The sequence below is a fragment of the Tetrao urogallus genome (genome assembly GCF_951394365.1).
Source record: "Tetrao urogallus genome assembly, chromosome: 22".
NCBI classification, from domain to species: Eukaryota; Metazoa; Chordata; class Aves; order Galliformes; family Phasianidae; genus Tetrao; species Tetrao urogallus.
This window is the reverse complement of record NC_136835.1, coordinates 2,365,631-2,504,031: the sequence shown is the minus strand read 5'-3', so window position 1 is coordinate 2,504,031 and position 138,401 is coordinate 2,365,631. Positions and strand designations below refer to the sequence as shown.

Genomic DNA, 138,401 nt, shown 5'->3' with positions numbered 1-138,401 from the left:
GTCCTCACCATTGCAGCAGTGACAGAGAGCAGAGCTGAGCAAGCCCTGCTGCAGTGTCCTGCCAATAAAGCCCTCCAGATTCATTTGCCTCCTCTTCTTAGACAGGCTTTGTAGTAACCAGCTTACAGAACAGAGAGCAAATCTATTCAGGAGCTAAGGATTTTCTGACAGAAGGATGGATGCAGAGAAAGCAGTTTGCTTCCTATCGTGAGCAGAGGCAATGGGAGCGCCGTGGTTCCTCTGGATGCTGTGAAGGTCTGAGCAGGCTCAGCCCTGTGAGGTCTGCGTTCCTCATAGGCAAGGCAGGAGGCACCCAGCTTTATGGATAGGAGAATTGGGACTGTGTGGAATTATATGACTGCTTCACAGCACTACAGGGAACCTGTGGCAGAGTTTTATTCCCGTCCTCCATCACCTTGCCCCATCCAGGGCTCAGAATGGGGCTTAATCAAAGCTGCATCCTTTACAGCGGTGTAAATCAGGAGCTGCTCCCTGGAGGTCCTTGCACAGCAGCCTACGGGGAGGCAGGGAGCTGCAGGGCTGCAGTTTGTGCACACGTACGGAGATGGACAGACTTCAGGCTCTTTTGTCCACCTGTCCCGAACCTTCCTGCTGCTCACTGCTCCTCCTGCTGGGATAAACAGGAGCTTTGCAGTGCAAAATGTGCTTGATTAAGGCCCCGAGCCCCAGTGAGGAAGGAGCAGCCTGGCGACCCGGCTCCCCGCAGGGCCCAGCGTGCAGACACACACAGAGATGCTTCTTGCGTGAAGCACAGAAACTGCCACCAGCTGCAGAGCTGGTGGAAACCAGCCCAGCCATTGCCCAGCCCTCCTCCAGAGTGGGCTGACTCAGAAGGTTCTCTGCCTCCCAGGCAGCTCCTGTCGTGTCAGGGCTGTCGCTTCCACATCCCACCATCAGCCAGAAGGGCTTTCTGCCGTCTGAGTTTGACCTTCTAAGGATGTTCAGCATCTTTCAGCATCTGGCCCATGAAGGATGTGACACGCTCCACAGATAGACAGGATACAAGGCTCCTGCTTGGCAGAGCAATAGGGACCTCATTCCCTCTCCTGCTGCTGCAGGATTCCAGCTCCCAGCAGGGACTGTGCCAACACCCTGCATGGGACCCAGGTGACTGAACCTTTCCCTTGAGGAAGAAGCTTTGTCTCACTTACCCCTGCAAAAGGACTCTCCCCAGCCATGCTCTGCTTATTTCATTCCCTTGACACATTTTCCTGTCTCCATTGACGAGGGAAATTCCTCTGCACTTCAGGGCTCACTGAGCTGGCTGCAGCCTGGCTTTGTACCAACACCTGCAGCTACCCTGCTGGCTGGGCTTCCCGAGGGGCAAAGAAGAAGCTTGTCTGTCTTTACAGGTAATTAAATCTGGATTAAAACAAGATCCTCCTGTAATCCAGCCCAGGAGGAATTGTAAAGGGCTTCAGGAGGTGGTGAAGCTCCACACCAGTGCCCAAGCAGTGCTCTGTCCTTTCTCTGTCCCTTGAAAGCAAATGGGAAGCCAAAGCTCCCCTGAAGCATCCTGCAGTTTGATTCTATCAGTTGGGACCATAATGAGCACTGATGTACATGGCTCATCCCCAGCAAGGCTTTGCCAGGGGAATCCGCCACCTCCTTTCCCCGTGCCTCAGTTTCTCCAACCATAAAGTGAGGCATCAGTGGGCAAACTGAGCCTTTGGTCAGCACACCAGCAAAGAGTGCATGCTGCAGCCCCAGCAAAGCTCCTGGCACTCGCTGCTCTCCCCAGCTCCTCCTCCTGCTCCTGCTGGGCATTTTCCATGGCACGTCCCTATGACCAGGCACACGGAGCTGTCATTCCCTGCTGGGTTCCCACAGCACCCCCGTCCCTCCCGGCTGCTGCATAATGGGCCTGAAAACACAGAACCGATATGCAAATCTGACATTTAATTTGGATACAAGAGCTTAATGAGACTGTGGAGATTCTGCCACTCGCAGCCTCCACATCCTGCATCCCGCAGCCACACTCCCTTAATTGAGCACGTCCCCATCCACATGTACTGATGCACACTCACGAGCATCTCCACTCTCCCAAACTGCAAACCTCTCCCTGCTAGGATGAGTGCTTCAAGCCATCACAGTGGGGCCTGGATCATCCCACACTGTATGCCACCAGCTCCGGTAGTCTCACTATCCCAAAACCTCGGCAAAATCAGCTCCGTATGAGTTTAAACAGCTCCAAAGCAGCCTCCTTGCTGAGCAAAGGCTGCTTGGGCATTGCTGGAGACCCCCCTTTGCCACTCTGCCCTCCTCTGCATGGTGCGGAAGGAGGAAAAATGCACCCTCCCCAGCGTGCAGCTCATTCTCACATGACAGGCACCCCTGGAAGCTGGAGCTGAACTGGAACAAATGGAACCATAATTAATCTGCCTCTTCGACTGCAACAGCCTGAAATCAGCACGCTGCTGAGAGCCCCAAGTGAGATGAGCATAGGATATATTGAGCAGGGCAACCAGGAATTTGCTCGGGCCTTCTGAAATCAGCACAATCCGTAACATTTCCAGTGAAAAAGAAAACAAATAGCAAAGCCCAAGCAAAGCCAGGAAATCCTCCATCCATAGGAGTTACATTTTGTGCCGCCCTCCAGAATGTGAAGCCTTGCACCAGCTCAGAAACCTCACAGTCTTTTTATTCGCAGAGGATTATGGAGCTGCCATTCAGCAAAACAAAGCACTACCCAAGCTCTGCGCTGTGCCTGCCCTTGTGCAGAACCAGCACCACTCTGGGGCCGTGGGAGCAGGAGCTGCTGCTGGCCTTGGAACTCTGCAGAGCAGAGAAACACCTGAGGGTGCATGCATAGGAGCCAGAGCAGCATGAAGAAGCAGGAGGGAAGCTTCCCTTCTTCATTTCTGCTGCTCCTCCAACAGGTACAGCCAGGCTGTGCTACTTCAGCAGCCTGCTTTCCTCCTGGGGTGCAGCCAAAGCACTGAGCTGCTCCTCTGGCAGCGGAAATACAGCTCCCATTTTCTCTGTTCTAATGGGGACAGGAGGATGAGGGTTGCTCGCCTTCCCTGTCAAAACAAAACCCCTTATTGCAGCAGCAGTGAGGCACCCTGTGCACCAAGGACAATGCTGCAGCCTCCAGCTAAGGCTGCCATATTTAATTGGGAATGGGAACAGGGATGAGGCAAAGGGATGAGAGAGTCAGCCTGGGGGTAGGGGATGAGAGAGGGACCGGGGGAGCAGACCAGCAGGAAGAGGTGAGTACCTGGGACATGAGCCTTTCAGCATGAGCTGACTCCAGGATGAAATATTAATGCCAGCATCCCGAGAAGGCAGCAAGCAGCGGCGTCTGCACCGCTCGGCCATGAATAAAAGATGGTCCTGAAAATGAGGAAGAGCAGCAAATTAATTAATCGAAGCAAAAGACGCTCCACTCCCATTAAAGAACAAACTGCAACCCTCCCTCACGCAGCCTGGGGAAGAAGCTGGGGCACAGAGGGAAGCACCAGCAGGGACTTCTCCCAGCACCTGCAGCTCCCAGTGACCACCGATGCCTTTCAGCTCCAATCCTGGTCCAGTTCCCCAGGGAAAGTGCTTGGCAGAAGGCTCAGCAATGCTCCTGCCAGCAAGGGAAGGCAATGTGGTTTTCTCCCTTTGGAGGTGGGGATTGTCTGGGTGCTGCTCAGCGGCCACTGTGCCGGAGGCAAATCCCTTCTGCCTCGCTGGTTGACTGGGAACAGAGCAGGGGAGGCTGTGCAGATGGAGAGCCACCCTGAGCACCAGGCAGTGATTGATCTCCTCTTCTGAAGCTTTGCCCATAAATTATAGATTTTAAGCAGTGTTTGTTTAAAATATTCAGCTTGCCACTTAAAAAAGAATACTCACACACACCAGGAATGGGGAGGAGGGCTTGGAGGAGGGGAAGGGCAGCAGGAGCAAGAGGTGTTTCCTCCGTTGCTGCACCAGCAGCCCTCCTGCTGGGTGCTGCAGCAGTGCCTGCTTCTCCCAACATCACAGTGCTCAGGCCCAAAGGTTTACAGGAGCAAAGAGCCTCTGCTTTTCCCACCCTGCAACCAAAGTGCAGCTTGTCCCACAGGCTTCCATTACAGCCTGGCTCTGTTTGCAAAGCCAGCGCCCAAAGGCTGCAGGAGGTGAGAAGGCAGCACCACAGCCACACGCACACCTAAAAGCACAATTGCTGCTTTGATTAAAAATTCAGCTCTCCAGCTGCCGCGGCCAAGGGGCAAATCTTTAAGAGGTGAGAGGCAGAGAGCTGCAGCTGGGCTATTTCTCATCAATGAAAGATGCTGCCCTCCGTCCCCACTCACCATCAGCACAGCCTGCATTGCCGCCTGATGGCAGAGAAGGAGCAAGGCTTGCTGCAGTATGAGATTTCTCGAGCTTGCAGCACCTCCCAGGTGAAGGATTTCACAGAGGAGACAGCACTGGAAAAGAAAGAGGACCGTGGCTTCTGCTGGTTTTTACAGCTACCATCACTGCACTGTGTTGCAGCAGCACTGCAGGGTTCATCCAGCCCAGGGAACAGCAAGTGAGGCTGCCCAGCACAGCCTAAGGATGCTGCATCCCCTCCTCCTGTATCCCTCTGAGCAACACGAGGGCCTGGTGGTCTCTGCTCAGCCTGCTGCCCACCAGCATAGCCTCTCTGGCCCCAGAAGGAAACAAGTGCACAAAGCTCACCAGCCCAGCCTGCAGCTCAGTGCTGCAGCCAAAACCTCAGCACAGAGAGTCAGATCCCTGACTTTCTCAACAAGGCATTAAAATGCACTGATAAGGCCAAGCAAAGGAGTGATGCTGAATGAAAATCTGCTCTTCGCTCTCAGAGGTTCAGAGGAAAGGCACAAAAAACAACCTCCAGGAGATCAAAGAGTCAACAAGCACCTGCTGAACACATTGATTTTACAACTTTCTGGTTGTTTCTTTTTTTTTGGCAGCTCTGTCTCCAGGTTTGCTCAGCACCTCAAGCAGGGCGACGTACACTGCCAGCAGACAGCAGCACTGTGCCCTTCAGCTGGGGGCTCACAGCCCATCATTGCCCCACAACGCATCATCCCGACAATCCCAGCCCTCCCTGAGCCCAAATCCCACACTCTGGCAGCACTGTGCTCCTCACCATCCCTCCCATGAGATGCTGACCCTTCTGGCGAGCTCCACAATCTATTTTTAATAAATTACCCCCGAACTCCATTTGCATGGATAAATATAGCATCAACCACTCTGCCAAGCCATTTTTTCTCTTGGTTAACACATTTATCCAAGCTGCTCTATTTGTCTTTCCTCCACAGACTCATATTCTTCTGGATTCATTTTGTCAAACAAATTGCACAAGCTGGACTGCCCATTTACCCAGTGTTGCTTGATTACAGGGGTTATTTATGAAACAGCAAGACATATGGCATTAAGCTTCTTAATAATAATAATAACAATGAGAGGAGAAGGGGGGGAAGCACTAGAAGAGGAGAGGGGGAGGGAAATGTTTTTCATTGCAGACAAAAGCTCCTGCCATGGGTGATAAATTCCAGACACTTTTCCCCGTTGTTCTTGTGCTGCTGGCATGACAAGCAGCATGGGCACCGGCATGCAGCTCAGCTGCAAGAGCACAGCTGGAGGTAAGGAGGTAAAACAGCAGCGTGCACAGGGCAGCAGAGGCATGCAGGGCCAGCAGGCACTTCACCTGCACAGCGTGCAGCCATCGCTGGGTCCCTCTGGGTGGCCCCTCTTTGGTCCCACACAGCAGTGAGATAGGAGGTGGTGAATTGTCATGAGCAGCCCTCTGGGTTCCTGTTGTCAATTCCCAGCTCCCGGTCTGCAAGAACCAATGGAAGACATTGAATTTCTGGGTAGCTAAGCCACTTCTGAGCCTGTTTTCCCCCAGCACTTTTCTCTGACTTCGTCACATAGTCTGGAGGTATGTTTAAAACACTCAGTTCAGCACAAGTAGAGCCCAGCCAGGTCTCTGGACTCACCCTCCTCTGACCTGGAGAGCCTGGCTCTAATGAGGGCTTACAGCAATTCAATCAAAAGCTCTTTCAAAGGAAGATGCTTGATTAAGGGCCTGGGAGACCTTGCAAGTGAAGTCAGTCCTGCAAGAAGATGGTAATTAACTATTTTAATCAGTGGGCACTAATCTCAAGGTCTAGAGAAAAGCATCAGCAGCAAAGTTACTCCCCTAGACAAAGTGGAACTCTGGCACGTTGCTGGGAGCCCAGTGCTCAGAATGGGGCTCAGCCCACTCCAACCTGCAGAGCTGCTGCATCATCCCACCCCTCTCCCTGCTGCCAGCAGGCTGAGCCGTTCCATAGGGCATGGTGCATTTTTCCCCTTCGAGAGCAAGGCTCAGCAGCTCTTCCCTTCACACCTTGTTCCAAAAAGGAGAGCACACCAAGCCTGAAATCAGAGGCATCAATCTGAAGATGATTCCTTAGCATCCAGGCTCCCTGCATCCTGTCTCAAAGGGAAGAGCAGACAATAGGATAACCAAAAGCCAACATTCATACTCAAGGCTTTCCCCTGGCAGATGCAAATGGTTCTGCAGTACTACCTCAGCTTCTGCTTCCTTCTCCATCAGTTGGCACGGACCTGGGGATGCTGGGCAGGCAGACTTAATCAGGCCTCGTTTGTGATTACAATGAACTCTTGTATTTCATGGCCTGCATCCTAAACTCGCTTTCTAATTCCCCAAAGGAGAGGGATTTACACTTTCAATTTTATGTCTAGTTAGTTAATGGTTCATTACTGTCAAAGGGATCAGTCGCTGGAAGTTAAACCCTGCAGGATTTATGATAAAGAAGAACCAAAGGCTGCAGAGGAAAACCATTAATGCCAAGGAGAGGGCACCAGGAATGGGGAGGGATGTTGGCCAGTCCACAGTGCAGGTCTAGAACAAGGTTCATCCAGGCATTTTGAGGCAGGATGCTCTTCCTTTGGATGATGTAGCACGTTTCTGAATCTGGTAGCCAAAATTCAGTAGCAGGCTCCTAGGAGGAAGGGAATTCAAGTAAATCCCCTTGTATTGTTTTCCCCTATCCACAGAAAGAGGTCCTGCAAGCCAGGGATCAGATGGATGGGAAATCAAACCCTGGTGTTTGTTGAGCTCCAGCCTACCTTCCACAGTGCCATCACAGTTGGGTGCCAAGCTCTGCTTGGTAGGTGACGCAGCTCCCTGTGGAGCAGTCACTGTCACCATCCCATAGCAGAGATGCAGTGCTTTTGGTGGGTAATCAGAGGCTTGCAGCAGAACAGCAGCTTTGGCAAGTCTCAAGTGGGTTTGCCCTGCTCATGTTGAGTTTAGCCTGCCACAACAAGAGGCACTGGAAGGTTTTGGCTCCCTTAGCTGGATAAAGGTTTCTGTGAAATACACACAAGCCTGCCAATAGCTGAAAATTGGCATCTCTGCTTCTGATCCCATCCCCTGAGATGCGTGGTGCTTCTGCAGAAGTATTACAGCAGCTACACTGAAAAGGTCTGTCAACATCACAAGGCTTGAAGTGCAAGGGCTTATAACCTGCACAGAACTCACTACAGGCTGAAGCAGGGCAAGCAAAGTCCCCATACACCCCAAGCAGGGAAGTGCTATTTTCTTTTTATTTCATATACACTTTGTTTTCCTGCTGTCTGGTTTTATTCAGAGATGCAAACAGTGCCAAGGAGAGTTGGGGGAATATCTTCAAGCAAAGAAAGAAGCTGTTTAGTTCAGCAAGAGGTTTGGAATGCTGTTACAGGACCTAGCAAGCTTGAGTTGAAGCCAGGCAGTGAACAGCACAACTCTGAGCTCACAGTCACTGAGGCAGATTCAAACTCCTCACCCAGCCAGCTCCATACCTGCAGGAAAAGAACATGTTAGGCTTGGGAAGATGCCCTAGAACACAAGGGGCAGGGGAGGATGGCTTAAACACTGCCATTCTGGGCCTCCAGCAGTGCTACAGCTCCCACTGCCAGCGCTGCCCCCCCAAAGCCTGCATGCTTACAGCATCAGGGAACCCGCTGCACACACCACACTTATCACTGCCAGCACTCAGGTGATGCCACACTGCTATTGCTTTTAAGCACTTACCTGATTTGGGAAGCAGCTGAGAGGTCAGCACGTTTTAAGCTTCTTCCCATTCACTGTGCAGCCAGAAGCACTTCTGCCCTCTGAAATCTGTGCTTCCCCACCAAGGGAATTGCCCACGATCACTTCTGTACCCAGAATAAAGCTGTGCCACTCAAAGCTCACTTTCATCCCTATCTACCTTAGCAAAAAAGCAAGCACAGCGACCACGGAGAAATCAAACCCACACCATCAACAAACCGCATCCCACAGGGAGCTCACAGGGATGCTGGCTGCTACAGCAAAGAGCATTGCGCCTTGCACGAGACAGAAGAACCCACAGCAAGGCCGTGAGATCCGGGCTCACGGCTGGAGGAAGGAGCAGAGCCGTGCTGGGCCGAGAAGAGCAGCGCAGCGAAGAGCAATGCTACCCTCTGGTGCTGCCTGGGGGAACGGCGCTGCCTGCTGCTCTGCAGGGCTGCTGCGGTTGCAAAGAGTTGCAAAGGTTGTTGATGGTGATGATGTTTATTATTATTATTATTCAAGGCCAGGCTGGATGTGGCTCTGGGCAGCCTGGGCTGCTGGTTGGTGACCTGCACACAGCGGGGTTGGAGCTGGATGAGCGCTGTGCTCCTTTGCAACCCGGGCCGTTCTGTGGTTCTGTTGCAAAGCGCTGCTTCCCCACAGCTCTGCGCCGTGAGGCTTTACTGCAGGTAAAGTGGCAGCAGCTTAAGGCTGCCGAGAAATAAAATTAAAAATTAAGTGAGGAAAGAAAGAAACGGAAGAGCAAATTAAAAAAAAAAAAAAAAAAAAAAAAAAAAAAAAAAGGAAGAATAATGAAATAAATTTAAAAAAAAGTAAAAAGTAAAATAATAAAAAATAAAAGCAAAAACAAAAATAAGAAGGAAGAAAAAGTAAAAAGGAATAAAAAGTAAAAAGAAAAAAGCAAAAAGAAAAAAAAGCAAAAAGAAAAAAGTAAAATAAAGTTTAAAAAAGTTTAAAAAAAAAAGTAAAAAAAATAAAAAAAAGTAAAAAAAGCAAAAAGTAAAAAAAGTAAAAAAAAAGTAAGAAAAAGTAAAAAAAGTAAAAAAGTAAAAAAGTAAAAAAGTTAAAAAGTTAAAAAAAGTAAAAATGTAAAAAAAAAGTAAAAAAGTAAAAAAAGTAAAAAAGTAAAAAAAGTAAAAAAGTAAAAAAAGTAAAAAAAAAGTAAAAAAAAAGTAAAAAAAAAAAGTAAAAAAAGTAAAAAAAGTAAAAAAAGTAAAAAAAGTAAAAAAAGTAAAAAAAGTAAAAAAAGTAAAAAAAGTAAAAAAAGTAAAAAAAAAAGTAAAAAAAAAGTAAAAAAAAAGTAAAAAAAAAGTAAAAAGAAAGTAAAAAAAAAAGTAAAAAAAAGTAAAAAAAAAGTAAAAAAAGTAAAAAAAGTAAAAAAAGTAAAAAAGTAAAAAAAAAGTAAAAAAAAGTAAAAAAAAAGTAAAAAAAAGTAAAAAAAGTAAAAACAGAATTAAAATATAAAAAATAAAATAAGAAGTAAAAAATAAAAAAGAAAAGTAAAAAAAATTAAAAAGCAAAAAAAGAAAATAAAAAATAAAATAGAAAAATGAAAGTAACAAATAAGATGATAAAAAAATAAGTAAAAAGGTAAAATAAAATAAAAAATATAGTAAAATAATAAAAAGTAAAAAAGTAAAAAAAATAAAAAATAAAAATAAAAAAATGGAAGTAAAAAATAAAAATAATAAAAATAAGTGAAAAATATAAAAATATAAAATAATATAAAAATATAAAATGAAAAATAATATAAAATGAAAAATAATATAAAATAAAATAAAAATGAAAAGTAAAAAAGTAAAAGAATAAAAAAATAAAAAGTGAAAAAGTAAAAAGTAAAAAAGTAGAAAGAAATAAAACGAAGTGAAAAATGAAATAATAATGGATAAAAATGAAAAAGTAGAAAACAAAAAATTAAAAGTAAAAAATAATAAAAAATTCAAAGTAAGAAGGGTAAAATAAAAGATAAAAATGAGAAGTGAAGCATAAAAAAAATGAAAAGTAAAAGAATAAAAGAATAAAGAATGAAAAGCAAAAATAAAATAAAAATGAAAAGTGAAAAAATGAAATAAAAAATGAAAAGCAATAAAATAAAATAAAAAATGAAAAGTAAAAAAATAAAATAAAAATAAATAAATAAAATAAAAAAATTTAGAAAATAAAATTCAAAAAATAATAACAAAATAAAAAATACAAACACAAATACGATGTGCCCTAGGCTGAGCCGTGCAGTAGCTGCTCTGTACACAGCTGTGCAGATGCAGGTTTTCTCCCCCCCGCTCCCACAGAGCCCCCAGTTCTGCTGTAAATCCATCCAGGTGTCCTCAGTTCCAAACGATCACGGAATCGTGGAATCACTGCGGCACAGAGGCAGTGGAGGCAGCTCCCCCCAAAGCTGCCATGCAGGGAAAGGACGGCTGGGAGCTCGGCCTGCATTTCATCCCCATTTACCAAACTTCACCTGAACGGAACTTTCTGTTACGATTTCCAATGGATCTCCAGGAAATTACCCACAGCCTTGCAGCCGAGGCGGGGATTGCTGCATTAAGAGGAGGTGGTTCAGTTCCCAGCCTTCACTCGCTGTAGTGAACAGCAGCTTACGTTGTGATGCTCAACAAACGCCCTTTTTGTTAAGTGCAGGTTTACATGTAAGTGGAGCTTTCCCCTGCGTGTGCACGATTAGAGCTGCACTGCTTTCTGCTGACAGCACGTGTTTTCCATCCAACTCTTTGAAGCCAACACATGGAATCGCATCACACAATCACAGAATGGCCTGGGTTGCACAGGAGCACAGTGCTCATCCAGTTCCAACCCCTGCTGTGTGCAGGTCACCAACCAGCAGCCCAGGCTGCCCAGAGCCACATCCAGCCTGGCCTTGAATGCCTGCAGGGATGGGGCATCCACAGCCTCCTTGGGCAGCCTGTGCCAGTGCCTCACCACCCTCTGGGTGAAAAACTTCCCCCTAATATCCAACCTCAACCTCCCCTGGCTCACAGCAATTTCTTTCATTTTGCTATGGACTCACGGCCTACAGGAGCATCCCAGGATTTGGGGTGTTTCACAGGGTTCCATCTTAGCAACATAAGAGAATATCACAGCAAAATCAGATTTGTGTGCCCAGGAATTTCAAAGCACAAATTTCAAAGAACAAATCCCACTGCAGGAAGAGGAAGGATGCAGATGTGAGAAGTAGAAGATAGCAGTCACCTTTTTTCTTTTCCTCCCATATTTCTTCCTAGCACTGCATAGGAAAGATTGAGAAGCCTTCCTTACTCAGTTGCTTTGCAGACCACTGCAAAACAGCACTGACTTTGTGCTTATGGGTTGGTGGTTGGAATGGCTGATCCCAGTGGCCTTTCCCAGCCTGGATGATTCTCCAACACAACTGCAACACTTTTCCATGCAACAGGTGTAAAATATTTCACTCAGAATGCACTCCCAGGATGGCATGAATGCAAAAGTTAATGGATTCACTCAATAAATCAGGCTGGGCTGCACCTGTGCTCTGTTAATTGCTCCCAGGTGCTGCCCGTGGGGTCTCCCACCCCCAGTGCCAGCAGATGGGGCACCTGCCAACAGCTTCCAGCACCTGGGTGACTCCTGCTCATGCTGTAGGCTGGTTTGGGAGAGATGAGAGGTGCTTAAATCACCCCCTGAGCGTTCAGGATTAAAGCTTTAGATAGAGCTCAGTGTTTGGCTGCGTGTTGGCATTTTAAGAAGTAGTGAAGAGTCTTGAAATATCTCCCAGTCTTACGGAATTCATAAACGAGGTTTTGTTTTCCTTCTTTGGGGTGGGGAAAGTGTCGCTAAGGCTTTCCAGCCCTGAGCGGGGAGGTGAGCTGCAGGGCTTTGATCGCAGGAAAATGTCTTTTTGCCATAAACACAGACAACTTCTGTCCAGGTGGAAATAGAAGACCTATAAAAGGCTTAAAATGCATAGGGAATGTTCTTATTTTCTCAGCTTCATAGCTCTGTGTGACCTCATTCCAGTGCAAAACAGCACACTCCCTTTGGAGCCCTCGCTGGCAAAGCAGCAGCAGCACGAATGTGGAAAAGATTAAGCAGGATGCTTTCATGTTAAAAAAAAGAAAATATCCATCTGAAGCGAGTGCCGTGTGATCGAAAAGTTGGGGAAATCACATTGGAGTGCCTAATTCTCCATTGGAAATGGGGTGGAGGCTCAGGGCAGAGCCTAGGGAGCTGCTGCAGAGAGTGTTGTGGAGCTTTAGTGCAGTATGTATATACATATGTTTATATGTATGCACCTCATTGGCAATAAGCCATGATGGCGTGCCTTGTGTTGCATTCTGATATCGTTTAGAGAGAGAAAGAGAGAAGAGAGATGGGGAGAGGGACAGAGAGGTTGGATAGGCAGGGGAGGAAGTTCTGGATTCCCATTACAGGAGCTGGTCTGGTCATATTCAGGTGGTGGATGCACAGCTGGCTGTTGAGTTGTGGTCATTTTTGTTCATTGCAAGAAGGGAATGTGTCACATATGTTGGCATGTGAGATGGAAGTAGGTTGGATTTGGCATTTGCACATGCATGAAGGGGTAAGGATAGCATCAGCCCTTTCCTCCAGTAGAGATGGGGGTTGCAGAGACACTGTCCCTTATCACATTGGTCACAGAGCATCTCTTATGACAGAGGGGTTTGTCCACGCCTGCACAGTGGGATGGCCATTCCTCTGCCCATTCCTCTGTCCATTATGAGGATTGCAATATTTGTAATCCTTCAATTATGCCTTCTGACACCATCTGCAGCTGAGGATGTTCTGTTTTTGTCCCAGGTGCTCTTCAGTGGAATCTCAGGGGTCTTGAGGTGGTTTCCAGACAGGAGTTTGATGCAGTACTATGAGGGAGATCTTACTATAGGAGACTGGGACAGCTTGTGGGTGTCTTGGGATGGCTTACAAGGATGGATAGTGATAGGACAAGGGGGAATGGCTTTAAAGTAAGACAGGGGGGTTTAGTTTAGATGTTAGGAGGAAGTTTTTCACACAAAGGTGGTGATGCACTGGAACAGGCTGCCCAAGGAGGCTGTGGATGCCCCATCCCTGCAGGCATTCAAGGCCAGGCTGGATGTGGCTCTGGGCAGCCTGGGCTGCTGGTTGGTGACCCTGCACACAGCAGGGGTTGGAACTGGATGAGCACTGTGCTCCTTTTCAACCCAGGCCATTCTATGATTGTATGGCTGGGTCCCTTCCTGCCATAGAAGCCCCCTGCATTTGGGGCTGTCTGGCCTGGAATTGGAGCTCCCTAAGGGGCAGTTCATGCACCAGCTGTCACAGGCAATTTGCACAGGCTGTGGGATGGAGCCATTGCTTCCATTCCCAATTAATAATTAAATAACAAAAATAAGGCTCCTGGATGCGTGCACAGTGAATATCACAGCCCATTTCTGAGCGCATCGGTTACAGAAAAAATACGAAGCTATGCATAAAACATAGAGAGTATTGTTAAGCCATTAGAAGCAATACACAGATTAATAAACCAATTAAATTATCTTAAAAGAATAGGAGAGGTAGTTAATTGTAATCAAGTGCTGGCTGGCAGGATCCCAAGTTCCATTAGGAATCAATGCTCAGCCAAGTGTGGTGGAGCTTCTGATGCTGAACAGGAACAGCTGAGTACCTGAAGAGTCACGGAGAGATTTCTTCTGGTAAACACAGACATTTGGGAGCATTTATCTTTTCCAGTCAAGGGTTTTTTAAAAATTACAGGGATTTAATCTTCATTCGTTGCATCACTTGTTTTAGTGATGGCACAGAAGTGCATAGCATGTGGCTGCTCCGTTTGTCAGCTGTCAGTAGCAGGGAAAACAGGCTCTGAAAAGAGCAGCAAAGCTTGCCCCAGTATCCATGTCCCTGCTTAGCCCATTAAAATATGAAGGGTTTGGAATAAACCCACTGTTTCGTGAGTGACAGCTTTGATGGGAAACTCCTGGTGAGGGGATTTGCTGTCATTTAAGCGAGTAGATTGATGTCTCTTGCAATGCTTAAGTGGGATCTTGCAAACAGCACTGCCTGGCTGTGGTACCTACAGTCCCTTTCTTCGTGGGGCCTTGCCCATCACTTTCTTGTTTTGAGGTGTTCTGTTTTGGTGCTGGTGGTTATAGGGCAGGAAGTGATTATGAGCCGTGCTAGATGAAGTTTTCCATGTGAGAAGAGTGCCTGAGGTTCCTTTTTATGATAGCTCAGTGGTCACTGCTGGCTGTGCTGTCTCCATCAGCGATGTCTCCTAGACCCATTTTTCAAATCAGAGGGTTGGCCTGGACAAAAAAAATAAATAATAAAAGAAGCAATTTCTTCAGGATGTGCTTCTCTGCAGTGACCCACTTAACTTCTCTGGAGAGAACTGGAAGAGATGGGGACAGGAGACTCCAGCTTGCTAGCTGTGCCTGGAGCACAGGAACACAAAGCTTTCCAGCCTGGTAGCAAGCAGAAGCAGACAACAGTGGGTAAACAGCTGCCTGGGAAGTGCTTGAAAATTGCCCTCTCCTCCAAACAATTTGTCATTATGGACTGGGGAGAATTGCTAAGTGCAACTGCAGTCTGGCTGCCTGGATAGCTGTGGTTCCATAGGGGTGATGGTGATGGGAGGGGGGGTAACCTGTGCCTTGGAGGAAAATCCATAGTGCTGTAGGTAGGCAATGCTGTGCCCACACCGTGGGTGTCCCTGGGGCTGGGGGAGGGGGGGGGGCTCAGGCAGGGCAGACCCACTGTCTGCCATCAGCTGGAAGGAGAGCAGGGGGATCTCCTTGCCCAGCCCTGATACACACTGCCATTGTCCCTGCTAACAATGGGGGAGATGTGCGAGCGCTGGAGCTGATGACACAAACCCAAGTGCAGGGAGCAGCTGGTTGGCTGCTAAACGGGAGCACTGTGTGTACTGTAGCAACAGCCCCTGTCCATCTACTGCTGCCAGGGTGAGATCCAGGGCCGAGCATCCTTCTCCCACCAGTCCCCAGCCCCAGGGTAAAATTGAGCTCTGTTCTGTGCTAGACCTTCCTGCCCATCTTTAACCCACCTCTTAGAGCCAGGAGCTTTGCAGCTGGCCCGGATCACGGGGGTACCCTGCATCCCTGCAGGCATCTGCTTCCAGTTGGCTGCTCTTCTCTGGGAGCCTGCATGCTAGGAGTTAACCATCCTGTCCTGATGGTTTCTTCATAAATAAGCAGTGCTCATAAACATTTTCCATTCCTGAAGGCCCAGCAGGTAGGAGGAGAAAATGCAGGGAAGCTATTTCCATTTTCTGTAGCTTGCATTATTCATCTCTTCTGAGACATAGAGCAGAAAGCCTGGCTGAGAATGGAAGGCAGAAGCAGTGCTGTGCTCTGAGAGCCTTTATCTGTTCAGCAGCTTCCCCTTTTCTGGCTAAATTCCCCCATAACAGAGCAGTGTAAAGTAGCTCTGAGCATCAGCTGACTGCCCAGGTCCTGTAATGTCACATAACCTGGCACCATCCTGTGTGTGCTCCCCTCGAATCCCATCTTAATGAGGAATAGTAACTGGGTTCAGCAGGTGTAGCAGGGAAGCTCCACCCTCTGAAACAGCACATTTTCCCAGTTCAATCTCTCTGTCCACATCAAATCAGTGATGAAGAGATGTGGCAGCCTTGCAGTGAGTTTGAACACAAGCCCTCCAGCCTCACCCTGCAGGCACCAGCCCCAGATCTGCAAAGTGAGCTAGCAGCTATCTGCCACGCCAGCCAGGTCCATTTGACAGAGACATCCCTCCTTCCCCGAGGATGAATCTCCCTGTAAGCTCAGCACAGAGCAGGTTTGCTCAGTACGGAGAGCAGCTCTGGAAGCCAGCAGCTGTGCGGGAAAAACCCAACCCCTGCCAAGCACCAGCAGGATGCATCACACGCTGCAATGGGAGGCAGCGGGGAGGAGGCGGCTGACGCAGGCAGTGCAGCTCCGCTCCTGCTGAGGCTGGGGAGCAGATGGAGTGAGCATAGAGCTCCATGCCTTCACCAGCCCCCTCTTCCAGGCTCCTGTTATCCTGGCTGGCTTCCACAAGGATTTCTGAGCCTCCTGCAGGAAGATTTTCATAGCTGTAGGCAGGAAAGCTTGAGGCGGTCTGCGAGGAGGGCTGCTGTGCTCTGGCAGGGCAGGAGCACTGTGTGTAGGACAGGGATCGTGCCTTGTAGCTTCCCAGATCCCAGGGGGGTGGGATGGCAGCAGTGCCAGATGAAGAAAGCATCCGCTGTGTGCGATCTGATGCTGCCATCAACGCTCGTTGGTAGAGGCCTTCCTTCGAGGAGGTATCACCCAATGTGTGGGGACAGAGGGGTTCTTTTAGGGATCCTTGGCAGTGAGGACAGCCCATAGAGCTGTGGTTATAATTAGACTTTTAGTATTGCATACAAATGTTGGCATTCTGAGTAGATTACTGTTATCTACAATCACGAGCAGTCAGTATAGCTTACAGTCACACAGAATTTTTAGTAATCAACATGTTGTTAGCTAGAATTGTTATGGATCAGATCAAATTGTTAATTATCAGCTCTCCATACAGTAATCATCATCGCGGGCTCAGAGTTCAGCTAAAAGCCACTGGCTCCTCAGGGATGGATGGTGGCATTGGCCCTCACCACTGGGGGATTGCAGCTTTTGCTGCCCAGCAGCAGTTCCCATCCAAGTCCCACCAAGGACTTGCAGCTGCCTCATTTCAGAGACAATATCTCACATGCTGCTCCACAGTGCATGTCACCACATCCCAGCCAGCCAGTGCCACGGGCAAATCTTCCTATAGCAAACCTCCCTGCTAACGCTGGGGCTTTGCATGAGGCAACCCTCCCCTTCACTGGGCTCACAGGGCTGCTCAGAGTGCAGCATCCCCAGCAGTGCTGCAGCAGGAGTCCTGCCCACCCTGTTTCTGTGGCTGTGCTGCACGCAGTGCTGTCCCCTCCACCCCTGCTCTGTACAGTGGTGTCACAAAGCCCAAGGGCTTCTTATCTGGGCCGTGCTCCACATAGCATCCGTGGGGCTCCCAAGGGCTGCTCTGTCTCTCCAATCAAGGGCAAAGCTTTTCTGCAGCCTCCCTTCTTCATCTACTGAAAGCAGCAATGGAAGGGCCTGGGTTGTGCTGTAAGCACAAATCCTTCACAGCCCTGTGCTGCCTGGCAGGTGGGCATTTCCATCCTTGAAGCCACAGCTAAATGGATCACAGTTGTTCTCAGATGCCCTCTCTTGCTCTTCCATCCCGTACCTCTGGCTCTAAAAGCCTTGTGGAGGAGGCCAAGGACCTCTCCTTGGGAGATGATGGCCAGGCCCTCCTGCCTCCCATTCCCAGCAATAACAGTGGGCAGTTACTGGTAGGGAGAGGCTGCGGTGTGGGCAGGGTTTCAGTCAGACACACAGCATTCAGCTATGCAGTGATTCACGAGCAGGAGGGAGAGATGCTCTGTCTCCATGCCTTGGAAAAGGATGAGAGCAGGGGAGAGGTGTTCTTCCTGAGAAGGATGTGCACCCAGCCTTCTCCTGGAAGGGCAATGTGCTGCAGCAGACGTGCTTTGGGGCAAGGCCAGGTTTTAATTGCTGCAGCAGCACCAGACACCCGAGGCATGGTCCTCCTCTGCGCCTCTGCTCCCAGCCTTGTGCCGCAGCTGCTGGGCATATCCTGGTGCTGCAGGAGCAGTACTGCCCCTGATGTACCTCAGCACAGCAGGAGGACTCCCCACTTTCCCCACCAGTTGGATTTCACTGCAGAACTGGGGGCAGTTTGGCTGATCTGAGCTCGCAGGAGGGCTGGCTGTGCCTTGTCCCACCGCATCGATCCGTGCCGGCTGGTATCTGCCTGCACTGCTGCTCTCCATTCAGCCGCCTCCCTGCCCTGCTTGTGCTTGTCTGTCTGTCTGTCACTGCCTGACATTTGCCATGCACACACTGCCTTTCCCCTTCTCTGTCTGCCTGTCATTAGATTTTCTCATCCCCACCCTCATTTTTCCTTTTGCCCCTGCGTTATGTATGACTTGGGGTCTGATTTTTGGGTCTGATTTTCTCTGGTTTATGGATGGCATCCAGACTGCAGTCTGCAGTGAAAGGAGCATCCAGCTGGAGAACCTCTGCAAGGAGCCTTCTGCAAATCACTTATGCAGGATGCTTGCTGCCAGCACTGCCCAAAAACTGCAAAATCATGCTTGCCTCCACAGCACTAGCAACCAGAAATTTAAAGGGAGCTGACATCACTTGCAATGGTACTTGGGCAACAGCTTGTCTCCAAAACTGCCCTTTGAGTGTGAATTCTCTGCTTGCCTATGTTTGCATGACTAGGGGGGAAGTGGAGGAGACAGCCTGTGAAAATGTGGGACTAAATGGAAAAGAACCCACCAGCATGCATGCTATTACATGCGCTGCCCCACATCACAGCCCTGTCTGGATGCAAGCCTTGGGCTTCTGGGTTTTTTTTGCACCATGACATCGTAGCAACATGCAGGCAGTGTTTCTGTGAATTTGCATGGCATCAATCTGTTTTCAGTCTTGCTAATGTTGGCTTTCTGTGCCAGTCTGCCATGCCTTTGCTCCCTTGCTCAGCACTGTCAGTCTGTACCACCTCAGCTTGCTCTTACCGTGTTGATGCGATGCACACAGCTGGGTGCAGTCCTTGGCCAGCCTGGGTGTCAGACCCCATTTGGGGCAGCATGCCCTGCAGCCCACTCAGCGAGCCAGCAGCCCCAGTCTAGATTTTGTGCAATTAGCAAAACTCCCCTGCACGGCCAGTTTGCAAAACCTCAGCACTTGAATGTCACCTGGGATCAGGTTTTGCTGGAGCACAATATGGCTTTCCATATCGTCTTTCACCGAGCCAGCCCTTTTTGCAGAGCCCAGCCAGGGATGGGAGGAGGTGAGGACCAAGCAGGACCCCTGCATGCCTGTGCTCCTTCCTGGGATGCCTTAGGATCCAAACCTGAGGGTGAGCAGCTTCCTGATGCTTCCATCTCTTTGTCCAAGAGTAGGGAAGATGTCTTTTGTCTGGCTGCCTTCAGGCTTCAAAGACATTTTGCCTGTGCAGAAGCAGCTCTGCTTAGACCTTCCCATCGTAGCGATGGGAGGCAGAAGGGAACTCTTGGCTTTTGGTTGTGTCCTTCCTGCCACCAACCCTGGGGCTAAACCAGAAGGCTTGTGGCCTGTGGCATCACAGTGCCAGGTCCCCACTGGTCCTACTACCACCTCCGAAACAAAGGCAGGCATTGGGTTCTCGAGTGAATTGGTGCAAGCAGCACTGGTGAGGACTCTGACTTCTTTGCATTTGGGGAAGGGGAATCTCTTCCCCAGCAGAGCCAAGCCCAAGCTCTTCTTCCCACCTCCATACCACCCTCCTTTCCCAGCAAAACAACCCCACATTGCCAGGGAAGGCTGCGGGCTGGCATGCAAAATGCCACGTTCCCATGGCAATGGGGATCCACCACCCCTTCCAGCCTGCACAAAGATGGAGAAGGGTGGCGGGGGTCTGCGGGGGGGGGATGCCAAACAAGACCCCCCACCCATACCCAACCGTGCTGAGGGGCTGCTTCGGGGCTCCAGCACCGCGCAACACTCGGGGCCCTGGGGTCGGGGGGGTGCAGAAGCAAAGCTGCAGGAACAGCCCCCCTCCAAGCACCGCAGGGCTGGGGGCTGAGCCTGCGTGACGCCTCCCGGTCCTGATTTGCTGGGACCGCCCGATCGGCCCTTCCCAAACTGCGGGAGCTCCGCGCCTCCCACACCCCGCCGGGAGCCGCGGGCAGCAGCGGGCGGCAGCGCCGGGAGCATCGAGCAGAGGCGGGCGGCACCGCGCCGCAGGTAGGCAGAGCATCGGGACACCGCGGGGGATGCAGAGCGGAGAGCCGGGGGGAGCCGTCCCCCACCCCGGCCTGGGGGTCCTCGGGTTTGCCGCGGAGATGCTTTGCACCGCGCACCGAGCGGGGAGGGGGTTCTGGAGCTGAGAGGTGGGGAGGTGGCGGTGATGGAGGAAGATGCTCTCGATTTTTCGCATTGCTGCTCCCTCTCCTTCGTCTCCTCTATTTCCCGATGGTCGGGATTGCGGCGCTGCTCCACGGGCGCGCCCGCGCGCACACGCATCCACCTGCATCCCTGCAAGGGCAGATGCCTGAGCTCTGCTCCTTGCACGGACGCACGCAGACCCCCGCGTAGCCCCTTTTGCTGCCCCTCCTGCACTGGGTCTCGGTGTCTCACACCCTTGATGTCCTCATATGTGCCGTACCCCCGCCGGCGATCCCCTGCTTGGCACGTTGCTGGGCACAGAGGTGCACTGTGGCGTGGCACAGAGCATGGTGCAAAGCTTTGCTCCGCAGGGCTGGATGGAGTCCTTCGGATGCCCGCGTCCTTGTGAGTCCCGTCCCCTCGCACACCCCCTGGGGTCACACAGGGGAGGGTGACACCTGGCTCTGCTCCTGCCGCAGAGTAAAGGGACCAAAGGGCTGGGGGACAAGAAGCTGAGAAAATCAGAGTGCTTTTGTGCATCAATGGGAGGAGGTCACCCTCTTCAAGAGCACATCTTGAATTAATGTGGCTGTGACCTAGGCAGTGTCCCAGGGTGTTCAAGGAGGAGCAGGTCAGAGCTGGGGGACAACAAAGCAAAGGGCGAGAGCCAGCTTGGAGGAATGTGAAGGAGACTCAGTCTCCTCTGTTGTGCCTCTGTTTCCTTTTGTAACCTCTTGATTATCAATACCAAAGAGAAGGGAATTTTTTGTGCTTCATCAGGGTTTGAGGTTGTGAAATAGAGACCTTTCACTGCTTCAGAGTGAGTGAATGGTTTTGGTATTTCCTCTTTGAATGTTATATGAAAGACCCAAAAAATGCTGGAAAGAAAAATCCAGCTGGCTGAGGTACAGGCAGTTCCCAGTTCTTCCCTGGATGCTTTGTCAGGTCCAGGCTGGGCTCTGCTCTCCCCTCTGCCAGACTGGGATCCAATGGGTGTTAATTCAGTACCCTTCTTGGATGTCCCCCAGTCCCCTCTAGGAGGACTGACTGCAGAGCATCCTTCAGCCCTGTTCCTGCTCTGCTGCTCCCCCACTCCTTCCCTGTGCTCTGCATGTCTGTGGCTGGATTCCCCATGCAATTGCTTGGCTGGGCTGCAAACTTATAATTGATTCCTCTCGGTTGGATCGGATCATCAGCAGGGCTGGGGTTTGGATGGCACTTCCCCAGCTCCAAGCCCACGCAAACCACAAGCAACCCGCAGAGGGCTGAATTGCAGGGATAAGGATCCAACAGGACGCCAAAACCCTTCCACCCAGCAGCCAGACTCAGCCTGTGGAGTCTGGATGCCATCCTTCAGCATCTCAGCTCTGTGTCCAGCTGCCGTGTCCCTCCTTCCTGCTGCTCTTGGCCCCTTTCCCTCACTGCATCGCAATGAGTCATCTCTGCTGAGCTCACCCGCTGGGGAGGGGGGGGGGAGGCAGTCTGGATCCCTCACCTGGCACCACGCTGTGCAGGCACCAGGAGCATCCATTCTCCTGCCCGGTCCTTGGGCAGGCACCCAGGCCGGCACAGGCACAGGGTGAGCACTGCATGAGGGTCTGTGCTACGCTTCATGCCTGCTATGGGGGATGCATGCGGGGAAAAGAGCATGGCTGGCATCCCTAAGGATACCAGGATGTAAAGCATCGTTGGTACAAGATGCAGCAGCCTCCAGCCCACACTGTGCCTGCCCACATCAGTGCAGCACAGCTGTGTGCCACAGCACTGCCTGTCTCACCGCATCTCTCCCCCCACCCAGGCTCATCTCTCGCTGGCAGCCACCTCTGGGCAACTCGTCTTCGGGAAGATGAACCCCACCGTCAGCATTGCTGTCATCCTGACAGGTAAGGCTCTGCGGGGTCTGACTTGGGGGGCTGCTCGGGCGTCCCCAGTGCTCACATTTCCCCTTTCTGCTTGCCTGTCCCAGTGCTGCAGGCTGCGCACTGCCAGATGATCCGGGACCTGAGCGCCTGCCTGCTGGGCCAGAGCCTGCGTGTGGACTGCCGCTATGAGAACAAGACCAGCAACCCCCTGACCTACGAATTCAGCCTCACCAAGGACAACAGGAAGCACATCATCCAAAGCACCATCAACGTTGCCGAGAACGTCTACAGGAACCGAGCTAACGTCACCGTGCACAAGAACCTGGTGTGCCTCTACCTGCACAGCTTCACCACCAGCGATGAGGGGGTCTACGTGTGCGAGCTGAGGGCCACTAACGACTACACTGGCAACCAGATAAAGAACATCACTGTCATCAAAGGTGAGGGGGCAGCAGGGCCTGGCCTCCAGTTCCTCCTTCCTACCTGCCATGGGCTCTGCAGGGCCAACAAAACAAAACACATCCCACTGTGGGTGTTCCCAAAGCAGGCACAGGCAGGGTTTGGTGTTCCCCAGGGTCTTTGCCCCCAGAATCTCTCCTGTTCCTCGCAGTTAAAGGGGAAATGGGCAGCGGGGCAGGGTGGGGCTGGCTGCATTTGTATGGCAAAGATGAGGTGAGCAGCAGGGTCCCAGCACCCCGTAGCACCTAATCCTAACCTCATTCCTGTGAGATCTCATTTTTCTCTCCCTCCTCACTCCCCATCCTCGCAGACAAACTGGAGAAGTGTGCCGGCTTCAGCCTCTTGATCCAGAACACTTCGTGGCTCCTGCTGCTCCTCCTCTCCCTGCCTCTCCTGCAAGCTGTGGACTTCGTGTCCCTGTGAAAGAAAATGACCCCCTGCACCCTCACGGAGCACCCCAGCCAACCCTCCTCCCCTGCCAGAGCGCAGCCCTTGGAAAGAGAAGATTTGGAACACACGAAACCTCTCTCTATGTTATCTCTATATAGCCGTGTATCTAACGCTAACCACCGTCCTGTGCTCAGCCCTGCCATCACGCCCTGCTCTGCTGCATGGTGGCTCTGCTAGGCAGCATCGCTGCTCCCATCGTGCCCTCCCTGCACTCAGGCTGGTGCTGGGGGATCCGTGCTTCTCCCACCCCTTAGCTTTTGGGGTTCTGTTTGGCCTGGGGAAATACAGCTGGATGAGCAGGTAAGGGAGGTGGTGGGAGAGCGTGGGGAGGGGTCCCGGTGCTGTGGCTGCAGCACCAGGTGACCCAGTGACTTCTGTCCATTGCAGCCAAGCTGGAGCCAAGGGGGGACCAGCCCATAGCTGTGACGAGAGCAGTGCTGCCAGCCCCACAGCGAGGCCTGCGGAGCCTCTCTGAGCTAGGCACAGCACCGTGCCCCCAGGGGAGTGAGCCTGCTTGGGGAGGGGGCTCCTCTGCAGCACCCCTCGGTTTTATTTGGGGAACATCTGGGGAACATCTGGGCTCCCCATCCTTCCCCACGGCACGCATCCCTGTTCTCCAACCCCATCGGACCGCTGGGAGGAGCCCGTGTGCCCCCTCCTGCTTCCCGGCTCCCTTTCAGCATCTCCCTGTCTCTGTTTAGGGGTAGAAAAAGGTGGTTAAGGCCATCCTCGGTCAAGCTAAGATGTTTCCTAGTGGTCAGCGAGAGTGGGGAGAGGGACCCCAAGCACAGCCCCAGCCTGTCCCCATGTGCCACGGGACCCCAGGAGACAGTGGACCCAGAATGAGCAGAGAGCTCTCCCAGGAAAGGGCACAGGGTAGGAGGAAGTGCTGGCAAGAGCATCAGCTCTGCAGAGCGAACCCCACACTGATCTCCTTGTGCAGTGCCTGACAGCTGAGAGCGATTCCCAGCAGCTGGTCCCCACTCTTTGCTTTTCTCCAGCCACCAAAAGCTGCCTCCCACCCCACTGCCTCCCACCCCAATGCCTGTCCCTGCCCGTTCCTGCCTGCTTGCTTGCTGTCTAGTGCTGCCCAGGCTGTGTGTGGCCAGGGCAGGGCAGAGCCCGGCCGACCGCGCGGACGCGTCTCCAAATCTCATTTTTTGGTGAACATTTGTAGTTGTTTCCACAGCTTGTCGTCAAAGAAATTCTGTTCAAGGAGAAAAAGAAAAAGAGAAAAAAAGAAAAAGAAAAAGAAAAGCCAACCTTACAAAAAGCAACAACAACAACAATACACCTATCCTCCGGGAGTTTTCCTCTGTCTGCACAATAAAACCTTAGGTTGTGTGTTGGAGCCGTGGCCACCTGTGTGTGCGGCGAGGGGCTGTGGGGGGGGGGGGGCACGGTTTGCCCTGCTGGGGGGTGACCCCCTCCTGCACCCATCTATGCCTCCATTCCATACCAGAGAACCCTTCTTCTCAGCTCATTGTGAGCTCAGGGTTGGGGCAACCTGTGGCATGGGGAGAGGGGCAGAGTAGGGTAGGTACCAGCGGCTATCCCTGGGTACATGGGCAAGGGATCCCTTGGCACCCCATCTCCATCCTTCCCTGCCTGCAGCGTGAAGGCAGCCCTGGCATCCTGCGAGCAGGGAGAATATTGGGAGTGGGGTTGGGCACACAGCGCATCCCAGAGCCACGGGATGTGCGCCACGGGGTGCACTCACCCCTATTGGTGACCCCATAGAAGTCTCTAGGAGTCACACCCAGGCGCAGACGCGTGGCCCTCCCTGTTTCGGGGTTGGAGCTGGGCAGCAGGGAGGAAGATGCCACCATAATTGCATCCCGCCTAATTATCATCAGCAGGTGTTGGCTGAGTCACTGCCACCGCGGTGCCGGCTCACCGGGGTGGGTCAGGTGTCTGGGAGAGGTGCCCAGGGTTGTGCCATGATGTCCCCCCGTGTCACCGTGGGGCCATAGGGGTGGGTGCACCTGGCCCCCACCCACCATGCTCTTCTCCCTGTGATTTTTCCCAGGACACAAAACCCAGACCACCTCTCTGCTCCCCACTTATTCCTTATCCATCCTTTCCCTCCTGGTCCCCCATCTCCATCCCTCTGCCCACATTCACCCTTTACCATCCCTACAACCCCCCGTGCCCCCTTAGCCCTCACCACCTTACCATAGTCCACCTCGGGCTCACGTCCCCTTTAAGCCTCCCCGAAGCTGGAATGCGAGAGGAGCATTTCGGCGCCCTGCGAGGTCAGATAAAGACGCTATATTTATCTAGCTGGTAACCTGAGCCCTGAATTTCTGCCGTGTGGTTTTTACGCGGCCCCGCAACCCTCCGGCACGGCCCCTCCGGACCATTCTCAACCGAGCCCCGGGGTGATCAGATCCTGCCACCAACTCCCCCCCACGCATCTGCTCTGCTTCAGCCCCAGGAAGCACCCCGAGGAGGGAGGACCGACACGACGCAGCCCCATGAGCCACCGCTCACCCCACACCGTGCCAACCTTGAGCCCCTGAGTGCGCACCCACTGGTGAGTGCAGGGAGCACAGGGGGATGCCGGCGCTAGGGAGGGGGCTGTGGGATGCCAGTGGGACCCTTAACTGCCCTCTTTTCCCTCTGTTTGGGGTGAACCCATGGGCAAGATGTTTTTCTGTTTCCATAGAGGGTGTTAACACAGGACAGCCCAGCACCATGCCCAACGCCTGGCCCCTGGGTGGGCAAAGCCATGTCCTGCGCACTTCCCCCCAGGCTCCCTGTTTTTTTTTTCCACCTGCAGACCTCAAAGCAATAACCTTGGGGCCTCCATCAGGGTTCCCCTGTGGGTTTGGGATTTTGCTGCCTAGGGGTGGCCCTGGAACAGTGAGCAGCCAGGTGGGGATGTGTCAGCACGGTGACGCCTGGCCAGCACACGTGCACTGAGTTGGGAGCATTCTCAGGCTGTGACTGCGTGGGGAAAACTCCCCCACCTCAGCTCCCTTCCAGCACCCTCGGCCCTAAACCAGATTGGAGCAGGCAGGGTGCTCCACACGGGATTCCCCCCCATTGCCTCCTCTGTGGCAGCATGCTGGGAGCTCTGCAGTAACCTCCAGGCTGGGACATTGCGTCTCAGGGCACAGGCACAAGGCTCACAGCCTGCGTAAGTGAGAAGCAGCTGAGCCATAACACCTCGGCCAGAGCCAGGGCTGTGTAAGCTGAGCTTACCCTGAGGCTCCGCAGCCACCGAGGGGGAAAGCTGCCACCGGGGCCACCAGTGCGAGGCCTCCAGCAGAATGTCAGCCTCCTCAATGCCTAGGAGACCCATGGGGATTCCATCGGGGATGCTGGTTGGAGCAGGATGTGCTCCCCAGCATGAGCATCCCCGTGGTGCTCAGACCGCTGGGTCCCCTTGGTGCTCATGGCCACGTGGTCACAGACCGGACATTCCCGTGCCTCAGTTTCCCCAGGGAGGATGATGAGGGCGCAGGAGGCCTGACTCAGCCATGCAAGCCCCGGGGCTTTGCTACGCATCAGGAAAGCTCAGCATTATTATTGGGCAGGGAGGGGCCAGGCAGGTCAGGAAGCGATGGGAGGAACCGGGTTTTTCTCACACCCCCTCAGCTGCTCGGGTTCATGGCACGCTCTGCTCTCCCGCAGCCCTGGGGTCCACAGCGATGTGACATGGGGACAGCACGGTGCAGATCATCCTAGCAGCCACAGCAGCCCTACATGGTAAGACCCCTCCTCCCATGATACCAGTGGGTTCACCACTGTGTCCAGGGCGAGTTCCCCTTCTGAGCCCCACATCCCCGCACATCAGCTCCCCACATCCCCAGGGCAGACAGTGTCCTGTAGGGACTAATCCCATAAACTGAAAGCCCCTGTTGGAGCCACAGATCTCCAGCACCCTCATCCTAGTGCCCATGGGAGTGCTGGTCCTTGGCTCGGTCCCACATCCCCCAGCAAAACCCCACAGTGTGCATTGGATCTTGACTGGTGGGGTAGCTCTCCATTGGCACCCTCTGAGCCGGTGCTGGCACGGATGTGCTGAGGAGAGCCGGGTGTTGGTGGTGTGTTTGCCTGCAAGGGGATTATTCACCCCTTGGCCTCAGTTCCCAAACAGGTCTGTGCGCTCTGGCTTGCTCTCGCTTGTAAATAGTTTCCTCTTGCTGCTCCCTCAGCAATAGCAGCTGGGACACAGCCCAGGGCTGAGGAGGGAGGATCCCATGGTGATTGCACTCAGTGACCGTCCCCAGGCCCAACTCTGCCCTGCATGGCAAAGTCAGGGCCAGGCTCCATCCCATCACCTCCACACTGCCTTGGAGTGGGGCCAATGCCCGCCCCAGCGGGGCTGGAAAAAACCTCTGAGCTGGGGTCATCTCCTGGGTGACAGGGGACTCTCAGAGCCACACGAGCCACTGTCCAGCCAGGGAAGGGACACGAGGCAGCACAGCTCTGGGACAGGTAGGGGACCTGCTGTCAGCACAGAAGAGAGCTGTCTTCCCTGTTTTCTTGAAGCTGGGGAGGTTTCTTGCTGTTCTGTCTTTGACTCTGTGCTTGTTCTTCATTTGTTTTGGGTGCCTCCATCCCCCTCCTGTCCCATGCATGGCTCTCCATGCGGCAGAAGCCACCACTCCCCATGGGACCCAGTGCTTGGCTGTCGCCCTGCCCTGCAGGCTGTCTGTGCCTGGAGACAGGGACACGGTGGCCACCTCCATTGCTGAATTATTGATGGCAGGCAGGCAGGGTACTGGTGTGGCAGGGAGACAGGCGGTGTGTGCAGCAAGAGGGTGACCCCTGGCTGTCCCCACTGTCCCCAGTGCCCCCTGATGGGTGGTGGCTGCAGCTTGGCCCCAGGCACCATGCAGGGAGCGGGGATGGATGATGAGGACTCCTGTGCTAACAGCTGGGGGACAGCATGGCAGCAGTGCTGAGGCAGAGGCATCGGCTGACCACAGGTGCCCATTGCTATGCCCAGTGCAGCTCTACTCCAGTGCCCAAAGGCACACAGGTGGCACCGCTCCTGTCTCCCTGCTGCCCCAAGGAGGGCCGGTAGGCACTCTGTCCCCTGTGTCTCTGCAACCTCCTGCTCACCCCTCACAGGGTCTCCAGGTAGGGGTCCTGGGATGGGTGCTGTCTGATGTCGGCCGTAGTCCAAGCAGCTGAGCCCAGGCCCTTCTCTTGCAGCCGATGCCTCCAGCCGAGCCCGCTGAGCCCCAGCCTCCAGCATGTCCCAGCTCTCCTCCACACTGAAACGGTACGTTGACTCGTCCCGCTATGCCGAGAACACCTACAGCAAGATGCCCAGCGGCTACAGCTCCTACACCTCCTACGGCTCCACCTACGCCTATGCAGACAGAGACAAAATCGGCTTCAAATCCAGCTACCTGCCCTCCCCTCGGTACCACCACAGCAGACTGTCCCCGACCAGCGGCTATGACAGCGGCCGCCTGCCCCTGTACCCCGACTCCAGCATCCGCCTGAGCCCCGCTTACATCCGCACACAGCCGCCGGGCGGGGGGCTGAGCGGGGGCTCGTGCTACTCCTTCACCGGGACCCCCGGCAGCCCCTCTGGCTACGTGTCCACCTCCACACTTCTCAGCCGTCGCAGAGCCATCAGCCACTCGGACCTGGCGCAGGAGTTTTCGGGGCTGCACACGTCCGATAGCGCCTACGCATCCAGCCCCAGTGCTCTGTACCAGGCCGCCACGCGCTCTGACTACGTCCGCGATTACCTGGAGAAGAGCAGCCACTGCAGCCTGCCCTCCAGCCCCTCCAGCAGCCAGCTCTGTGAAAGGGATGATGGTTATGGCAGCACGCATGGCCCCGACCCCATGGTATGTGGCACGCGGTGGGATGGCGACACGATGGTGCTGGTAGGGTGCGTGGTCCGAGTGGGCTTCTGGGGGGAGACTGCTTGGGATCAGTGTGGTGCAGGGGTGGTGCCATGCAGGGACGCTGCTGGAGTCAGTCTGTCAATGAGTGCAAACCCAGTGGGTGCACATGGGAATGCTTCTCTGCGGTGCTGGCTGAGCCGTGCTGCAGCACGCATGGTGGCATGGCATAAGGCATGGCAGCAGAGCGTCACATGTGGTGGCACAGCATCACGCCTGGTGACAGGCACTTGGAGCTCCAATAGGCACTGTGCCATCCCCAGAGCCATGGCCCAGGGCATGTGCAGCTATCGTGCACTCAGCCCAGCTCTGGTGTGCACAGCAGCGCTGGTAACTTTCCACTTGGGTCCCCTTCCAAGATCCCATTGGCTCTGCCCATGCTGTCTCTCACTCTCAGTCCACCCCATGGTGGAGGTCGGTCCCCCCCCCAGCGCAGGGCCTGACCCCCAGCTCCGTCCCGATGCTGTACACCCAGCAGGGAGGATAAGGGCTGGGGGTGTCACTTGTGCATTCCCAAGAGCAGGACGAGAGGCTCTCTTCCTTCAAGCCCCACATCTCCCCTATGCCCGCACACCTGGGAGAAGTGCCATGGGAGCATTCTGGAGGTGCCGTGGGACAGCAGGCAAGCAGGGAGCTGGATCGCTGACACCAGCTGAGGTTTTCTTGGCCTTTAATGTGCACACCTGCTATTTTCCATTCCTATGCATTTTTCCCCCCATTCCCAAGCAGGGAAGTGAACGTACCAATCGTAAAACAAACTGCAGGTGCCTGCGGTCACGTCAGGTGCCGGAAACATGTGCACCCCCTGCTACCATTGGTTCTGCCCCATTACACAGCCTCAGGGGCAGCATCGCAGCCGGGGCAAAGACGGGGCTGTCCCCACGCCTGCTCCCATCCCCTCACCCAGTGCCTTGGCACCACATGGAATGGAGGGGCCTGGCACCTCCATTTGTCATCCTGTGGGACGCAGGGAGGTTTGTGCAGCTGCAGCGAGCAGAGAATTCATGGTGCCAGGAAAGGAAGGAGCAGTGCTGTGCCACCCCATTAACCGCCTTGTGGGGACATAGGGTCAGGAGGCCAAAGCCAGCCACAGAATCACCGGCAGCTCTGCACAGCCCCATCCTGAGCAGCTGATGGCTCTGGCTCTTGGCCAGTCCTGCCATTGCAGTGCCAGCTCATGGCAGAAGGTCACCGCTGCCGAGGGGACAACTAGGACAGGTTGCCGGCTCCTTCACTTTCTGTCTGCAGCCTTGCCCCAGGAGCCTGCATCCTTCTCCAGCTATAGGAGCAACCAAAGTCACCGAGGAATGAGGTTGATCGTGAGATGGGGCCACTTCTGCCATCCAGCATCCTGGGGAGTGCTGCGCCAGCACCCACAGAGCACAGCAGGCTCAGTCCTGACCCCAACCCCACGTGCTGTGCTGCAGGGCAGGGTGCTGTGCCTCAGCCCTAGGGTGCAGCCGTGCCCCACGTGGGTGGGATCATACTGTGGGGCACACGCTGATCCCAGCGGGGTGTGCACCCCCGTGTGCACACCATGTCCCCGTGTGTGTACAGTGTACACAGCACAGGCTGTGTATATATATATACATGAGTGCAGATTACGACAGGGCTCCTCTTGTGATGCAAAAAGCGCTGGCCCTGCAGATGAATAACGCTGCAAGATGCCTCCTCAGATATTTTTGCTGGTGCCAAAAATAGTCTCCTTCCCTGCTCCCACCTCCCTCCATCCCCATCATCCCCTCCAGTGGCTGTGCACCGCGGGCAGGGCAGGCTGCAGCTGCACCACAAGGGGTCCAAACAGCACCGCTGATGCAGGCTGGGGGCATGCTGGGGGCTGTGGCAGGGGGCAAAGCAGCCTCACTCCATGCCCGCTACGTGACAGCCCGTGGAAATTTCCCTGTGCAGGTGGCCAGGACACCTGGGCATGGATGGTCAGAGGGGGGAAGCGGAGGGACGCAGGATGGGGAAGCAGGACGGGGACGCAGTTTGGGGATGCAGGTTGAGGATGCAGGACAGAGAGCTGGGCTCGCTGCCAGGCTCCTCACCTGCCCTTGCTGCAGGGGCAGAGCTGGATCTCTGCCTGCTCGGTGCCTCAGTTTCTCCAGTGCTCGGAGGGGAGTGACTGGGGGGGTCCCTGCTCCATGCCTTGGCGAAACAAACAAGTCTGAGAAACACCCTCTGAGCCCAGTGCTAACGCAACCCCCTCCCCCCCCTGCCCCGCAAAGGGGTGCAGCTCCCTGCCTGCCTCTCTCCCCGCACTCTCCCCTAACACTGTCCCCGTGAGCTCCGCAACCCATTCGGATACTCTACAGCCCCATTCCATGGCTTGGGGGTAACTTTCCATCCTCTGGGAGCCCCGGGGAAGGAAGGGGCCGTGCCGGTAGTGCTCCCCACATTATGCCGTGGCGAGACGGAACCCTGGAGCTCGGTGGACATCGCACGCGTCCTCCCCGAGGTGCCGCGCCCCCCAGCTCGGCAGTGGCTGCGGGCACGGCCGCCCCTCGCGGGCCCCCCTGGCTCAGGGCTGCCTGTACCACGCGGTGCGGCGGGGGCCGGCCGTCACGGAGCCCTGCTGCTGCCTCTCCACCCATTTGATGTCAGAGCTGCTCAGGTGCCGTCAGCCCCAAAGAGCCGGCATCGGCTCCGGCACCGCAACCGCCCGGCCACGGCGGTGCTCCGGCCCGGCCTGACCCCATACCCTTGCCCTCGGCCGGCCCGAGGAGAGGGGACCCTCTTGCCCACCCCCCCTCGGCCCCTCGCCATCTCGCTTTGCTCGCGGGGGGCACCATGCGGGACTCGTACACGGTGACGCTGCCCGAGGAGCCCCCTGCGCTCCCCGACCTTCACAAGGAGTTGCGGCCCCGCACCTCCATGCCGGGCTCCCTGCTGGTTTCCACTTTCGTCGGGCTCGTCCTCAACAAGACCAAGGTACGAGCAGCCCGGAGGATGGGGGCCGAAGAGGGGACCATGGGGAGGGGGAATCCGCTGCGTGCTTTGGGGAGCGCGGGGCTCCCCGCTGCCCCTCGCGGTGCACATTGCTGCACGATGGGGTGCGTGGTGCTGGGTGCCCATCGATGCCACCGGCGCTGGGGGACGGCACCTCCCAAGCCGGGAGCAGAAGGGGAGGTGAAAGCACGTGGCTGTGCACCAGGGTCCCTTGGCCAGCGCTGCCTCGGCCGTGACCTTGGCCCCATCCCATGCCCCCGTGGCAAGGAGGAGGCGGTGGCCGTATAGCGTGGTGGTGGCGTCACCGGGACAAGAGGGAACAGCATCTGGAGCGGGGACCCTCAAGGCGGGCACAGCAGGGCCGTGGAGGTCAGGGTCTGGGCACTTAGCTAAGTTGGGTTTCTCCAGCGCTTTGCTGGTACGCGGGTGGAGCAGGGCGGCCCGCATCCTGTCCCCATCCCCGCGCCTTGTCCCCTGTCCCCCCTCCCGCAGTGCAGCCTCAGGGACTCCCCAGCCACCGCCGCTGCCGCGTGAGCCAGCTCTGCTCCGCCGCCTGTGAGCCGCGCCGTGTCCTAGATAAAGCCCCGGCCGGGCGAGGGGGATTAGCTGGAGTTGAGTCACCCAGGGAAGGGAAAACGTGGGGGGGAAATACGACCTTGGTGTAGCCACGGCTATGGCACGGGGGTTCTTGTGCATCCCTGCCCCATGGAAAGGGGCGGGGGCTGTGGGGCTATTGGGCCAGCTCCCTGCTACAGGCACTGACCCGCATGCAGAGCGCCGGAGCTGGCCGGCAGTGCCACGTGTGCCCGGCACGGGGCACCTGGGTGCCCGCCGGTGCTGTGCCCCTGCGGCGGGTGATGCCTGCACCATCGCTATGGCACACGTGTAACTGTATCTGGGTTATTTTGGGCTGCTGTCAGGGCTGGGTGCTCAGCACCTCCCACACGCGCACCAGCTGCTGCTATTTTGGAGCTGACGGCCCCCTCCTCTCCTCCTCCTCCCCCTCCTCACGCCTGGGGGAGGACCGGGAGCTGCGGCCGTGATGGGTGCAGGTCGGGGAGGCTCACCCTGTCACCGCCCTCTCTGGACTTTATCCCACAAAGCAGCCATGCTGTGAAGGGTGGCACTTTGCACCAGGTGGGGTGTCCTGGAGGGATGGGCAGCAGTGGGACACCCGCTTCAGCCATAGGGCAGGCATTGAGCACGGCCACCCACAGCTTCCCAGGGCGTAGAGTTGGCAGGGGGAGGCAGGGGGTGGCCAGCCTGGCCCACAGGGCATAGGGCAGCAAGAAGGACTTTGAGCCCTGGGAGTCATCCCAGGCCAGGCACCGGGGTGAGCAATGGGTCCTCAGGCTTCTCCTACACGTGGCAGTGCCAAGAGAGCCCACAATGCCCCTGCATGGCCATGTGGGACTGCCCCACAGGGGTGCCGGTGGTTCCACAGGTTACTCACAGGCAGCCTGTCTCAGCCTTTCTCCTCTCTGCAGAGCTCCAAGGTGGTGCAGGGGCTGACTGGACTGCGGAACCTCGGCAATACGGTGAGTGCTTGTCCTCATCTGTGGGCACAGCCCCAGCCCCACACGCTGCCATTCTGTGGGCACATTAGGGACCCCGGCATCCACGCTCCCAGGGGTGGACAAATGCCTTCCCTGCTCCATCCCCATCCCCTGCCCGCCCGCCCCAAGGTGCCCCCCTGCCACCACCCGCCTCCCTCCCTCCGCCTTACGTTGCCATGGTTTTCTGCCTCCCCCAGTGCTTCATGAACTCCATCCTGCAGTGCCTGAGTAACACCAAGGAGCTGCGGGATTACTGCCTGCAGAACCAGTACCTGCGGGACCTCAACAACAACAGCCGCATGCGCACCGCGCTCATGTCAGGTATCCGGGGGGGGAGGGACAGGATGAGGACAGCTATGGGGCACGTCCGCCCCCTCCCCATATTGCTGAGCTTCCTCTCTGCACGCAGAGTTCGCAAAGCTGATCCAGCTGCTCTGGACCTCATCCCCCAATGACAGCGTGAGCCCCTCCGAGTTCAAGACGCAGATCCAGAGATACGCCCCACGCTTTGTTGGATACAAGTAGGGACTGGCGGTGTGGGGCTGGAGGTGTGGGCCTGGCGGTGGGTGCAGAGCCCCGGGGGTCTCTCACAGCCGTGCCCCTTTGCCTTGCAGCCAGCAGGATGCACAGGAGTTCCTGCGCTTCCTCCTGGATGGGCTGCACAGCGAGGTGAACCGCGTGCTGGTGCGGCCGCGGGCCAATGCTGACACCCTGGACCACCTCCCGTAAGCGTGGGGTGGGCAGTGGGGTGGGGGCTGGATGCCCGTGGGATCCAGCATGGCTCAGCAGCTCTGTCCCTCTGCCTCGCAGTGATGATGAGAAGAGCCGCCAGATGTGGCGGAGGTACCAGGAGCGGGAGGACAGCCGTGTTAGTGGTGAGCATACAGGCAGGGGTGGGGGCAGGCAGGGGGCTGGGACCTGGAGGATCACCCTTCTCCATCCCCTCGCCTCCAGATCTCTTCGTTGGGCAGCTGAAGAGCTCGCTGACCTGCAGTGAGTGCGGCTACTGTTCCACAGCCTTTGACCCCTTCTGGGACCTTTCCCTGCCCATCCCCAAGGTGAGGTGTCCCCGCTCTTCCCTGTCCCTCTGCCCCACACAGTGTGTCCCATAAACTGTGCTCCTGACTGCGCCCTCCTCCCACAGAAAGGCTACGGGGAAGTCACCCTGATGGACTGCCTGCGGCTCTTCACCAAAGAGGACATTCTGGATGGGGATGAGAAACCGGTATGGGACGTGGGGTGGGGGCACAGGGAGTTGCATGGGTGCAGGATGGGTCCTCACTGTACTGCTCACTGCCTGCAGACGTGTTGTCGCTGCAAAGCCAGGACACGGTGCACGAAGAAATTCAGCATCCAGAAGTTCCCCAAGATCCTGGTGCTCCGTATCCTTTGTACTGATAAATGGGGCTGGTGGGGCTGGTGCGGGGTGGCAGCTCTTTGCAGGCTTCCCTTTGCTCCCCATCTCCTTGACGTGTCCCAACTTCAGACCTGAAACGCTTCTCAGAGGCCAGGATACGAGCCAGCAAGCTCACCACCTTCGTCAACTTCCCACTGAAGGACCTGGACCTGAGGGAGTTCGCCTCGCAGAGCTGCAGTAAGTGCTTGGGCTGGGGGGGCAGAGCTCAGAGCTCACATGTGGGTACCACTGATGCTCACCCTGTCCCCCCAGACCACGCCGTTTACAACCTCTACGCCGTCTCCAACCACTCGGGCACCACCATGGGAGGACACTACACTGCCTACTGCAAGAGCCCCATCTCCAGCGAGTGGCACAGCTTCAATGATTCCCGGTGAGGCTGCGCGGGTGGCACGGGGAGGGGGACTTCATGTGGGCACCCCATGGCTCATAGTGCATCTCCCCACGTCTCTGCAGCGTCACCCCGATGTCCTCCAGCCACGTACGCAGCAGCGATGCCTACCTGCTCTTCTACGAGCTGGCCAGCCCATCCTCACGCATGTAGCCAGCCCCTGGGCACCCCTCAGAGCCTCCTACCTGGATTTTGGCACCCCAAGAACGGTAGAAAGCCCCGAGATGAGGGCAGAAACCAGGTAGCCCCGGTGCCTCCAGGCCTCTGGTGTTTGCTTTTTACCCTGGGGTAGGTTTTTCTTTTTTCTTTCTGACGTGTAATAAAAATACTGAGCAAGGGGCCTGGGGCTGCCTGCTCCCACCAAGGACCTTGGGGACACCCGGAGTTGGGTTCCCTTCTGGCATCTTCGTACCCCTCTGCCATCTCCGAGGATCCACATGCCTCCTCCCAGCTCCTCCAAACCTCCTGATGAAGGATTACAGCTCTTTGGTCACTTCCATCTGCTTTCTGATCGGCCCAGGACTCACGGCCGGGAGGGAGGACGATGTTTCATGGAGTTTCTATTTATCACAGACTTCTCTCAGCCTGGAGCATCCTTCCTGGCTGCCCAGGGACTCACGCCGGGGGGGCTGACCCACCTCCTTATACGACGGTGCCTTAAACCATTTCGGGGCGCGGGAGGCCCTTGGGGTGCACAGGGATGTCCGTCCTACGGGGGGGGGTGAGGAGGGGTGGGGGGGGTGGGCAGCACCTTTCCAGTACTGGGGCTTTCTTCCCCTCTTCACCAAGAGCCCCAGGGGGTGCCTGGAGATGCTCACCTAGCCCCACTGCTCCATCCTGCAGCTAGCAAACGCCAGTGGCCTTTTTAGCCTTTTCTCTAATTTATTCTCCTCCCCATCCCGCCCTGCCTGAGGTGCAATGGGGGGGGACACGTAACTGACCCAGCACAACCCCAGCCCCAGTCCAATCCAGCACCCATCCTGCTTTGGGCGTGGGCTGAGCCCCCCTGCCCCGAGCACATCCCCTAGGGGCATCCCCGCAGGGCTGGGGGGCAAAGGTGGGTCCCGGGCTGGGGCAGTGCTACAGCTCGGCAGGTGGCTTGTTTACTGTGTAAGCAAGATGGGCAGGATGTGTCTCGTACAAGGGAGACTCGTGTAGGAATAAATTTTAGCTGGAACAGAGCGCTGTGTGCGTGTGTGCTTGGCTCCGGGCTCCAGCAGCAGGAGGGAAACTGAGTCAGGATTCAATCTAGAAGGAGCCGTGACACGGGGCTCGCCTGCAGCAAGTGGATGTGGTTGTGGTGTGTCCATGGGGCACAGGGAGCCTCTCCTCCTCCTACTGTGCCCATGCTCTGCCCCCAAAGCCCTGAACAAAAGCCTCTTTCTGCCCAGCTCAGGCACAGACCTGTGGCATTAAAAGGCAGCAGGAACGCAGGCAGCAGCGCTCAGACATCAGCAAGGGGGGACAAGAGGGAAGGAGGGGTGCACATCCAACACAGCCCCTCCAGGGCTGCCCCACTCCCACCGGCACCTGGAAAGCCATCTCCCCAGCCTCTGGGGCAGTCTTCCAGCTCTGGTGCGAGCACACTTTCCCCTTTAAGATGTGGGATCTCCGTGCCAGGGCCTGACCTCGGCATCCTCAGCTGAGCTGGATTAACGGGGCAGAGGGAAGGGGCCCATCGAGGGGAGCAGGGCCTCCCAGGGCTCACCACACAGCCATAGGGCTCTGTGGGGCTGAGCACACGTGGGCACAGCCAGCACTGGATGCGATGGGAGCATCCAGAGAGCAGTGGGTGGAGGGATATGCAACCATGCTGCGGAGCAGAGCGCTTTGGGGGGGCTTTTAAGTGCTCTGTACCAGGAGTGCTGCTACCATGAAGGACTTCACCGAAATCACGCTTTGCCCTGAGGCTCTGGAGCACAGCAAGGTAGGGCTGGGGCAGGGGTGCCACCCGATGGGTCTCCACAGTGCAATCCCCACGCACCATTGCTTTCGTTCAGACTGAGTTCTGCAACCCCGTCTTTGAGGGAGAGGAGCCCCTGGCAGTGCCTCCAGCTGAGCAGCCAACGGACGAGGATGGGGTGGGAGCCACATCACCCCAGGATGCCCTCGGTACCTGCATGGACTTTGTACATGCGCCCGTGTCCATGGGGCCACTGGGAGCCCAGCCATGGGGTGCTGCTCTCTGTGGGGGTGTGGGGATGCGTGGGGAGTCGCTGGCATTCTGGGGACGAGAGGCTGGGCTCAGGGGGTGGCACAGGGCTGGGGACACGGCAGCACCCCGCTCTGCCCTCTCTCCTCGCCCTCCCCAGGCCGGCAGCTCTGGGTGCAGGCGGGCTGGCAGTACCGTGCCGACTGCAGGTTCACCTGGCTCTGCGTGGCTCTGATGAGTGCTGTTCTCCTCTTCCTCATCGCCCTCCTGCTGGGCATCATCATCCACCGTGAGTGCTGTGAGCAGGGAGAGTGGGGGGAACGTGCCGTGACTGGGTGGGCTTTCAGAGCTCCCTCCCCACACTACATCCATCCCCCTTGACGCAGAGCTGACATCCCCGCCACCACCTCGCTCCCCGGCTGCAGCCCTGCCCGCCCGCAGCACCGCCACCACCACTGTGGCACCCAGCCAGAGAGACCCCCAGGACCCCAAACCCTCCCCCCCAACCCATGGCCGACCACCTGCAGCCAGCACTCCGGCACCAGGTAAGTCCCCACGCGGGGGACACACCATGGAGGCCATGTCCCCATGTCCCTTAACCCAAACCCATTTGTAATATGCAGCGTGCGGTGGGACCCTGCGTGGCCCCGAGGGCTCCTTCAGCTCCCCCAACCACCCCGACCCCTACCCACCCCATGCTCTCTGCATATGGCACATCGAGGTGGCAGCTGGCATGGCCATCCAGCTGACAGTGGATGTGTTCAGCGTGGAGGGCACCGCCTCCTGTCTCTTCGACCGGCTGGAACTCTATGAGGAGCAGGGGACCCGGGGGGGCACTGCCAGGTAGGGCTGTGTGTGCCCAAGGAGGGGGTGGCATACCCAGGGCTGGTGCAAGCAGCGCTGCTACCCCCACTGTGCCCCCAGGTTCTGTGGCAGCGTGGTCCCCCCAACCTTCAACAGCATCTCCAACCACCTGCGTGTCACCTTTGTCTCCGATGGCAGTGTGGGGGCACCAGGCTTCAGTGCTCGGTACCGTGCTGTGGCCCCCAGTGAGAGTGAGTACATCATGTGGGTTGGCCTCAAAACACCCAGGGGTATGGATGTGGGTATGGGTATGGATGTGGATGTGGGTATGGATGTGGGTATGGGTATGGATGTGGATGTTTGTATATGGATGTGGGTATGGGTATGGATGTGGATGTGGGTATGGATGTGGGTATGGGTATAGATGTGGATTTGGGCATGGATGTGGCTGTGGGTGACCAGCCCAGACACCTGCACTCGCTCTGCAGAGAGCTGTGCGTGGGATGAGCACTTTTGTGACCAGGGGCTCTGCATCCACCTGGGCTTTGTCTGTGATGGGTTCCACGACTGCGAGGATCGGAGCGATGAGGCCAACTGCAGCATGAAGCACAAAGGTGGGACGGCAGCGTGTGACCCCCGTCCCCCTCTCCCCCCAGCCCCAGGGAGGTGATGGTAGAGGGAAAAGGGGGCACAGCTGCCATGTGTGTGAGTGCTGTGTGTGTCTCCAGAGTGCGGGGGGCCACTGACTGCTCTGGAGGGGCACCTCTCCACCCCGAGCCACCCCCAGCCATACCCACACCAGCAGGTGAGAGAAGGGATGTTGGGAGGAGGAGGAAGAGGGCAGGAGGAAGGAAGGCCTCCTCCTGTCAGGGAGATCCCGTGCCCCTGCCCGGCTTCACGGCTCTCACGGCTGTCCCCATAGCTGTGCCTCTGGCAGATCTCTGTGCCCCTGGGTCACATCATAGACCTGCACTTCCACAACTTCAGCCTGGAGTCACACGAGGACTGCAGCTTTGACTTCGTGGAGGTTCACGACAGTGCAGGCACCGGGACTGCCAGCCTCATGGGCAGGTGTGGGTCCTGTGGCTCAGCTGGGGAAACTGAGGCACGGAGCAGGATGCTGACATGAGCCAGAAGATGAGGTTTAGGGTTCTGCACACCCAATGCCATCTCTTGCCCCATCTCCCTGCAGGTTCTGTGGCCACCAGCTGCCACCCGACCTGACCTCGTCACGCCACGTCATGACAGTCCTCTTTGTGGCAGATGAAGGAGTAGCAGACACTGGATTCTTTGCCACTTACCAAGCCCGCAATGCCACAGAAAGTACGTAGCCAGGCAGGGAGCAGGGTGCCAGGGGTGGCTGTGTGAGTCTCCATCCTTGTGGGTTTCCAAGGCCAGGCTCAAGGACGCCCGGGTTTTCCCCCACGTCTGACCCTTCTTGGAGCAGGAGCTTGGGCTGGAGGTCCCCCGGCTCTGTGCCCATGCCCATCCCCATCCCCTGCTCTGGCAGAGACCTGCAGCCCCGCAGAGTTTTCCTGTGGCAACGGCGAGTGCCGGGCGCTGGAGTCCGTGTGCGACGGCTGGCACGACTGCCCCGATGGCACCGATGAGCTGAACTGTACTGGGGTCTCCTACCCTGCATTTGGTGAGTGCCCACGGCTGGGGGTCGCCCCCCCACAGCCATCCCACAGCCACCACCTACCCAGGTGCACACCTGGAGGCCATCGGATCCTTTGTAATATATAACCCCTGACTCAACCCTAACCCTGCACCTCACCCTGCGCAGGCTCCATCTGCGAGCCGGTGGAGGTGGAGATGTGCCTGGGGCTGGGCTACAATGCCACCTCCTTTCCCAACATCTGGCTGGCCATCCCAGACCAGGCCGGAGCTGCCGAGGTGCTGCAAGACTACCAGGTGAGCTGCTGGGCTGCAGCTGGGTGCTCTGCACCGCACTGTGCTCACTGCTTCTCTCCTGCAGACGCTGATGGAGCTCGCCTGCTACCAGCACCTCCGCCTGCTCATCTGCAGCCTCTTTGTGCCCAAGTGCACACCAGATGGGGGTGTCCTGCAGCCCTGCCGTGCTGTCTGCCTGGCTGCTGAGCTGCGCTGCCAGCACTCCCTGGGTCTCCTCGGCATCCTCTGGCCCATCAACTGCAACATCCTGCCCGACTCCAACGACCCCGTGGAGTGCTTCCAGCCCTGAGGTGGCAAGGAAAGAGGAGTGGAGGCCCAGTTCAGTGCCCAGATGCCATGGGCTTTTTGCAGGACTGAGTTCCCGGAGAAGGAATCTGAGCCCTCAGCAGCAGAGCTGTTAATGCTCCATGAATGGAGCAGGGCTGGGCCAGGGTGAGCTGGGCTACAGGCTGTCCCCCAGCTCCAGAGACAGCAAAATAAAAAGCATGAGCAGCTGATGGAGCAGGAGGTGTGTTTGGAGAGGGTCTGCCAGGTTATACTGCAGAAATGGAGGCGTGGGCTAAGAGAGGAAAGCCAGGAGCGTGGGCAGGAATAATAGGACACAGGACTGTCCCAGTTGCAGGGAGGAGATGGACTGGTTGCTGTGCCCTCAATGGGATGGGGGACCCCAGGGAGATGGATGGCTCTTGGAGAGTGTCATGCAGGCATCTCCATGGTGCAGGGAGCAGAACTCCCTCCAGCCAGGGCTCTGTCCTTGCTGGCCATGCTGGCACCAAGCCACCCCACTGGCCACAGCCTGGCAACACCCTGTGGCCACAAACCAGCTGTCAGCTGGCCAAAACCAACAGCCCCTTCACACCTAGGGGAGAGCAGCCAGATCCCATGCAAGCACCCAGCTTTTGGGTATGTGGGCCAGGAAGGCTCAGCCAGCAGTGTCACCCTCACCACTGCACCCTGCAGCATCCCTTGGATGCACTCAGTGCTGGAACAGATTCAAGGAGACCTGGGAGTGCCTTGTAAAGCCCAGCACCATCCCAGCTTCGTCACATGCCTGCAGTCTCCCTGCCTGCTGCCTGCACCTGCAGTCTGCCGCATCCCTGAACCATGCAGCACCACGCCTGCACCCTCTGCAGCCCCCACGGGTGCTCCTAGTACTGGCACTGCCACACTGTGCGTGCCTCACTGTCCCTCTTGCCTTATCCCTTCTGCCAGGGACAAAATGCCAGCCAGGGCATCACACACCTCTGGGACTCCCGCTCCCTTCTCCAACTCTCTCGCTCTGCTTTCCCTCCGTTTTCTCTCATATTCCCCATTCCATCATGCTGTGCTGCTGCCCAGATGCCTTCAGCGCTGATGATTCTCATCCCACGCCTCCCCTCGCCCTGCTGGGCTGTTTGTCTGGCTCTCCCTTCCCCCTGCTTACAGCGCTTCCGACACCGCGGGATTATTTTTCTTTTTCCCCTTGTCTTGTAGTTTTTGGCTCCCGGGGCCCGTGATTTCCTTTGGAGTTTGGGAGGAGAGACGTGGGGAGGAGGGGGGGGGTGGAGAGGCAGCCTCTCCTCGGGCCTTCGTCAGAGCAAAGCGGTCAGGAAGAGCCGCAGCCATCCCAGCGGAGCAGAGCGGGGCTTGGGGACAGGAGCTGGGGGACTGCGGTGAGTGGGGAGGCATGGACACAATGGGGTCCCAGCTCTGGCACTGGGACACAAAAGAGCCACATTTCTCCTCCTTTTCCTCTTTGCCGCAGCCGTCACGTCCAGGAGAGGAGAGAGAGAAACTTCATTAGGGCAAGGCCATGGGGAAAGGGATGGGGGCTGCGCCGGGGATGGGAGGGCTGTTGGGAGGTCCCAGCACCGGGGTGGTCCCAGCACGTCCCCGTGCGATGCTGCAGCCCCGGATGGCTGCATGCAAGGAGCTGGGTGGCTCGGAGCAGGGAGCCAGCCGTGGGGATGCTGCCAAGGGCAGGGCCACGATGCAGCTGCAGCTCCCGAGCTGCCGCCCCGCCACGCACTGCTGTCTACCAAAACCACAGCCCATGCACGGTGTCACCCGTGGGCATCCTGCCAGCAGTGCCCATCCAGCACCCAGAACCCTGTGTTGGCATGTGTGCACTGTTATTGCCTCCCCTGCCTGGTCCCCTGCCACCGTTTGGGTGGGCAATGGGGATGTTGCAGCAGGTGCAGGAAGCGCCTGCCAAAAAGGCAACTGGGAGAGAATTGAAGGCAGCTGCAGGGTGCCAGCCTTCTGAACTGGTGCCCACAGGAGTGTAATCTGTGTCCTGTGCCCATTCCCAGCCCCTGCACGGCAGACGAGATGAAGCAGCTCTTCCTCCTCTTCCTCCTCGGGCTCATCAGCAGCTCCATGCAGATTGAAGACAACAAGATCCCCAGGCAGTGCTCAGGGCAGCCGGGCATCCCAGGCACCCCAGGCTTGCACGGAGGCCAGGGTCTGCCAGGCAGAGACGGACGAGATGGCCGGGATGGGGCAATGGGGATGCCAGGAGAGAAGGGCGAGATGGGCCCACCAGGTAAGTAAGGAATCATGTCAGTAGGGGATCCTTGCCATGGGAATGAGCTCGTGTCTGAACGCTGGCATTGCCCCATATTGCCAAGCCGGGAGGAAATCCCATAAAAATGCCCCTTTTGTGCTGCCACCACCCTTCTTCTGCATGGATGACTCTCCAAGAGTCAGCTGCTTGCTGCCACCAGCACCATTGCGTTTCTCCCTTCCTTCCACCTCCTGCTTCAGGAACCCCAGTGTGGGTACAACACCCATTCCTTGGCTCCTGGGAGTTGATCTCCTGCCCTTGTGGGGTATGTTGCATCCCCAGATAGAGTGACAGCACCCATGGGATGCTGAACCCCGCTGGGATGGATCTAGGCAGCTGGGGTGTGGGAGCTCGGATGGCAGGGGTTGCACTGGGGACAGCAGCTTCAAGGTTACACTGTCCCCTCTGTGATCCCTCCAGGAGCTCCCGGACCCCGTGGGGAGATGGGCAGCCCCGGCATGGATGGCATGCATGGCGAGAAGGGGGCACAGGGTGAATGTGCAGTGGCCCCCCGCTCCGCCTTCAGCGCCAAGCGTTCCGAGTCCCGCAGCCCACCACTGGCCGACCAGCCCATCCGCTTTGACGTGGTCCTGATCAATGAGCAGGGCCACTACGACCCCAACACTGGCAAGTTCACCTGCGAGGTGCCCGGCCTCTACTACTTTGCAGTCCATGCCACTGTCTACCGCTCCAGCCTGCAGTTTGACATCATGAAGAACGGGCACTCCATCGCCTCCTTCTTCCAGTACTACGGGAACTGGCCCAAGCCCACCTCCCTCTCTGGGGGGGCTCTGGTTCGCCTGGAGCCCGAGGATGAGGTGTGGGTGCAGGTGGGAGTCGGGGACTACATCGGCTTCTACTCCAGCGTGAAGACAGACAGCACCTTCACTGGCTTCCTTGTCTACTCCTACTGGCAGAACTCTGCCGTCTTTGCCTGAGCGTGAGGCTGGGGATGGGGACCCCATGGGCATCCCTTGGGGATGAGATCTGGCCATCTGGAAGCCAGGATGCTCAGCATCCTCCCCTTGCTCTGCTGCGACTTCATAGCCTCGTGCCAGGCAGGGGCATGCTCTCCCTGCCACCTTATGAAGCTCTGTGCCAGAGCTAAGCGTGATTGTGGGCACCCAGCTTTGGGGCTCTATGCCCATGCCGGGGAGCTGCAGTGACCTGATGGCCGCGTTGTCCCTGTGCACGCAGCACCCCCCCGGCCAGCTTCTCCCTGCGGGCTGCCTGGCCGCTGGCACGGCGAGGGGCCCGTCCTGCCAACCCCTGCCATATCCCACAGTGAGCCCGTGTCACCGGTGTCCCCGTCCTTGCCCCTGTCCTCCAGCCGCCCCTCTCCTCCTTCACCCGCAATAAAAGGGTCTTCATCTCTGCGCCTGCTGCTTTTCGGCCCTTTCTAGGGGTCGGAGGGGAGGCTGGCACCACTCGGGGGGCTGCACGGAGGGATGCCGGCTCGCAGCGCGGGGGACTGGACGCCAGCAGGCAGCACAGCCAGCGGGAGGCCGCTAGATGGAAGCATCGGCATCCCTTTGCCTCCTCCCTCCTTTTGAGCCTTCCCCTAAATCATCGAGCGGAGGGAGGGGTTGGGGAGGGACTCCCCGCCCAGACCCCCGATCTCGGCTCCCTGCAGTGCGCAGCGTTGTGTCCGGGGGTCGCGTCCCCGCAGGGACCCACCCCCCCTCCCAGGTGCCATGGGACAGGCTGGGGGCCCCGACCTGGCTGGGGACACGGAGGTCGGGGCAGGGCGAATTGTTGCCTCCCACCGTGTCCAGGACTTCGGGAGTCCGCCAGCCCTCTCCCATCCCGGGATACAGTGTGAGAGCAGTGATCCACATGGGAGAAAGATCCCTATTTTTAGCCGTGGAACGAAGAGCTTCCTCATTCCTGCCCAAAATAGGTCCTGCGGGGATAGGGGACGAGCAGGGAGGGGGCTTTTGGCCGGGGGCCGAACTCCTTCACTCGGCAGCCGTGCTGCCCATCAGGCCGGGGACAGCGGGACGAGCAACCCCACAGCGCAAGGAGCGAACCCTCCAGACCTTGGGACCGCGCAGGGGCCCGGAGCCAAGGGAACATCGCTGCATCACGGCTGGGCGCACAGAGCACAGCAGTGCTTGTGGGACCACACATAGCCCCACAGGGACTTGCAGAAGCTATGGGGGGCCAGGCGTGAGGGCTCGCTCCCCACGGGAGCCCTGCAGCTCCCTCCCAGCCCCAGCCGCAGGGTCGCGTTGCAGCGGAAGCGGCTGTTTGGGTTGAAGATGGCTTTTTCTGTAAGCAGAGCCGCTGAGGGATAAACAACGCGGCAGAGCAGATCGATGGTCGGAACTGTCTATTCTGGGAGGAGGATAATGACTTTTCTTGGGATGAGGCCAGGGGAGGTACGTGGGGGCTGGGAGCATCCTCCAGGCCCTATCATGATGCGGGGAGCAGCGCTTGGTGCAGCAGCTCTGGGCTCTGCTCTCCTTGAGATGCTCTTTTTGGCCAGGGTGCTTTGTATGGGGTCAGTGGGGGACTGCTGGGATCCCCCCCCCGAGCAACATAGAGATGCCCACAGCTGCCTACGGAGGAGGACAGGGAGGGGATAGGGTCAAGAAGAGCCACAAAAGGCTTTAGTTTGTCTCAATACCTAGCAGCCCCTAACAAGCTCCAGCAGCTGCCCCTGAGGAAGGAGTGGCCACAGCCCCTGTTCCACCTGCACCCAGGTTGGGGAAGGACCACCACCCCTTTGGCCAGAAGGAGGGTGAAGCTGCTATAAGAGGAGAGTGAGCAGATAGGTCTTGTTGTGCAGCTGACAGAGGTGGCAGCTGGAACAGAAATGTTTATTTAATTAGAAACAAAAAATAAAAAAGGAGAAGTGCTGGCAGCCCTTCCCGGAGCAGCACACTGCTTCTTGGCCACAGTAAGGTCACAGTCTTCAGCTGGAGGCTTGGACCCAGCAGGACTGGGGCTGCAGCAAGAGTCTGGGGTTGCCGTGTGCAGCATGCAAGAGGTGTTGGCTGTGTGTGTGCCCTGAAGCTGCAGAGGAGGTGAAGATGCCAAGTGGATCGATTGCCTCCACCAGGAGCTCAAACCTTCAACTGCAGGAGCAGAGTATGGAAATGGCTGTTCTGGTGACTCCTGGCTGACCTGGTAAGGAGAAGTTCAACCTGAGGGAGGGACGGGGGCTGTCCTCAATCAGGGGAGGATGAGGTGGGCAAGCAAAGGGCTCAAGTGTGCAACCAGGGGGTCTATCCAGTGCATGCACACCAGCAATGCCCACACCAGCACTGTGCATCAGCTCTCCTGGCTGTGCTAGGAAATTGGCCCCTGTTGGGGTATCCAAAGTGCCTATACAGCAGCGTAAGGACAAACAGGAGGGTCCTGTGGGCTCTGTGCGCTGGTCCTTGTGGGAATAGGAACCACCTCGATATCTGGCAACAGCTCACAGCAGCAGGTGGCTGAGGAGCAAAGGTGGGTGTGCTCCTACAAACCAGAGGAGCTGAAAGAAGGGGACAAGACCAAAGGAGGACCCAGCTGGGGGCTTCAGGAGAGCGGACACTGGCTTCTTCAGGGATCTGCATGTCCTGGTGAGTGGAGTGGGACCAGCAGGACCAGGGATCATCTCCAAGCTCAAGTGCTGTTTCCATCTGCACCCCAATGAGATGGAAACCCTGGGGAGGCAGCAGGGAGTTTCCATTCATGATGATACCCACAGCCCAGCTGAGCACAGCCCTGTGCAGCATGCTCTGAGCCACTAATGAGGGAGCAAAGCTGGTGCCTGGGAGCAGCCCAAAGGCCCCCCATGGTTCTGCTGCTGATCATCACCTGCTCCCTCCTCATCGGCTGGGGGCTGTGAGCTGCTCTGCAGTGTGCGTCTGTCATGCCAGCTCCCTGCTGTCACAAAGGCAATGGCAGCTCATTAGGGCTGGGATGCTGCAGCTGGGCAGACAAAGGGATGCCAGGGATTTTCCCAAGGCCTGGGGCAGGTTTCAGTTCAGCAAGCTGTCAACATCCCCCCCACCTCAGTGCTTTTACGTGGGGGTAACCCAGCAGCATCACACTGCTCCCATCCTAGCAGAAGGGAATGCAGCCAGGACCTCAGTCCTTATGCCCATGACCAGTCTGTGAGCATCACTGCAGCCCCACACCAGCTCCATGGTGTTGGAGAAATATCAGGACACTGCGGGCTTCCATCAGCCAGGGGATGGTTGCATTTTCCTCTTGTAATTGCTCGCTGCATGTGAGCCAAGTGCGTGCAGGACAGCTCCCGGGGGAAGGCTGTGTCCTTTACATCCTGTTCTCACTTGACCACAGGGGGATGAGGTGGCTGCATGCATCTCTGCATCCTCTGCTTGGATGTCTGCTGCACAGGGCATCTCCCTGCCAGCTCCCAGCCCCCAGCCCACCTCAGCTTTCTGAAGGCTGTGCCTCAGTTTCTCCTGGTGCAGCCGGTCCCCTGCAGGGCTTGGCAGCCCCGTGCTGGCGCTGTGCCTGGCTGAGCTGCACTCCTGCAGCCTGCCTGCAATCCCCCTGTGTGACTTTCAGCCAGGACATGAGAGTTTCCTCGTTAAAATTAGTTTGTTTGCTGCCATAGCCCTGCCAAGGCAGGTGAGTTCAGGGCAGGGTGAGCCAAAACTCCTGAGGTCTCTGCCCATCGGGGTCCTGAACGATATTTTCCAAACAGTTTGCAAGGATTCTGGAGAAGCCAAGGGTGCTTAAAAGCACACAGTAGCCTGCCAAGAGCTCAGATCAGGGCCAAATGCATCTGCTCACAAATAGCTCAGCCTGTCCTGGCCTTTTTGTGAGGCAAAGTTGCCCCTGTGCTGCCTCCATCCCTAAGGATACCGGGCTGGCCAACAGCCTCTGTCACAGGCAGCAGGATGTGGAGGCACCAAGGACACATGAGAGCTGGGATTACGCATCCTCAGGCTTTGTTCTGCCAGCCTGGAAAGTCTCAGCCCTTCTGCTCTGGGCTGCTCCAGCTCTGGAGAAGCCAAACACAAATTGCTTTGATCCAGCAGACAGAAGCACACGCTTCTTTCCAGGAGAAGCTCAAGACCTTTTGCAAAGCAGACTGCTTTCTCTCTTCCTCACTGAGCAGCCCATAGTGACACCAGCACAGAATCCAATTCTGTGTCAGTGATGGAGCCCAGGGGTGAGCAGAGAGGAGATCCCAAGGGAAGCCCACCCCAAGAAAGAGGCAGCAGGCAGCTTCTGGTAGAGGAAACTTTAATTTGCTTGTTTGTAGTGCAAAGAGTTAAACTTAAGGCAAAGCTTTCTCTCTTTTTTTTATAAACAGGCAAAAAACAAACGGGCCCCTAAAACAGTGACTGCTACAATAATAAAAAAAAAAGATTTGTAGGGAGAAATTGCAGTCTGGAGAAGATGTCCTTCATCCCCTGAAACCCACATAGGAAACACTGCACCCCAAGATCGCTAGCTGGCCCCAACCAGGGGTGAGTCCATCTGAGCTGCGGGAGAAACAGCTTGGAGGTGAGGATGAAGAGACTCCAGCACACAGCAGTCCCTGCAGAGCTGCTCTCACACACCATCAGACCTCGACACAGCACAAGTTTGCAGGGCAGAGTCGTCTCCCAGCATGGCCTGGCCTCTCCACTGCCTCCGTTTTGGCTTAAATTACTGATCAATTATTTGTTAGCAGGAGAATGGAGAAAGCCACGCCAGCCGCCCCCAGGCTCTTGGCTTGCAGTCGAGGAGTCAAGGCTCCTTCCAATCTGGCTCCAGCCAAAATTGGCTCTGATGCATGGCTGACCCCAGACAAGCAGCTGAAAAAGGGAAAGCTTTTTAGCGCGTGGCTCTCTTGCAGCCCAGCAGTTTCTTGGAATCGTGCTGGGATGAGGCACCTCAGCCCTCCCCAGCTAGGAATGGATGGCCTCGTCACGCTTTGGGGGACACTTACATTAAACAAAATGTATTTCACATCGCAGCCAAAACAGAAGTGTAACCCTGCCCTAAACAAACGTAGCTGTGGTCCTGGTGCTGCTCCGTGCACAAGTCTGCAGGTCCATTGCACTTGTGCCTGGAGCTGGAATGTCTCAGTGGGCTTCAAGGAGGATTGGGGTGTCCCCTTGACTCCCAAAGAGCCGCCCCTTCCTGCCAGCTCAGCCTGGGAAGTGGCAAATGCTCTCCAGCCTCAGGGAGCCTAAGGGCTGCTCAGGTTCTCCAGGCAACAGGTATCAAACTCCCTTCAAGCCCCTCCATGCAAGTAACACAGGATGTGCTTGCTGGTCTTGCATAGGTGTGGAAGCAGCAGCGGCACTGAGCTCTGCAGTCAGCTGTCCTGCAGGGAGATCGTGCTCATCGTGGCTCCTACTGGCAAGGGAAAATTCAGACTCCAAAGCCATAACGGCTGGGATGTTAAGGAGCCTCAGAAGCCCTGCTGTCCTCCAGCTGAGAGCTGGGCTCAGCCCTTTGGTAGAAAAGCCTAAAAAGCTCAAGTGTGCTTTGCTAGAGCCTGCAAAAGGGGCGGGCGAATCCCTCCCCTGGGAGCTGCCCCACTTAAATGGCAGGAGGAAAAAAGAGTGCAAATGCAGTCCACCAGGTAGATTTTTGGCCAAGCCTTGGTAGAAAAACACTCCTTTGCCTCGCACCAGTTCCAGTAATTTCCAAGATGGCACAGCTTTTATCCTGTCATCAGCTCTATGCTTTGTTTCAGATCACAGGCTCAAGGCAACAGGCCTTGAAACAGAAGTTGTCAAATACAACAACAAAAACAACAACAAAAAAACAACCTTTCAGCCTGCTGCACAGATCAGCTACCATGCCTGCTAGCAGGATCTACAGCCTAGTTGTGCACTGAACGTGGCTGAAAGACACCTCTGACAGCTTCTTGGTCCTTCAGCACCATCCTTAGTTCTTTGGAAACAACTCGGGGCAGCCCAGGAAAGAGCCATCGTGCGTTCCAGCATGAGGCAAGGGTTGTCTTCAATCACCTGGAAAAACAACCCAAACCACCCACCCCGCAGTTCACAAGTACACGTTGAGCGTCTGGAGGATCATCTGGCGGCACAGCGGGCAGTTGCGTTGGTAGACAGCCTGCTGCAGGAGGACTTCTGTGCACTCCTGGCACAGGCACAGGTGCCTGCAGGGCAGAAGCAGCACTGTCTTGGTTTGATCTTGACAGATGACGCATTTCTTACGTTCCTCTTGTTCTTTCAGAAGCATCCAGGGGTCGTCATCCGGAGCGCCCGCTCCATCCCCAGTCGCTGCGTTCAGCTGCTCTCTCCTTGGAGCTTTCCCCCAGGAGGTGCTCGCCTCGTCCCTGGATGCCTGGAGACGCTGCCCAGACGCAGTGCTTCGACTCGCCCCTGGATGTGCCTGCGGGACCTGCTCTGCATGTGGCTGCTCCTCCTGCTGAGCTGCAGCATGGTCGTCCCCTGCCAGCATCAGCCTGCCCAGGGCCTGGGCTGCCCCTCTCCGCTCGCTCTCCTGGTTCATCGTTCTGCCCCCTCGGCTCCAGTTGGTCACCTGCAAGCTCCAGTCCACCAACCTGCGCCAGGTCTGTGAGGTCATGGCCATGCCCAGCATCAGGACGGCCATTTGGTAAAGCCTCCACACCTCTTGCTGCAGGCGGGGATATGCAGGCAGCGTGTGAAAGTAGCCCAGCACGTGGCCCAGAAGCGTGAGGAGCAACCCGGGGTTGAAGATGACAGCGCTGACGACAATGATGGCAAGGAGCAAAGCCAGCCCATACACGTTGACAAAGAAGATGCCAATGAGCAGCTCGGCGGTGGAGATCAGCAGCTCAAAGGCCAGCTGGCAGGGCGACCACAGCAGGATGGAGACAGCAATGGCGCTGCTGGAGACGTGTGCCAGGAAGGCGGCCAGCAGGTCGGCAACGCGCAGCACTGGGCTGACCACCGAATCCCAGAGAGCCAGCAGCAGGGTGAAGAAGTTCTGCGTGCCCAGCAGGCACAAATTAACCACGCTGTTGACCAGGTAGGCCAGCAGGCTCACCCCGATGGCCAGCCCCTCGCCCGCCTCCCTCAGCAAGGCCTGCCCAGAGCCCAGCAGGCTCCAGAGCCCGCGCTGCAGCAGCTCCCTGCCCCGCAGCCCCAGGTGGGTCAGCAGGTGGCCCAGCACCTTCAGGCCCTCCAGGGCTGAGCAGCAGCCCCTCAGCAGGCCGCCCAGCCCCTGCACGGCCCCCAGCGCCAGCCCGCAGGCCGCCTCGGCCAGGCCGCACAGCCCGCCCAGCAGCCCGTTCCAGCAGGCCCACATCCCGGCCGTGGCAGCACCGGGGAGGCTGGCGGCGGTGGTGAGGAGCCATAGCAGCGCGGTCACCAGCGAGGACACCAGGAAGAAGTTGAGATCGAGCAGGAGGAGCAGCAGGTCCAGCGCCAGGCGCAGGCCGCGCAGCAGCAGCAGCACCAGCTCCATGGCGGGGCCGGGCCCGGCCGCAGCCCTCAGCCGAGGCCCGAGCGGGGCCCCCCCGCTATGGGCGCCGCCATCTTGTCGTGGGCGGGAACGCGGCGCTGGCCAATCGGAGGAGGGGGACGCGACGAGACTCTCTTTCCATTGGGCGGTTCGGAGGACGCGGCGGGGGGGAGGCGCCTCCGATTGGTTGTTTGCGCTATGTTGGATTTAAAGGGCCAGCGGCGCCGAGTTTAGCCCTACGAGCGGTCCCCACCCGGGGCAGGCTGCGGGGTCAAGCGTGTGATGAGTCGTGCCGGCCTCAGCGCTGGCAACCGGCAGGTTTCCGGCAGGTTGTGACGCTCCAGCACAGGGTCAGCCAGGGCAGTGCTGCTCGCACAACATCAAGCGGTTTCCTGCACAGGTCTCAGAATAATTCCAAGGCCAGGACCAGCCCAAGGTTTGGCTAGGGAGTAGGTCTCACAGCAGGTCCTGCTTCCTGCTGAGTAGTTCCTGCCAGCTTCCAGGCTGGGCATCCCCAGGAGACAGCCTGGCCCCACTGCCTGGACGGTGACGCCAGGCAGAGGAACACCCAGCATCGTACCCAAGGCTTTTTAAGGAAGGGGAGAGCAAGTGGAACAGATGACCCATGAGAAAGACATCCAAGGCCCTGGGCAGTGAGTGGATACGGGGGGAGCCCCTGAGAATAGGGTGCCTGGGTGCCCCACCTGCAACCCCCTTCCACTGCACAGCAAAGCCATGTGTCTGTCAGTCTGTCTGTCCTGCTGGCTGCTTTCAGGTCCATTCCCTCCCTGCCTGTCTGGTTTCAGGGTTTTGGCTGTGTGTTCTCCCCTGGTAGGGTGTGTGCCGGTGTCCACGTGACAGAGCCAAGATGCTTTGAGCATTTATGGTAATGTTTGGATTTCTTATTGCTTTACCAGGAGGCAGAAAAAAAACAAAAGGGGGTGGAGGGGGGGCAGAGCAGAAGAGCCAGGCGTGCTGTGCTCCATTCATTCCTCACTCCTTGCTATGGGGAGGGGCCCTGTGAACCCCATGCACCTGCGTCCCCTTCCCTGCTGCCCGGGGGGCACAGAGAAGGGCCAAGAGTTGCAAAGCTTCTCCTTCCTTGCTCCTTTCTCCTGCAGGGATGTGCAAAGACCTGGAGGAAGAAGCACCCTGAGAGGGGCACAAGGGGCTGCAAACACCCGGGGGGGGGGGGGGGGGGGGGGGGAGGAGCTATCACTGAAACCTGTGGGGTGCTTGGCAGCCTGCCACCCCCTTGGCAGGCTCCCCCCAGCTGTCCTCACACTTGCTGGAGGTGTGGGCATGATGCCACCGCCTTGCCAGTTGTGCATGGCAGCTGCCTGGAGCAGGGCAGGCTCCTGCTGCTCAGACCTCATTCCACTCATTGAGTCAGGGCTGCGCTGTACCTTTGGGGTGTAAGAATTGGAGTGTGGGTGCATCATGCCCGGGGCTGTGCTGGCACCCAGCCCTGCTTTGAGGCTGCATCACTGTCTTCCTAGCTCTGAGCTCACTGCAGCGTGTCGGGAAGCAGCAGCAGTCAGCCTGGGCTGTTCCAGAGCTAAAAGCAAAGAGATGAAGCATCCCAGTGCTGGAGGAGCTCTCTGGTTGTCCTGGCTCTGGGGGGTGCATAACACTGTGGGCCCCAGCGTGCGGCTGTGGGGGTGGAAGAGGAATGGGAAAAACAGAGAGACAAAGGGTTGGCAGCCCAGCCTGCAGCTGCACAGGGGGGAAATGATGCTGAGGAGGGGGGGAAACGGCGCCGGGGGCCACCACGGCTCCCACCTACGCTGCCTTGCAGGAGGACACAGCTTCCCCAGCCCCAGCATCTCCTCCCAGTGCTGCCTAGGGGCAGGAAGGGTGGTACTGGGGTGTGGGTCCTGCTGGCATCTTGCCCCGGCTCTCAGCTCTGGCTGGGCCCATGGAACTTTCCCCAGGGTGCTGACCCCATACAGGAGCAGGCTGGCTAGTACAGCACGGTGACACGCACGCAGCCCAGCTGAGGCTGCTCTCAAGGTGCCCAGCTGAATGCTCCAGCACAGCCCCGTGCTCCAGGTCAGGCTCATTTCAGCACATCCACTCCAGGAATGTCCCCGTCCCCATCTCCAGTTGGGCTCTGCTCCAAAGCGGTGTGCCTCGCTCTTCCTCCAGCCTCCACCTCTGGGTAGAAAGGAGCCGTGTCCCCCAGCATCCCCACTGCAGGCAACCACCATCCATGGGCTGTGGCGATGGGGAGCCCGAGAGCTGTAGGAAAAGGAGCTGGGATCTCTCAGTCCTGTTGGAGCCCAGCCAGGCAGCCCTGGGAAAAGCAAGTCCTCAAGCATGGGAAAGTCCTGTGAGGAGAAATCCCTGCCTGGCCCCACAGCTCCCATGGGTGCAAGTGGCCTGGCGTGTCCCCAGCGTGGCGGGTGCAGGCAGGGGGGTGGCATGTGGTCAGAGCCCTGCTCGCCACCCTTGCCCTCTATTGAGCAGCCCCAAACCCTGCACAGCATTGAATCCCCCCTCTCCCCCCCCCCCCCCCAAATCTGGTGACGCTGTGATTTTTTGGCTTTTCCTTCCTACTCAGTGACACGAGCTGGGGAAGCCCGGTGACGTGGAGAGCTGAGACCTCGGGTGCCCATTCCACTGGGAGCTGCAGTGTTAGCAGGGGGCAAGGATGGAGCGTGGCCGGGTCCCTGCCTGTCCCTGCATCGTGGGACCCCCAGCCATCCAGCCCCATAATCCACCCCATTGTGCAGGCGGGTGCCCGGCCCCGGCCCATCTGGCGCCAAGACAATGGGGCCTTTTTCCATCCGGCAATAGCCGGGGGGAGATGAACTCAGCATCTTCCGAAGGAAAAGGCCTGTTTATAAATAGCTGTCCCTGCTCTGCCGGCTTCCCCCAGCCCCAAAGCCTTCCCTTCGCAACTGCGGGACGCTCAGGGCTGAGAGAGGATCCTTGGGCACAAACGTGATGGTCGTCCCAGTTTGGCTGTGCGTGTGCAAGTGAGAGGGCAGTACGTGGCCGTCTGCACAGCATGCAGGGCTGCACCTGCTCTGGGCTGCAGGGAGCCCGCATCCATGATACGGGGTGAGCATCCAGCCCTGGATGTAGGGCTCCTTCCCCCATGCCTTGGTGGTGGCCCCCAGCCGGGTAAGGTTTCCCCTTCATTCCCCAGCTGTCCTTGTCTGTCTGTGCTGCGTGTTCTCAGAGCAGGTTTGCATGCCCCAAAGCCTTTCCCCACCGTCACCGGGGCAAGAGTGGGGCAGGGTTTCCCCTTTGCCATTTCAGCTCCTTTTTTGGGGCTTTGCCACTACTCGGCATCTGTAAAGCTGCCTTCCGTCCCCAGGTGCACAAATCCAGATGTCATCTTCCTTCCTCCCTCCGCCCGCTCCCAGCCCCTGCTAAACAAAGCCCCGTAGACATGGTTGGTAACCCCTGTAGAAGGGAGAGCAGAGGCATAAAGGAGCACTGAGAGCCCAGCCGAGCAAGGGAGCTTTCTGCTGAGCCATGGGACATCGCATAGGGCTCTGGTGGTGGTGCAGGTTGTCTGTGTGCTCCTGGCACAGCTGATGCTCATCCCTCACCCTCCACTCAGGATCACAACCTCACAATTCAGCCCAGGCTGCGATCGATCCGTGCATCCATGAGCCCTACAGCTGAAACGCAGCCCCAGGGGTTTCTCCCCGGAGGCAGTGAGCCTCCTATGGCTGAGTGCTGGCCCCACTCCCAGCCCTTCCCTCAGGAGGGGCCCCTTTCACCCCAACGGTGTTGTGTGAAGCGGCGCAGGCCTGGGCGGATATGGCAGCCGCCTTCCATCCTCCTTTCATCCACTCCGAGCGCAGGAAGCCGTGCCAGCAGCACTGCATCACCCAGCACCCATCATCAGCCTTCATCACCCATCATCATCAGGGCGAACGCTCAGCTCCACGCGTGGCCCTTCCTGCAGCTACCGCTCCCCAACAGCAGCGCAGAGCCAGGTGCAGGAGGAGCAAATGCAACAACAACCCGCCTGCAGCTGGGGATGCTGAGTGAGACAGCCCTGCTGCGGGCACGCTGCCTGTGGGGCTGCCCCACACCTCGAGCAGAGCAGGGATCCGTGCCACTGACCTCCCCACTCTGCCTGTGTGTGCGGGACAGCGGACCCAAGCACGGCGCATGCTGTTTGTTTGCATAGCAGCGAGCGGGGGCCGAAGCCAAATCCATTAAGCAAGCAAATAAATAAGAAGGCGTGAGATAAAGCAGCTGAAGGCAGCCCGCCTGCTGTGCTCCCTGCTGAGCCTGCACCCATTGGGTGCCAGGTGATTTCACGCCTCACCCGGCTCCCAAACCCATTTTCCCCAGAACCACGAGGTTGGTTGGGAAACAACAAAACCATAGGGAAAAGTTCTCTTCAAAGCAAAGCGCCCCGAAAAGCAGAAGGCACATGGAAGCTGCTGTAGGCTGGCACCCGCAGCCAGGCTGTTTTCTCATGGGAGTGGCATCGTCCTTTCCCAAGGGCTGGGAATTTTTGTGTTGCTTTATTTTTAACGGCGAATAAAAGCTCGCAGTGGAACAGAATGCAGAGCAGCGTAGCAGCCAGGCTCTCCCACTTGTTTGCTTGCAGCGTTGGGTTCTTTCTCTGCCCTCACGGGGTGGCACTGCTAGGGTTCATTCACGCTGCTTCGTACAAAACGAGCAGAGCACGGGGCTGTGATGCAGCACTGGGGGAGAGGAAAGCATCCAGGGACCCCCAGCCCTGCGCAGCCCGTGGCTTTGTGAGCATCTCCACCATGCACCCATAGGGGAGCGAGTGAGGCTCTGCTCCATGCACTTGTTCCTGGAGGGCCGCCCCTCCACACAGCAGCGCCGGTCCAGGAGCCTTATCATTGCCCAGCACTGCCATTTTAAGTAACTAATCTCGCCGGGAAAGAATTTAATCATTTCCGATGAATCATCGAGTCCATTTGGCTGGGGAAAGGTTTTTGGGGGGTGGCTGCTCCGGCACGCAGCCAAAGGCAGGAGGGGGGCATGGAAAGAGCCGATGGCATTGCTGGGGTTGGGGGGGGTGAGAATGGGGATGCTGGGGGGACTGATGGCATGGAGAGAGGCTGGGGGGAGCCTGGGTGGGGTGGGCAGAGGTGTGCAGTCCCCCAGGACCTGCACTGCAGGAGCAAAGAGCAGAGGTGCAGAGCTGGAGGAGGGCACTGTCTGCAGCAGGATACGGGTCAGAGAGCTTTGGGTGCAGATGGGGGGAGGGCGGGAGGCAGAGGAGGGCTTCAAGGGAGCAGGGAGCTCTGGTGCTTTGTCCCCCAGCTCAGATCTGATGGAGAATGGGGACAGCGAGGCATGCAGCAGTGCGGGGGACAGGAGTTGGGGAGGGTGGAGGGGGGGAAGTTGCTCTGCTCCCTGGGCTTGCACTGGGTCTCACTGGGGTTGTGTTGGGGACGGGTGATTTCCCCTGGATAATAGCAGCCTTGTCCGCCCCACCGCCCCCGGGCCGGCCCCCAGCCAGCCCTCTGCCCCGGCCGTGCAAACCGCGGCTCTTCCACAGCCGCCCCATTCAGCAGCTGCGCGGGGGTTGGGGGGCAGCAGTGCGCCGTGGGGGCCCTCCGTGGGGCTCTGCTATAGGGACGGGCATCTGTTATAGAGCGAGCATCCCTGCAGGGAGAGCAGGGTTTAGGGGCAAAGCCACAAAGAAGGGGGTCTTCATGGGGTGTCCCCTCCGCCCCACAGCCCAAGCAATGACAAAAGGCGTTTTGTCGTCCCACTGTTCCCGAGCCCCCCTCCGTGGCTTCAAGGTGAGCCGCCGCTTTGGGGGTTGCTCCGCTCGACGGGGATTGTGCCTCTATCTGCTATTCCCGAAGAACGGCACCCCAACCCCCAACCCCCGGGGGGTTCCCACCTCCAGCGCCTGCCTGTCTGCTCCCGACAACCTGAGCAAGCCTGGGCAGGGCGGGTGGGGCGGCAGGAATGAGCCGCAGAGGGACCCGGCGCCGGAACCGAACCGAACCGGGGTGGTGACGGTGGGAGGGGAGAAGAGGGAAGAGCAGCTCGGCGCAGCGCGACCGCTGGGGGGGATCAGGGGCTGCGGGCGGGGGGCAGCAGCACCGCGCCTTCCTCCTCCCCGCCTTCTCCTCCTCCTCCTCCTCCTCCTCCTCCTCCTGACGTCAGCCCGCGGGTCCCGTTCAGTCGCTGGCGGGCGGCGGCGGCGGCAGCGGGCATGGCTGGGGGGCGGCGGGCGGCCCCGCGCTGCGGTTGGGGCTGGGGGGGCGGCTGGAGCTGCTGCCCCCTCCTGTGCCTCCTGCTGTGCTGCGGTGAGTGGGGCAGGGGGCGGTGGGTGGGTTGGGGAGGGGGTCTGGGAGCACCTGAGGCGGTGCGGGGCTGTTTGCGGGGTGTGGCACCGGGAGCACCTGGGGGGGGGGGGGGGAAGCGGAGAGCGTCTGTTTTTTGGGGGATGCAGCCCGACTGGAGTGGAGCGAAGGGTGCTTCGCTGTTGGGATGCGGTTGGTTTGTAGGGTGTCTGCGGGATGGGAGAGCGCGGGGTGTGGCTGCTCTTGGGGTGCTTTTGGGGTGGGACGCGGCGTGCAGCCGCTTTTGGGGTGCAGCTGCTTGTGCAGCAGGGCACGGAGGGGCGTCTGTTTTGGGGTGCAGCGTGGAACGCGTCTGCTTTTGGATGCCGACTGCTTTTGGGGCGTGCAACGGGGTGCGGTCCCCTGTGAGATGGGAGATCGCAGTTGCAGTCGCTTCAGTGCTGGGAAATGTTGCTCTGCTTTCGGGGTGTGAGGCATAGGTGTCCCCCCATGAATCGGGCGCCCCTTCCCCACCGATTCCCCTCCTCGTGCCTGGGATGTGACCAGACGCTGCTCCTGCAGTTGGGCTGCGTGAGGCTGGGTGCTGTGCTGCAACCCCTCCTCAAATGGAGCCGAAGAGCCCCGCTGGCCGTTCGCTACTCCCGGGCTGAATGCAGACGGCCGGGGGAGCTGACGCCCTTCGGGCACCGCCTGGCCAGAGTCCAGGAATGCTAAAACCGTGGTGCGGGGGAGCGGGGTGGGAGCAGCCCCCGCCCCCCCCTTGTCCCCGCCCTGCACGTCCCCAGGCTCCGCTTCAGGAGTGGATCTGTGTGTGCAGAGCTGGGAGTGCCCCGTGCTGTCCCTGTTGCCGCTTTGCAGCCCCCTACAGCAGCACAGGACGAGGGATGCTCTCTGCATCCCCGGTGGCCTTGGGCAGGTGGCTGGTGGTAGCCCCACTCCTGTGGCTGTTCTCCGTGGGGCAGAGGTGAGGGCAGCGTGCCTGCACGTGTGTCCAGTGTGCAGCAGGGTGCATCGGTCGAGCTGTTAGGAAGCATCCACCCCTTTCCTTCTAAGGAGTTTTTCCCCGAGCGCCGTGTTTCTCTTGGCTTTTTACACTTTCTTTTTTTATCTTCTTTCCAGTCCTTTTTCCCTTGGTTTATGGGCTGTGCTTCCTGCTCCACACCGTGCCCTCCCCCTACCGGGGGTCCCCACGCTTTGCCCTCTGCCAGCCTGCAGCACAGCACGGGGTAACCCTGCCCTGACCGAGGCCTGGGTGCTGCTGCGGGAGAGCTGAGAGCTGAGCTCCCACCCCCGACCCGTGCTGGGATCCCCTTCCTCGCAGCACACGTGCCGAGCAGAGCACCCATTGGTTGGCAGCACAGCGGTGTTGGCGAGCGGAGCCTCGGCGAAGGGCTTGATGCTTCCCAGAAGCACGATGGGCCGCGGCCAAAGCCTTTCCCAGACAGGCTGGGGGGTTGCTGTGCACCCCCAAGTGGGGGTTTATGCAGCGGGGCTGTTGGCATCACACTGTTGGAGAGGGGTTGGGGTTGGAGAAGGTGTGAGGTTGGCCATTCCTGTTGCACACAGCTGGGGGAGTTTGCTGGGACGGCAGCAGGGCATTGCCTCCGTCACCATCCCCGGCACAGCACGGAGCTGGCAGCAGCTTCTCCCCTCCGAGAGGGAAGCAGAGCCCCTCTGCAGCCCCCCACCGTGCCCTTCTGCTCCGTGCGCTGCCCGCACACCTCGGCTCTGCAGAAAGCTGCTGGAGGTGCCGTGCTTCTCCCCACCCCCTTCCTCTGCTCTAAAAGCAAATCTTTGTTCTTGCGGAGCGCTGGCTGCCGGCCGGCTGTCCGCCAGCCAGATGGAAAGGCACGGGGGCTCTCCTCCCTTCCCGGCTCGCTTGCTGCAGGCGGCCCCTCCGCATCTCGAGGTCTCCCGTTGGAGCTGTGCCAGGCACTCAGAGCTCACTGTTAAGGGCTGGAGCTCAGCTCTGCAGCCTGTGAGTGGCTGATAGTTTTCCAGCCCTGCCCCGGTGCCCGCTGCTGGGTTGAGGGGGTGTCCTTGCGTCCCCATCTAGCGGTGCTTGCGGTGTCGTCACCAGGTGCTCCCTGCAGCCCGGTGCCTGGCTGAGCCCTTCGCCCCGGGTATCCAACCTGTCGTGGAGGAGGTGGGGAGCAGGGAGAGGTGGGGAGGGGGCTGCAGTCTCCCTGTTCGTCTCTTCAAGGGCAGCGAATGAGCAGGAGGGGTGCCTGCTGCCAGCCCCGGATGCCAGCCATTCCCCAGCTCTGAGTTCATGGTTTCGGCTGCTTGGCGGCCAGGACGGGGGCTGTCATGCTGAGCTGGTGAGCTCTGAGAGCTGCAGCTTTCCTGCCACAGCACTGCCTCTGCCTGGGGCTGGGGAGCAGAGCCTGGCATGCCCAGGTCTGCGGGTGCCCAGCTGTGCCAGGTCAGGGCCAGGTGCCTCCGGTTATGCATTCAGCTCGGTTTCCTGACCCCAATGCACGCTTTATCTCTGGGGCTTTCAACTGTTTTTCCAGCTCCTCCTTTCCTGCACGCTGTTTTGCTTGTCCCTCTGCTTCGTGCCAGCTGTGCTGCCCCTATGGAAGGGCTGAGGGCAGGAATGGGCTGCTGCAGTGCCCTGGCTGTGCTGGTGGTGTGAGCCAGTGCCTTGGCTGTGGCAGAAAGGGCTCCTGGCTGCATTTTGGGGCTGTGCCACCACGTGCCCACTTCACACAGAGAGCGTTCTATGGGCACGGTGTTACCCTTTGAAGCTGCTGCCCGTGTGAGGCTGTCACCAAGCAGTGCTATCAGGTGGCTGTTGACACAGCTGCCTTCCTGCAGCCCTCTTATCTCCCGTTCTCATACGTGGGCTGGGCAGGGGGTGCTGCACTGCTAGATGAATTTCTGGGCTCCTCATTGCCATCCCAGCCTGGGGGAACTGCATGGGGCATGCACACCTCATTGCTTTATTGGTGTGCCAGCCATGCTGTGTCACAGCTCTGCTCTGTGCTGTGCCCGCCTGGAGCTGCTCAGCCCTCAGCCCCAGTGCAGGGCAGCTCTGTTTCAGGCCCTGGATCGATAGCCATTACCTTGGAGCATGGCCGGGTGCTCCATTAGTGCTGCAGGCAGGGATATAAGAAGGAGCTCACCTTGGGTGTGTTGGAGGGAGGGTGCTGGGGCTGCTGGCTCTGTGGGTGGAGATCTGCAGTCCTGAGATAAGCCCCTCTGTGCTGGGGATGTGGTGTGAGGGTGCTGTCCCTCCCCCAGGTGCAGCTGGCAGGCTGGAGGTCTACATGCCAGCAGTGCTGGAAGTGGAGATCGGGAGCACGGCCAGGCTGGAATGCAGCTTCTCCATCCCTGGAAACGTCTCCTTCACCTCCATCGAGTGGTTCTATGTGAGTGCTGTGGGGTTGGGTGGCCAACGTGGGGCTGTGTCCAGGGCTCTACATCACGTTCATCCCCAGGTCAACCACGGTCACTCCAATCGGGTGAGGCTGTGCGTCATCACTGCCAGTGGGGCGCAGATAGATGAGACAGAGTACAGCGAGAGGCTGTCGGTGGGGGAGGACAAGGCCCTGTCCATCAGCAAGGTGACGAGGCAGGACAACGCCAGGACCTTCATCTGTCGGGTTGGGGCAGACGGCCAGGGCGTGGGGGAGAACCACACCGAGCTCAGCACCTACAGTGAGTGGTGTGGGGATGGGGATGCTGTCCTGTTCCTATGCATCATCCTAATGCGTGGAGTGGCTTCTTGCAGAGATCCCCGCGCCCCCCGAGATCGCGCCCAACTCTGCCGGTATCCCTGCGCAGAGCAATGACATGTCAAAGGTGAGGAGAGGTCCCCAGTTCCCCATCCCCATAGGGGCACCCCCTGGGCTGTGCCATGCCCACGGTGCTCCCTGCTGCTGCAGATTGCTCAGTGCACGAGCGAGAACAGCTTCCCGTCCCCCAACATCACCTGGTACAAGAACGGGGAGCCACTGCTGCAGGAGGAGGACAGTGAGTTGGGGTGGGGACGGGGTTGGAGAGGGACGGGATGATACCCCTCCCTGCTTGCGGGCTGGGAATAGCGGCTGCATCTCCTGCAGAGACAAAGATCCTGACCACGTTGGTCCGCCAGTCGAATGGGCTGTACACGGTGGTCAGCACGCTCTTCAGCAAGGTGACACGGGAGGACCGCAACTCCCTCTTCCACTGCACTGTGCACTACTGGCTGCGGGGACAGATGCGCACGAAGGACTCTCCGCGGGTGAACATCACCGTGTTCTGTGAGCTGGGGCTGGAGGCTGTTCCCGGTGCTGTTGGGAGTTGGGGGTGAGACCCACATCCACTCTGCCCTTCTTCCTCCTCCCACAGACCCCACAGAGCATGTGGAGCTGCGCGTGGTGACCGGATCGGGGATGGTGAAGGAAGGGGATGATGTGAAGTTGGTCTGTGATGCTGATGGCAATCCGGCGCCTGTCTTTACCTTCTACAAAAGAGAGGTGGGGGGGGGTTCTGGCCCCTCTCCCTCGGCGTCTCCTGTCCCAGGATGGAGGGGCTGAGGGCTGTGCTGTCCCCGTGCCTGCAGCTGGAGGACAACTGGCAGGATGTGACCTCGCTGGCGGACACCAACAGTGGGGTGCTGATGCTGCACGATGTCAACAAGAGCAGCAGCGGTCTGTACAGGTGCCAGACGCTGGACTTGGATGATATGACACAGCGTGAAGGGGATGTGGAGCTGATGGTGAACTGTAAGGCTGGGGGACAGGACATTGCGCACCCTGTGGGTGGTACCCCTTCCCTCTGCTCATGCTGCCCTGCTCCCCATCCTTCTCCTAGACATCGAAGGGGTCCAGGTGAAGATGGAGCCGTCCTCACCCCTTCATGAAGGGGACAGCGTGAGGCTGAGCTGCAGTGCCCACAGCCCTGTTGCCCTGGACTACCAATGGAGGGATGCAAGGGTGAGCGATGCTGGGGTACTGCTATCCTGGGGTGCCCTATGGTGCCCATTCCTGCCATGGAACGTGGGAAGTGCTGAGCCCCAGCCTTGGGTTTCCCCCTCCAACAGGGCAGGAAGGTGGCAGAAGGCAACCAGCTCCTCTTGAGCAACCTCACCTTCGAGACCTCCAGCAACTTCAGCTGCAGAGTGCAGGCACGCAGCGTGCCGGGGCTGGAGCAGAGCAAGCAGGTGGCCGTGGCTGTGCAGGGTAAGGATGGGCACGGGGTGTGAGCTCCTTGCTGCTTCTATCAACCCCGTCCCATGGAGAGAAGCAGGCGCTCACTGTCTCTCCCCGCAGGGAAGCCGCGCATCGTGGCCATCAGCTCCCCGCTGTACGTGCGGCAGGACGAAGTGATCAACCTGACCTGCAAGGCCATCGCCTTCCCCCGGCCCTCCGTCCAGTGGAGCATCAACGGGACGGTGAGGGCTGGGCGGGGGCCGGGGGTTGGCTTTCAGGATAAGGGCTGTATTTGGGTGCTGAGCTCTGTGCTTTCCCGTATCCCCACAGACCCATGAGTACGTGGAGAACCAGCACATCGCCAGCAACCTGACGGTGCGCGTGAGCCACGACCTGCTGCGGGCAGGAGCCATGTGCCGGGTGTCCAACGCGCTGGGGGTCAGCGAGAAGCACATCCAGCTGCTGGGTGAGCCCCGTCTGCCCCCATTTCTCCTCTGTCTGCTCTGTGCCACTGAGTCATGCTGCTTTCTTGCCTGGGGAGGGAGCCTCCTGCATCTGCTGCTCCTCTCCCTGTTCAGATAGGGGATGAGGCTCTGACTCCACCTGCAGGGGTGGAAAAGCTGCTGCTTGGTCTCGTTCTACTGCCCAGCAAGGGCAGCAAGCTTTCTGCAGGACAGGGGAACAAAGGGATGGCTTGCAGGAAACACTGTGAGCCATTGTCCTGCAGCATGACTGGGAGCTGGGAGCAGAATGCAAAGTGTGGCTGTGTGGGTACTGCTCTATAAGAACATATCTGGGTTGGATATGTTGGATATTAGGAAAGATTTCTTCTCAGAAAGAGCAGTCAGGTGCTGACTCAGGCTGCCCAGGGAGGTGGTGGAGTCACCATCCCCAGAGTTCATTAAGAACTGTGGAGATGTGGCACTTTGGAGATGTGGTTGGGGATGGGTTGGGGCTGGATTTGGTGATGTTAGAGGTCTTTTCCAACCTCCGTGATTCTATGATTTCTGTGCTGATATCTGCATCCTACAGACAGCAGGGAGCCCTGTGATGCTGTGCTGGGGCAGGAGCTCCTTTTCTTACCCCTAGGAGCACGGGAGGTTTGATGCACGTTCACCTCCTCTCCTCTCGCATCTAGATCAAAAGACCTCAGAGAGCAAAGGCATCATCATCGTGGCCATCATCGTCTGCATCCTCGTGGTGGCCGTGCTGGGCTCCATCATTTACTTCCTTCACAAGAAAGGCAAGATCTCATGTGGCCGCAGCGGCAAACAGGACATGTAAGCACCGCCGCCCTCGGGGCAGAGCCGCTTTGCCATCACCGCCGCTTCCCATCCCATCCCACCTCACCCTGCCCAGCACGGCAGTCTGGGCCGCTTCCAGCTTCCAGCGGTGAGGAAGGAGCAGAGCTTTAGAGCAGCCAAACATCCCCAGGGAAGGGCCGTACAGCCCAGGGCTTTCCCCCAGCTGGAGCTTTGTCCCCAGCTGTCCCCTGCCCCACGGCGTCCCCCGAGGCGGAGCCCGGGGGCTCGGTTGGCCTCTCTCCCCCCGGCCACGTGCCCTTGGCTATGGCAAAGATGTCTCAAAATTGTCACCTCCCTCCCCTAGCACAAAGCCAGAGGCACGTAAAGACAAGAATGTAGTTGAAGTTAAGTCAGATAAACTTTCCGAAGAGGCGGGGCTCCTGCAGGGTGCCAACGGCGAGAAGAGGTCGGCTGCTGACCAGGTAGGACCGAGCATCGTGCGCTGGGGCCAGGGTTGTGCTGCAGCTGGGCAGCAGCCAGAGGTGCTCCAGGTAACGCTTTCCTCCTCTCGCAGCTCTCCCCACCCTGCATGGGCCTCCATCATCCATCAGCAGCGCACGAGGAGGGGCTGGGAGGGAGGGGAAGGGATGGATGTGCTGCTGCGAGGATATGCAGGGCAGCTCTGCTCTGTGCCAAGCTTGGCACCTCGGGGAACAGCTGCCTGGCTGTGTTCCGTGCTGGCTTCTCCTGGGGTTGCCCCAGGAGCATTGGGGGGAAGCAGCTGCACCATCAGCCCTGGCAGAACTCAGCCCAGTGCAGGCTGAGATGGCAATCCTAGGGCTGAGAGCCCCCCGGGGGGCTGCAGGAGCTGTTCTGAGTGCCTGTGCCAGGCAGTCACCGTCACCAGGGCCGGGCTCTGTGTGCTCATCCCATGGGATGCAGCACTGAGCGGGCTGCCTTAGATTAGAATGGCCCCAGCCCCCCCTCCTGCTGCCAGCACAGCTCACTGCTCCCTGCCCCGTGCCCTGGGATGGTGCACACTCCCGTTCTTACCCCCCGCCTGTTCTGTTTTGTTAACTAACTGCTTTCCTCCCCCCGCTTTTCTCTTTCTGCTGGCCTGAAGAGCGAGAAATACATCGATCTGAGAAACTAAGAGAGGGCGATCTCCGAAGTGCTTTCTTCCTTCGATCCTTTCCTGCTCTTGGACGGCCTTATCCCACCCTGCCCCACACCTGGGGGGCACAGCCAGAGGCAGCGACCCCCCCTGACAGCTCACAGCGGGCTGGCGGGTTGTCGGCTCAGCAGCAGCCTTCGCTTACTGCTACAGAGAAGCCAACAGCAATACTCACACCCCACTCGGCTACCTACCTGATGGAAGGGTTTGGAGGCTTTTCTTGTTTCTTTTTCTCGACGTTTTTGTTTTGTTTTGGTTTTGTTTTTAATAGAAACCCGTTCTGTACCTGTGTGAGGAGGTTTGGATGAGTTTTACCCCAGAACTTGGCTCAGAAAAGCTGAGGGGAGGTTGCTTTGCCAGCAGGATGCCCCAGGCAGCATAGAGGCACGGGGGTGTGCAGCTGGGAGGGGAAGGGCTCTGGTAGGGGATGGGGGAAGGCTGTGCGAGCCCTTAATGCAGGGCAGGGCTTTGCTCTCAGACAGGTGCCTGAGCTCTGAGCTTCCCAGGATTTGGGCTTCGCTGAGCAGGGGAGGGAGGTGGGATTGCCGCAGGATGCGGCTGCTGGCGGCACTGGGCTGAGTCTGGGTGTGAGCCGAAGGAATGCGAGGTCAGCGCCAGGCGGCGACGGCTCAGGGTTGGATTTTTTGTCCTTTTTTTTTTCTTCATTTCATCATCTTCCCTTTTTCTTTTTTTTCCTCCCTCTCTTCTCCCCCTCTTCCCCCTCTTTTTTCTATTTCCTCCCCAACTCTCCTATTCCCCCTCCCCCTCTCCCCCTCTCCCCTTCCCTTTTTCTTCCCTATTTCTTTTCTCTTTTTCTCTCCTTTCCTTTCCCTTCCTCCCTTTTTACCCCCCTTCCCTTTTTCTTCCCCCTATTTCTTTTCTCTTTTTCTCTCCTTTCCTTTCCCTTCCTCCCTTTTTACCCCTTCCTTCTTCCTCTCCTGCCCTTCTTTTTTACTCTTTGCCTATCATGCATCAGCCCCAGGGAAAACTCCTTCATTACTTTCTCCCCTCCTCGGTCCCACAGGAGGGATCAGGACAAGCAGAGCCCCTTCCCAGCCCTTCCTCTGCCCCTCATTGCCCTGCCCAACCCAGCTCCCTTCTGCCCCCCCTGCGCTGCAGCAGGACCTCAGGTCACCAGGAGGAGGGACAGATTTCCCCCCCCCCCCACCTCCGGAGCTGTAATCGTGAGCTGCAAAGTGTTGTCCAAACAGAAGCTTTGGTTTATATATATTTTTGTTGGATGGTGTGTACATTTCCAGAAGTTTTTGTCTGATATTTGCGAGGTTTTTTTTATATATGTGAAAATAAAGTACCGAGTTCAAAGCTTGGTTGCTGGCTTTGTTCCTGGGGGTGGTGATGCTCTGCTTCGTTCCGTGGGGTTCCCAGTGCTGGGAATGGCTGAGATCCCATTATTTCTGGCCTCTGTAGATACTAATAACTATTACTAATTAATAAGTAACAGTTTTATTAGAGACCAGCAAATTGTAACCTGATTGGCTTCACAGGAGCCCACTGGAACCGTGAGCATCTCCTTGGGCCTGAGTTACACAGTGGGAACCAAACCCCAGTGTCTGTTAGACCAGAATTTACCCATGTGGACAATTCAAGCCACTTATTTCATGTCCAGTTGACCCTCTGTGTCCTCATTTGACCTCTGTGACCTCATTTGACCCCAGTTAACCTCATTTGACCTTTAGGACCACTTATTTTCCTTGAGTTGACCTCGCTTGACCTCTGAGTCCTCATTTGACCTCTGTGACCTCATTTGACCTTTAGGATCACTTATTTTCTGTGATTTGACCTCATCTGACCTCTCTGACCTCACCTGACCTCTGTGACCTCGTTTGACCCCAATTAACCTTGTTTGACCCTTAGGCCCACTTATTTTCTGTGATTTGACCTCATTGGACCTCCCATTTTCCTTGAGTTGACCTCACCTGACCTCTGTGACCTCGTTTGACCCCAGTTAACCTCGTTTGACCTTTAGGACCACTTATTTCCCGTGATTTGACCTTGCTTGACCTCTGTGACCTCACCTGACCTCTGTGTCCTCGTTCAACCCCAATTACCCTCTTTTGCCCCTTTCTGCCCACTTATTTCCTGTGACTTGACCCCACGTGAGCTCATCTGAGCCCTGTGTCTTCACCTGACCCCCAATTAACTGGTCACCTTCATTTGGCCACATGGCAGCAGGCCCTTTGCCCATCAGTGCATCACAGTGTAGCAGAGACGAGGCAACTCTTCCCAACCCTGTTGGACCCCACAGTCCCTCATGCTTCCATGTAAGCCCACCACACACAATTCAGGGCAGGCAGTGTTTGAGGAGCATCTCTGCCCACCAGTGGCTCACAGGCCCAGCAGGGTTCATTGGGCACAGCCTCACCAAGTGCATTCATTCGGCCTCAGGAGAGCCCTAGATGTGCTGCACTGTGCATGCATACACATCACCTTCAGTTCTTCTCATCCCTCCATCCAATCTTCTGCATTTCCCAGCTGTGTAGGAGACATAAAAACAAGATGTGGTAACTGTAAGAAGAGATCAATGCCTGCTGTGACAGACCAGTGGAATCTGTGAGAGGCAGACGGGCTCCACAGAGTGGGACTGATGCTTCAGCATCTCCCAGACCCCAACCAGCACAGCAGAGCCCTTTTGTACTCCTTTAATAGCAACAAACCTGTTGCTGGGACTCTCAGACTCACAGCTCCTCATGGATTCTGTAACCTGTTAATTGGGATCAGTACGACACGTGCTCTATTAGCACTTACCAGCATTAACTCCCCAGCCCAGGCTTGGGGCCTCTGATCAGGCAGACTCCAGCTGCATGTTCCCCCCTCACAGAACCAACACAACGCAGCCCATCTGCTACAACAAAGGAAATTTTATTTAAAAATAAAACTTTGTTTCGTTTCCTTTTCTTTTTTTCTTTTTTACTGACACAGGTGAACGAAATCCCAAAGAAGCTCTTAGTGGGCAGCATACGAGAATGGAAACAATTAATAAATAACATTAGTATAACCTCTAAACATTAACAATGCATTTGCAAACAAAATGAGGACTTTAAACCAAGTGAACCTTAAAGCTCAGCTACTCTCTGTAAGAATATTTACCTTCTGTTTTTCCTTATTCTTTACAGATCTGAAAGGATTAAATACTGCTATTATATTTTATATTAATGACACTATTATACTTCTTTTTAAAATATTTTTTTTTTCGTGAAAATCTCAACATTTTTTAACACTGATATTATACAAATGGGTATTTGCCATTCAAGAGAAACAACAACCGTTCCTCCCCCTCTAGGAGTTTCAAAGAAAGAAAACAAGCTTTCTAGGAGGAACTTGAAGGATAAGCTTCCTTATTTCCCCTCTGATTTCCAATGTGGCACCTTGAAAGAAGTGCCCAGGGAGTTGCATTTGTAATTGCTCAACTGGAAAACAAACAGAGGAATCAACAAGCAAACAAAAACCAGGTACAGCAAACGACCCGGCCTCAGGATGAGCTGCAGCAACGCAGGAAGCAGCAGGCTGCTCTCCCAGGGCAGGGCTCAGCAAAGGGTGAGCAGCAAAGGCCTTCTGCACAAAGCAGGGCTGCTGGGAGGCTGCGAGCCTAAACCTGCATCTCATGCAGGGACTTGCAGGGCAGGGCAGGGCAGCAGATGAGCTCCAGCACACTGCTGCCAGGATCTGTCTCCCTGCAGAGCCCCGTTCAGCTGTGGTGGCATCCAACTCACCAAGTCAGCAGGGCAGGCGGACGACGCGTGCTGCTTCCCTGCTGCTCCCACACGCTCTGTGCCCCAGCCCTCACTGCACAAAGGGTTTTCTGCTTGCTTTGTGTCCTGCCTTGGCAGGTGGGGGGGGGGGGGGGAAACAGTATTTGTTATTGTGAGCAGAACTCGTATTTTGTTACAAGCAAAATCAATCTTGTTGCTACAATTCTACCACCTTCACGCTGAGCTCGGCGCAGCACCAAGCCACTGTTAGTAACAGGTAGAGCAGGAAACCTCCACAGCTGAAATGCTACACAACACAGTGTTGGAAGTGACAACTGCCCTCCTTTTCACACCTTTTAAAGTGATCTCAAAGGCAGCGTGGGGCTCTTTCTTTCCACAGAGGGATACCCAGCCCAGTGACACAGCATTCCCTTAAGAAAGGCACGAGACATTTGGGTTTCTCTTGCTCAAGTAGCGTCACAAAGTGATAGGATAAAGGATCTCAAGGATAAAGAACAAGGAGGTGAAGGGAAAGAAAGAGAAAATAGCATCAGGCTCACCATTCTGAAAGAAAAACAGTAAGAAAAATACACTGTACAGTGCCTGGGTGGACTTCACAGAGCACAGCCATAGAACACAGGCAGGACTCTGCTGCACGTCAGTGGTGCCAGCAAACGCTTACACATCTAAGGAAGAAAAGCCAAGGCTTAAGTTTCTTAACTCAGTCGGAGACACAAACAGTGCACAGAAAGGACACATGCAGAAAAATTAGTGATACATGCCACAAAGATTGCTCTCTCTAACCTCTAATACCTGGAACAACATCTGCAGGAACGTCCCCTGGCACACAGCCCCAGAGACAGGCCTGCATAAAGCTCTGCTAGGTGTGGGTTGTTCAGCATCACGGCCAGCCTGGAACCAAGGGCTAGCAGGGGATGGGGCATCACTGCTCCAGTGGCACATGCTGTGCAAGACAAGAGTTAAGGCTTTCCAGCAAGGTTGCACTCAGCTCCTTGCAGCCCTGGCAGCAGCTGCTCTGCCTGCGTGCTGCAGCTTCACGCCACACTTGAGCACACTTAGGCTGAGTTTACACAGCAAGGCAGAACTGAAGTGGCTCCAACACCAACACGGAGTGAGTGGCAGCACTGGAGAGGAGGGAAATAAAGAGCAGTGCTCCCTCGCAACACGCTTTTTATGTGGGTCTCCAGGGCAAAGCCAGAAAATAACTCCCAAGCACCAGGGCTGGATGGTCAGGCAATGTGCAGATGGGCAGCGAGAGCACGCAGGGCTGCCCAGGTACCTGCTGAGCAGGGCTGGTGCTGGGCTCGCTTCCCAAGAATCTGCTGCAGCCACAAGAACTGCAGGGCATCACTGAGCACAGGGAGAGCAGGGCTGGGTCAGGGCTCTGCTGCCTGCTGCACCTGTGGGCACAGGAGAGGGAACAGCCCTGCTTCCCCGAGCACAGCACGAACAGACATGGCCCCTCTGCCAGGCCAGACCCTGCTCTTGGCTGCCTGACCTCCCTGCAGCACTGCAGAGCTCGCTGCTGGCTGACAGCAACCTCAGCAGCGTGCTGCATTTGCAATTTCAGCCCCGGCTCCAAAATAGCAACAGCAGTGATGGCATCAAGCGTTGCACTTAAGAGATCTCCTTACAGCTTCAGAGAAATACAGAAAGGAGGGGAGTTAGGAGAGACTGCTCATGCTTTTAAACTGCCTGGACCCTGCGTTATCAATTTACAAAGCTGCAGATTTAGAGAAATACCAATACTCCACACAGAACAAACATTTGATGCTTAGTTTCCTATGCTAACATTAGTTAAGTCCCCTCTGCAAACGGCAAGCTGCTTCGCTCAGATCTGCAAGCAGCAACCAGATCCTTCAAAAGCTTCAACTGCATCCAACAGCCACCAGCACTCCAGCAATATTTCACGTTGTAACCCTTTGCCCAGTGACTGCTGCTGCCCTCCCAGTGATGCAAGTAATGCAGGACATGCTGTGCAAGGTGAGCAGCCCCTCGGTGCGCACACAGCACCGTTCATGTGTGACCTGCAGATCCTGCTCCATTTAAACCCCCTCCAGAGGAACTATGCCTCTCACACAGCAGGCATATTATGCACAGAGTTAAGGAGCTGAGTATGCAAGTCAGGTTTTTGCACAGTAACTGCCCGAGTACTGACTTGTAAAGCCCAGTGTGATTGTTTTACAAATGCAGAGGTTTCCCAGATCTGCTTCAACACAAGCTCTGGCAATTCCTTGGAGTAAGGGCAGTGCAAAGAAGAGCCCCTGTGTTGTTCTGATAGCCATGCAGAGAACCGCTGCGTTTACTGTACTGCAAAGCAGGTAAGATACCAACAAATACATCAGCTGCATCTACCAATCCCACAAAACAGCCTGGCACAAAGACAACCGGCTCCCAAGGAAGCTGTCTGAAGGAGACGATGGAATGTGCGTGAAGGCCACTGGTCTGCAACAGCCACCATGCAGTTAAGATAAATAAAACATCATTCCCAGGTGCAACATTCCTAGAGAAAGAGCACCCGGTGGTGCTGCTCGAGCCCAGCAGGGCTGCAATCAAGCTGGAGCACCGAAAGCACAAAAGGCTCAAGGCTACAAAAGGAGCAGCACAGCCAGTTCTCTGCTCTCAGCTCAGCTTCTTCCCACCTCTCCAAAACATGCAGAACTCTCAGCACATCTTGCTCCCTGGAATCTGGTGCTGCCAGCACAGCTGGCATGAGGACACTTACGACAGAAATCCAACTCCAAGATCCAAAATGCCTGGCAGATGCTGGTCAGGCTATCTCCAAGCAGAAAAGGACAACTCAAATCATAGGCAATAAATGCTACTGTTACAGGTAAGAGGGAAACGCCGTGGCAAACAGGAAGCAATCAGGCGATTTCTTCCAAGGTCTCCTATTAATTCCCAGCAGAAAGTGACCTCTCAACTGCTCTAAAAAGCCTGAGCCAGATACACAGCAGCGAACAGGTCCAAACCTAAGTACCATGAACCACAGGACACACCACACCGACCCGGAGACTTTGCTTCTCAGAGCACTCACTTAGAATTCACAGCACAACACACTCCCCCCAGCCTCCAGGGCATCAGCTCCGGGATCCCTCAGTACGAAACCTTCCTCTACTGACACCCTGGAAATAAATCTGTTCTCTCAAACAAGAGGTAGGGGTAAAGGACTCCAAGACACACACTGTATAAAACACCATTCCGCTCCATTCCGTTTCACTGCTTTGAAATCTGGAACCACAAAAACCTGATAACTGATTCTCTTAAGAGGCAGGGCTGACCTCCGCACGAAGTCTCTAAAGGAACCCCCTTCCCCTTTGGTGAGTAGCCGGGCTACGGCTGCCCAGGCAGCTGGTCCACAGAAGCTCTAGGTGTGGAGGTAATGTGCTATGTGGCCACGTGTGCAGGGGAGGAAATGGAAACAAACTCACGGAGAATATTCTTGGCCATTTCAATATTGTTATGTGCAATGACCAGAGCTTTCTGAATGTCCTGATATGAGTAGCCTTGGCTCATGAGGTTCTCAATCTCGCTGGAGAGCTGCAGTGACGCCCCGGTGCTGCTGCTGGCTGCTCCTGGCTGGCAGCTCCCTGCTTTGCGCTCAGAATTGATTCTCCGTGGCAGCGGCTTCGGAGGCCTTTCTGGAACTTGAGAGCCATCCGAAAAACCTGGAAGGGGAAACAAAGGAGTCAGTTTGGGAAAGGGCACGTGACTCTTGCTTGGAACACGGAATGACGTCAGACTGGTAAGTGGCACTTAAACATGGCACTGGTGCTGCTCTCTCCACTCAGCCCATCGACCCACTCAGCGTCACAGATCAGATCAGCTTCCCTCGCTGGACGCAAAGGCAGCCACAGGGATTCATTATTTGGTGGGCACATCAGGCTCATTTATTAAACTAAAACTAAAGAAAAATTTGGCCGGGGGGGGCATGCATCCATGTAAGCAGAGCTCAGGCATCAGACTTGGTGTGAGACGGAGTGCTGCTGTGATAAAACAGCGCAGGGAATCCACAACAGACTGCACCAAACCTACTTTGCAAATGATGAATATTTGACATCACCTTAAAGAACGCTGTATTCACCTTCCTCAAGGTGCTCAGCATGGAGTTCTCTAACAGCTGAACTCGCACACAGCACACAAACCTGGAAGGCTAAGAATGCCCACACAATCCCTCTTTAGGAGTGGGCAGTGCTGGTTAGGGATGAAGCAGCCATTGTGGAGCTTTTCTAAAAGACTTCTACCAAAAGCACTACGACAGAGGAAACAAATTCACTGAGGCTTCCTCACCAACCACAACGCAGGTCATCTCCCTGATCCTCAGAGCACAAGCTTCTTACTCATAAAAAGCTTTTTGTACGCTGGAGAGAAAGGACTACCCTCTCCTCTCCCCCAAACTGTCTTTTGAAATAGCTGTTTCAGCTTGAGCTGGTTCAAATTTCAGACACCACTGGTCAATTTCAAAGGGCGACAACCAGCTCAGCTTTTTTGGTAAATGATTAAGAAACTAAATTGTAGAGCACAAAGCATGAGAACATCAATCTGCCAAAATGTATCCCATAGAAGTCAGGCTTGCTTAGCACCAGGCTTCAGCAGCAGCCAATACCCAACTTTTCAGACAAGGGCAGATGCTTCCCAGAGCACTAACATCAGCGTTTTTCATGCGCAGATCTCCTACCACTACAAAGCAGAACAGCAGCACTATCATTTCAGGGTTGTATAAACAAGGAAGGGTCAATGATTAAGCTCAGTTGTTCATCTGGGAGCAGCATGTGAGCTTCCATTGCACTTCTTCTCCCTGCCAGCCATATTCTACAGACACAGTGACAAAGGCAGGGAGCAGGGAGGAGTGGCAGCAGCTGAACATTTATCTGAACTAATAAACTCTTCTCCGAGCCGAAGAAGAGAAAGCTCCAAAAAAGGGAGCTCGTGAAGCAGGTGAATAGAAAACGCACTGGGACAAGCAGCCTTGGGTACGGGAGGCTCAAGGAACAAGAAACTCGTTCCTCTTACTTGGCAGATGGCCAGAGTTCAGACGTGCTGAAGCCCAGAGCACCCAACAGGAAGTTTCAGAGCTTCCTTTTGCGCTGCAGGGCAGTCGTAGGGAAGAAGCCAAGCATTATTCACAAATGCTCTTGGACACACGAGGCTCTGGTTTCCCCTTGGTGAACGTGTCTCACAGCCAGAAGGACAAGATGTCCCCTGCTTTTTCTTTGGGGACAAAAAGCTGACCTTGCTGAGCCACTGCCTGCTCGCTTAAAGACACTGAGAGCATCGAGCAGTGCACTTGTGCCATCTGCTGGCAACCACCCCCTTGGAGCCAGGCAGAAGCCAGGCCAGCCATGCAATCTGCTGCCTGAACAACTAGAAGTAATGTTCTGAAGTTCTGCTTCATGTCCTAGTACGAAACAGATGCCATGTCCTGTAGGACAGAGTAGCTTAAGGATATCCCTCAAGCTGAGAAAAGGTTTTGCTAACTGAGATTTAATCATGATTTGCTAGCTCAGTGAATGAGTCAGGAAGAGCATTTCGAGTCGTAAACCAAACTGAACAATCAAGGTCCAGTGTAATTCTGCTTCGTAACGCTGATTTTACAGCCTGCACACAAAGCCTTGAGTCAGTGACAGACATTTCAAGCGCACCAAGCCACCAGTACCCACAAGAACATCCACAATACAGCTGTTCTCTAACCTGTCACTGGGTCATTTTCCAAAGACATTCGGCTGAAGGCAGGTGTGGCATTGGAGATATCAGACAGTGTGCGACGAGCAATGGCAACTGGCAGTGGTGGCTTGGGGATATCGTAGCCATCCTCTTCATTTTCTGACTCCTCAGGGCCGTTGCTGGCAGTGGCTGCTGCCAGATCCCCTTCATCTGGAACAAGAGAGGCAGTCTGAGCTCTGGGGCCAAGCAGAGCCTCTGGCTCTCAAGGCAGACTCTGTTCCCGTGTCCGCAAACACTGACAGGACACAGAACTCAGGCTCTGCTGCCAAGAACCCATATTCAATGGGAGCTCTTTCCAGAAGGTAATACACGATGAAAAATGTTTACCATACATGTGGGCTGTCAACTGCTGCAGCTGCCTACAGCAACTGAGCCCAGAAAACAAAGTCTTCAAAACAGCAATTCTGTTTAACAACTGCTGGATGTTTTTACAGTACATTCCAGCTATGCTTCTCACTAACATCTCCACACACAATTCGTAGTGCACAGACACAAATGCTTCCAACATCACGGCTATTTTAACAGCAAAAGCACGTAACATTTAGCACAAAGAGCTAAATGCTGTTCCAGCTGGTACTGCGGTCAACTCATTGCATCCCAGCAGTTTGGTTTTGGTGGGGTTTTTCTTAGCACACCCACTCACCAGAAGTGTTGATGGTCTCAAAAGCAGAGGGCACTGCTTGGGAGTGAATGTTGTACATTGCTTCATACATACAGCCGTCCGCCTGCCGGTCGCACTCCAGAACTCTGGGGGAGAGAAAACACATTCTGCAAAAGAGCAGCAGCCACATTTCATTTCCAGTTCGCTGTGCTACTCTCGATCTGGTGAATGTCACCAGGGAAAGCCAGCTAACGGAGAAGGCAAAACCTCCACCCTGCTAAACAAATACCCCAGAGCAGCAAGGAGGAAGGACAGCACGTGCAAAAAGATCCTCACCGCAAACTCTGAGTCATTTCCAAAGGCATTTTGATCTCTGGTTTTTGTACAGCAGGACCCGGAGGCACCACCGGCAGAGAGGAGGGTGACATGTATTCAGTGTCTTCATCGCTCTCAGACTGTTCCCCAGGAGGCAGTTTTGGTACAGGCAGTGGTCTGGAGCCAGAATAAACAAGATATCAACACCAGAAAAAAAACCAAACCAACATTTACACTAAACCCAATTAATATCAACGCGTCCTTTCAAAGCCAGAGCTGAAGGAACAAGCAGTCACGTTACATTAACACTGTCTAGAGAAATAATCTGGCTTTTGGTAATTCTCAGCAGCCCAGCTGCAAAGTCACTCTGACACAAGGTCATTAAGCAAAAAGCAGTTGACAGCACATCGTACATCACCTGCTTTGCAATGTGCATTTAAAAAGGCCAACTCAGAAGGGAATTTATGAGAGAGCTAGTGGCAACCGTAGCCTGTTTCCTACTGCCACAGCCAAAGGCAACCACTCAGCCACAAACCTCTGGATGCTGATTTCATCTCCTTTCTCTAGGTTGTGTGTTTTGAATAGTCCATCTTCGCAGACTGAAACTGAGGCTGGATAGAGCTGTGTCAGACTCTGCCTCTGCCACCAGCATGCAGAGAGACCTACAACTACCTTTCTGTAATTTATGAAAGAACGTGGTTTGCAAGAAAACAGCCTACCTGGCAGCTAAGGAGTAGATAGCATTGGCAGATGAGGAGGGTTTAATTTTGGGATGCTCACATTCTGAGGTTGCCGGTGGACCCGTGTTCAAGCTCTGAAAGAAAAAATGCCAACCCAGGAATTAGAAATGCCAGGTCTACCAATGCAGCTGCAAAGCTGTCAGCCAGCCACCCAACATGCCCTCCTGGGGAATGAAACACCCCCATTTATCCAAAAGCATTTACTGACACTTTAGAAATTCAGCAGTTCTGTGTTAGTTTTCCCTTCCTGAGAAGCACAAGCAGAGTTTTTCTCCTCTAGCCAACTGCCTGTTTACACAAGAACCAAAGGCTCTCTTATCTTTGAGACTCCAATGACTTTGTCAAACTCAGCTGAAATTGGCCCAAAGGCCAAAATGTTAATAAGGGAAAAGAGGAAAAGGATGTAGAGAAGCATATACACACAGAGACAGAATCACAGATCACAGAATCACCAAGGTTGGAAAAGACCTCCATGATCATCTAGTCCAATCGAGTGCAACAGAGTGACAGCTGCACTGGTGTCAGCTTAGCATGGCTAAAAATGTATTTGTTTCAGTTCCTATTTTTCAAGAAAGCTGGAGATTTTTAAAGGAAAAAGTAGGCAAATGGAATCAAAGGAAGCCAAACTGCTTCAGGTTTCTCTTAGAGCGCAGTATGTTGGACCACCAAGTTCTAGATCATGACATTATTAATAGCAGCAGACCCAAATTTAACTCCGATTTTACTTTGTTAATCATTGCTACTGTGTGCAGGTTTTACAGGACTGAAATCTGACATGTGTGAACTGTGCTTTTTCAGCAGACCAGCTCCTATAGGAAAACAGCCTCTGTTTTTCAAAATCCAAAGGTGAACAGGAATCGTGAAATTGTGGCTCACGACTGCTCAAAGGTGACTGCAGGACACGCTGAGACTTCAGCCCTGCTCCCAAGAGGCAGGAAAGCACATCCCTAAGAAGTCCTCTGGTTGTTCTCTCTTGCCTGGCAATCACCAGCTCCCTTCTGCCTCTCCCTTGGCACAAGAACGCCCTGTTCTGATGCAAATGAGAAAAGGGCACCTTGGCTGACTCAGTTCCCCACAATCTGCCTTCACCTCCACTAGATCCACTCACCACTGGATTGTCCAGGCTGAGCGTGCTCCCAAGCCGATGGCTTTCAGGCCTGGAATCCATTTGAGAGGGCAAGGAGAAAGGAAGCGAATGCCTGTTTGTCAGTTCTCTCCCAGGCCAATGGTCAGCGGGGCTGTGAGCCACAGATGGGGCTTTTGGAATGGGTCGGGAGGGCCAAGGATCCCCCTGACGGTTGGAGGGCACAGGGGGTGGTTTGTCCCTTGCAGGGCAGTCTGCTGGGGTGCAGGGCAGGGGCCTCCTCTGCGGCCGAGCGTCGGTGCCGATGGAATGCGGTCTGTCTGGAGGCGGTGGTGGAGGGAGATCTCGGAGCGTGGGTGGGATGGGCAGAGGCTTGTCTTTGTGAAGGGTACCAGGAACAGCCTGGAAGGCAGAGGAATGTAAAAACATGGCTGAGCAAAGGTAGTTCTGATACGAAACAGAAAAAGGTGGGCAGAAGGTTTGGGTTTGTTTCTTTTCTACGAGAGGTTATCTCAATGGATAAGGAATAATGCCAAGTGAACCCTCCAGAAACACTTCTCTGCAAGCTTGAGAACACAGTATAACTACATGCAGCTGCAACAGCTAGGCACTGAACACACCAGTCATCTTTCTTGAAGGAAAAAACACTCTCAAGGCAGCCCTGGATTGGATTCCAAACAAAGAACATCCATCATTTCAAAAAAACTTCTGCTGCAGCTTATTTACAGTTGCCATTCATCAGTCAGCAAGTCACATAAATGCTTATTTTTTTCTGTCTGGACTTTCAACTTGATCACCCAAACCAGCTGAAGAGCTGCTGCTGTATCTCAGCAGCCAATGAATGAATACCACCAAGATCACAGTGCTGCCTTCTGCTCATCTATCATAGAACAGCTCATCTCTCCCAGTCACACACATTTCATTCCATTCTTACTTCTCTATCAGTGGAAAAGTTTGGAAGAGAAGAAAAACTGGGACAGGCTTGTGACACCTTTCCATATCTAGCCACTAGCTAGAGCAAGATACAACTGCAGCTTCCAGGGCCACAGGCAGCAGTGATTGGAGGCTGAAAATCAGTAAAGGCAATAATCATCACTCGGTCGTTCACCCAAAGTGATCGAGCACTTCAGGTTAGGATAATCTTCCTTCTATCAACTGTTTGGATGAGTGAGATAGGAAATAGAGACTCTCCAGCAATGAACTCCAGAAGGAAGCATTCACCTTCAGCACAGACTAAGCTCTTGTGGGGAACTAGGAGGAAAGTGGCCTGACAGAAAGAATGCAAAGCCTGGTGTGAAAGCACTTAGGGACGGCACAGAGAACGCACAGCATTCAGCAAAATGCTTTCCTTCCCATCTGCCCTACCAAAATTACACCTGAAAGGGCAAGAAGTGTGCTTTACCTTTGAAGAAGTGCTGGGGCTGGAAGCCCCAGGTGGATTGGACACTCGCTGCTGCAGAAGATCCAGTCGTGGTGGCACAGGAGGAAGGGTGGCCTGTGGAGCTACTGAGAACGGGGAAGGAGGACGCTCGACCTGAAAGAGAAGACTGGGAAAATCAACAACAAAATCCAGCAGAACTGTTTTCTAGAGAGGCTTTCAAGCTCTCTGACTTTTATTGGCTTTGGTAATAGATGACTATAATAACAACAACCATACACTAGCAAATTAAGGTAATTTCACAGCACAACAGCATTTGACTTGCAGCAAACAACCACAAATGCATGCTTAGCAGGGGCACAATAAAACACAAGCTGTTTTGCTGGAGTGCCAAACCCTCCTTGCTGAGCCCTGAGCAGCAGCAAGCTTGCTTCCTTTTCAACACAAGAGGGCACATCTGCTGCAAAACCTCCTTATCACTGCAGGCACTGCTGTGCAAGCTGCCTCAACTACAGCGTCGTGGCTGTTGCAGCAATCATTAATGTGCACCAAAACGTCCATTTTTGTCCCTGCAAAGCTGTTTTTTTTTTACCTAACAGAACAGTGCCTCTTCTCCTCTTTTTAGAAAATGTTTATTTTGTGAGAAAGGTTAGTGCTTGGTAACTGCAAATCTTTATACATGTTTGAACTCACTAATGCTAACAAATGTGGAATACTAGCCTGCTGCAAACCGCAACAGGATGTCACATCAAGGAAACTCTGCTTTGCTTCCCCAACCTATGTATACAAAAACAATCTCCAGGAATACAGTTTACAGAATTTCACAGGGTAGAGGCTGAAGAGAAATCTGACCATAGGTTAACATTGTAGAGCAGGAAAAGCAGCTTGTTTTAATGGGTCTGACTATGGAGAATTAGCCAAATTCAAAACCACCTTCCAATGGAGCAAAACAATGCTTCAAAACTGTAGACGTGCAGGAGCAGCAATATGCACTGAGAAAAGAATGTTCAGAGACCCATGAAGTATCCCTGCCCTGCACACAGATCCTGGAAGGAAGGTGCACTAATGGCAGGGAGCTATCAGACCTTTATTATACAGTTTTATCAGACACCATATAAAAAGATGACGGTCAAATTGTCTTCCTCAGCAAAACAGCCTGCCCTCTACCCTGTTAGTCATCACGACCTTGGGAAGACTGTGACTGGTTGGCTGCAGTGATCACTGAACAAAACAGACAAACTTTTGCTGATATGAGCGAACCAGCGCACACCGAGGCGACCTTACTTTGGTACCAGCGAGTTCTTTCATCATGAAGAGGGAATCATCAGCTCTGTCATCGTCATCATCATCGTAGTTGGGTGAGGGAGTCCCTTCTGCACCTTGCCGTGACAATCCTCCTCCTCCTCTGGGGTCGAATGGGTCTACAACAATTGGCTCCGTGCCTTTGATTTCACAGCGGCAAAAAGGACAACCCTGTCCCTCTGATTCCTTCAGGGCAGAGGAGAGATCTGTTACAACCACCATTAAGACGCAGAGATTAAATACACGGTTAATATACAGGCAGGTTGAAACCTGCTTTTTGGCAGGTACACAGAGGATGAGAGAAAAGCAAACTGTGCTAGGAATATGGAGGATTTTCTCTCTGGAGTAGAAAAACAACTTCTTAGCAAGTCCTTGCACTTCTTGGCCATATACTGAGATAGAGCATCTGAGCAGCTCCTCCCTGGGCAAGAGAAGCTAGCACTGACATTTCTGAACTACGAGCTCATGTCCCCTCATCTCCATACCTGAAGGAAACAGAACAGGAGGACAGGAAACAGCGTTTCTGTAGGAAAGCAATTAGTCTCACCCAGGGAGACAAACAAGAGGCAACGCCTCACCTGCCATGCAGTGAGACAGGATGTGCACATCAGATGGCCACATGGTTCAATCTTCACATCCTTGTCGTTTTCAGCACATATTTTACACAGCTGGAACGTGGAGCCCATCTCACAGTACAGTTCGTATTGTTCCTTGGAGAAAAGATGGACAGATGTTGTGGATACTGTAAAACAAGCTGCAGGATTTATCTCAGCTACAAGAAATCCAAGACAAAATGGGCACAATAGACACAGAAGAAAGTGGACTTCAGGTTTTCCCAGATTTTCATTCAGGTGTCCCAAGACTGGGAATGAAGGGTTTGAGGGTGGATAACACCAAAGAATCAATCTGTTGCAGAACATTCTAAATAAATAATTTAAAGTCTGTGAGCAGAAAGCTTTGCAATCTCTCTGCCCAGCCCTACCTTTCATTGACTTCTGCAACTCCTTCAAGATACAGTAAAGCAGCCTTAAAAACAAGCTTTAGGATACTGAGTGTGACAGGGCAGGACAGAAGACTTCGCTCACCTGTGTGACTTTAATGTGGTCCTGAGGTGTGGGCTCACACAAGCCAGTCAAGTCAGGGTTCTGATTCCGGCCATCAGGAAATAAATAACTGCAAACAGTTGAGGAAAAATAATATCTCACTCTGTATGTACATACATGCACACATGCACATGGACATAAGGTTTCTTTTCAGGGAGGGAGAGGAAAGGAAGAATGAGGGTGAGAACAAAGGGGAGGGAATTCAAGGTACTCTTAATTCAAAAGAAGTTTTGCAAGAATTTCCTTATCAGACAGAAAACAAACATGCCATTCTTTACTGCAGAAAGAAGCTTGTTTTCCTCCCTGGGAGCAATTATACTCTTCTTAAATCATTCCACAGTGAAATTGTAATTATCCAGAGTGAGAAAACTGAAGTCACAGTATCACTTAAGCACAAGTTAGGGAGCCAATTACAAAAGAGTCTGTGATGAGGAAAACACTGACACACACTTATTGTCTGCTCTTGCAAAGGACAATACAGCTCCCAGTATGAATGATAGTTGTCTGAGTATTCTCAAGTGCCACAGCATACAAATTGTTCCACTGACATCAATTCACTTGCTGGAAGGGTTTTCCTGAATCAAGGTCTAAATAAAAAGGAAGAGCTGAGAGATGTTCAGCAGGGGCTGAGTGATGTCAACAGCGATTGCTTGACCTCTGCAACACGCCGTGTCTCCCAAGAAGAGATGATGTGTGACGAGCCCTGCAGGTGCACTTCACCATTCAGCTGACTTTGTGGCAGCAGGATGAAGGAGTACAACACAAACTCACAGTAAGGAACAGCAGAAGTTACTTACAAGCCTTCCCTGAAGCCGTCAATCAATGCTTGAAAAAGAGGTTTGTTGTGAGGGATGGTCTGAAGAATGTTCCCATCTGCAGTGACATATCCAATGGCCCACTGACCAAGTCGGGTGCAACTCAATCGAAAAATGTAACTGAAAACACAAAGGAAAAGGAACTTCAGTTTGGACTGGAACAGGCAGAAAGCATGAGATGCCAAGTTGGCCTTTGCCTATCTCAAGACAGCAAATAAAAGCTAGTAGGAATGACCGGATGATTTATACCAGCTTTCCTCACTTTACCCCCAGGCAGATCAAAGGAGAACTTTGCAATCTGATACAAGGTGAGAAAAGCATCCAAGCAATGGCCTCCATGTGAAATTAAACACAGGATCCACAGCAAGAAACTTTGGCATCTTCATAATCATTTGCTTCAAATTAATTTCAGGAAAGAAAAAAAACCATCAGACTACACAAGGTTTCCATTTTTAAAGCCTGCACAGAACTTAAAGCATACTAACAACCTCCAGAAGGGAGCACTTGACCCCTCCTCTGCATAAAGAGAAATCTGTCAGCTCTGTTGCACGGGGCCACATTCGACCCAGGACGCTGGGCAGCCCAAATTTACTCATTCCACAGATCTCTGTGTCATGCTCCTGCCTGAGTGAGCTGCTATGAAACTTGTGCAGGTAAGCCACGACACAGAGGAGAATTGCTGAACCCAGGACAAGCTAGAGCTTTGCATAATTAACAGAGGAGGACAAAGACAAAACCAAACCCATCTCCTCAGCCAGTGCCGTAATCAGCAGTGTTAGAAGTAGCTACCAGAAAGGCCAAGCACCAACCTGCCAGGTTTGTGAATGAATTTCTGAAGCCGGGCTTTCACCTCATCATACGTTAGGAATGCCATATAACCAGGATGAGTCACTGCTAGGCTATTCCAGTTCCTGAGCAAAGAGGACCATGGCTAGAGAAACAACAAAGAAATATATTAACCTAAAAGGCATCAAGACATACAATACTCCTTAATCAAAGGGCTCAGAGCTTCACTTAGAACAGGAGGTCTCCTATCCCGCCATCAATCCCATAGATGACCAAAAGCCTACACCCTCCTGCAGCACCTCAGCGTTGGATTTTCTCTGGTCAGCAATAAAGATATTAGCTCAGAAGGACCTTCATCAAAACTCCTTTAAAAACGAGGGAGAGGTCACTGACATCACAGAAAGCTCGAGAAGGACTGCTTCTTCAGAGCAAACGACTCGTTCCTGAGACAGGGACAGAGATGGGAACTTGGGAAGATTATGCAGAAACCACGGCCAGCCTGATCCCATCCCTGACTTCCTCATGGCCTCAGGAACGTGACCTCCCTCCTCTGTCATGGTTTCACTGTGTGTAAGAAGCTTGTGACTCGAGCCACCTAACCTCACTCGGGTGCGGCATGGACTTCTGCCCAGTCCAAGATCTGAATCAATGAACCAGCACACACACGTTAGGTTTCCCCCCAGAAGTGATGCGTGACGACAGATTGAAAACTTTCCGTTCTGAAAAGTGCTGGGACATCTAAATCTCATCCCATTTTCCCAAACTTCTCAACTTACCCAAAACGACACCTCTCCCTAACGACCCTGTATCTCTTGGTACAATACTCTTTTATGTACCACAGCTGGAAAAAGTGCAGAATGAAATCAGATACACTGCAACACCAAACATGGGGATTTTTCATCTAGACGTTTCTTAATTACAACCCACTCTATCACATGGGAAAAAGCAAGCCAGAGCCAAAGAAGTAAGTGTTTGTTCCTGTAAATACCCATTTGCACCATCAAAAGCTGTATTTCAGAGCTCAGAACTATTAAAGACCACGGGCTAGAATTTTACTTGCTATTAATATCCCTTCAGCAACACAAATACTTCTTGCACACAGAGCACAGAACGCGTCTGCAACATCCTGGCTGTGTCAGTTCAAAAGCTAGGAAACCTAAATCTCCATGCTATGATCCATCCTGAACGTCCCCCTACGGAAAATAAATCTGACAAGAACGAAATGGATATGAGGAAAGATGGACCGATAAACTCAGCTTCACGTTTCCTGAAGCTGTGTCAGAACTTTGGTCTAAAAATGACTTCTGAAAGGGGAAAAACTGATTCATGGGAGGATACAAAATGTGCCTTACATTTGGTTAGAATCTAAATTTAGAAAACTTTTTCTTCTCCAACCAAAAATATCAAATGCTCCTATGTGATTTAACTACCAAGTGTTTTAAGAACTGCTCGGGGGTGAGGGGCAAGAAGACAAAATCCTTTGCAATATAAATACCACTTCAGCGTGCAAAATACGGTTTATCTTTGGAGAAGTGTAAGCTGAAGCACTAAGACAGATTTCAAGTGATTTACACTCCTGTAAACCAAGTGATTTACACTCACCTGAAAGAGTCGTGTGAAGATATCAAACTCAAACACCGAAATGTAGTCATTGCACGTCAAGTCAATCGTTGACTTCAGGGCCATGGCTTCCAGCCCCGAACTGATGGGGTGCACCTCGTGCAGGGCTTGGCGGAAGCTCTTCCAAGGAACAATGGTCCTGGGGGAAAGCAAGCCATCTGAGACTGGATGTGTCCACAGAGCACAACTGCGTGCCTACCGCCTTATGCATCTTACCTGTGGAGCGTACGGGTCATCACAATGGAAGAGGGAAAACCAAAAGTGGCCACAAGAGATTGAATTGTGTTGTGTGAGCAAAAGATTCCTTGGTACTGAAGGAAATCAACAGCCAAGCAGGCTTTAGCCAATTTTCCCTGCAAATACATCTGAAGTCCATCTCTGCTTTTTCTGTTCTGTTTTTTTTTTGCCCTGTCATGTCAGCTGCACATATTACAGAATCACAGAATCACAGAATCACAAGGTTGGAAATGACCTGCAAGATCATCCAGTCCAACCCCCCTCCCATTCCTATCAGTACCACAAGCACTAACCCACATCTCGCAGCTCCTCATCCAGGCGCCTCTTGAACACCACCAGGGACGGCGACTCCACCACCTCCCTGGGCAGCCATTGCAGTGCCTGACCACCCTTTGAGAGAAAAGGTTTCTCCTAATATCCAACCTAAACCTCCTCTGGTATAACTTCTTGCCATTTCCTCGGGTCCTACTATTTGCCTGGGAGAAGAGGCCAGACCCTTTTGCACCACAGCCTCCCTTCAGGACGTTGCAGAGTGCAGTGATGTCTCCCCTGAGCTCCTCTTCTCCAAACTGAACAATCCCAGCTCCCTCAGCCGCTCCTCATCAGCCCTGTGCTCCAGACCCCTCACCAGTTTCGTTGCCCTTCTCTGGACACGTTCCAGGGCCTCAATGTCTTTCTTGCAGTGAGGGGCCCAAAACTGAACACAGCACTCGAGGTGCGGCCTCACCAGTGCTGAGTACAGGGGGATGATCACCTCCCTGCTCCTGCTGGCCACACTACTTCTAACGCAGGCCAGGATGCCGTTGGCCCTCTTGGCCACCTGGGCACACTGTGGGCTCCTGTTCAGCCAAGCATCAACCAACACCCCCAGGTCCCTTTCCTCTTCACAATCATCCAACCACTCATCCCCAATCCTGTAACGCTGCATGGGGTTGTTGTGGCCAAAGTGCAGGACCCGACACTTGGCCTTGTTAAACCTCATCCCATTCACCTCGGCCCCGCGATCCAGCTGATCCAGATCCCTCTGCAGGGCCTCCCTGCCCTCAGGCAGATCGACACAACCTCCCAACTTGGTGTCATCTGCAAACTTACTCAGGGTGCCCTCAATCCCTTCATCTAAGTCGTCAATGAAGATATTAAACAGGATGGGCCCCAGCACCGACCCCTGGGGGACACCACTTGTAACAGGTCTCCAGCTGGACTTCACTCCATTGACCACCACCCGTTGAGCACAGCCCTCCAGCCAGTTCCTTATCCAACGGAGGGTAAAACTGTCCAAGCCACGGGCTTACAACCATTTAGTAAGAGTTTAACAGCTTTCTAGCTGGCAGAGAAGGAGTTAACAATAAGTAGAGGTGCAGACAGTTAGAAAAAAAAACACACAAAAAAAGCTGCAAGCAATTCTCCAAACAGGCATTAACAGGAGAAGGAAGATAATCAGCAACCCAAACACAGGCTCCTCTTTAAAGGAATATATTCCTTCCTTTAAAATATCAAGTGGAATAGAAACATGAAAAGAATGTGTCTAGCCTCAGACAACTGAATACGTGAGTAAATACACTACAGCTTTCTGTTCTGACAGCTACTAATTAAACTCTTTATGTGAAGCACCTTACTTAAAAGCCATGCCTAATTCCATTAACTTTAATCCCTACACACTGCTGCGGACGCCTCTGAGGTTCATTTACACAGAGTTTCATTAGACACCAAAATTAAAGCTGACATTTCAACTGTTTACACCTAAATAACACGTCGTGCTTAACTTTCTCCTTCATTCTGTCTTATCAAAGCCATCGTGGAAACTGACAAAAGTTCAGAGAATGCAGAAGAAAGGTGTCTTAAGTGATTGGAAAGACTAATTGGAGGGAAGATGAAAGAGTCTAATATGAGGACAGCTAAGATTGGGGGCACAGCAGCTTTGGAAGAAGAAAGGTGATTCTGCATTGTTTGTGGAGCTCACTCAGAAGTGAAGGAATTGAATTAAGGAGAGGAAAATTTAAGCTGAACAATCCAGAGAAACCTTGTGACAGTGCAACAGTCTGCTGGGGAAAGGGGGAAGGACCATCACTTAATACATCTAAAAAAGGACAGGACCAAGAACTGGAAAATATATTGTAAGAACAACTCTGCACCCCATCGGGACAGCGTACCAAAGGACCTAACAGGTCTCTCCCATCACTCATTCCACTGATGAAGCTTAAGTTCTGTGCACACTGTGTGGTCACACCTCTGATGTTAAGCACAGCCAGAAACTTACTTCTCCCCAAAGGCTTTTCTCCAAAATTCTGCAGCATCAGCTTTGGTGATCCGGAAAGTGTCTCCTTGGAAAAGGCCACTTGGGAAAATACCTTTGAGCTCTGCCAGCATGTGGCTGAATATCAGGGATAACTTCGTCAGGTTACGCCTAGAAAGGATGACAGAAATAAAAGTTTCTTTTAGGAAAGAAAGATGTGGTTTTGCACGATTAATGCCTGTAAGAAACAAGGGTTTTTTTTAATTACTATTATTATTATTTTTTAATATTAAAACATGAAGAAGAGGGAAACAAATGCATAGAACCAGCATGTTGGAGACTGATGCTCCTCTTCTCCCTCCCTGGTAACACCCTCTAGAAGCTAGGAAAATGGAGATGCAGAAAAAAGAGCTGGGTATTTCTAGGCCAGAGGCCTTTTTTATGCCCCACATCACATGCTGGGAGAAGAAAGAAGGAACCAGTATCACATGGGGAAGGACAGCTTCTCCTCTGGTCACATCCAACACACTGGGTCTGGTCAGGAGACCTCACTGACTGCCACAGGCACAGGCTGGTTGGACACCAAGCTGACACAACAGTCTGCAGGCTGCAAAGCTCAGCTGCTTCTTTGGCAGCAGCTTTCATCCTTACGTTTTCATGTGTACATTGTGCCTCAGCACTGCTTACACCACAAGGGATTCTGGTTTCTGCTATTTTATCCATGCCCAATACCACCAGGTGCTGAAAACCGACTGAAGTAAAACCACCCAGAAGCTCTTCTGGAGACTGCTCAGTTCAGCAGCCCTCCCCTGGATGCATTACCCATCCAAAATGTGAGTATTATAAAGCAAAACATTTGATTTGATCCTACCAACACTGAGCTAAAAGCCATCTTTGTTGCTCACCTTCATCAGCTTCCAGGAGAGGTGATGTGGGAAGCCCCCCAGCCCATTGCTGTCCCAATTCCCAGTCACATTGCTTCCTCTGTTTCACACTTCAAGTGCTAAAGCCATTCCCCACCCCCTGCTTTAGGAAAGCTTACGTATCACTAAAAGACAACACAGGATCCAGTGTGTAAGAGAAAGCAACTCAGTGAACTACACCCAAACAGCCAGGTAAGAGATCCCCACGTGATCAGAATCACACCTAGATATCAGTGTAAACTCATTTCAAACGGTGCCTTCCTCTTTCCAGGAGCAGACGAGCGCCTCTGCATTACCAAAGGCAGGGCTCAGATGAGGGGGCACATCCCTCTTCCTACAGGGGAGATGATTTAATGGTGAGCTCACCCCTTTGGAAGCACACAGGTTGTGCTCCTTCTATCCTTCCACTGTGTTTGATTAGCAAACATTCAAACAATTGCAACCAGAAGGTTCCAGCTGCACAGCCTGCTCCTGCAGCCCCCTCCCAAAATTTCACTTTTTCACAAAACAAGATAAGACCACAGTTTATGGCAGAGCACAGAGAAAAAGCAAAGACCACACTACTGTGAGCCATTTATTCCCACTCAGCAACAAAGGAGAAGTGGAAACTTGTATCCACTCCACTTAGAAAAACAGAGGTGTGAGCTGATGTGGAAGCAGCCTGTAGAAAATGCTGAAGGGTTTCCTGAATGGGTTGGGGAGCAATGCCTGCATGCATCCTCAGCAGGTCAAGCAGCATCAACGCATGGCTGTGAGATCCCAGGTCCCACAGCAGCAGCAGCCTGAAGGCACCGAGGTCCTCCAGCACTCCAACATGTGAAAAAGGGCTGATTTGTGAAAAGTTCCCTATCCTGCTGGGAGTGAGCACCTACAGCACTCAGCAGTAGGAAGGAGCATCATTTCAGTTGTTCACTCCCACACGCTGTGGTATGATGGGCTGAGAAACAAGCTACAGGAACAAGGGCACAGTCTAACAAAAAGCAAGTGGGTGCACTGCAAGGAGACAAATTGCATTGCTGTGTGCTCGCTCAGTCCTGGGAGAGCTCTCTCCTCTCGTTGTGCTTCAGGAAGTGCCTGCACTGAGCTGAGCCCAGCAGGCAGACAGAAGAACAACTTCCTTCGGCAACCTTCGGTGTGGATAAACAAATGATGACTTTAAAGCACACACACACACGGAGGGACACGAGGTTTGCAGAAAGGCCTGAACACTTTCAGGTCTTAGGTTGAAGTTGCCATCATTTTGTACAAATATTGAGTCATATCTTCTGCAAACAAAAACAGGAAAAGCACGGGCCGTAAACAAAGAAGAGCAGATTACAGAAGGCTCTAGGTTAGAAACCAGATTGCATACAGCAACCAGTTACCAATCCTGTGCTAAATCACATTCCCTTTAAAAAGCTGCTTTATTTGAACAAGTCAAGTTATACGTTTGTAAATGAATATAGACCAAGTGAATGCTTGCAGCTACAGTGAGGCTTACAGCCTGTTATCTTGTTTTCATTGGCATTTCAGTGCTTGGTGATTGTGATGGTATTTTATTTTAGTAACATCAGCAACTGTCCTTATCTCTGTAGCTGAACAGAAACAAGCGTTCACCCACAAAACGTGGCAATGTTTTCAAAGAACATTTAAGCAATTTAGGTCATAAAATCTCAAATCTTTTTGGCCGCAGACCTGCAGGGTTCCTTCCGTGTTTCTTAGAGACTAGCAGGGCCCCTACCAAGCTGCTGGGAGGACACAAAGGCTGCTACCAAGTGCTGTCCCAGAGCTCCACCAGCCACAGCTTGCCACCTAAATCCCACAGGCCATCAGAGGAACTTCAGCACCTGCCACAGGCATCTGTCAAAACCTCACCCAAGGAGCACAGGCCACATCAATGGGCTCTCCTGGCTGCTTGCAACGAGCTGAAGGCAACACCTGCATCAGCTTCTAAAGAACTGCAGCACATCTCTGCGCAGCAGTTGGCTGTCCTCTTTCCTTGAAGAATCTTTGCTAAAAGGTGTGGAGCAGAGCAGCAGCTCCCTTGGGGTGGGATCTCCTGTTCCCGGCGAGCAGCTTCACACACACGTGCAAAGCTTGCAAGCACAGAATGAACCACACACACAAAGAACGAAAGCGTGGAAACCCAACACACTTTTCCACTCGATGCAGTGACCAAACACATTGCTGAGAAACACCTGCAGCTTTAGCACGGGGCCATTAACAGGCAGCAACAAAGCAGCAACACCGACAGGGCTTCCTCAGCTGCGGTTGCACCCTGAGCATCGTGCCGCCTTCACAGCAACAAGGGCTGCAGCGACGCCGGTGTGCAGCAGTGCCTTTGGGGAGGCTGTGACCGCCCTGCTCAGCTGCAGGCTGCTGGCTGTGCGGGCTCCGTCCCCCGGCGCTGCGGTCGCTGCTTCCTTCCTGCTCGGCTCCACGCATTGCAGCGGAAGCCCGGAGGTCAGCCGGGCACTTCCAGGCACACCAGGGCTGCTCCCTCCCCCAGAGCCCGAGCAGAGCTCTCTCCTCCAGTTTCCTGTTTGCTGGACAAAGCGTTTTTCCTCCGTGCAGGCTCGGTCTTGCAAAGCCATTAACAGCAGAGGACCGCTCTAATCTCAGCGTTGCCTCTTGCTGCTGCAGCGATGCAATTAGTTCAATTAATCCACGTTACAATCGCGCAGCACCTCGTGGGCTCGGGGGCTACATCAGCCTTACCTCAAGGCAACGTGAAGGCAGCGCTGCCTCTTCCACCGGCGCCAGCCAGAGGTTTGTCATTGCCTTCCAACATCTCTCAGCTACTTCTCAGCAAACCGACGGGCACGGGATGATCCTGCTCCTCCTCCACTGGCTCAGTACTGCACCAACATGCCCTGATGCAGCACTAGGGCTGCAAAGCTACTCCGTGCAAAGCGTGCTGCACGCAGCGCTGTGCAGAGCTGCCGTGAGACAGGCAACTACAAAACGCTCCAATTGTTTGGAAGTTATGGTGTGCATTTCTTATCTAAGGCAACTTCCAGAGGGATTTTCTATTTGCACTCTTGCTGATGTGAGCAGGGGTTCTGCACGAGCAATGCTCAGCATTTTTAGGTACAGGCTGCTTTTAGCAAAGATTCTTCAAGGGAAGAGGACAGCCACCCCTTCACCTCAGCCCTGAAACAGAATTCAATGCTGTTATTTCATAAAGAACAGCAGCAAGCTGAGCTCAGTTATAAATCAATGATGAAAACCAAGAGGGTAATAAAGTCAAATCAGAGCACCTAAGTCTCAGTAAAACCATCCTACTCAAAACTGAAGATAAGGCTCTCTATATGCAAACTTGGCTGTTTGAAGGGGCACGACCCGAAACACAAAATGCAATCTCAGTCCATGGAAAAATGACAAATGTCTGGTGAGTGTTTTTTAAGAAAGCAAAGCACGCTTATTTAGTCTGATGGAAAGTTAAGGAAAGAAAGCATCAGAGAGGATGTGGGAGTGTCTGACAGTAACACTAATCCATTGACTGCAAGTCAGGGCTCCTAAGGGAGATGATGCAGTTTCTGATTGTGTTTCCCCAGAACTAACACAAGCACCTAGGGCAGCTCCCACACACAGCTCCCTTTCTTTAGAAATTCTGCATCATTGTGGTGGCCTGGAAAGGAGATGATTGCTCAAAGTGAAGTAAAGCACTCTGATGGCTGCACTGTTCCTTGCTGCTGCTGCTGGAAAAAACAAAGTACATTTTTACAATCAACTCAAGGTCCAATTTGACCCATAGCACTGCAGCTGTAGGGCTGCACCCCAAGGGAGAGGCCACACAGAGCTGCCAGCACACTGTGATTATTTCAGTAATAGAGCAATTAATGGTTGTTTTTCTGTAATCACGTGCTACTGACCCTGCTGCTGATGGACAAGGCTTCCTTCAGGACTTGGATATGCTTCAGGTTGCCCGAGGAGGCTGTGGATGCCCCATCCCTGCAGGCATTCAAGGCCAGGCTGGATGTGGCTCTGGGCAGCCTGGGCTGCTGGTTGGTGACCTGCACACAGCAGGGGGTTGGAACTGGATGAACACTGTGGTCCTTTTCAACCCAGGGCATTCTATGATTCTTCTGTGATTCCGAATATGAGATCATATTGGACTTTCTAGAGGCAAAAAATCCCAGTGATTTACCTTATTTTACAGGCAAGGCAGCTGAAGCACAGGCAGTGCTGGAAACTAGAATGGAGGATCTAAAATCCTTCATCACGTGCTCATTATGGAAGAATACTGTCCACTAAGTGCTGCTGCAAGGAATTACAGCTATGGAAATCCAAGTTTCCTACTCTATCATTCCTGAAGTCAGTGTGTAGTTACATGCAGGATGGCACTCATCAGACAGGGTTTGTGCCCATGTGGATAAATGGAAGCACAAGCTTCAGGCCTTAGGAAATTAATGAAACCACAGCTCTCAAGGTCCTGCAAACAGCCAGATAGGAAAAAAAAAAACTACAACTACTTTATATATGCAAGAGTTTGAATAAGTCAGCCTGTTTTAACTCATCAATAAGTCAAACTCACGTTTCAGAAACCACAAAGGCACGAGGTTATCGTGTAACAGATGCATTTCAGCTGTTAGCAGCTATGCGCCAACCAGCAGCAGCTCCAGCCCATTTGGGCAGCTAGGTGGCTGCACCTGGTCCCAGAAGGAACAACTGCACCAGGTTCTCATCTTCGTGTCAGCACAAAGCACCATGCACAACCAGCAGCAAGTGGGAATGCTAGAGGTGCTCCCGAGCTGACTTTCATAACTCAAACAGCTTCAGAGCCCTTTATGCACAGTGATCAGCTTTAAAAATAGCTACAACGGAACTACTTTCAACAAAACTTGCAACACAGGAAGTGAATGAAATTCCACTTAACTATTGCTAGTTCAACAGAAGTCACCTTCTGCAGCAGCACTGAGCCCTGACCTGCAAAACACACAGCCAGCAGCGTGCAAGCATCTCCCAGCAGGGAATTCACTGCTTTTTTCACACTCTGCTAAAACCACCTCGGTTTTGTGGAAGTGCTTGTCTGGGAAAAAGGAAGCAAGCAACACGCTTATCGTGACTTGTTTGTACAGGTTTCACTTCCAACTCACTTTTTGGTTTAAATGGGTGCAGGCTTTGCTGTTTCGTTCTTTATAGAGCCACAAAAACAGCTGATCCATCCTGCAGTTCTGAGGCTTCCCTCACTAAACCCACGGTGCTGAAGGTGCTGTGACCTGAGCAAGCGGAGCTGTTGTCACTGCTGCCCTTCAGCCCTGCAAAGCTCCATGCAATGCAATGCTGCTTGCAGCACAGCCCCAACTACGGCCCTCTTCAAACCCATTGAGACCTCAAACACAAAAGCCTGGCCCTGTGCATGCAAGCTGAGCACCCAACCAACACAGCACAGTTGCCAAGAAGCAGAAGCACACTTGGCCAGCATCAAAACCCTCCACATTTTAGGTGGTCACCCCTCCTGACTAAACTGCAGGACCACCATCCATCCAGGGAGCGCACAGAGCTGGCCTTGCATAAAGCTCTACACTTTCACAGACTCTGAGAAGAATAAAAGTTTACTTCCCCATTGTGCAATAAGCTGGAAGGTTATTGCAGACCATTATTATACCTTGGCCCATAAACAGATTTTCAAGACAGCAGTACAAATTCTGACCAAAAAAAAAATGAAGATGAATGCAAGCTTAGGCCAATGATACGAAGCCTTATCTGAGTTCCGTAATTACCACCTCAACTAGCAGTTTAAAGCAGAGTTAAAGAGAAATAATTCACATTCCTCTCCCCAACAACATTTAAATGATAATGAATTTCTCCTTGGGTAATAAGCAGTTAGTTAGCGCTCATATGCTGGAGCCTGGCAAGGAAACCTTTCTTGTGGGCAGCTTTGGAGCCTGCTCTTTTCTTTAAGATGTTCTAATTTAAATGCAGATGTAGGCTTCACACCAGTGGGTTTTGTTTAAAAATAAAAAATAAAAGTCTTTGCTGTGTTGGAAGGAAGCAGCAGCAGGAGGAGCAGCTCGCAGTGTGTGCGTGTGGGTGTGCAAGCACTCCCAAATACGTGATCAGAGCAGAACCTCCTCCGGAGGGCTCTCCTGGGTCATGGCATTGCACCAATGCTTTCCGAATTGTTACATTCCAATCCTTTTTCCAAGTCATTCTTCACGCATTTCCTTCCCCTTGAGGGACACACACACGGTCGTTTTGAGTACACATTAAATCCCCGGTAGCTTTTTCCTGTGTAAATCAGTCTCCAGGACTGGAGCTGGAGAAGAATACGAAATCCTGCTGAGCCAGCATCCCTTCTGTCAGGAAGACAACAGTTAAACACAGACAGCTTCCCAAAACTTCCCTTGTTACAGGCAGGGTTTGTGCCACTCCCTGTCCAAGTTCATTTTCTCTTCTACAAACGCATTAATTTTGCTAACTGCTTATTGGAGCGTGCAAGCCCAGCTTGCAAAATCATTCGTGCTATTTCCTAAATAATCAGTCGATATCCTGAGTAATTACTTCTCCCTTCACCTGCCCCCACGCACTGACTCAATTCTCACGTGGAAACGTTCACAATGGTCTGATTTTCTTCAGGAAACAACTTATCTGAGTTTCCCCTTAGGGCAGACACTCTCACATATTCAGTAAAGCTGATTCATGACTGAAAATGGGACTCTTTGCCCTAATTTCTCCTCTCCCAAGTAAGGGAGGCTTCCCACTACAGGTCCTTTGTGTGTCGATCTGTTGGGTATCCTGTGAAAATACTGCTTTGGCTGTATAGCAGACAAGCTTCACTTCTGGGTGGTTTGCTTCCTCATTTTTACCAAGTCTTAAATACCTTCTGTGTCAGGAAGCACTGGGATCTATGAAGAATACAAGCCAGCAGTTCCAGAAATGCTTGCATCCTCAACAGCACTGCTGGTCCCACACACCTCCAGCACACCAAATGATATCAAGAATGATAGATCAGCTCCTGAAATACTATTTGACCCCAATACCAAACCCTGCAATGTTAACTTCGTTAGCCCAGCAGATTCTCACATACCAATTTTAGAGACCAAAGAGCCCATTTAGCAAGGGCAACCACTACGAGCAGCCAAATTCAGTGCTCAGAGTAACCCTGCACCTCTGCTAAATAAGAAAACCTACTTAGAAGTCACCACACTGAAGCATATCTACGTGCCTACTCAGTCTATAAGCAGAAACAAGAAGTTACCACGCATACTCAGTCAGGAAGTGCAACACAGCACCCTTAACAGTGCTGATTTTTAAATAGAAACGCAAGTGACCTAAAGCAGAATTTAAATAGTCATCTTCCAAGCTCTACTAATAAAATAGACAAGCAAGTTCCCCTTGCAGCAACTGCAGGATGGATTTGTGGAAGTTGGTACCAGCGTCAGCTGAATGACTACAGCCAACCACGCTGCCCAAGGACAGAAAGGAAGCCTTGAGGGCTGACAGCAGTGTGTGAACCACGAGGACCGTTGAGGTATGACACAGGAGAGCGTTTAACAGCTCCACCATTGCAGCTGGACTAAAACTGAAGGAACAAAGACTCACCCACATCCGTAGTACAGCGGGTGAGCATGCGAGGCTGTCCTAGCCCTGCTCTTGGTGTGTTATTCTCACTTTCAAACAAGGCTTGTGTTGTGCTGTGCATAAACACACCTTCTGACGTCCAAACACAACCTTATTTCTGCTTGTGGATTTTAAACTAAGCCTGCCTTACAGCAAACCCCAGCAGCATCCGTGCTGTGCTCCCATGCAGCCTGCTCAGAACATGCACACACTGCAGTGCTGCAGAGCACTGGCATTGCCTGCCACACATCTTGCAGCTCTGAGAGGCGTGTAATGCAGCACCAGCAGCCACAAGACACGATGGTCCTTGCAGCTCTGCCCAGGTTCTGCCTCGGCCCAGTGCAAAAGGATGCGCAGAAGAGTCTGTGAAAAGTATGAGCAAAGGCACAAAGGGATTTAGAAATAAGAAAAACAGCTTTGGTTGCTTTGATGCTCAAGTCTGAAGACAAATCTGCTCCCACAGCCTCAGACACTTTGGGCATCTCTAATGGCTGACACGTTTGCTAGCAGCAAACACCTGCAAGGTTTGCACGCTACTTATGCAAATGTCACAACAGTGCATTTGCTTTACATCAAGAGATTCTGGGGGGGAGGAAAACAACGGCTACACAACAGGAAACAAACCGAATGCTAAATCTGGAAGACAGGAAGAAAGAAGCTTCAAGGACAACAGAAAAAAAAATGCCAGAAAAAGTCAAGAAAAAGTGATTATTCGGTACACCAAATTAGATTTCTAAAGGCATGTTTCCAAAACACTGTAGACAAACATTAGCTTACATAAGATCAAGACAGATTTTTTATATATACATACATATGCACACACGCACTGCCATGAGTGTGCTTGCAATGAATACCAGATTCAAGTTATATTTGTTTGCTCTGCAGGATGCTGACAAGCTTCCAGAAAGTTTCTCCCACGCTTTGGATATTTGAACTCATTCATGCTTACAGACATAAGAAAAAAAACAAAACCAGAAAAAAAACCACACCACTTTTGCCTTCAACTCCTAACAAGGTAAGAACATCTTACCTTCTAAATCAAAAGGTGCATCGATGGCAACGTTTCTTTTAAGTCAATTGAAGAAGAAACAAATGAACAGCATTCAGTTATCAGCTTCCCAAAGGCCGCACAGTTGCTGGAAGTGCAGCAATTAGCAGATTCCCTATAGCTGAACCAGCAGCAGCATGCTTTGGGCAGAGCTATCTCTTGAACTGGCACATGGTTTACATGCACACTCTCTTTCTTCTCTACAACAAATTAGAGAATTGAGAAGGTTACCACTCCTGTTACCAGCCCCAGGATAAGCGTATTTTGCCCTCTGTGCCAAAACAGTAACTGCTGCTTCCTGGGCTGAGCACGAAGCGGGAGATGCCACGACACCAGCTGGGATGCGATTCTGCTTTCACACTTAGGTCTATAAGTCTCACTGCAGTTGCTTCTCTGGTAAATTGTTTATTTATGAATGGCACAATTAGCAAATCACCAGAGACTCCTGTCACCTCTGCTGGAATCCTCTTTGAGTTCATTCATTCGCATCCTCCTGCTCCTTTTACCAATTTGTTTGAGCGCAGATGGAACGAGGAGCTTTTCCGGGATGCTTAACTCTGCAAAAACATTTCTCTGCTTCCCTCTGAAATACCAAGGGACAGGAAGGGAGAGGTTGAACCTACTACTGACACGGCTATCCTCCATTTGCTCATCAGATGTTCCACACTGACGACAGGCGGATCACAACGCACGCACAGCTAACCAGAACAAGCATCAGATAAACCCTGAAGGGTTTCACGTACCCTCAGGTGTTTCTGGAGGCAACTGTGAACGTTCTAGAAAACAATATCACCCGTATTACGTGGCAGCGACATACAAACCATAAGCAATAACTTCTACTTTAGATATTTCAGGAGCAACCTGTTGCACTGTAAAGTCACCATCTCCAATGGTCATCCATCTGTCACCAGGTCGAAGAACAATCCAATCAAATAAGCAGGAGACTCAGAGCTCAGTTGCTGTGGGTTTACACAGAAAACTAAACTTCTAAAGGAGACAGTCAGACCACATGAAGATGCCATATTCACACTCTCAAGCCCCATCTCCAGCAAGGTAACTGCAAGTCTCATCTGATAAAGCAATGCTAAAGAGCAACTCTAAAAGAGATCTTTATTTCTTAATTCATTCTTCATCACTGGCAATGAGAAATCAAACAGCATGATCAGCAGCTTCTGCAGCCACTCCAACAGACTTGCTGGAGTTCAGCATTATAGAATATGCTACAGAGAGTTCAATATATACCAGAAACATGTGCCAGCACTTCTCTTTTTTCTTCACCCCACAGTAATTCAAGCAAGTAGTTGCCAGGGCGTTAACCACATATTCTCCCCAGAGCAATTACGTTCAGCTACTGGGTTGTTTCACTTTTTTTTTTTTTTTCCACTGTTTCTTAATTCAGTGCCTGCTGCAAAAAGCTGAAATGACTTTTAAATGGCAAGTGCACGCTTTGTATGCCTCCGCCCATTACATCTTGCTGCCAGCAGTTGGACAAATGCATAAGATCAATGTTTCCCAAAGCTGTATTCTTCCCTTAAGTCACCCTAGCTCCCCTTAAAGCCAAATGAAGATGCAGCCTTTCAAGTACAGCACAGCGCTCCTGAGGATCCAGACAAAGCCCAAAGATAACTGCTTTGCTACAGAACACAGAACATTCTTCTGTTTCCTAAAACTGCCAGAAAGGTTATTCTGAATCTTATCATCCTTTACGAAGGGAATAAGACCTTTTCACAGCACGCTTTATTGCTCACACGCACCGAATGAACCCGAACTGCACAACAAGGGCCACGCAGGCTCTGAACACACACCCTGCACTCTGATTTCACTAGAACCAAGTGTATTTTGCTTGAAACTCTACACTTAGCCTTAAATTTCATCAGTCTGTTCTCATGTACAGACACGTCACCCAGCAGACATCACTTCACTAAAGCACATTAGGATCACGTATATCGGAATGCTTTTTTCCCCCCGTTACCTAGGCTGAGAGTTCTCCTCGTACATCCGCTCTTTCCCCTCCTTGAAGAGGCTGATGGTCTGCTTGGTTTTCTTCATCAGGTTCTCCATGAACACACGGAAGTACTCGTTTTCTCCCAAGGTCTCCATCTTCCCCTCGTAACGTGACAGGATGGTCCGGAGGTGCTGGTAGGTGTCGGGCAGCAGGTCCAGGATGTAGGGTGGGCTGTTCTTCAGGGCCAGCTTTGGGTTCTGGCACAGGCGTACCACCTGTGGATCATCAACAACAGTCATTTTTAGAACTTAAAACTAGCAAGCAAGCCATCAGTCACTTCCAGACCATCCCGTGTTACTTACAAACCACATTTCTTCCGCTCAGACAGGGAGCCCAGCCACTGGGCAAGCCTAGAGACCAAAGCACAACAGGATGCAAGCTGAACTTACTACAGGTTTTCACTATATACACCAAGGTCTTGTGATAATAAGTTTGTGATGGGGGAGAATAAAAGAAGGCTCTCTGCCACCTACTGCTGCCAACGTTATCTGCTGTCTAGAATGAGAGAAGGGAAGGGAGAAAGAATGGCAAAATGGCAATTGGAAAAATTACTGGTGTGCTGTCAGTTGTAAGAAGAACCAAAACTGCTATTCTGTTCCACTGTTTTGAGCCCAGTTTCAGAACTTGGAGAACTGAGAAAGCAGCTCGCACAGCCTTACTCCTGCCCTGCTAGATAACCGCTTCCAGCTTCAGCCTCTTCCATCAGATGCAAGCAGAAAAGCAGCACAAAATAAAGCTATTTAAAGCTCTTTGCTAAAGTGCAAGTTATCTGACAGCCTAACACCAATGCACACTAATGAGGTCTATTAATGACAGCCACATGCACGATGTCCTCATGCAGACAACACCTCCACAAAGCCTTGGGAAATCACAATGGCTCGAGTTGGAAGGGACCTTAAAGATCACCTAGAAAGCTTCCTGAGCGATCTGCTGGTTCCCTGCTTCCCTCAAGCACCTCAGCACTGCTGTAAAACAAATAAATTGAGGCTGAAACCAAGCTTTAGCGTTTCACTTTGCCATTGAGGGCTGTAAAAAGGAACCCTGAAGGGTTAAGAGCCATCTCCACTGCCAGCTGACTTACAGCAGAGCCTCCAATGCGAGCTGACTGAGAAGGACTGTGTCACTGAAGAGATGGGCACCCTGCATATTAACAAACAAACAGAAAAATCCGACTGACATTTAGAGAACTGCTTGCCTAGAAAACCTTCCCTGAGAGGAGATGGAAATTAAAGCACCAAAATGGCCCCTGTGTGTGTTAGGAATCCTCAACCAGCGACGGGTGGTCACGCAGCTGACTTAGCCAATTGATTTGGATGCTTCAATTGCTGCTTCCTTGGAGCCTGTGAACACTACAACGAACCACATCAACAAACTGAGTCAACACATTTGTCCCCTGGATAAAACCAGCTTCACTGCAGAGCATGGGCAGATCCTAAATATGCTCCCCAGGCAGCAAAATCGCTTCCTCCATAGAGACTGTTTTCTTACACAGTGGCTTAAAAACTTAACAAAAGCAGTTCTTATGAGGAAGCCACATTAAATAGGCACACAGGTCTGAGTATGCCCTTCTCTCAGTCATCTATAATAGAGAACAGTTGGAAAACACCCAGCCACAGAAGCAGACCCTGTGAGTCAGTACTGCACCAACTTCAGCGGCGATTCCAACACGTCCCTGCAGAAGTCCTGCAAAGCACAGTTCCCACAGGATGCCCCACAAAACATCCCTCTCACTTCACTGTGCTCTCCATTTTGCCATCCTATGTCCTATCCACAAGGAAGCTGGAGCCAGCCCATCTGCCAGGGCCACCGACCTGTTGCCTGATGGCAGAAAGGCTCCAGCACAGACACCTCTGCTCTGTGCCGTGGGCTGGGGATGCACTGCAGAGCTGCCCAGCCCCTGGAACCACTGCACCATGGCACAGTTCTCCAGCACTGCTCAGAAACGCTACGACTCTTTCCTTAAGAGCAAGTTCTGTTGAAATGACATCTCACCTTGAGACAGCAGTACAAGAAAAGCTACTCAGACTCCTCTTATCTCCTGCTGTGTTTGTACCCGGCTCTGCTACTTGCAAGGAAGGTGACCTACAGAGGCATTTCTCAGTATCAGCTTCAGAAGCTCAGTAACATCAGCAGGCTGTTCTGAGTTACCTCTAAGCTCATCTTCCTCTGCCAGGTTTCACTGCACCATACTGCACCCCTTAAACCTTGCTTCAGGACCACAACAGCAATCCCTGAAGTGCATCCAGGTGGTCTGCATCAGCTGCTGCCCCTCCACATCTGGAAGAAGCCATTCCCAATTACAGCTGCACATGTAAAAAACCAAGAGCTGATTTCACCAGCCAACACACTGTATGTTTTCTTACACAGAGCACTGCTTTATTTGCTGAAGACAGTGATAAGATGAGCAAGCCTGATAAAAACAAATGAAAAGCAGTTCCTCCCACTTGAACCAATCTATACACCAGGTTCGAGATGCTGCAAGGAAGTGACTGCACTGCTTACTGTGCTGTTTGTGCAGGCTCACAAGATGCCTGACAACATGCCCATCCTCAGAAGGGCGCTGATATTTCAGAGATAAATGCACAGATATCACCCAGTTGAGTGCAGGTGTGCATCCTTCTGCACGGCCACGACAGCGACGCAGAGGGCTGTGCTGTGTGTTAAGAGTGCAATCAGGGCAACGATTAGAACTTCAAGTTAAAGAATCTGAAAGGCAGGAATACATCAGGCAGCTTATGGAGAACATTACGGGGAAAGTATTTGGACAAGAATCAACTTGCATAGGAAATTCATCAGTCACATCCAGAAGCAGAGATGCACGATTGCTTTGACAGCCCCTGTTCATTATGCAGGCTGAGGAATCAGGCCATGAACGCACTGTATGTACAGCACACATCTCTGCAAGGAAAACATCATCTATTAAACATGCACACAAGTTGTTTTTTCTTCATTTGCACCTGTACCTTCATTTAATTGGCCCAGAAAACTAACCCACTTTCAATAGCTCCCACGCACCCCTTCTCACCACTGGATCCACAACCACTGTATGAAGGCCTGGCAATTTCATACACATATTTGCAACTCTCAGTGTGCATTTACACAACTAAAGCTAATTGAAATCAGAGAGGCTTTTCAACGTCAGATCTCCCTCCTGCTCCCATCACACTGCACAACAAGCTGTCTAAGACTCAAAAAAATTAAGCCTAGAGCCAGAGCTTTCAGGTGTTGCTTAGGAGCAAAATTGGGAAGCCGGTGCTTTTAGCATTTCCTTTGACTTGGGGCAAACAACTGTACCTTTATCTTGGCTTTTCTGTTGGTGATTTCATGGTGGAGATGGGGAATAGCCAAGGATGGCTCTCATAGACCTGTAGTGAATGCATACCCGAAACAGCCCGCAACAATCCAAAACACCTAAGTGTCTGCAGGCCAGCCTTTTCCTTAGAGCAGCCCACCTCATCAGGGCAAACACAGACTGCCATTCACCTCTATATCACAGGAGCAAGGAGGAAGATTTGCATTCCTCCAAGTTGTGCCTGCAAGTTGAATTTATTCCCAACAGAATCACATTTCTGTGCTCATCTTCAAACCAGTCTTCCCACCTTAGCCCTTATATTTATGCCCTCAGTGTGCGTCAGAGGCAGCCACTGGCACTTCTCAAAAGACTTCACACTGGATCCCAGTCCCTCTCTGCAGAAGGTGATCAAAGCTCATCACAAACCCAGCAGGGTGCAACCATAAACCGTGCCTTTTGTGGAGCCAGCCAACGCAAAGTGATTTCCTGGCATGAGCATCATTTAATACGTCTTGAAGAAAGTCATCTACCCTGCCTTCCACAGCACCGACTGCAGGAGATTCAGACACTGCATGCATCAACGCAATGGAAAAGAGAGAAAAGAGGTGAAATGCATAAACCCAGGGGGTAATGGGGTGAGGGAGGGAGATACACTGTGCTCCTGGGGGAGGGTGACACTCTCCAGGGACCGCTGGGATCTTTGCATCGAGGCTGTGCTGCTCCTCAGGGCTGTCCTCCTGCCTTGAATCCAGCACAATCCACCACACACTGCAGTCTGCAGCACACCAAGCCTAACCTCAGCTCTCGACAGCAACAAGAATTATCACAATCGCAGGGAAAAACACATCAGACGTTTTTATTTCCTGCCCAACCACGATACCTACGTTTTTCACCCAGAGAGTGGTGATGCACTGGAACAGGTTACCCAAGGAGACTGTGGACGCCCCATCCTTGGAGGCATTCAAGGCCAGGCTGGATGTGGCTCTGGGCAGCCTGGTCTGCTGGCTGGTGACCCTGCATACAGCAGGGGTTGGAGTTGGATGATCATTTTCAACCCTGGCTGTTCTATGTTTCTACATTCGCTTACTGGGCCACCCTATGCACACCACGAGAACCCACGATGTGCTGCTCACCAGGATCTCTCCCAGCGACACACAGGGCCACAGCTCCAGGCCGGGGGCTGCCGCCCTGCTGTGCCCATGGCCATTTCCTGCCGGCACGAAGGCCACACGAGGGGAATGCCCGACCCCAGCACCGAAACCTGGGATTGCGAGAAGTCCCCGTCCATTCCCACACCGCGAGGTTTGGGTGCTTATCGTTGAATCTGATTCTATTTTTGCAAAGGCTTTTACACAGCATTTCGTGCTGTTCCAGCAGTGCAGCCCCAATCCCATCACATAGCAGCACAGCGCCGTACAGCCTCGCCCCATCGCGTCCCACAGCCCCCCCCGAGCCCGGCCCACCCCTCGAGTCACCCCGGTGCCACCCCCCGCCCGGGCCCACCTTATCCATCAGCTTCCAGCACTTCTCCACCATCTTTTTATCCACGGCGCCGGGCTGATGCGGCCCGAGGTGGTGGTGATGCGGCTGGAAGGCGTCCTTCATCAGCCCGATCAGCCCGCCGGGGCCCTTCTTCAACGGAGCCGACATGAGGGCAGCGCGGGGGCGGCCGACCGAGAGCCCACAGCCGCCCCCACCCTGAGCGGCACCGGGCCGCGGCCCTGCGGAGATGACGGCCGTGAGGAGCTCCGGGCCGGGCAGGGCCGGGCGGGCGGCGACAGAGAGAGCCGCGGGCGGTGGCGGCGGCGGCGGCGGCGGCGGCGGGGGGCGCCCGGCTCCAGCGCCGCTCCGCCCTCCGCCCCGGCCACGCCGCGCGCTGATTGGCGGGCCGTCCCCTCCGCGCGCCACGCTCCGCCCCCCCCTCCGGGGAGGAGCCGCTGCCCATTGGCTGGCGTCAGCGCCCAGTAGGAAGGAGGCGAGCGGAGGGCCGAGCGGCAGGACACGCCTCGTCTGTTTGGAGCATGCGCAGAGCGGCAGGAGGGCGGCGCGGCGGCCATGTTTAGTGCGGGCGGGGTGGGGCGGTGTTGCCATGGGAACGGGTCCCGCTGGCGGCGCGTTGCCCTCGGGCCGTTCCGCGCTGTTCTGCGGCTCTTGCACAACAGACGATTTCCCCTTTCTAAAAACCAGCTTCCCTTTTCCCCAAATAAAGAACTGGCAAGCGTTGAAAGCGGGAAGCAGGGCTGTCCTGTTCCGGCACAGAGCTTCCCCATGCCTGTGTGCCCCCAGAACCCGCTGTACCATCACCTTGTAACTGCTTGTGTCTTTGTGCCGGCCAGGCCTCAGCACAGCGACCATAAGTGGGAAGGCTGCTGGCACAGGGCACAGAAGGCCGTGGCCTCTGCTCCCTCCGTGGAAGCAGAACCAAAGTGAAGCAGATCTCTGGTGCCATCCTAAGGCATCCTAAGGTGGTGTTTGGTGGCATGGTGGCATCTCCCTCCGTAACAGGGCCAGCACTGCACCAGAGCGTGGGAGCAGGGAGAGCAGGGAGAGGAAAGCAGGCCATGCCGTGTGCATGTCTGTATTTTGACACAGCTGACAGCAGCAGGCCTTTGGAAATTACAGCGTGAGCCCGAAAGTGAGCTCAGTTCTGTTTCCGTGCCGCCTTCAGATCCTCTTTTCAGCTCCCTTTCCAGCCAGAACGCTTCCTCTGTGACAAGCAGGGCTGCTGCAAACCTGCGTCAGCATCACGGCGTGGGCTGCAAGGGGAAGAGAGACTGCAGCAATGCTTTGACACCCCTGGCCTGCAGGCTGCCAACCAGCTTGATGCAGGGCCCTGGATGAGCAGGGCGGTGTGAAGCAGCACCCAGCACCGGCTGGGAGCCCTGTGTCGAATGGTTCTAAAGCACTCTGTCTTGATTTTACTGCCTTTCGTAGAGCTCAGTATATATTTCAGGGACAGGCAGCTCCTTGTCTGGCTTTAATTACCTGGGCAAATTTTCTTAAGGATTATATTGACCTCAAATATGTCAACGTTTATTGAGGCCGTGTTCCTGAGGCTTTTCCCATTAGATGTTAATGGATTCTGGCTAATAGTCAAGCCGGATTGACCACCGGAGGGTGCCCTGGCCAGCTCCAGGATACCACAAGTACCTGGGGAAAGGGATGGGGAGGGTTCCACTGCCTTTGCGGAGCCAAAGAGAAAAATCACCATGGCCTCGATCCAAAGAGATCAGAGAGCGTGCTGGAGCAATTGCACTCCTGACCATCTGCTGCTGCTGTGGGCATGCCTCACCCCTGGTCATGGCTGGGTTCATGTGCAAGGCTTCAAGGAAAGGTTGCTGTCCCCTCCCTGCAGAAGGGGCTGTGGCATTCGAGTTGGATTTTAGAAAACAATTATGCTCAGAAAGAGCGGTCAGGCGTTGGAACAGGCTGCCCAGGGAAGTGGTGGGGTCACCATCCCTAGAGGTGTCCCAGAACGGTGGAGATGCAGCACTTGAGGACACGGTTCAGTGGGCACGGTGGAGATGGGCTTATGGTTAGATCTGCTGAGCTTGCTGGTCTTTTCCAACACTAATGACTCTGTGATTCTATCCCTATGCAGAGCCTCTGCCAGCTCACTGCTCCTGCTGCCCTGCCCATACAGCAAGGTTTAGGTTCCACTGAGCAAATCTCACCTATATGCTCCCAGGTGTTTTGGGTGAATCACATCCTGAGCAGAAATAAGTGTTTGAAATCCCCTCCCTTCCTCCCCGTCCTGTTTTATAAAGAGGCTCCAAATCCAGCCACAGTCCCCAGGACAAAAATCACTGCAGCAAGCAGGAGAGCAAGCAGGAGGGTGTGCCAGAGGGGAGAGGCAGGGCAGGAAGGGAGGGAGATGCTGGGCCTGTCTCAGGCTGTGACCTGGGAGCATCACCTTTCCCACTCCATCCCTGCAGTGGCAGGGCTGCTGCAGGACCACAGCTCTGGGACACACATAGGACAGAATCCACCCAAACTTGTGGGAGCCACATCCTGCAGCCAAACCCAGCCAGCTGAGTTCTGGCAGTGGGGCTGGCTTTAGACCACTCCAGCACTGCTGTGCTGGGTGTGTGTGGCCCATGCCTGTGTCACAGGAGAGAAATGCTCAGCTGCTGCAAAGCGGAGGCGGGTGCGGGGCCAGGCAACCTGCCCTCACTGTGCACACAGTTGCTACAACAACAGCTTGGCTCGGAGGCAGCTGCTGTGTCCTGAGGGATTGAGCTCTGTGCTCCCAGCTTTGCCAGAAGGATGCCTCCAAAGGGCAAAGGGAAGAGGAAAAAAGGAGCGAAGCAACACAAAAAGGGAAACGCAGCAGGTGAGTCTGGGGACTTGCAGACTAACGCCAGCTGGGACGTGCCCCTCTTCTCCGTCCCCTGATACCTCCCTATGTGCCTGATTAGAAACAGGAGGCAGTGGGGTCTGGGCTCTGCTCAAGCATCCTGCATCCTACCGCACCCTGCAGCTCAGTGGGACCTGGGTGGGGGGGTCAAACACAGTGGCTCCTCCAGGCCCCAGCTCCTCCTACAGAGCTCCAACTGGAGGTGTGTACTGGAGGAACACAGGTAGGGGTTTGGAAGGATCCCCGAACCTCTGTGTGCTAAGGTCCCCAGCTACTTCCCAATCTTCACCATGAAATCTCAGCTTTCAATCCCAACCTCGCATGCACCTCTCCAGGGAAGCTGCTTCGAGTAAAACTGGCTACATCCCGATCCTTTGCACAGATACAGCCCTGGCATTAGTGTTTCAGCTGGAGGCATGTCCCAGCCTGGGTTGAACATCTCCAGGCAGGCTGCCCCCAGGCCATCTGACAGCTCCCAGTATCCCTGGGCCAAGCCCCACCAACCAGCTAATTCTGACTCCGTCCCTTCTTCCTCCCCTCTGGCAGCAGAAAGCCAAGCTGCAGCCACATCCAGGAGAGCAGCGCTGGAGGCTGACAGGCTGCAAGAGCACCCAGGTAAGATGGGGAGGAGCCAGGAGCATGCTTGCAAGCAAGGGAAAGCTAAGAAAGATGCAGTGTTGGACCAAAGTGCTGGGCAGGGCATCTCGCCCTATGGTTTGAATACAGCCACGGGCTCCAGTGTGCTCCAAGGGCTGGATCCCAGTCACCCCAGCAGCACGCTGCCCCCACAGCAGCGCTCTGTCTCGCAGCTCACCGGAGGGATGTGGCCTGGCAGATGAGGGCTGACACTGAAGGGCTCCGGCGGAGGCTGTGGGAGCTGGAGCAGGCACTGGAACGGGCGCAGGATGACAAGCGAGACATGCACGAAGGTAATGGACGGGGTGGGAAGGGGCAGGTGCAGGAATCCCACATCTCAATGCCAGCCAGGGATGCCAGCCAAGCTCACCCCACCTCTCCCAACATCCTGTTCTGCTCAGCCCCAAAGCACCCATGCCATTGGCATGCTGAGGCTGTGCACTCGCTGCACCCCAACTGCTGTCCTTAGACCAGACCACAGCCTGCAGAAGTCACTGCCTCACCGCTTCCTTCAGCGTTTGAGAAGGAGATGGTTTTAGCAGAGGTAAAACCTCAGCCAGAGGTTTGCGGTCTTTGCCACATGCAAAACTCCGTGCTCATTTTCACTCTCCCACGCTCAGCAGAGGTTGAACTAACTTTCTACCCCCCCCCCCAGGGCTCCCTCCTGCCCCTACCACAGCCCAGCAGGACAAGGAGAGGGGGCATGGCCACTCCAGCTGCACAGCCTGCAAGAGAAACCCTGGCCACAGGTTCTGGGCTCCTAGCACAGGGATTGCCTGCTTGTCCCTCCTATTGTCACCACTTGTCCCTTTCTCCTCTCCTTGGTTCCCAGAAATGACCCGGCAATACCAGGAGCTGCAGAAGCAGACAGCAGCACACAGCCAGCGCCTGGAGGCAAAAGTGAAAAGCCTGCAGGAACAGCTGGGTATGGCCTTGCCTGTGTGGGATGGGAGTGGGTTTGTTCACTCCAGGGCAGGAAAGCATTCATTTGGGGGAGCAAGGGGAAACAGGAGATATTCACCTTGTGCTGTCTGCCAAGCAGCAGCTGAAGGCAAAGCTCGGTCCCAGCGCATCCCTGAGCTTGGGATACTGACAGCAAAGGGGATGCTGTGCTCCCACCCCATCCCAAACCCCGGGGTGGGGGCTGTGCCACACTCTCCATGCCCACACAGTGTCCCCTGCCTTTGTGCACAACACCCCACAGCCACCAGGCTGCAGGAAACCCAGCACACCCAGCAGGCTGCCACCAAAGCACTTGCAGAGAGAGACAGGACCATCGCCCAGCTGCAGGGCAGAATGGACATCATGCAGAGGCAGTATGAGAAGATCTTCCATGTGAGCAGGGATGCGGCTGCGGGTGGCTCCCTTCAGCACAGTCCCCCCTCCTCACCGCCCTCTCCCCCAACTAGGACAGCCTGGACCTTGTGCTGGCCAAGATGGCAGAGGCCAGGCAGCACTGGGAGGAGGAGGGCACAACCATCTGCCTGGAGCACAAGCAGCACCTGCAGGAGTTCGGCCTCAACCCCCTGGAGATGTAGCACTCAGGGACCCCCCACAGGAGAGGACAGGCTCTCAGCCTCTATCAGCACAGCTGCCCCGGGGTTCTGTCTGTCCCAGAATATGCTGCTGGATGACAGACCCCCAGCACACCACTCACGTGAACGGCAGCGTGGATTTGTCCTTTAATCACTCTCCAAAGCAGCGACATGGGAACAGTGCTGTGATGAGGGCAGGTACCACCCAGCAGTTCGCAGAGGAGGAGCACGAGGGAGCACGAGTCCATGCAGGGCAGACCTGAGCCCAGATGAGAGCTGGGGGGTCCCTTCAGCACCCTTTTCCCCTTAGCCCAAAGTCCAGCCCCCTGGGTCATGGCACGGAGGGCAGTGCCTTGGCTCTCCTGGGAGCAATCCAGAGCCTGGAGCTGAGCATTATGTCCCCAGATATCCCTGGAGGTGTGGGAGTGTCTTCAGATTACTGCTACATTCAATAAAAGCTTGAGGCCAACCTTGGCCAGTAGAAACGAGTCTCTGGTAGGTGTGATGCTGGAAGTTCTACCCCAGGAACACAGATGCAGTGCTGTTCATAATGACAATCATTGTGTTCTCTGGGTATATCAGCAGTGCTGCATGGGATCCTGGCTGGAAGCAGGGTGCTCCAGGCTGCTAGAATGCATGGCGCAGCTGCCTCTGCTCTCTGCATGGGCTCTGCAGGGACACAGGAGGGACAGGTAGGCAGCACATCCTGTGGTGCCAGGAGTTCAGCACAGAGGGCACAGGGTAGGAGGATGCCAGACTCAGAGCAGCACAGTGAAAATTTTTTACCTGTGTGATGGTTATGCTGTTGGCAGCAGTCATCAGCCAGGAGCCAGGTCCCTTTGGTCCCACATCGATGTGACAGAGCCCAGGGGAGTCGCTGGGAGAGGGCAGGGAGGACGTGCAGGAGCCCAAGGCAGGGTCACCGTCATCGAGGAACAGCAGAGGAGACAGCCCTATCTGCAAGAGCATCACGGTTGAGCCATGCAACTCCTGGAGCTCCTTGGCAAGCTGGAGGTCTTGGAGAGGACCTCACTATGCAGGTCTGGGCGTGAGGAATCCACCTTGCAGGCCGTGCGATCCGCAGCACGTACCGAGCGGTAGAACGCATCGCTGGCAGGGTCGATGACCAGCAGTGTCACCTGCTGCTTGTGGGCACGGATCCTCAGCACCGTCTCCTGGTGGTCCAAGCCCTCGATGCTCTCACCATTCACAGCCAGGACCCGGTCCCCTTCCTTCATCCCTGCCTGCTCAGCCGGCAGCCCCGCGTCTATGTCCCATAGGAACTGGCCTGCGGGGATGAGGGAGGAGGGATGCTCACCAAGGCATTCAGAGGGCATCCCAGCGCTGCTGCCCCTGAGCACGGGTGGGATCAGCTCCCTTAATCGGCTCCCTTACCTACGGCCCCCGAGCCATAGTCATCCTCCTTGAGCAAGAACCCATAGCCAGCGTCCCCTTTCACCATGTGCAGCTCCCGAGCCTTGAAGGGCAGCCAGGAGGCGTCTGCCAGGGCAGCTGTCACCTGCAGCCCCCGCAGGCGGTAAAACTCCTCCACCGGGCCGGATGCCACCAGCAGTGTCACCTTGCTGCCGCTTTGCTTCAGCTGGAGGAAACACGCATGATGCTCAGCACCACGACCAGCCCCAGCCCTGTGCCCAGCACCAAAGCACACACACACACACACACACACACACCTTTCGGGCCAGCTGGGTGTGTGAGCAGCTCCTGACGCTGTGCCCATTCAGCTCCAGGAGCCAGGAGCCTGATGGCACTCCAGCTCTCTCCGCCGGCCCGTCCTGCCGCACTGACAGCTGGAACGTGCCCTTGACGCCTACAAGAGGAGCAGGCTGCAGCATGCGAGGCGATGCTCCAAGTGGGGTGATGCTGCAGGCTGCCAGTGCCAGCTGCTTCCCTACCTTCTGGCCCCGACACGCTGAAACCAAAACCGCTTTTGTCCCGTGTGATGTGGCAAAGGCGCGGGCGGATGTCAGCGGGCAGCATTTGGGACAGATCTCTGCCCAGCGCTTTGGCTGCTTCGTAGGAGTCGCCATCCAGCACTGCCAGCAGAACCTGGTTCCCGCTGGCCTTGATCTTCTGCACCACCTGCAAGGGACCAGGCTGCAGACCCCGAGCACGGTTCTCCTCCAGTGAGGCCGGCATCCTGCACTCCCTCTGTGCCCAGCTGGGGGTCACCCGGGTGTTCCCACATTGCCAGGATGCTCGTGGCTTACCCGGTGGTGCTCCATGTGGTCCACGAAGAGGCCGTTGACTTGGAGGAGCCGATCCCCATCCTGCAGCCCCCGGCGCTGGGCCAGCCCCCCCAGCTCGACCTGCCGGATGACGTGGCCCTGGCAGCCCAGCTCCTCGTGCAGGCAGAAGCCGAAGGTCTCTGTGCTGCCTTTGCTCAGCAAGTAGAAGCGGGGTTCCCCCATGGCCTCGCCATCTGCGTGGGGACACGGCCCATGAACAGGACAGCAGAGATGCTAACAGGGCCATGGTCTCCCTGTTCCTCTATCGTAGGCATTCACCTCCCTGCAATGCCCACAGGTGACCAGAGCTGCCTGACCCCACGCTGATGGGGGAAACCCACATATTTACCAATGTCCTCAGCCAGTGACAAGGCGGGGTTGTCAATCCCATCTTTGGGGTTAAATTCAAATTTTCTGCAATGATAAAGGGTAGGAGAGGCCACATTAGAGCAGCAGCCTCATCACGTTCCCCTGCCCCCCCCACAGGAGCCCCATTCCTGCTGGGGCCACAGCTGCAGTGCCTCCTCTTCCCTAAGGGAAACCACGGAGGGATGTCACTTTGGGATTGCCCCTATAACTCTCTTGTTGTGAAAAACATTCCTGGGACCGACAGCCATAGCCCACACCACCCCTGCACTGCCCAGATGTGGGGCCTGGGGGGAGCACAGCACTTACATGATGGATGCTTTGTCGCCCTCGAGCCCTGCAGAGGGAGAGGAGAGGTCAGCGCAGAGGATAGCGAGCTGGGAGCAGAGTTGGGTGCTCAGGGCTCATCTGTTCACATGGCCTGCAGGGTCTGCGCAGCCCCTCAGGACTTTTGGGTGGAGGTGAGGAAAGTAACCAGCGCCCCAGAGACAGAAAAAGCAGCATTCCCCTGCACACCTCCCTCAAAAACCCTCCAATTGCACCAAACCCTTGGAGATGGGATTCCTGCCAATGCCCCCCTTCAGCCCATCGGCATTTTTCCGGGTGCCCGCAGCTTTCCGTGGCTCTGACACTGTTTTGCCCCGTGAAGAAGCAGAGCCTGGAGACATGCACACGAGGAAGGGTCTCTGTGGGACGAAGCCCTGCAGCCCCAGCACATACCTTCCGTTTGCTTCATGGCTGCAGCGAATTCGAGGGAGCAAGGTACAGGGTGAAGTGGCAGGGAAGCACGGCGTCCCCGCCTTCTCCAAGACGCCCCATGTTTAATGGTTAAACAGCTCCGAGTTTCCCCTGCCCTCCCAGCCCTGGCAGTGCCAGCCCTCACCCAGCAGCGCTGGGAGCTCAACCAGCACCTGGGGCTCAGGAACAGCCCCTGGGTGTCCCACGGTGGGGAAGACGGACACCAGGAAACAAAGCGGTGCACTTTAATGCTACCAAGGGTTTCACAAGCGAACTTCAGTCCAAGCCCAGCAGACAAGTCCCTTTCACACCTGGGCTTTGTGCCATATTTCAGCCTGGCCCCACATACCCAGCACCTTCAACAGCTTCGGCAGCACCCAACCGCTGGGCATCTCCGCTGTGATAAAGGTGCCGGTGAGGCGCAGCGCTCTCCAGCAGCTCAAAGGGTCCCATGCTGGAGCTTCCCCAGCATCTTCTTCACCTCACTCTCCACCCGTAGGAACTTGGCTTTCCTCCAGGGGTTGACCGTCTGCCTCCGGCTGCTTTCCAGGTCCTGCAGGATGATGGTCAGGTGCTGCCGAACCCTTTCGCGGTCCCAGAAAGGCAGATTCTTGTGCACCACGTTCAGGATGCTGGACCAGTAATCGGAGACGTCAGTGCCTGCCGTGAGGAAGACCAGTGCCCTGACGCCGTCCCGGTCCATGCGCAGGCTGTCGAGTGCCTTCTTGCCGTCCTCACTGATGTCATTGAAATATAAACTATGGGGTAAAAGGAGATGCTGAGGGCTGGGAGGAGGGATGTGGGGCTTTCTGCTGCAGGGAGGGATGCTGGCTCACAGCGTCCCCTGCGAGAGTGAAGGAAAGGGATGGGTCGAACTCACTGCACTTTGTCCAGCGTCGCGTGCTTTTTGGCCACCTCCACCACACGCAGGGCAGCCGTGTCCGTCAGGGAGTTGTAGCCCAGGTTGAGCTCCTGGAGCTGCTGGTTCTCAGCCAGGTGCTGGGCGATCAGCTCCACACCACGGTCTCCCAGCGCAGTGTGCAGCAGGGACAGGTGGGTCAGTGAGCGGTTGCCTGCCAGCGCCTCGGCCAGGTACTGCGCCCCCTGCTCGCCTATGGGGTTGTTCCCCAGCCTGTTCCCCAGGGATGTGAGCTCAGGGGGCTGCCTGCAGCGTGCAGCGGGGTTTGGGGTGAGGATGGGGCAGTACTCACCGCAGGTTGCTCACTGCACACTTGTCGTGCAGGAGCAGGTCGCGGATCTCCTTGCAGTCATCAGGGCCCAGGCTGTTGAGCTGCAGACTGGTGCAGAGCAAAGGAAAGGGATGGTGGCAGGACAGAAGCATCAGTCGTGGGGCCGTTCACCCCATCCATCCCACCACCGTCCTACCCAGGTTCCCCATACAAGGTCACCCAAGGCTCCCTCTCCACAAGCAAGCTCACAGCAGCCACCCCAGTGGACGGGTAGCATCAGCCAGCAGAGCCAGCACCAGCAAAAGTGAGGGAGAGGAGGGGGATCCGGGTGCCGCCGGGGGGGCTGAGGGTCTCAGGAGGGAGCAGGACCCCACTGAGCCCTCCAGAGCATCCGCAGGAAGGAAGCACCGCACAGCCCAGCCGCAAAGCTGCGTCCATCTCTGCCGAGCACGGCTCGCCACCCCCTGGGCAATGAGCAGACTGCAGGTCTACAAATCGGACCAAGACAATCTGGGCTGCGTATCTCCTGCCCCGAGCGACCCACGAAGCGATGCTATGCGGCTCCGGGTGCTGAGCAAGGGCAGGGAGCCGCATTCCAGCCTGCTGTGCCAGGCGCAGACCGCTGCCCTACGGAGGGGGCGGTGGGACTACAAGTCCCAGCGTGCAGTGCCTGAGCAGAGCTGCTGGTGGAGCACCGCATGTCGCATGTCGGAAGCTGTAGTCCCGCCCCGTAATACGCTCTGAATGTAAACAAAGGCATGGCCTGCCTTCAACGTGGCTCCTTGCATGGGCACAGCGCCCGGGGGCAGCAGCAGGCAGTACTCACTGGAGAAACTTGCACCGCAGCAGGACGGGGAAAAGAGTCCTCAAGCTGCCGGTGTCAAGGTTGCAGGAGGTCAGATTCAGCTCCTCCACCTCGTGGCTCGTGCTGCCCATGACAGAAGCCAGAACGGAGCACTTGAGAGGAGTCATCTTGACGGAGGAGAGGTTGACGGTCCGGAGGGAGCGGATGGCCTCAGCTGTGAAGGGTTCATTCTGGAACTCGTGCAGGAAGAAGAGGTAGTCCATGAGCTCGGAGGGGGGCAGCCCTTTGCGGCTGTTCCTGATGACAGTCTTCTTCATGGCCTTGGCGATCTCAAAGGCCGCCAGGTTCTTGATGGAGCAGCCCAGCTGCTCCAGGATGGCGCGGTTCCGGCGGGACAGGATCCCACCCATGAAGATGGGGAAGAGCTCAAAGACTTCATCGTCGGCGGCCTCATCAGGGTGCCGCATGGGACCCTCCACACCCAAGATGCTGGAATTGATTTGATCCAAGACGTCGTCATTGTAGTAATCCTCCTCTTTGAACAGCTCCTCTGCCATGGTGCGGGCGATGGTGTCCCGGCCCTTCCCGCTCAGCCGCGAGAAGAAGCGAGGGAACATTTTGAGCAGGTTGAAGAGCACCGGCAGGAAGCGCAGGGGAAGAACTTTGGAGATGATGCTCAGCACCACAGCGGCATCTTCGCTCACCTTCCCGATGATCTCCGACACCTCCTTGCCCACTTTCTGCACCAGGGTCTTCTTCTCGCCCAGCACCACGTACAGGGCCGCCAGGTACTCCTGCATTGCAGGGATGGTGAAGACGAAGGTGTGCTCCTTGCCTGGCTGCACGCACGGCGTGAGGAAGAAGCGGAAGACATCACTGCGGAAGACCTCCAGCTGGTTGAGCTCGCTTTCGGTCTTCATCTCCACCTCAAAGCACTGCCGCAGGTCCTCCTCTGTGAAGCTGGTTTTGCGGGACATCACCCCTTCGTGGGCCAGCTTGCCCACAGTCTTGGCCACGTATTTCATCATGGAGATTTTGGTGGGGTCAGTGCTATCCAGCACCTCCCCGCTGAAGTTGAGCCGCAGGAAGCTGGTGTAGATGCCACTCAGGGTCTGGCTGGGAGGCACCGTCCTGGTGAAGTAGAGGAAGTGCAGCGTGGTGCACACCAGCCAGCAGTAAGAGGGCAGGAAGCAGGCGGCGGCGATTTGGTTTTGGCGCTCCAGGTTCCTCGACAGCATCTCCACCAAGTTCTCCTGCTCGCCAGAGCGGCCGGCCACGTCGTTCTCTCCATCACAGCCAGGCTGGCTGAGGCGCAGTTGGAAGTACAGCTTCTGCAGGTTGGTGTCTGAGAAGCCACAGATCTCTGCGTAGCGGCCCACGTACTTGCCAGGGATCCGGTGCACCGCAGATGGGCGCGTCGTGACGATGATGCTGGCCTGGAAGCAGAGGGCTGGGTGAGTTTGGAGGTGCCTTTGATCTAACTTCAGCAGGATCCCAATCCTACAACTTGTATCCAGGAGCACCCAGCAGCTGGAGTCTGAGAAGCTGCTGTCCAAAGGTTTAAACCTGGCCCAAAGGGGACAGAGGAGCTTTCCACATCCCTTTCTAGATATAAGCTGAGCCTGGAAGGCAACAAGCCCACAGACTGATTCTCAGGTACTACCTTCTTTGCCTTACCAGGCCTCCCGAATATTCCCCAGCAACAAACCAGCATGGAGAGTCCCGCCAGGGGTACAAGCTACAAGTTGACTAGCAGCCAAGCTGGGCTACAAGAACTAGCACAAGGCTTTAATCTGCAATACCCCAGCAGCCACTGACCTCTGGCAGGAGGTATTTCCGCAGCAGGTTTACCACGATAGCAGAGGGAGGCAGAGGCTCATTGGCATCACAGCACAGCTCGGTGCCAGCCAGTCTGAAATCCAAGTTGAGGCGCTCCAGCCCATTGAGGATGAAAAGCACCTTGAGGTTGGAAGAGCCCAGGAGCGGCACCACGTCCCGGAGGTGCTGGTACTTCTTGGTGATGAGGCGTCTCAGAGAGATGGGGACGTGACTGTAGGACAGGTCCTCACAGGAGAAGGGAATGACCAGCTCAAAGCGGGGTAGGAGACCGTGGCACCAGTCCACCACCATCTTTTTGATGAGGGTGCTCTTCCCTGTGCCCACGGTGCCGTACAGCACCACGTTCTTCACCTGCCGCCCGCAGGCATCCATGTCAAAGAGATTCTGGAGGCTGATGACCTGCCTGCAGGGCTGCTGGAGCTGGTGCTGGATGGTCAGGTCAGGTGAGGGCTTCAGGATCTGCTCCAGGGAGCTCTCCCGGATCACTGGGTCCACGTGGACGGCATCTAGTGAGAACGAAGGGCCAAACTGCCTCTCTTCGTTGGGCTGGTTGCTGAACCACGCAGACAGGCTCTTCTGGTGTTTCTTAATAGCATCTGGGAGGAAAAAGGTGTTTAGCAATACAATGTCTTCTTGCTGCCAGGAGTTTGGGAAACTCTTGGGAAAGCACAGGCAGGAGGCAGAACCCTGCACTGCCCTGGGCAGCAGCTGTGCAGGACACTCCATCCTCCTCAGCACAAGGTGGCAAGCTTACCAGATGAGGCCACGTTCCTGAGATGGTCCAGGCCATGGTGGGAGGAGCTGCGCTGGGCTCGGTTCTCCTGAGACCTTCCCTTGTACCGAACACAGCTCCTGCTAGAGGAAAGAAAGCATCGGGAGGTGAGCAGGGGCCAGCAGCCCGGAGGGCAGGGTGGGACACCACAAGGCAGTGCCAGGTAAGGGCTGAATTCAGAGTGGCAGGGAGTTGGCTCTGTGTGGTTTGCTAGTGCAGGCAAAGCAGCATCTCTGCCTACAGAGCCCCAGTGGTCCCGAGGCAGCAGCTCAGCCACCCGCATCCCACCGTACCTGGGGACGGAGATGCCACCCATGTGGAGGATCTTCCTGTGGAAGCAACTGCCTGCAGCACCTGTGGGGATGAAGCATTCCTGCACTGATCATGGCTCAGCACCCCGCAGAGGTGACATACAGACTGTAGAGCTGGGGATGGACTTCCAGCAGGGACACCTCAACCCCAGGAACAGGGTGGGTTTGGGATCACAGCTCACCTGGCATCGAAGCAGCACAGAGGTACACACACCGTGCTGCCCTGTGCCCGGGCTGGGACCCACACAGCCGTGTCCAGCTGCCCCAGGGCAGCCAGCCGTGGTACTGCATGGCCCAGGACATCTTCTGCCTGAAAGAGAGGGGACAGCTGAGAAGGAGCAGGGCGCTGAGGATGTCCTCACCTGTAGGGTGAGCCTACCTGCCCCCAAAAATCCACAGAACTCACTGGGGGCACAAGGGGCAGAGGAACGTTACCTCCTGGTGCACAGCCAAAAGTCATCAGCCTGGATTCAGCTATTAGCACCGCATCCCGGAGAGAAAAAGCGCTGCAGAGGAAGGAGCTCGACTTTTTAAAAGCTTTATAGCGAAACAGCTCCAAGCCCAGCTCCCCCCCCCCGTCCTCCTGCAGCTGCGTACGAGGGGCTGAGCAGCTCGGGAGGATCCCGAGGGCGGCCGGAGGACGCGCTGCCCTCCCAACCTCCCACCGCAGGACGGGGCCGAACCGCCGCCGACTCATGCGCTGCACGCCCGGCTTGAAGGGAAACTGAGGCACGGGAGGGGGGAGGAGGGGGTGAGAAAACTGCAGGAAACGCGCAGGAAACGATGAGCCAAGCAGAGGCCGAGCTAGGCTCGCACCGCGCTGCTTTCTGCCATCCTCGCCTTACCCGGCTCCCAGCCCTCCCTCTGCTCCGCCACCACCTTCCGCCGCCTTCCCCGGGGTTCCGGTTGGGGCAGCGCGGCCCGGTTTCGCTTCCCTGAGTCGGGAAGGGCTCCGAGGCGGCGGTGACTTCCTGCAGCACCGGCACGGCACGGCACGGCACGGCACGGCACGGCACGACGGCCGGGAGCAGCGCCGCACCCGTGCGTCCAGCCACGTATCCACGGGCCCGAGGGCAGAGCTGCTTTTGTAACAGCGGGAGGTGGTGCCGAAAGCTGGGCTGCTGCCTGGGGAGAGCAGCCCGTGCTCACAGCGTCGCGCATCCCTCTGCATCCCGGCACCCAGCAGTACGCAGCCATCCCAGCATCCCGACACACGCGGACCCCGCGCCCACTCGGGAGGAAGCGAAGGGTGCGCTATAAATATAAGTTTTATTGATGTGTGAAATCCACCAAGTACAGCTGGCAGCTCGGAAACGCCGGTACGAGTTGCGACCCCTCCACCTGTACGGCAACCCTCCGGCCACCGTGAGTGCTGCTCACAAGCCAGGAACCCCCCCTCCCCACACACAGCGCACTCACCTGCAGACAGCACTGCTCCCCAAACAGCCCAGGTCCCTCCCCCAGGCCTGGCCACACCTCTGCAGGGCAGCGATGCATCCCCATTGCAAGGCAGCAGGTCCCACTGCTGGCAAAGCCCTCGCAAGCAGAGCCGCAGCCCCGTGAGCAATCTCCGTCGTGCTCTGAGCTGCCATCTGCATGTTATTTTGGTAACGGCTCACCCCGACTCCACATGCACACCCCAGCACAGCACAACCACACACAGCACATGGCGGCAGGGAGGCAGCAGGAGACCCCCAGCAGGACAGGATGGATGGTGTCCACACACAGCGAGAATGAAACACTGCTTTATTGCCTGCTTGGGGTGGGTGAGACCCTGCAGGCAGATCTTTACCCCCTGTGCTGCCCTGCTGTCCCTTCCAAAAACCCCTGCACACAGGGCGAGGATGCTTTTGCTTCACTTGTGAATGTGACAAAGGTGACCCAGACATGCGTGGAGGGGAGAGGCCGAGTCCCTGTGTGGCCGGCAGCATGCTGGGGTTCACAGCACACCTATGCCAGCAGCACCCACCCCAGCTGAGCCTTTGGGCCTGAATCGGTTCAAGATGGGCTGAGGTTCAGCTGCTGCCCTCAGAGATCTGCAAGCCACAGCTCAAACCTCATCCTAATGCACTCAAAGTGCATTGCATGGGAAGGGAGGGGGCAGGAAGGGAGAGGAGGTGGAGGGGAAGAAGCCTGCTCTCCTCCGTCACACTCCTCGTGATTATCCAGACGCGTTCCCTGGAGGGGTGCCTGCAGCCAGAAGCACCCAGAGTTCCACTCCCCCGCTCCAATAAAGTGCATCCTCACTGCACACATCCTGGACAGGGCAAAAATCGGCGCGGATCTCCCTTGACTTCACGCTGCAATCCAAAAGCAGCAGAAGTGGGGCACTGAAGTAGCCCAACAGCCCCACAGACTGATGAGATGGAGATGGGGGGCAGCCAGCAGCTCTGCCATTCCCTGGTGGCACAGCAGATGTGGGGCCTGCTCCCCGTGTCTCCCTGGCTGGAGGTGGCAGCAGTGTTCCCATCCCCTGCCCAGCGCAGCACAGGGATAGTGAAGGTGGATCTGGGAGCAGAGGGGAATTTTGTCAGTAAGTCAGCCGAGATCCCCTGGGGAAACCCCAATGCTCAGCACTGGAAGAGCATCAGGGCACGTCCTGCTTCCAGAGCCTTTATGCACGAGCTCTTCACATCCATGCAGGGGAAACCCAGCCCCGCTGCAGCAGTACCTCCATCTCTGCCCTCCAGCCAGCCCCTGCAGTGCAGAGCAAACCAGGAGAAGTGAAGAAGAGTTCAGAGGACATTGCTGCAACCTGTCCTTCTCTCTGCAGTCCAATCCCCTGCCGGGTCCATGCTCACCAGCAGGCAGTGGGCTCCGGTAGCACCCATGCAGCCCCATGACAGCAGTGCCAGCATGCTGTCCCCACCAGCTCCACTCCTTTGAAAAGCCAACAAGGTGCTAAAATGCCCTGAGGGGTGCAGAGCTTTGGAGGAACCACCAAAAGATGCTTTCTCCTGGTACCAGACCCAGCATCAGGGCGGCTCAATGCAAACCAACTGCTGCCAGATCTCACCTGCCTTCCAGCTCCGGCACCACTGGGACCCACTTGTCCATGCTCTTACCCACCAGTCCTGCTGCAGTGGGTGGGTGCCCACAGCCTTCATCTCCTCCCTGCAGGCAGCACACGGCTGTTGCTGAGGGAGGGTCATTCCCATCCTGCGTGGTTGTGCTGGGGAAAGGGAACAAGAGGCCAGCAGAGCTCCACTGACAGCACAGTGCTCCACGCTGGGTTTGATGGGACGGTCGCTTCTCTTCGTATCGATCGCTTTTATCCTCTTGGCTCAGATCCCAAAGACTGAACGTGACACCCCCTGAGGTCTGAGAGCACTGTCCCACTCCCACAGACACTGCTGTGTCCCCAGGTAGCAGAGGCCAGCCCTGAGGATGGCACTGAGCAGCAGCACAGGAGAGCCCCGAGTCCTCTGCCCGCTGCTCCCATTCCTCTCCTTGCGGACTGAAAACAGCGGGGTTTCAAAATTAAATTCAAAATTAAAAAGGAGGAAAAAGAAATAAAAAGAAGAAGAAGGAAAAAAAAAAAAAAAGAAATAAAGTGAGGATTGAAGCAGAAAGGAAAAGGGGAGGCAGCAATCTGTGGCTGCAGCAGCAGGAAACGCAGAAGCCTTGTGCGACTTGGTGGCTTGGGGCTCTTCTCTGTGCGATGGCTCTGTGTGTGTCCCCACGTGGCTCGGACCCCCGGCGCCTCTCCTTCTCCTGCCTGGAGCTCCCCACAGCCTCACTCTGCCTCCTTGGGACCATCCCTGCTATCCTCCATAGGCAGGCAGGTTGAGTGAAGGGATGCAGCTCCGTGGGGGTGAGGCAGAACCGGGGGACGCGTGGTGGGGCTGTACAAAACGTTTGCCATGAAGAGTGCGTGGAAAGGTTAAAACAGTTCCGAGATGTCTCAAAACCCTTCTCGACTGAGCCAGGCCTGGCTGGCACCTACCAACATGGTCCATGGCTGCCATGCAGCAGCTCAGGCCCGGGGGGCAGCTCTGGGGTCCCGTGGCCCCTTTATCTCTCCGACTTGACCTTGTACCTGAGCACCAGGTACGCCAGGAGCCGCAGGATGACGAAGAAGATGCCCAGGATGAGGAAGTCCAGGTAGAGCTTGGCCTCCTCCACGTCCAGTTCCTGCAGGATCTTGATGGGTTTTTGGAAAGGGCAGAAGTCCTCGAGGCACTCCAGGTCCTCGCGCTCCATGGCGTAGATGGTGAGGATGACGCCTTCAAAACCATACCTATGGCAAAGCAGAGTCACTGCGTGCCCCACACGGCCCCACTCCCACCCCACCGACAGAGTGCGCGGTCCCACCTGACGTAGGAGACATAGGAGCTCCACTGCAGGTAGGTGGGAATGGTCTTGAAGCTGACAAAGAAGCCCGAGAAGAGCAGGACGGGGATGGCGGTGACGGGTCCCACAAAGGTGGCTACCTATGGAGCAGAGGTCATTGGGTGCCACATCCCCCTTTGTGCCCCATGGCACTCCCCGTATGTGGTTCTTTGGGACACCCACGTCCACACCACGGGCAAAGCCTGACCTGCAGGGAGGTGGAAGCAGCTCCAATGAGAAGCCCGAGGGATTGGGCCACCAAAGCAGTGGCGGTGGCCAGGGCAGAGAAGAGGAGGAAGCGCGTGGCCTCGGGCGGCTGGCCTGTCATCCAGTACACGATGCTGCAGTAGGCAATGGGGCAGATCACCTGGGGAGGGGGGGGAGCAGAGTTACACACTGGACCCGTGGCTGCTCTGGTCCCATAGACCCTCCCCAGGGGTGGAGAGTTCGAGGAACCCATCCAGGGCATTGGAAACTGGCCGTGCCAAGGGGCTGACGCTCACCTGGAAGGGCACATCTGCCATGGTCTTGGCCAGGTAATAGGCTTTCAGGCTGTACCAATAGTTCAGGTGCTCTCGCAGGAATACAGACATCTCCTGGGGGACTGTGGGGAAGCAAGGAAGGAGTCAGCAGTGCCCCAGGCCAATGCACCCTGCAGCCTCCTGCCCACGGGTGGGAGCTTCACCAGGGACAGAAACTGAGAAGGGAACCTTCACATGGACAAGTCAGCTCAGCCAGGGGGGTTTTGCTCAGGCTTCTTGAGGAAGTGAAAGGGAGATCTGAAGCAGCTGAAAACGCAGCTGTGCAGACAGTTTCTCAGCAAAATAAGTAAATAGATAAATTCCAGTGCACTGCTTAGAGCCATTCGGTGAACAATGGCAATAACTGAACCAGACAGTAAACAAATGGCAACCGGGGGGATTTACTCCACGCGATGCAAACACTTCCACCCTTCTCTTTGTATCCTTTCCGTCTCTATCCTACTGCCCCACTTTGGACCAACTCAGCTGTCTCCACCATACAGCACCCATTGGAGCCCTCCCACAGACACAACCCCCCCTGCACACCCAGGGGTGGGAGCAATGGGGCAAGGAGCTCCTTACAGGTGAGGATGGTGGGCATCAGTGCAGCAAACATGAGGAAGAGCATGGAGAAGAAGAGGAAGCCAGTGTTGTTGAAGACTTTGCCGGCGTCGTTGCCGATGTGCAGGTAGAGCAGCCCGATGAGCACCCCGATGCAGATGTGGGACATGAAGCGCAGGTGGGTCAGCACCTATGGGTGGGCAGAGGGGATCATGAGGCAGGACCACGTCCCTTGAGAATCCCGGAGAAGGGTGAGCCCCACTCAGCTCTGCTTGCCCCCAGCAAATGGCTCCCATCCCTTTAGCGTTGGCTCAGCCCTCACCGTGTCCCTCAGGATGCAGATAAAGGTTCTCTTGAAGAGGATGCAGAACTGGGTGGAGGTACTGGTGGCGAATGTGTGGCTCTCGATGTGGTCCACGTCCTGCAAAGGGATGTTTGAAGTCAGAGATGCAGGTGAGGGACAGGGATCACCTCCCACGTGGTGTCCCCTCTTAGGCTCTCACTGTCACACAGTGCGCCGGGCACGATGAGTCCGCCTTGTTGGGGCTGCTCTTCTTCTCTGCCATGGTGCACATGCCGTTCTGCACAGCACGGAACAGGACAGGGTTGAGGTCCCCATACTCTCCTGAGGCCACCTCGATAACTGCGGAGCACAAGAGCAGCACTGAGCCAGCCCTCACCATCACACAGCTCAGGTCACCCAGATTCCCCAAGGTCAGGGGGTGGGAGCCCAGTGTAGCCCTCACCCCACAGTGCCACACACCCACAGCACAGCACCCAATGGGGGGACATGAGTTTGGACCTCGCCACGTGGGTTTGGACCTCGCCACCCTCCGTCCCCAACACTGCTGAGCTGAGGAGGGGCCACTCACTGAAGTCAGCGGGGTTGTGGTACGTGGGGCAATGGAGCCCAAGGCCCTTCAGGTAAGGGATGAGGTTGGTCACGACGCCTTTGAAGATGCACTGGCCCTGGCTAAGGATGTAGAGCTGTAAGAGAAATCAGCGATAGGGCAGGTGCAGAGCAGCCAGGGCGCCACTGCTTGCTCCAGATCCCGTCGTCAGGGCTGTGAACCACATGAGCCCAGGCCAGCTGCCTGCACCAGCCCTTCCCACGGCCTCTCTGCATGGTCAGAATGACCTGCCCCCCAGAGAGCCCTGTGCTCCAGCCCAAACCTTGTCAAACATCTCGAAGAGCTTGGCGCTGGGCTGGTGGATGGTGCAGATGATGGTGCGGCCGCCCTGAGCCAGGGAACGCATCAGGGAGACGACCTGGAAGCAGGAGGCACTGTCCAGACCACTGCAGGATGGGGCAGAGGAGAAAGAGATGGCAAAGAGAGAAGGAGAGAGTTGAGAAAGGGAGAAGAAAATCTCCAAGACACCTCCACCACCACGTGGGCACCCTGCGTGACGGAGGAGAACATCCCTTTGCAGCCCCAGCCCTGTTGTCCTCCAGTCCCTTCGGTGTCCCACAGCCCCTCTTGGATCCAAAGGGCTCTGGTCCCCCCGGTGTCCCCCAGTGGTGGGGAGCTCCTGCAGTCTCACCTGGTGGGCTCATCGAAGAACATGACTGGAGGATTGTTCACCAGCTCCAAGGCGATGGCCAGGCGCTTGCGCTGCCCACCCGACAGCGAGATGGTGCGGGTGTAGGAGCACTCCAGCAGCCCCAGGGCTGTCAGGATCTCATTGACCTGAGGGATGGAGCCTCGTTCACCACGAGCTCCCATGGACCCTCACCTTTTCCCCCCCCTCACCTGCTCCCATGTCCCCATCACTGAGGGTCCATAGTTCCTTCCCTTCTTCACTGTTTCCACCTGAGAACAAGACAAGGGGCCCTGAACTCACATTCCTCTTCACTTACCAGCTCTTTCTTCACCTCCTGCTTCTCGCTCAGCTTCAGGTTAGCAGAGACCTGCAGGGAGAAGATGAACAGGGAGATCAAAGCATCATAAAGTGGCTTGGGTCGAAAGGGAACTCAAGGATCATCAAGCTCCAACCTCCCTGCTGCATGCAGGGCCACCAACCTTCATATCTATCTAGACCAGGCTGCCCAGGGCCCCATCCAACCTGGGCTTGAACACCTCCAATAGGAACATCATACTAGGTACCACGCTCATCCCCAGCTTTGTGATACAAGAGCAAGAGCAGGACTTCATCCCCACATCCCACAGCTCTTGGGAAGCTCCCACTTGAGGATGCAGCCACCCCAGGAAACCCTGCAGCCCCGCTCACCATCATGGCCTCCAGCACGGTGAGGTGTGGCAGCAGCATGTCATCCTGCATGATGTAACAGGACATCTTGCGAAAGGTGCGCAGGTCCCTCGGCCGCCCGTTCACCAGGATCTGACCCTTCATACCCGTCTCCCTACAGGACAGAGAGGATTGAACACAGCCCCCAGCCCCGCTCCCCCAGCTCCTCCTCCAGCCCCACCTGTAGCCAGCCAGGATGTTCATCAGCGTGGATTTGCCGGCACCCGATGGCCCCATGATGCCAATGAGCTCTCGCTGGCAGAACTTCCCTGACAGGCATTTGAGGAGGGTCTTGTAGCCTGGAGGGAGAGAGCAGAATGGTGGGATTGCAATGGGACCCCGGCACCTGGGGGGCTGTGGGACCACCATGTGCTGCGCCAAGGGACCACCTCTACCAGCATCATCATGGCCGTCACCCCCAAGTACAACCTTTGTCCCTGCTTCCCCATTAGCTCATCCATTTCCAATGCAGACAAGATCAGAAAACCCCTGGGACACAGCATAAGGAAGGCCACCAGGCTGTGGCACTGCCCTGGTCCCCAGGCAGCAACGAGCAGGGTGCCATGGGGCAGAAGATGCCTGGCTGCTGCCTTCATTGGTATTCATGCCATGACACTCGGCAGCAGCCACTGCTAATCAGACCTGGAATTATCTCTGCTTTAAAGGCAGCTGATTAGCATTTTCTGGCAGCAGGAACGCAATGTGTCGGGAGCACGGAACAGGCACAGCCTCAGGCTGTCAGAAACTGCCCTGAAACACAGCCCTGCCTGGGGAGCTGTGGTTTGCAGGGTACCACAGACCAGGTCTGAGCATCTCCCTGCTAGAAATATATCCCCTTGCCCCACGGCATCAGCTGGCATCGGGTGAGGACAACGCATCCATCCCATACCCACAAACTGGGGCGAGCCTAAGGATCAGGGCAGCGAAAGAAGCAGGAGGAGATAGGAGGGGATACGAGGGGAAGGGGTCCAGCACCCTGATCTTCCTGTGCCCCAGCAGCACCCGTTGGGATCAGGCACCCCCAGGAGAAGGGCCCTGGGGGTTGGGAGGTGCGAGCAGGATGCTGTGTGACGGCAGCAGGGTGAGCGCGGCGCACAGCCCGGCAGCGCATGCTGCTCACGTCGGTGCCACTGCAGCTTGCGCAGCGGTTACTCGCGTTCATTGACTGCCAGTAACCTCCTGCTTCAGCAACGCGCGGCAGCACGGCCGGATCCTGCACAAAGGCACCTGGAGCTCCACACCAGCTCCTGTGTGCAGTCCAGGGGAGAAGAGCGTTCCTGCTGTGCAACCCCACAGTCCCAGCTCCAGCTGCCCCAAGTCTGTCCCCACCACAGTGCATGCAAACACTCCTTAGTGCCAGCCTCCATCTTTTGCTTCCCAGCATCTAAGGAGGCAGAGCTCAACCTGGGGGCTTTGGGTTGGTCCTGCTGTCCGTCGGTGCCTCAGCTTCCCCAGCTGCAGAGCTTAGCTGGGAGCAGCAGGGACCCCACACCCTCAACCAGCTCATCCCAGGACCCTGCTCATTCCCCCCCCCCTCCTCACAGGGCCATCCTGATTAGCATCCCATTAACCAACAGGGCTAATTAAAGCTGACTACCACCCATCAGCTGCCATCTGCCTCCCCTCCCTAAGCTGTCGGCCGCAGTCGCAAACAGGGAGCTGCCAAAGAGGAAACCCCCTGCAAGCCCAGCACCCCCCTGCACACCAGGGCACCCCTTGGGGCCTCCTACTGCCGGCACAGCAGCACTAAGAAAACCCATCCATCTTGTCAGCCCCAAGCCAAGCAACAGCCCTGCCTGCCCCAAACGACCTCTGGGATGGGATCTGCTTTTGGGGATCACAGGGCTGGGTGGCCACAGGGGACAGCAGGGTGAGCAGCTCCGGAATTTCCCACTACTGTGCACTCAGACAAAATCCTGCAGAGCTGAGAGACGGCTGCCTGCATCAGCAAAGAGGGATGGACCCAGGGCAGGGGGTGTGGGAGAGATGAGAGGAGACTGGAGGGGAGATGTGGCAGCCTCGGGGGTCCCCAGTCCTACAGGCATCTCCTACCTCTCTTCCTCCACCAGGAGCCCTCGCGCACAGAGTAGGACAGGTCAATGAACTCGATGTTGACAGCCGAGCGTTTCGGGAGGTGGGAAAACCTCTGGGCCTCTGTGATGTGGTTCTCCACCTTTTTCAAGTGGGTGGTGAGGAGCGGGGCGTCCGGGGGGCCGGCGTGGCAAACCGTGTCCTCCAGAGCGATGGAGACGCACGCAGGATCCATGCTTTTCTCTGCCATCGTGCTGCTCTGTAGGGAATACGCAGGGATGGACCCACTCGATCTTTGGCACGAGGGCTCTGCAGAGCTGGGGGAACGCTGAGCCAGGCGGGGTGGGAAACACGCTGCACCCCAAAGCCTCTGCAACATCCCAGATGAGGTTGGGGCTAGGGGTCCCTCATTGTGCTGAGGACAGGAGGCTGAGCCGTGCCCTGCTGAGCTCAGCACCCCTCCTCCCCTGCAGGGCCGGGGTCCTAATGCCGTGCTAACCTACATTTTGCTGAGCCGCAGGCTGCAGGCAGCTCCTCGCCGCAGCTGCAATGCACACACACAATCCCCTGGAAGGGGAGGATGGCCTCGCGAGGAGCTGCGCCGAGATCTTCCCAGCCCTCTCCCCGATGCAGACAGATCTCTTTCAGGGCTGGAAAACAGCCAGCCTCGGCCCTGGGGGGAGAAAAGGGGCGAGCGAGGGCTGCGTGATCCCATCACCCCCACTCCCTCCGAACGCTTTAGGTTCCCCCTTCCTACAGACGCAGGGCACAGGGCCAGCAAGACGGGGGGCTGCGGGAGCCACAGACCGCCCTCGGGCTCACCTTGACTCCTTGAGCCGATCCCCATCCCACCCCACCCCACCGACGAGGGCATCTCCTCCGGAGCCGCTCCTCCTCCATCCCCTCTCCCTCCATCCGCCGGACCCCAACCCCTCGGACCCTCCCCACGCTCACCTGTACGAGCTCGGGCTCCGCTCCCCGCCGCCTCCGCCGCTCCGCGCACTGCCGCAGCGCCGCCGCCGCCGCTCCCTCCACCCCCCTGCGGACAAAGGGGCGATGCCCGCGGCGGGGCCGAGCGCCCGCAGCCCCCGGTGCGCACCGATGGACCGCAGGGGAGGAGAACGGGCGGCGGCCGCTGCTCAGTGCCGCTCCCCGGGCTTAGCGCTGCCCCCGCGGGTCCCCAGCCGGGATGCGCTCCCCATCCCTCTGGAGGGCTGGGCTGGGCAGGGCCGGGCGGCGAGGTGGGAGGACCGGTTCCGCGCAGTTATCCGCTCCCGTATTGGTGCCCCGGACTCGTCTGTGCCCCGGACCCGTCTGTGCCCCCCACCGCCGGCGCTGTCTCGGCTGCCGCCGTGTGTCGGGACGGTGGGAATTGGCTGCCCGGGCGGCGCTGCCAGGCGGCGAAAAACCCTCTTAAAGGAACCGGCTTTATTTCCTTTCCCCGCTCTGCTCTGCGTGTCATGCAGAAGGCCCCGAGCATCTCCCGGCTGCAAAGCTTGGGATTTGCAGCCCCCGTTCTTCCGTCCCCACCGCTGCACCTCTGACACAGCAGAGAGCCCACGGCCCCTCACCCCACAGCCCACTCCCAGGGCTCACCTAGCCCTGCACTGAGCTACCTTTGCATTGCATTGCATTGCACCCAACAGCCTCCACCACAGGGCACAAGCAGGATGCAATGATGGCAGAGCACTGCTCAGAAAGGTCACAGCAAGCATCAAGGGCCAGAGGGCACAGCTGCCCACCCCAGGGTCCTGGTGGGAGGGTGCCAACCCCCCAGCTTGCCCCCAGCACCCACTCCCCTGCACGCTGTCACCGTGCTGCACCTGGCTCCCTCCTCGCTGTCGCTCACACCTCTCACCCACCACAGCACTTAAACATGAAAGCCGTATGGAAATGAGCGACACTAACAACAGTATTAATTAAAATACCCATCTGGTGAGCTAAGGAAATCTTTCCTCTCTCACAGCCGGATCGGGGCTTGGACAGAGCTGAGGGCAGGGATCCAGCCCTTTAGGAATGGGATTCAGGCAGAGGGGGCAACATCAGAGTCAGCCCCACACCGAAGCCTGCAGTCAGTTCCTCATGGAGCAGGAGAGGTGCTGGGCTCATGCCAAAGCCATTTCAGCATGCTGCCTCCTGACCCAGGGCGCTCACAGCTGGAGCTGAGAGAGCAGCTGCCCTCTCTGTGTGGGGCTGTGGGGATGGAGCAGGCAGCAGAACCTCCATGCATAACTGCAAATCTGTGTCATTGCCTGTAAACAATTTTTTTTAATTACCCACAGTGGTGGTGGTGGTGCTGGGCCTGTTTCCCCTGCTGATCCCATTACACATGCTCCTGCCCCTCTTCCTCCCCAGGGAATAACAATTTTGGTTCTTCCATTGCTGCTTCAGAGGGATCCAGGGTGGCCCTGCAGAGCAGGTGGCACCCAGAGACCATCACAACAGTGGGACACGAGGGCACATGGGACAGAATGAAGGGCTCAGGGCTGGGATCCCAGGGAACCCAGGACCAAGGAGGGGTCTTGTGTCCTTACCTGCTCTGGCTGCAAGGCATCAGCTACCCAGAGATGTCCCTGGGGAGGATGGGGGGGGGGGCTGCAGAGCAAATCACACACTGCAGGAAGGAGCAGCCCCAGCCTGCAGGCACCATGCACAGCAGCCCCCACACCCTGCCTGCACAGATGAAGCAGCAGGACAGCCCTGCTGACTGCACACAAGGGCAGGAAATAACTAGCAGAGAGAAATGGCAGCCTGCAGGACAGGCAAAGTGCTGCCTGCCTGCTAGAAGAGGATGCGAGCCTTCTCCAGGGAGCAGCCAGCAGGAGACGCGGAGGTCTCCAAGTCCTCAATGCAGCTGCCCTGCTCCTGCTGCCCACAGCATTCCCTGCACGCCATGTGATGGGGCCAGGCAGAAAGGCAGCAAGTCCCAAAACTCTTCTCCCAGATGACAGCTTCAGGATGGATGGAAATTATGGAAAGGAAGAGCCCAGCACCGGAAATGCATGGCCAGCAGACCTCAGTACAGAAGGCTCAGCTCTGCCGGGAGAATCTGTAAGGAGAGCAGAGATGCTGAGCTGCTCAGCAGCCCCCAGCTTGCAGCCACCCCTTCCCTAAGGGCAGCATCAGCCCCTCACCAGAGGTGGGCGCCGCTACTGGGTCTCCCCGCAGGGCACGTGGCAGTCGCACTCGCAGACGTCGCAGCGCAGGAACCAGCGCAGCCAGCCCAAGCGTTTGGTGCTGCAGGAGGAGATCTTGATGCAGCCGTGGCGCAGGGAGGCTCCCAGGTGCTTCTGGGTGCTGCAGGACGACGAGCAGCTCCCGCTGATGTCCCGCTCGCTGATCTCGATCCGGCCTCGCAGGCAGATCCCTGCAAGAGCAGGTCTGGAGCACGCCCCCAGTGTAGCCACCAGCCCCTTTTTCCCCACGGTGGGCTGCTGGGACAGCAACAGCCATCCCACCCCACGGTACTCACGGAGGCAGGTGGGCTTGGGCGTCCAGCGGCCGTCAGACTGGCAGGCGCTGGCCGGGTCCCCCAGCAGCATGAAGCCGGGCCGGCAGCTGTAGCGCACCACGGAGCCCACCCACCAGTCATTGCCATGCACCACTGAGTTGAAGTCCGCCTCGGGCCTCCCGCAGTTCACTGGGGATGGGGAGGTTCCCGTGGGCAGGCGGCTCGATGGGACACGCGTGGAGGGGAATGGGAACCAAACCTGCCCCGTGCACTCCCAGAGCCCCTGAGGTGGCCGTACCTCGGCAGAAGGATTTGTAGCCCAGCCAGCAGCAGCTGCCGTTCCCACACTGGCTCCTCTTCAGCTCCTTATGCTTCCCCTTGCAGCCCCCCATGCAGATGGGTGCAGTGCCGGACCAGTAGGTATCCAGGTCTCCTGGTGCCATGGGAGCAAGGCTTGGGGCTGAGGACCACTCGTTCCAGCAGCTCCTCAGCCCTGAGCCCTGCTGTAGGTGGTGCCCAAAGGCTCAGCCACAAGCCCTGCTGCAGCGAGGAGCACATCCACATCCCCCAGCTCCGGCTTCTCCAGCACCAAGCTCCGGCACGGGGCCTTACTCCTTGCTGTGTCAGCAGCCCTAGGGCACCCCGTAAGCAACCCTTCTCCCAAACACCCTGTTACCTTCTGGGTGCTCAGAAGAGACCAGCGTGGCCAGCATGGTGAGGAAGAGGAGACCCAGCCCCATAGCGCAAGCACTGCTCTCCTCCCCTCACCCCCAATCACTGCCAAGGAGAAAGTGAACTTGGTTTCCATACACAGCAGGACATGCTGTAGGGCCCAGGAGAGGGAGGAGACTCCTCTTGATGCCAATCCTCTCCCCATGAGATAATCCCTGGCAGATTACCCTCTCTGGACCCAGTGTTTAAAGGGACAACTCTTCCCAGCCACCACTCCGCTCCCAACACCAAACACTTGGGTAGCACAGGAATGCTGCAGCTTTAGAGCAGCAGCTTTGGCAGCAGAGCTCGTGTGTTGGAAAGGGAGCCAAGATGGAAGTGCTGCGAATGCAAACTTGGCACGAGTTCCTTCTCTCCAAGGTATCTGCAGCCCAGCTCAGCCAAGCAACAGTGAGCAGGCGCCGAGCAGGGAAGGCTGGGCAAGGCCAGGGCACACTGCATGCTGGTAGCCCAGGGATGCTCTCATAAAAGAAAGCAGCATCTTCTGACAGTGCATGCCATCAGAGCTGCTGAGGCAACAGCTGCCTCCTGTCCTGCCTCAGTCTAAGCACAGGTGGCCTGGCTCCATATGCATTTCACCAATCCAAGGAAGGCATCTTGCTTACAAACCTGTGTGTAGCCCCAGAAGGCTTTCTTACTCAGTCTGAGGCAGGAGACTCTCCCCACTTCAACTCTGCTCCTCATCTCAACCAGGGCACAGGCCCGAGGGGCTGCTCTCATCACTGCTGGCCAAGGGCACTAACACGGATCACACCCACAGTGCTTGTAATTAGAAAGTGAGCAGATGGCCAAGGCTTCAGCATAAAGTGATTTTCTCCATTAACCTGGAATTCCAGCAGCTTTTGCCAAACTGCTCGAGGAAGAGAAGGGAAAAGTCAACCAGGTTGCCTTCCTGCCTCCATCAGGGCACATCACCTCCACACGCAGCTTCGTGAGGATCCAAGGGTCACTCCAGCTTCGCACTGCCCATATCATGTACAAAAGAGGAAGCTGGCTCAGCTCATTAGATCAGGCTACTCTTTAGATTCAGAAGAAATAAACAAACGAACAAACCACAATCACTGCAGGCAGCTGACACTGACAGCCAGAAGGAGGCAGCAAAAAATCAAATCCATGCCAGGACAGCAACCAGCCTAAGCTAAACCTGGCCTTCCAGTGACACCGCTGGGGACATGGAACTGCACGCCCCAAGCAGGAAGCAGCTGCACCAAGCAGCAGCACACAGCATGTGCCAATAGATCCTGGCAGCTCTGCAGTGCTCGCCCCATGCTGCAGGCCCTAGGCAACTTGGCCCCACCATGGCACCACAGCATCCCTCGGCTGGCAGGAGTGTGGCTGAAACAGACACCAGATGCTGGCTGGCCTGGCAGTCTGACCTTTATTTGGCTCTCCAAAGTACACTCTGCCCAACCAGGAGCCCAAACCCCAACGTGGGGAGCAAACTCAAGGAAAAACAAAAGCAGGAAGGCCCCAAGCCCCCCACGCTGCAAGGTCCAGTGCCTTCCTGCAGTCCTCTCCTCCCATTGAGATCAATGCAGTGAAATGGCAGTGCAAACGCCTCTGACAGCACTGGCTGATCATCAGGGAAGATGATGTTCAGGAAAGCACTGAAGGCAGAAGAGGAACATGCCATCCCACGGAGAACAAGTTATGGGGGAGGCAGAGGAGAAAGCTAGCCATCTGCATGCAGAAGACACACTGGACCCTTCCCCTCTACACATCTCCCAACCTCTCCCTGCACCACGTCCCACAGAAGCCCACGGTTTTCAGGTTAGCACCTCACACAATATGGATACCCAGCTCTTCAGCTGTCTTCTGCAGACGGTCCATGACATTCTCCTCCAGCTCCATAGCCAGCCCGCTGGCTGCTGCTGCCCGCTCCTCTGACAGCGTGCTGGCCATGATGTAATACACAGTCTCACTCTCCCCGTGCTCGTTGGTCCGGTTCACCACACGGATGATGGGGTTGGCTGGGGTGCTGGGCTCCTGCTCTGAGGACTGCACTGCTCCTGAGAAGGTACTGGGCTGTGCTTGCTCAGAGCTGGCTGCAGGATGCAGCAGGGCCGCGTGTGGCTCGGACACGTTGCTCTCCACAGAGGGAACCTCTGTTGGAGCCTCCAGAATGATGCCCTGCAGGTTGCCCTCACCTTCAGACAGCACCACACCGTCAGTGGAGCCATCCAGAGCCTCCTCCTGTTTCTCTCCATCCTTCAATAGCTGCTCCGTCAGCTCCACGCTCTCATAACGCACCAGCTGCAGCCTCATGTAGCCATCCTCGTGTTCCTTATACCTAAAAACAGGCCCAAAGAAAAGGGCAACAACCTGAAGCAGCAGCCAAGGAAAAGGCACTGTATTCTGGGCTCCAAAGCCCAGCACTACAAACCCAACACCAGACATGGAAAGTAAAACCCTGAAAAGCACACCCATGGAGCAGCGTCTGAGAATCCAGCCAAGCCTTTATCACCTTTCAACTCCATCTCCTTTCCCCATTCTGTTTCACTAGGAGCATTTGAGATTCACCCTCTCCCCCTCCCTGCTTTTAGGTTCTGGAAACTCTTTGGGAATTTCCTAGAGATGATGCAGAAAAACATCTGTCAGGAGACAGATCTGCAGCAGCTCTTTCTAAGCAGTACACCTGGACCCAGCCCCTGCCAAACTCTGAGGTGCATCACGAGATGCAGCTGCGAAGGCACCGCTGCCTGATCTCTGACCCACTGCTGGAGCTGTTGTGCTCCGTGGCTGTGTCAGATCCCAACAAATGGTTGTTTCCAGGTGCTTCCCAGCCACTGGGAGATGAGCCTTGAGCACACTGCAGGCAAACACCAGGGCCCAAGCACTGCCATGTTTCTACTGGCTCCAGCAAGAAGCAGGATGTGGTTCCAGCTGCTACAACAGAGGGTGTGAGGAGCTAAGGATGAGCAGTACCTGAAGCGAGGATGCCCTGAAGGCCATTTGAACTGGTGCTTCTTCCTGAGGTGGACAGTAAGGTTGTTTCCACGTGTGAAGCTCTTGTCACAGACATGGCACTTATAGCGGGGCTCTGAATCACCCTGAAAGGCAGAGAGGGATATGAACACCTTGCAGACTGATCAGAAGGGCTGGCACCCATGTAACAGAAGAAAGAACTGGGTTCTCCGAGACTAACACAAGCTGTCATTGCAGCAAGAAGAAAGGAATGCAATCCGAGCTCACATTCCTACAGCCTTGGTCAGCCTGGGGCTCTTCGTGCAACTTCATTTTTTTTTTCCTCATGCTTCTGCAGACCATGCTGCATTTAGAGCTTCTCAGCCTCGCCAGAAGAGATTACACACACACAGTCACCCTCTGCTGCCTTCCTACCTCGTGGACTTTCCGGTAGTGCAGTTTGATGGAGCAGAGGGAACGTGCAGTGAAGCTGCAAGCCTCAAACTCGCAGCGGTAGGCAGGCTCTTTGCTGTGTGTATCCAGATGTTTCCTCAAGTCAATGAGATTCTTGCACCTAAGAGGAAAGAGGTGAACAAAGCTGAATGCTGTGCACCACACACGTGCTTCTCTGCCAACAGCAAGGGAAGACAGAAAGCCCCGTTCCTCACCTGTAGTCACAGTAGTCACATTTGAATGGCCGTTCCTCACTGTGCCGAAAACGGATGTGATTGCGCAGGGAGGAGGGCAGTGGGCAGGTCATGTCACACAGAGGGCACTTATAATGGTTCACTGTGGGAAACAGTTGGGAGAAAACATCACCACAGAGCGGGGGGAACGCAGACTTGAGAGCTTCAGCTGGGACAGTGGGCCTTTACTCACCGTGGTTCCTCATGTGGTCACGAAGCAGCCTCTCTGTAGCGAACCTCTTGGAACAGTGAGAACACTGAAACCTCTGCTCTGCAGTAATGGCAGCAGGGAGAGAGGGGAGGGAGAAGTGAGAAAGGGACCAAAGCAGAGAGCAGAACATAAAGAGCAACAAATGAGAAAAAGGATGCAGTTACAGTGGAGCTAGGAACCCTCCCCTCCAGTCAGGGGTAGAAGACACTAACTACAAAGCCAAAAGACACAAACAAGCAGAAAGAAAACCCAGCAGCACTTGCAAGGACCGCTCTGCTTTCTGCCTGCACACCCTCTTTTTCCTGCCAGCCTAGAATCTAGGGAGCAGCAACCGTGCACATCCCCTGCCCCCAGGAGCTTACGGTCCAGCGCGGTCTGACGGCGGATGTGGTCAAAGAACTTGGTGTTGTTGGCAAACATCCCACCACAGGTAGGGCAGGCCACCACCTTCTCCTGCGTGTGGCTGCGCAGGTGCTCCCGCAGCTTGCAGCGCCCTTTGAAGGTGCAGTCACAGTCTGAACAGGAAGAACAGAATGCCATTAAGATCCTCTGCTCAAGGGCTCGATAGGCCGAGCATCTACAGCCTGACTGTGTGGCAGGCTGCCCACACAGAACCATGCAACATTTGTTGCAGATGCCCTGCGTTGCACCCGATACCTTTCCAGCCACAGAGGACCACGTGGTTCTCCTTCCCAGCAGCCTTGTACTCCGAACAGAAGCTGTGATCCTCCACGTGCCGATAGAACCACTCAGGATTATCAAATGATCTCTGTTGGGGAGGAGGAACAGACAGAACAGAGCCAAGAGATCAGCATGCGCCAGAGCACAGCGGGCAGAGCAAAAGCGGCTCCCCTTCCCTCAGCTCCCACCTTACAGACAACGCTCAGGAAAGCAGAACTAGGTCTCTGTTCTCACCTCACAGTATTCCCATAGGCACTGAAAGTTCTCCTGGATTTCAGGGACGATGTTGCGGCTCTGGAAGTCCAGCTGGCAGTGGCTCACCTCCGACTGGCCCTGCAGGGCCTGCAGTCCCCACTGCTTTAGCTTGGTGTGGTAGCAGTGGAAGTAGACGTGGCGGATGAGGTCGGCGGGGCTCTCCGGGGAACAGAAACCACACTCCTGCCACAGACACGTGTATTCCTCTGCAACACACACAGGAGACGAACAGCCCGTGAGGATCTGAGGCAAACATCGCAGATAAACCTACAAAGGCCTCCATGGGACCTGAGCCCCGCAGCAGGCAGAGCCGCTCTCCCGAGGGTAACCCCAGCCCCTCGCGGCAGATGCTCCTTACCGAGAGGATCCAGCTCGTCCCGCTGCTCGCCGGGCAGGTGCAGCCGCAGGTGCTGGGCCACATGCCCGCAGAACTCCTCCATGGCGGAGGCCACATAGCTGCACGCCTCCCACTCGCACTGCAGCACCAGGGCTTCCTTACCGCCGGCCTTCGCGGGCGGCATGGCCGGAGCCGCCGAGGCCTCTCCTCACCCTTCCGCTCGCGTTCGCACAGAGGCTGCCGGTGCCCGAGCACCGCAGCGAGGCCGCGGGCACAGCCGGGACAGACCGGAAGCGCCTCACTGGGGGACACCGGAAGTCAAAGGACAGCAGCCCGCTCAGCCAATAGCAGCCGTCTCCTCCGAGCCGCCGACCAATCAACACGCAGGAGAACCAAGCGCGTCCGCCTGCGCAGAGGAGGAGTACAAAGGTTCCGGGCACATTTCTGTCCCCCGGGAGCCGCAGCGGGATCGAGGGTGCCGTCCTTTCGAACAGCGGTGGGACTGGCGTGCGTTGGGGCTTGGCAACCTCCTGTCCTTGCAGACAGGCTCCATACATGGAGGACTGCGGGTTTTGACACAGGCTCCAGCTACTACAGTAGCAGAACGTGAGCTGTTGTACACAACTCCTCCCGTGTGCGATCAGAACACACACACCTGGGCTGGACACCAAACACAGCCCCAACCATCCACCAGTACTGTGGTTCCCACTGTGAGACAATGCAACATCCTCTCTGTAAGGACAAGATGGACTGAAACGGCGGTTGGAAACAAACAAACACCCATGGAGTGTTGCATCTGCTGCACCGAGCTTTTGTAGATAGGATAGAAGAACAGAACAGAACAGAGATAGGATTCCTAGGAAAGTTTGCTTTGGCACAGGGAGATAACATGCTAAAAGTAAATGGCTATAAAAGCTGCCATAAAACATGCCTTATCAACACATAATTGCTTCCCTAATTCCTACTGTATACATGGTACACATCCTAACTCACTGAATTACATAGAACAGTTGGATCTGATGCTTTGTCAAATGAAAACGGAACTCCAGGATTGAGTCTCACTTAACAGAAGGCAAGCTGAGTTTTTTTTATCTCTGTTCAATTCTTTTCTATAGGATCTGCTGTTGTTTTCCATGCGGGACAGAAAACACCTGGATTGGCCAGACTGTGCAAAGCTAATAGCCGGGACAGTGCAGGGATTTAATTTCTGTCTCCTATCCAAACCAAAGTACATAAATATCTGGCACAAGAGACCAAACTGGATGGACAGCCTGCCAGGAGGCAGGTGGCAAGCTAAGCCTGCTGCTGATCAAGCAGAGACAGCTCCCTGCTGTTGGGACCTCACATCTGCCTGCACCTCACCAAGCTGCCTGGAGCTTACTGCCCTTCTGGCACCTCTCAGCCAGATCTGAGGCACTGCAGATAGCACGGTGGCCAGGGACATTCCCTCCCAACAGACAGATCCCTCCCAGTGCAAGAGGTGATATCCATTTCTGTCTGTGTCCTGGCTTGTGCACAGATGCTGACTGGTCAGTATGCAGACCACACTCACCTCTATTCTGACTATTTTGATCATAAGCTTTTTGGGAGCAGTGTCTCCTGCAAAGTGTTTGCCTTGTGCCCAGACTTGATTGAAATCTCCCTCTGGTCAGCATCCAAATGCCAAATGCAAGGAGCAGTTGCCCCAAAACTGCAATCTCTGCAGCCAGCAGAAAACATTTGGGGTAACCACAAGCCAGCACTGAGATTCTGCATTACTGCTCATCCCTTCCTAGCTCTCCATGTATTTGTGCTCCTGGGGATACAGTGCCATATGAATTTCAGTGGTAAACGGAACCAAACAGCACATCCTGAAAATCAGTCAGGCAAAATGGTAAATCCCACTTTTAGACTTCAAACGTGTCAGCTGTGGAATGGCTGTTTGTGTTCTCCCTGGAGAACACAGCTGGGTGTTATCCAGGGGATTATCTTCAAAGTTCAGTTTTTCTCCGGAAGACCTCAACAAAAGCCCATCTGCACATTCCTCCCTGGTCCCGCAGGTGCAAGCTGCATGGCACAGCCCATCAGCCAGGATAAAGGAGACAAAAAAAGAAGCCCATAAGGGACTCAGAGCCATCTTTCATCTCCACAAAGCTTGCACCGGCCTGTTGCATATAACAGCAGCTACTTGCACTCACAGCTCCAGCTGTAAGGAACATGTACCTGCTCATCGAGCTTGTTGTATGGCACAGACCCAATCCCACAGGGCTGAGGGCCACAGCAGAAAGCTTGCTGCCCAGAACATCCCACAGCCTTCAGGTGAGGCTGCTGGAAGATTCAGCTCTGTTGCTGTTAGATGGGAGTTACGTGCCAAGGGGATTTCAGTGTCCAACCTTTGCAGAGTTTGGATGTGCTCCTCTCCAGCTTGTCAGTGTCCAAAACCATCAAACCTTTGAAAAAATGATATGCTAATGTTAAGCAGAAATGAAATCACAGGCTTTTCTCCCAAAACTCTGGGCAACCTTCATTCCATCCCTGCCACCACGTTCTGCACAGCCAGACATCTGTGGCCATCTGGGCTTGCAGTAGGGGAGTACTAAGGGCCAAGCCTCATTGGAAAGGTTTGGAGATGTCTGTCTGTGCCAGCTCTAAAGGGGCTCAGCTGTGCTAAGGAAGCAACAACCCCCACCTGCTGTGGGGCTGAACACTGAGCTGCTCAGGGGTGGTGGGCAGCACCAGGCTGAAGGGTGCTTTGATCCTCATGGATGCGGTGGTTCCCCTCTGTGGGAACCTGAAAAGGCAGAGGTCAGGACAGTAAGGTCACAGCAGAGCAGGAATGGCACAGGGGGGTTCAGGGGACACCCACAGATCCCTTGCAGTAATGCATGGGACGATGACCCTCCCCAGCAACTCCAGCAGAGAAAAAGAGCAAGGGAGGCATCTTGCAGCCAAGAGTGCATCCCCACCCTGAATGCATTGTGCTTTCCAGTTTGGGGTGCACGGAATAAAACAGAGGCTAAACCACGAGCTTTAAGTTAATAAACACACTGTGCTGACACTTCCATCTGCACACAACCTCCCCATTGCACAAGGCTTTCTCCAGGCAAGCAGAAACCTGAACTATGGGCAACAGAAGGCTCTGGGAGTTGTGATGCTCTTACCCCCATCCCCCAAGGGCGTTTGTGTCGGCTTTTTGCCTTTAGCAAAACAAAGGGACAAACCTCGGAGGGACTCTCAAGCGCTTTTCCTTTCATGCACATTGATTGCGACAAAACAGGCAGAAAAGCAGCACAGACCCAACCAAACAATGCAAGACCTGCCTTCAAACAGCACAGACAGGCAGGAGAACCCCTGAGCCGCAGACAGGCACTGGGACAAACTGCTCCCACAGCAGGCAGGCGTTCAGGAAGACTTCTTTGGCGAGCACTGGGAAGGAATGGCTGTGTTTGCATTCCCACCCTCCTCCCTGAGGACTATCAGCTTTACTCACTGCCTTTCTGGAGGCAGCTTTTCCGTTCAGCACTTCAACAAGCACAGTGGAAAGTCCAAGGAGCTATAAAACAGGCACTGCTTCCTCTATTGACCTCTGCTTTATACCCCAAAGCTCAGTAGTCCTGTGTATCTCATG

General features: G+C 55.2%; 12 protein-coding genes across 13 annotated transcripts; 6 read left to right on the top strand and 6 right to left on the bottom strand.

The window, feature by feature from the left end:
* Positions 1-21,796: 21,796 nt before the first annotated feature.
* Positions 21,797-22,736, top strand: THY1 (Thy-1 cell surface antigen; the record flags this gene model as incomplete). The annotated part of the gene is made up of 3 exons (XM_079545818.1): positions 21,797-21,875; positions 21,959-22,294; positions 22,624-22,736. The coding sequence occupies exons 1-3, from the start codon at positions 21,839-21,841 to the stop codon at positions 22,734-22,736; spliced, it is 486 nt and encodes a 161-aa protein (XP_079401944.1). The 5' UTR covers positions 21,797-21,838.
* Positions 22,737-27,973: 5,237 nt separating this feature from the next.
* Positions 27,974-35,105, top strand: USP2 (ubiquitin specific peptidase 2; the record flags this gene model as incomplete). Of its 2 annotated transcripts, none has more annotated exons than XM_079545692.1 (12): positions 27,974-28,582; positions 33,076-33,126; positions 33,342-33,465; positions 33,554-33,665; positions 33,759-33,869; positions 33,955-34,019; positions 34,099-34,202; positions 34,289-34,369; positions 34,448-34,526; positions 34,631-34,738; positions 34,814-34,934; positions 35,018-35,105. In XM_079545692.1, 12 exons carry the CDS (start codon positions 27,974-27,976, stop codon positions 35,103-35,105), a joined length of 1,653 nt encoding a protein of 550 aa, XP_079401818.1. The 2 variants fall into 2 exon arrangements, with proteins under 2 accessions (XP_079401818.1, XP_079401819.1); XM_079545693.1 differs by lacking the exon at positions 27,974-28,582 and adding an exon at positions 31,430-31,570.
* A 1,720-nt stretch (positions 35,106-36,825) lies between these two features.
* MFRP (membrane frizzled-related protein) lies at positions 36,826-40,111 on the top strand (the record flags this gene model as incomplete). Its single annotated transcript, XM_079545869.1, has 13 exons — positions 36,826-36,879; positions 36,953-37,064; positions 37,265-37,393; positions 37,491-37,649; positions 37,728-37,947; positions 38,029-38,159; positions 38,397-38,522; positions 38,637-38,713; positions 38,831-38,979; positions 39,101-39,231; positions 39,419-39,553; positions 39,695-39,822; positions 39,887-40,111. The coding sequence occupies 13 exons, from the start codon at positions 36,826-36,828 to the stop codon at positions 40,109-40,111; spliced, it is 1,776 nt and encodes a 591-aa protein (XP_079401995.1).
* Positions 40,112-42,129: 2,018 nt separating this feature from the next.
* Positions 42,130-43,305, top strand: C1QTNF5 (C1q and TNF related 5; the record flags this gene model as incomplete). Its single annotated transcript, XM_079545761.1, has 2 exons — positions 42,130-42,346; positions 42,788-43,305. The coding sequence occupies exons 1-2, from the start codon at positions 42,133-42,135 to the stop codon at positions 43,303-43,305; spliced, it is 732 nt and encodes a 243-aa protein (XP_079401887.1). The 5' UTR covers positions 42,130-42,132.
* Positions 43,306-49,336: 6,031 nt separating this feature from the next.
* Positions 49,337-50,746, bottom strand: RNF26 (ring finger protein 26; the record flags this gene model as incomplete). Its single annotated transcript, XM_079545817.1, has 1 exon — positions 49,337-50,746. One exon carries the CDS (start codon positions 50,744-50,746, stop codon positions 49,337-49,339), a length of 1,410 nt encoding a protein of 469 aa, XP_079401943.1.
* Positions 50,747-56,921: 6,175 nt separating this feature from the next.
* On the top strand, positions 56,922-64,547 carry MCAM (melanoma cell adhesion molecule; the record flags this gene model as incomplete). The annotated part of the gene is made up of 15 exons (XM_079545751.1): positions 56,922-57,015; positions 60,259-60,386; positions 60,456-60,675; positions 60,749-60,819; positions 60,903-60,990; positions 61,080-61,259; positions 61,348-61,475; positions 61,562-61,724; positions 61,813-61,934; positions 62,042-62,180; positions 62,271-62,392; positions 62,481-62,616; positions 63,289-63,430; positions 63,759-63,876; positions 64,518-64,547. The coding sequence occupies 15 exons, from the start codon at positions 56,922-56,924 to the stop codon at positions 64,545-64,547; spliced, it is 1,881 nt and encodes a 626-aa protein (XP_079401877.1).
* Positions 64,548-71,686: 7,139 nt separating this feature from the next.
* Positions 71,687-102,700, bottom strand: CBL (Cbl proto-oncogene; the record flags this gene model as incomplete). Its single annotated transcript, XM_079545748.1, has 16 exons — positions 71,687-71,967; positions 73,991-74,173; positions 74,667-74,770; positions 74,961-75,116; positions 75,659-75,753; positions 76,788-77,165; positions 78,166-78,297; positions 79,426-79,629; positions 80,022-80,153; positions 80,529-80,616; positions 81,344-81,481; positions 82,171-82,292; positions 83,750-83,906; positions 86,262-86,408; positions 97,726-97,973; positions 102,554-102,700. 16 exons carry the CDS (start codon positions 102,698-102,700, stop codon positions 71,687-71,689), a joined length of 2,712 nt encoding a protein of 903 aa, XP_079401874.1.
* Positions 102,701-105,316: 2,616 nt separating this feature from the next.
* On the top strand, positions 105,317-107,581 carry DRC12 (dynein regulatory complex subunit 12 homolog; the record flags this gene model as incomplete). The annotated part of the gene is made up of 6 exons (XM_079545868.1): positions 105,317-105,383; positions 105,954-106,022; positions 106,217-106,336; positions 106,876-106,968; positions 107,248-107,378; positions 107,453-107,581. The coding sequence occupies 6 exons, from the start codon at positions 105,317-105,319 to the stop codon at positions 107,579-107,581; spliced, it is 609 nt and encodes a 202-aa protein (XP_079401994.1).
* Positions 107,582-108,205: 624 nt separating this feature from the next.
* NHERF4 (NHERF family PDZ scaffold protein 4) lies at positions 108,206-111,320 on the bottom strand (the record flags this gene model as incomplete). Its single annotated transcript, XM_079545736.1, has 10 exons — positions 108,206-108,247; positions 108,365-108,535; positions 108,670-108,866; positions 108,974-109,178; positions 109,270-109,406; positions 109,492-109,678; positions 109,807-110,018; positions 110,174-110,238; positions 110,500-110,527; positions 111,278-111,320. 10 exons carry the CDS (start codon positions 111,318-111,320, stop codon positions 108,206-108,208), a joined length of 1,287 nt encoding a protein of 428 aa, XP_079401862.1.
* Positions 111,321-111,367: 47 nt separating this feature from the next.
* NLRX1 (NLR family member X1) lies at positions 111,368-118,902 on the bottom strand (the record flags this gene model as incomplete). The annotated part of the gene is given in 15 exon segments (XM_079545867.1): positions 111,368-111,686; positions 111,809-112,060; positions 112,140-112,226; positions 112,945-114,359; positions 114,742-115,358; positions 115,517-115,617; positions 115,828-115,888; positions 116,028-116,155; positions 116,691-116,858; positions 116,860-116,908; positions 116,911-117,010; positions 117,013-117,024; positions 117,027-117,140; positions 117,142-117,217; positions 118,862-118,902. Coding segments are annotated over 15 exon segments (3,540 nt in total).
* A 957-nt stretch (positions 118,903-119,859) lies between these two features.
* On the bottom strand, positions 119,860-125,796 carry ABCG4 (ATP binding cassette subfamily G member 4; the record flags this gene model as incomplete). Its single annotated transcript, XM_079545866.1, has 14 exons — positions 125,559-125,796; positions 123,688-123,805; positions 123,489-123,621; positions 123,118-123,168; positions 122,802-122,947; positions 122,433-122,556; positions 122,132-122,246; positions 121,763-121,902; positions 121,582-121,680; positions 121,281-121,449; positions 120,681-120,781; positions 120,386-120,544; positions 120,160-120,278; positions 119,860-120,085 (listed from the first exon to the last, which is right to left on the bottom strand). The coding sequence occupies exons 1-14, from the start codon at positions 125,785-125,787 to the stop codon at positions 119,860-119,862; spliced, it is 1,929 nt and encodes a 642-aa protein (XP_079401992.1). The 5' UTR covers positions 125,788-125,796.
* Positions 125,797-131,499: 5,703 nt separating this feature from the next.
* On the bottom strand, positions 131,500-134,978 carry HINFP (histone H4 transcription factor; the record flags this gene model as incomplete). The annotated part of the gene is made up of 9 exons (XM_079545739.1): positions 131,500-132,010; positions 132,646-132,770; positions 133,060-133,198; positions 133,293-133,413; positions 133,504-133,581; positions 133,884-134,036; positions 134,179-134,290; positions 134,437-134,663; positions 134,816-134,978. 9 exons carry the CDS (start codon positions 134,976-134,978, stop codon positions 131,500-131,502), a joined length of 1,629 nt encoding a protein of 542 aa, XP_079401865.1.
* Between the last annotated feature and the right edge of the window lie 3,423 nt (positions 134,979-138,401).